The following is a 119,704-nucleotide window of genomic DNA, read 5'->3' as shown; positions in this document are numbered from 1 at the left end:
CAGCAAATTGAATTCAGATGATCATTATATCTACTACTGTGGGCAAGAATGCCTTAGAAGGAATGGAGTAGTTTGTTTCCAAGGCAAACTGTTAGGTAGTTAGAATAGGGGAAAGGAGGGAAAAGCCTGCGAAAATAGAATGAAGAAAGGTCAAAGGAAGATCCGAGGACCGGAGTGAAGACCTCAGGTAGAACAAACAGAATTCCTGGCTAAGCCTAATTTGCATAGGGCAGGCCCAGGGGGAGGAAAAACCTATAAAAGGAAGAGCCAAAGCTCTTTCTCTCTCTCTCTCTCTCTCTTCTTCTCTTCAGCATGCATGCACTCTTACTCTTTCTCTTTCTCTCTCTTTCTCTCTCTGTGTCTCTCTCTCTCCCCCAGGTGCATGCGCTCTTTCTCTTTCTCTCTCTTTCCCACGCGCTGGTGCGCTCCTCCACTCTCTTCTCTTCATGTCTTTGGGTTGGCATGCCCTCACGATTCGAGGATGGATTCTCCTACTATCTTCTAAATAAAATAGAGCTGTAACCCTGATTTGTCTAAGAGTTATAACACGGTCTGTTCAAGACCCGAGAGCTGTGATGCGCCGAGGGCTTTAATGTCCGTCACTCTAAATCTTTGTTGTGAGGAGACAGAACCGAGGAGCATACACTCACCTGGCATCTATGGTGCCGTGACTCAGGTTTAACCTGGCTGAAACCACCTCGGCACGGCCCCCGCAAGGAGGAGACCACACACTGCAGGAGCCCAACTCAGCGAAAGCTCCCACGGTAGAAGTGGAACATGAAGAAAACCCAGAGCAAGAGGCCCAGTGCAAGAAAACCCAGTGCAAGAGGCCCATCGTGCTGGAGACCAGGACAGCAAAAAACGAACTCAGCAGAAACCTCATGAGGCTCAGCCTCGGATTCCAGAAGACCTCCGGTTAAGGTAGGAGGTCCTTGCTCCTATGACTGGAGGGATATGCCTAACAAAATCTTAATTCCTTTACAATCTCTCGTTTCTTGTTTCCTTGAACTCCCTGCGAACAGATGGGTGGCAGTGGGCGCAATTGAGGGACTCTAGAGAAGCTACTCTTTGGTATGTCCCAAAGGCACTATCTGCTGGGCCCCAGTAGCTGTTACCTAAGCCGGTGGGGGTTCTTTTGTCCTTACTCTTCTCTGTGCCAAGAATCAGGCCAATGAAAACTGTGAACACAGGTCAGGAATTTAGCAGGTTTTCCAGCAGGCTATGAAGGGGATCCCTTGGCACGTTTTACCCACTGCTTTTTCCTCCTGTCCTTTAGCTCTCTCCTAGGACTCAAGCCCAGCCAAAACTAATGGAGCCCAGGCTCTGATGTCTCATTGCAAAAATTCATTGAGTGACAAAGAGATAAGTAAGAGGTGGATTTGTTAAGATTCAGAGAGAAGCCACTCTTCAGGGTGTGGGCCATTGCTGAGGGCAAGGGCTCGGGCCATGGAATGTGGCCTGGCTAGGTTTTGCGAGTGGGGTGAATTGATATGCTAATGAGTGGGAGGATCATCCCAATCATTGGGGAGCCATCCACTCCTCCCTCTTTTGACAGTGCCTTAGAGCTGTTCTGCCACCTCTGGGTGTGTCTGTTGGCTTATAGATTGGGGATTAAGGTTTACTTGAATTTGACTTGTCATCTTGTACCCAATTGATTTTAATTGGTTTATGTTATGCCCTTGTGCTTTGTCATTCTTTCAAAGGTTGTGCTCTGCCTCCTTCCCTCCTGTTTCATGCTCCTTTCCTCAGCCCCATCCAGGCCCACAATGTTGCCTCTACAATCTTCTGGAGGGACAACCAGAAAATAGCTGGCTTTAGGAGGGAAATACTGTATACAGCACTGGTCATGCTGGAGATCTTGGTGACACCCAACTCCAGTCCGGGGGTCCCAGGAGGTCAACCTGTCTTGACCTGCCTATGGATCTGGTCCTCAAAAGGTTGTCACGCCTGAACCTGCTCGGGGATCCACCAGTCCCAGGGGTCCCAGGAGGTTGTCACGCCTCGACCTGCCCAGGGACCCAATTCTCAGGAGGCCGTCATGCCTCAACTTGCCCGGGGATTCTATCTCTAGGAGGCTGTCACACCTCAGCCTGCCTGGGGATCTGCACCCTGACCCGGGGACGCCTGGCTCTCAAGTTGCAACAGTTCTGGGTAGGATAAGCTTCAGAAAGACTCACCTCTAAGGAAGTCCACCCATGAAAATTGAAGGAGGCCTATTAGTTTTCTTCTTTTTCTTTTCCTCCCTGTCATGACTGTCTTTCAGATGGGAAATAACCAATCCACTTCCTGGCAGATGCCCTTGAGATGCATCCTTGATAACTGGAAGCTGTTTGATACTCTAACTCTGAGGAGGAGTCGCTTAAAATTCTTTTGTGCCACTGCGTGGCCACAATATCCACTGGGGGACAAGGAACACTGGCCTGAGGATGGGAGTTTAAATTACAATACCATCCTGCAACTAGAATTATTCTGCAAAAGACAAGGGAAATGGACAGAGATCCCTTATGTCCAAATTTTCTTTTGACTAAGAGATATGAAGGAACTATGTCTTAAGTATGGGATTGTTGTACGCCCTAAAAGTGAGTCTACTAGGCAGATGGTGTTAGGCACAGGCAACCAAGAGGAGGAACCCCCCCCCCCCCCCCCATAAAGGCTCACCTCCCATGCCCCCGAAGAGACTGGAGCCTCCCACAACTCCCGAGTTGTCTGGTATCCAAACGTGCCCCTATGTCCGGGAGCACCCCCTCTACAAAAGCCAGCTCGAGTTGGCTGGAGGAGAATTCGGACCAAGCCAGGTCCATAAGCCCTTCTCCCTCTTAGAACTAAGACAGATCAAACAAGACCTGGAAAGCTATGCAGATGACCCAGGCAAATATATAGATACGTTCCAACATATTACCTTGGCCTTTGACTTGACGTGGAAGGACATCATGGTCACATTTAGTCAAACTTTATCTGACCCTGAACATACTAGGGTCTTAAAGGAAGCCTGAAGGTATGCAACGGGGCTTCACGTGTCAAGTGATAGATACCCAGTAGGGGAAACTGCAGTCCCCTCCTCCAATTCTAATTGGAATTATAATGACCCTGAGCACATCTGGAAAAGAGATGATTTTCTAATCTGTGTGAAGACAGGACTGAAAGCAGCCCAACAAAAAGTAATCAGCTATGCCTGGGTCTCAACAATAACTCAGGAGCCCGACGAGAACCCCATTGCCTTTCTGGAAAGGCTAAAAGAGGCCCTCCAAAAGTTTACCAATCTGGACTTAGACTCTTGGGAGGGACAGGTGATTTTAAAGGACAAATTCCTATCCCAATGTGCATCAGATATCAGAATTAAGTTACAACAGCTACAGCAGCAGGACCCTGCTACCTCTTTAGATGAGATGATCCAGATAGCCACCAATACCTATTATAACAGAGAACAGGAGAGGGAGGCCAAGGCCAAGGAGAGGGAGAGAAGGAAAGAGACAAGGCATACCCAGATGCTGGCTCCCCTCCAGGGTAGCCCTATGGCACACCCTGATTCCTTGAAGGACAAGGCATGAGGCAAATGCCTAATCTGTAGACAGGCGGGGCATTGGGCCAGAGTGTCCAAACCCTGACAAGTCTCCTAGAATGGCTTGCTACAAATGCCATCAGCTGGGACATTGGGCAGCACTCTGCCCTCAGGACACAAGAGCCTCAAGGTCAAGCGCCAAGCCTCCCCTCATGATGGTTCAACAGGACTGAAGTGGCCCGCTCCAGCCAGCCTGTCTGTCACAGATAACCATCATGGGGCTGGAGTCAAGGGTGCAACTGGATGTGGCAGGTAGGTCCGAGAATTTCTTGGTTGACACAGGGGCTACCTACTCTGTCTTGATCTCCTACTCCAGGGCCTTCTCCTCTTAAACCTGTACCATTTTGGGTGCTACAGAAAAAACAACTACTAAGAGATTCACCCAAGCATTTCTTTGTTGCTGGGATGGACAAATATTTTCCCACCAGTTTCTGGTGGTCCCCGAGTGTCCTACTCCCTTATTGGGAAGAGATATACTCACTAAACTGGGGACCACCCTTGTAATGGGAAGCTTTTCAGCCCCTAGAGCCCCACAGCTCCTGGTTACTACTGAAGAACCCATTACACCTTCTCCAATAGGAAGGGATCAAAAACTATGGGAGGACAAAATTAATCCCCAGGGAATTCCTGGACGAGCCCACCAAGCTGAACCGGTCATCATTGTCCTCCGAGATCCCACTCGGTTTCCTAACTGGAAACAATATCCTCTCAAAAGAGAGGCTCGGGAGGGACTACAGCCTTTAATAAATAAATTTCTTGCTTGTGGGCTATTGGTCCCCACCAGTTTGCCATGTAACATCCCAATCCTCTCAGTAAAGAAAAAGGACGGAACCTGGTGAGTGGTTCAACATCTCCGGATCATAAATGAAACTCTAGTCCCCCTCCATCTCACAGTACCCAATCCCTATATAATCTTGGGAGAAATCCCACCCAGTGCCAAGTGGTTTACAGTCTTGGATCTCAAAGATGCATTTTTTTTTGCATACCACTGGCTAAAGAAGCCCAATATCTTTTTGCCTTTGAGTGGGAGGCCCCAGGAGAAAAACACCAACAGATGACTTGGACAGTATTACCTCAGGGGTTCAGAGATAGCCCCCACCTGTTTGGACAGGCCCTTAGCAAGGATCTCCTAGATCCAGACCTGGGACCTAATGGGAAAATATTACAATACATAGACGACCTACTAATCTGCTCTGGAGATGAGGAAAATGCCCAACAACATGCAATTCAGGTTCTAAACTTTTTGGCAGAAAGGAGATATAAAGTCTTCCGTGCTAAGGTACAAATGGTTGAGACAAAAATCACTTACCTGGGAGTTCAGATGACACACGGGTCCAAGAGGCTGTCCTCTGATCGGGTACAAGGAATCCTCCAGTTGCCCTCCCCCATGACTCGAAAACAATTGCGAGCTTTCCTGGGGCTAACAGGGTATTGTAGAATCTGGATACCCAACTATGGTCTAATTGCCCAGCCCTTATATGAAAGCTTAAAGGGACGAGATGATCCAATCCCAGTGATGTGGGGAGCTCCTCAAAAGAAGGCAGAGGCTACACTAAAACAGGCCTTAACTCAGGCACCTGTCTTGAGGTTGCCAGACCCAGAAAAAGCATTCCAACTTTGTGTCCATGAAAGAGAGGGAATAGCCTTGGGAGTGTTAACTCAAAGGTTAGGATCTGAGCCCCAGCCTGGAGCTTACTTATCCAAGAGACTCAATCCAACCACCCAAGGCTGGCCCCCCTGCCTTTGAAATCTTGCAGCTGTTGCAATCATGATAGAAGATGCTTTAAAACTCTCCTTTGGGGGCAAATTAACTATTTTTACCAGCCACCAAGTAAAATAACTCCTAAATGGGAAAGGCCATTTATGGATATCTGATCAAAGAATCCTCAGATATCAAGTAATGCTGATGGAAAATCCAGGCCTCACTTTATCCCCTTGTGAGGTTCTTAACCCAGCCACCCTCCTGCCTACCCCCGAGGGCTCTCTCCCCTTTCACTCTTGCCTAGAAACCTTGGACCACTGGACAAAACCCTGAGAGGGATTGTCAGAAGATCCTCTGGCCAATCCTAAGGAAATCTGGTACACTGATGGAAGCAGCTTTGTCTTAGATGGAAAAAGAAGAGCCGGGTATGCAGTAGTCTCCAATTTTGAGATCTGGTGGCTAAGCCTCTGCCACCAGGTACTTCAGCCCAATTAGCTGAGCTCATAGCCCTGACTCGAGATTTAGAGCTGGGAAAAGGAAAAAGAATAGTCATTTACACTGACTCCAAGTATGCCTTTCTGGTGCTACATGCACATGTGGCTATTTGGAAAGAAAGGGGCCACTTGACCACCCGAGGGTCCCCAATCGAATATGGTGATCAAATTCTTAGACTCTTGGAGGCAGTCCATCTGCCAACTGAGATTTCAGTCTCCCACTGTAAAGGACACCAGAAAGGGAGCACAGAAGTGGCATGAGGGAACCAAGCAGCGGATCAGGCAGCTAAGAGAGCAGCATTACAGAACCATGACCTAATAGGGGTTGCCACCTTAGTTCCACAGACTAATTTGCCAGAAACTCCTTCGTATACTGAAAGTGAGACTCTTAAAGCTAAAAGTGAGGGCTTTCAAGAAGATCATACGGGGTGTGCAAAAGGAGGGACTACTTTTGCTGCCTGGGAACCTCCAATGCAAGTTGGTTAACTCCTTACATGCCACCACTCATTTAGGGGAAAAGGCCTTCCCAAGATTACTAGAAAGGTCCTTCAAAGGAACAGGCCTACAAACAACTATAAGGCAAGTGGTCTCCTCTTGTCCCACTTGCCAATTAAACAACCCCCAAGGAGCTCGAAGACCCCAGCTGGCCTAGCCTGTCCAATGATGTGGGACCTATCCAGGAGAGCCCTGGCAGATGGACTTCACCCAGATGCCAGTTTCTCAAGGTATAAGTACCTATTAATCATGATAGGTATTGAAAACTTTCCCACCTGACTGAGAAGGCTGAGGAGGTGGTAAAAATAACTACTCCATGAAATCATTCCAAGATTTGGTCTGCCCAGGTCATTACAAAGTGACAATGGGACATCACTTACTTCTAAGGTCACCCAAGGGGTCTCTAAAGCATTGGGCATTACTTATTATCTCCATTGTGCCTGAAGGCCTCAGTCTTCAGGAAAAGTAGAAAGAGCCAACCAATTCTTAAAATCAGCAGGAAAAAAGATAAAAAAAAAAGATAAAAAAATAACCCAGAAGACCTCCCTGGGATGGAAGGAGACTTTATCAATAACCCTCCTCTGCACCCATATTGCTTGCCCCTAAGGAACAGGTTGGTCTTAGTCCTTATGAGATGCTATATGGGAGACCTTTTGTTTATGTCAATGACCTCTTCCTAGATCCAGAGATTCAGACTCTCCAGTCTTATACCATGGCCATTGGGGATTCCATCAGGATATACGCTTGTGGGGTATGAACCAGGACCCAAAAGACTCTAAGGAGTCACCACTATATCCTCCAGGGACACAAGTCCTAATTAAAGTCTGGAAAGATGGGTCCTCAAAGACTCAACTCCAGCCCACATGGAAGGGCCCCTACCCTGTAATACTTTCTACCCCCACATCAGTCAAGGTACCAGGACATGACTCCTGGATTCACTCATGAGTCAAGCCATGGAAGAAAACAGAAGAGGACACTCAATACACCTGTGAGCCCCTAGGAGATCTCAGATACCTATTCAGAACTACAAATGAGTGCCATTCTAATGAGCACCCCCAAAATCTGGTTTCTGGGGACAAGATTTCTCAGGATAGCTCTAAAGAGCCAACACAGCTTGGTAGAGTTTGTACTCCAAAACAGGCAGGAGATAAATCTTCTGATCCCTGAACAAGGAGGGACTTGAGCCATCCTGGCGATGGGAATTTGGAGTTGGCTAATGCCCCTACTAGTCCTTGTTACACCATACTGATGCTGCTTATGATTGTTCCATGCATTATCAATTGTCTAAACTGTTTTGTCTCTGCTCAGGTCAACAAGCTACAACATGCGGTGCCAGTTCAACAAAGATACAAAACTACAGCCGATCATGGAAAATATCACTCACCCTTAGACGGACACCGCTATGAGGACTCTGAGGCCTGAGACTAACAAGAGTGGGAGGCCCAATACCCCTCGCCATCCCAGTTCAGCAGGAAGTAGCCAGAAAGACCTTGACGCCCCTATTCCCAAAGAACTGGGCCTCCCATCTCTTGAGGGGGGAATGTTAGGTAGTTAGAGTAGGGAAACGGAGTCCAAAATGGTGGTGGCTAAAAGACAAGGAAGGGAAAAGCCCGCAAAAATAGAACAAAGAAAGGTCAAAGGAAGACCGGAGGACCAGAGTGAAGACTTCAGGTAGAACAAACAGCACTCCTGGCTAAACCCAATTTGCATAGGGCAGGCCCAGGGGGAGGAAAAACATAAAAGGAGAAGCCAAAGCGCTTTCTCTCTCTCTCCCCCGTGTGCGTGCGCTCTCTCTCTCTCTCTCTCTCTCTCTCCCTCTCTCTTGCTCTCTCCCCTGTGCGCTGGAGCACTCCTCCACTCTGTTCTCTTCGCGTCTTTGATTTGGCATGCCCTCACGCTTTGAGGATGGATCCTCCTGCTATCTTCTAAATAAAATAGAGCTGTAACACTGATTTGTCTAAGAGCTATAACACAGTTTGTCCAAGACCCAAGAGCTGTGACGCGCTGAGGGCTTTATTGTCCGCCACTCCAAATCTTTGTTGTGACGAGACAGAACCGAGGAGCATACACTCGCCTGACAAAACCATTCAACATCACAGGAATCCAAGTCTATGCCCAAACCACTAATGCTGAAAAACTTGAAGTTGCATAATTCTATGAAGACCTATTTCAAATCCTAAAAGATGATGCTGTGAAAGTGCCACACTCAATATGCCAACAACTTTGGAAAACTCCACAGTGGCCACAGAGCTGGGAAAGGTCAATTTTCATTCCAGTCCCAAAGAAGGGCAATGCCAAAGAATGTTCGAACTACTGCACAATCTCAATCATCTCACACACTAGCAAAGTAGTGCTCAAAATTCTCCAAGCCATGCTTCAGCAATACGTGAACCGTGAACTTCCAGATGTTCAAGCTGTATTCAGAAAAGGCAGAGGAACCAGACATCAAATTGTGAACATCCATTGGATCATCAAAAAAGCAAGAGAGTTCCAGAAAAACATCTACTTTTGCTTTATTGACTATGCCAAATCCTTTGACTCTGTGGATCACAACAAACTGTGGAAAATTCTTCAAGAGATGGGAATACCAGACCACCTGACCTGCCTCCTGAGAAACCAGTATGCAGGTCAAGAAGCAACAGTTAGAACTGGACATGGAACAGCAGATTGGTTCCAAATGGGGAAAGGAGTATGTCAAGTTTGCATATTGTCACCCAACTTATTTAATTTATATTCAGAGTACATCATGCGAAATACCAGGCTCGATGAAGCATAAGCTGGAATCAAGATTCCCAGAGAAGTATCAATAACCTCAGATACACATGAAAGGTTGTTGTTGACCCATGAAAAGACACCAGGATTCTTGACCTCCAGAGGAGAAGAATTCAATCTGGGGCCAGAGACGAGGCTGGATCACTCAGAGCTTTTGTGTAATAAAGTTTTATTAAAGTATAAAGGAGATAGAGAAAGCTTCTGACATAGGCATCAGAAGGGGGCAGAAAGAGTACCCCTCCTGCTAGTCTTCAGCTGGATGTTATATAGTCACTAGCAGTCTGTTAATGAAAAGAAAGGAATGTCTTAAAACTCAGAATGCCACCAGGCCCCTCATCCATATGTATTTGGGGATAATCTCGGCACCAGACGATTCATCCCGGGCAATAAAACGATTGACTTGAATCTTGTAGAAGGGCAGATTACCATACAAATAGTTTTATTTACATAGATTAGGGGAACAATATCTGAGTATAACATACTGGTTTGTCAAGTAGGTTCTGAGCCATTAGCCGAAACTGACTTGAAGACAGAGTCTGGGGTAAATGCATAGCACATTAACATAGCTTAAGACAAACATTTCCATAAGAAAAATGCATTGGTTAACTCAAGGTTTGAGAACAGTTAACTTCAGGTGAAACCAGGTGTCATTATGGCAACACAGTATTTTAAGAGAAACCTCCTTTTAAATTTGTATAGAGAAGGAAAAAATATCGCTAGTCTGTTTCCTCCTGCTGCTTAAGAGAGATAAAAAGGTCTGACACTTGCAGCCTATTTCCTCCATTTGGAGGCCCCTGGGCTTCCTGCCTGTTACCCTCTCACACAGATGACACCACCCTTATGGTGGAAAGCAAAGAAGAACTAAATAGCCTCTTGATGAAAATGAAAGAGAAGAGTGAAAAAGTTGGCTTAAAACTTAACATTCAGAAAACTAAGACCATGGCATCTGGTCCCAACACTTCATGGCAAATAGATGGGGAAACAATGGAAACAGTGACAGACCTTATTTTTGAGGGCTCCAAAATCACTGCAGATGGTGACTGCAGCCATGGAATTAAAAGATGCTTGCTCCTTGGAAGAAAAGCAGTGACCAACCTAGGCAGCATATTAAAAATCAGAGATATTACTTTGCCGACAAGATCCATCTAGTCAAATCTATGGTTTTTCCAGTAGTCATATAAGGATGTGAAAATTGGACTGTAAAGAAAGCTGAGTGCCAAAGAATTGATGCTTTTGAACTGTGGTGTTGGAGAAGACTCTTGAGTCCCTTGGACTTCAAGGAGATCAACCAGTCAACCCTGAAGGAAATCAGTCCTGAATATTCATTGGAAGGACTGATGCTGAAGTTGAAACTCCAATCCTTTGGCCACCTGATGCAAAGAACTGACTCATTGGAAAAGACCTTGATCCTGGACAAGATTGGAGGTGGAAGGAGAAAGGGATGACAGAGGATAAGATGGTTGGATGGCATCACTGACACGATGGACATGCATTTGAGTAAACTCTGGGAGTTGGTGACGGACAGGAAAGCCTGGCATGCTGCAGTCCATGGGGTTGCAAAGAGTCAAACACTACTGAGTGACTGAATTGATGAAGACCTACAATGCCTTCTAGAACTAACACCAAAAAAGGTCCTTTTCATCATAGGGGACTGGAATGAAAAAGTAGGAAGTTAAGACATACCTGGAATAACAGGCGAGTTTTGCCTTGGAGTACAAAATGAAGCAGGGCAAAGCTAACAGTTTTGCCAAGAGAACGCACTGATCATAGCAAACAGTCTCATCCAACAACACAAGAGACGACTCTACACGTGGATATCACCAGATGGTCAGTATTGAAATCAGATTGATTAAATTATTTGCAGCCAAATATGGAGAAGCTCTATATAGTCAGCAAAAACAAGACCTGGAGCTGACTATGGCTCAGATCTTGATATCCTTATTGCAAAAGTCAGGATCAAATTGAAGAAAGTAGGGAAAACCACTAGACCATTCAGGTATGACCTAAATCAAATCCCTTATGGTTATACAGTGGAGGTGATGAATAAATTGAAGGGATTAGATTTGATAGACAGTGTGCCTGAAGAACTATGGACAGTGGTTCATAGCATTTTACAGGAGTTAGTGACCAAAATCATCTTCAAGAAAAGGAAATGCAAGATGGAAAAGTGGTCGTCTGAGGAGGCCTTACAAATAGCTGAGAAAAGAAGAGAAGTGAAGGGCAAAGGAGAAAGGGAAAGATATAACCAACTGAATGCAGAGAATAGCAAAGATTTTTTAAAAAGCTCTCTTAAGTGAACAATGCAAAGAAATAAAGGAACACAATAGAATGGAAAAGACTAGCAATCTTTTTAAGATAATTGGAGATACCAAGGGAATATTTCATGCAATGATCAGCACAATAAAGGACAAAAACTGCAAGGACATAACAGAGCAGAAGAAATTAAGAAAAGGTGGTGAGAATACGCAGATGAACTGTATAAAAAAGCTCTTAATGACCTAGATAACCATGATGGTGTGGTCACTCACCTAGAGCCAAACATCCTGGGCTGTGAAGTCAAGTGGGCCTTAGAAAGCACTACTACAATCAAAACTAGTGGAGGTGATGGAGTTCCTGCTGAGTTATTTCACATCCTAAAAGATGATGCTGTGAAAGTGCTGCACTCAACATGCCAGCAGACTTGGAAAACTCAGCAGTGGCCACAGGACTGAAGAAGGTCAGTTTTCATTCCAATCTCAAAGAAGGGCAATGCCAAACAATGTTGAACTTACTATACAATTGCACCCATTTCACACACTAGCAAGATTATTTTCAAAATCTTTCAAGCTAGGTTTCAGCAGTATGTGAACCAAGAACTTCCAAATGTACAAGCTGGATTTAGAAAAGACAAAATTTAGAAATTGCCAATATCCTCTGGATCATGGAAGAAGCAAGGGAATTAAATATATATATATATATATGCTATTGCTTCACTAACTACACTAAAGCCTTTGACTGTGGATCATAACAAACTATGGAATATTCTTAATGAGTTGTGAATACCAGCCTCTTGAGAGTTGCTTGCACAGCAAGGAGCTCAAACCAGTCAATCCAAAAGGAAATCAACCCTGAATATTCATTGGAAGGACTGATGCTGAAGTTTAAGATCCAATATTTTGGCCACCTGATGTGACAAGCCAACTCATTGGGAAAGACCCTGATGCCGGGAAACACTGAAGGTAAGAGGAGAAATGGATGACAGAGGATGAGGCAGTTGGATGTCATCACTGATTCAATGGACATGAGTTTGAACAAACTCCGGGAGACAGTGAAAGACAGGGAAGCCTGGAATGCTGCAGCTCATGGGGTCTCAGACAAACGGACATGACTTAGCAACTGAAAAATAACAACAACAATCCTTCTTCAGTGCTTTTTATTTCTTTATGTAGATCTGAGTTTTTGCCTTGTGTTATTTTCCTTCTCTCTAAAGAAGTTCTTTTAATATTCCTTGAAAGACAAGTGTCCTGGCAGCAACTTTCCTTAATTCTGTTTGTCTGATTAAGCCTTTGTTTCTCTTTCACTTCTAAAATATATATATGCATTATATATATAATATGTACTATTTATATATATATGTATAGAAAACTTTTCTAGTGCACTTGAGAAAGAACATTTAAAAAAAGAGAGATGGAGAAACTGGAAAACATAAACTAAGTGAAATGGGAGCACTGAATATGAAATAGAAAAAGTGAAACAAACTAGATAAAAGTGAAAAATAATCATATAGTCCAGTTGTTTTTAAACATGGCTGCTCATTAGAAACACATCTGGAGGTTTGGAGTGAAAAGCAATACCTGGGCATTTATATTTTCCAAAAGCTTCCAAGATAATTCTGAGATGCATCCTGGATCTTAAAAACTGATTACAGGTTTTTCTATTAAATGGTAATTTTTGTGATATGGAATTATATTATGTTTCTATTGACCAATCATGATACAGTGGTATTAACTGAGTAATCGTTATACAATCACAACAGTAAAAGATGTTTATCAGTTTGCACAATCAACTGTTGTTCAGTTGTTCAGTCATGTCTGACGCTAGCCACCCAGTGGACTGCAGCATGCCAGGCTTCCCTGTCCTTCACCATCTCCTGGAGCTTGCTCAAACTCATGTCCATTGAGTCAGTGATGCCATCCAGCCATCTCATCCTCTGTCTTCCCTTTCTCCTCCTGCTGTCAATCTTTCCCAGCATCAGGGGCTTTTCTAATGAGTTGGTTCTTCGCATCAGGTGGTCAAAGTACTGGAACTTCAGTTTCGGTCCTTCCAATGAATATTCAGGGTTGATTTCCTTTAAGATTGACTGGTTTGATCTCCTTGCAGCCCAAGAAACTCTCAAGAGTCTTCTTCAACACCACAATTCAAAAGCATCAATCTTCAGTGCTCAGCTTTCTTTATGTTCCAACTCTCACATCCATACATAACTACTTGGAAAAACCATAGCTTTGACTTTGTCAGCAAAGTAATGTCTCTACTTTTTAATTTGCTATCTAGGTTGGTCAGAGTTTTTCTTCCAAGGAGCAAGCATCTTTTAATTTCATGGCTGCAGTCACCATCTGCAGTGATTTTGGAGCCCAAGAAAATAAAATCTGTCACTGTTTCCATTGTTTCTCCATCTATTCACCAGGACGTGATGGGATCAGATGCCATGATCTTCATTTTGAATATTGAGTTTTGAGCCAGTTTTTTCACTCTCCTCTTTCACTTTCATTAAGAGGTTCTTTAGTTCTCCTTTGCTTTCTGCCATAAGGGTGGTATCATCTGCATATCTGAGGTTATTGATATTTCTCCTGGCAATCTTGGTTCCAGTCATGCTTCATCCACTCTGTCATTTTGCATGATATACTCTGCATAGAAGTTAAATTAGCAGAGTGACAATATACATCCTTTTCATTATAGGGGACTGGAATGCAAAAGTAGGAAGTCAAGAAACACCTGGAGTAACAGGCAAATTTGGCCTTGGAGTACAGAATGAAGCAGGGCAAAGGCTAATAGAGTTCAGCCAAGAGAACACACTGGTCTTAGCAAACACCCTCTTCCAACAACAGAAGAGAAGACTCTACACATGGACATCACCACATGGTTGACACTGAAATCAGATTGATTATATTCTTTGCAGCCAAAGATGGAGAAGCTCTATACAGTCAGCAAAAACAAGACGGCGAGCTGACTGTGGCTCAGATCATGGACTCCTTATTGCCAAATTCAGACTGAAATTGAAGAAAGTGGGGAAAACCACTAGACCATTCAGGTATGACCTAAATCAAATCCCTTATGATTATACAGTGGAAGTGAGAAATAGATTTAAAGGACTAGATCTGATAGACAGAGTGCCTGATGGATGTTCATGACACTGTATAGGACCCAGGAATCAAGACCATCCCCAAGAAAAAGAAATGCAAAAAAAAGCAAAATGGCTGCCTGAGGAGGCCTTATGAATAGCTGTGAAAAGAAGGGAAGCGAAAAGCAAAGGAGAAAAGGAAAGATATACCCGTTGGAATGCAGAGTTCCAAAGAATAGCAAGGAGAAATAAGAAAGCCTTCCTCAGTGATCAGTGCAAAGAAATAGAGGAAAACAATAGAATGGGAAAGACTAGAAATCCAGAGAACCAGATATCAAATTGCCAACATCTTCTGGATCATTGAAAAAGCAAGAGAGTTCCAGAAAAACATCTATTTCTGCTTTATAGACAATGCCAAAGCCTTTGACTGTGTGGATCACAATAAACTGTGGGAAATTCTGAAAGAGATAGGAATACCAGACCACCTGACCTGCCTCTTGAGAAATCTGTATGCAGGTCAGGAAGCAACAATTAGAACTGGACATGGAACAACAGACTGGTTCCAAATAGGAAAAGGAGTACGTCAAGGCTGTATATTGTCACCCTGCTTATTTAACTTATATGCAGGGTATATCATGAGAAATGCTGGGCTGGAAGATTCACAAGCTGGAATCAAGATTCCTGGGAGAAATATCAATAACTTCAGATATGCAGATGACACCACCCTTATGGCAGAAAGTGAAGAACTAAAGAGCCTCTTGATGAAACTGAAAGAGGAGAGTGAAAAAGCTGGCTTAAAGCTCAACATTCAGAAAACTAAGATCATGGCATCCCGTCCCATCACTTCATGGCAAATAGATGGGGAAACAGTGGAAATAGTGGCTGACTCTATTTTTCTGGGCTCCAATATCACTGCAGAGGGTGACTGCAGCCATGAAATTAAAAGACACTTACCCCTTGGAAGGAAAGTTGTGACCAACCTAGACAGCATATTAAAAAGCAGAGACATTACTTTGTCAACAAAGGTCTGTCTAGTCAAGGCTATGGTTGTTCCAGTAGTCACTTATGGATGTGAGAGTTGGACTATAAAAAAAAGCTAAGTGCAGAAGAATTGATGCTTTTGAACTGTGGTGTTGGAGAAGACTCTTGAGAGTCCCTTGGACTGCAAGGAGATCCAACCAGTCCATCCTAAAGGAGATCAGTCCTGAATGTTCATTGGAAGGACTGATGTTCAAGCTGAAACTCCAACCCTTTGGCCACCTGATGCGAAGAGCTGACTCATTTGAAAAGACCCTGATGCTAGGAAAGATTAAGCGTAGGAGGAGAAGGGGACGACAGAGGATGAGATGGTTGAATGGCATCACTGACTTATTGGATCAATGGACATGGGTTTGGGTGGACTCCGGGAGTTGGTGATGGACAGAGAGGCCTGACATGCTGCAGTTCACGTGGTCGCAAGGAGTCGGACAGGACTGAGCGACTGAACTGAACTGAATATACATCCTCGACATACTCCTCTCCCAATTTGGAACCAGCTCATTGTTCCATGTTCAGTTCTAACTGTTGCTTCTTGACTTGTATACAGGTTTTTCAGGAGACAAGTAAGGTGGTCTTGTATCTATCTCTTGAAGAATTTTCAACAATTTTTTGTGATCCACACAGTCAAAGGCTTTAGCATAGTCAATGAGGCAGAAGTAGATGTTTTTTTTGAAAATCTCTTGCTTTTTCTATGTTCCAGCAGATGTTGGCAATTTGATATCTGGATCCTCTGCCTTTTCTAAATCCAGGGTGAACATCTGGAAGTTCTTGGTTTACTTACTGTTGAAGCCTCACTTGGAGAATTTTGAGCATTACTTTGCTAACATGTGAAATAAGTGCAGTTGTGTGGTAGTTTGAGCATTCTTTGGTATTGCCTTTTTTCGGGACTAGAATGAAAACTGACCTTTTCCAATCCTATGGCCACTGCTGAGTTTTTTAAATTTGCTGGCATATTGAGTGCAGCACTTTCACAGCATCATCTTTTAGGATTTGAAATATCTCGGCTGGAATTCCATCACCTCCACTAGCTTTGCTCCTAGTGATGCTTCTTAAGGGTTACTTGACTTCACACTCCAAGATGTCTCGCTCTAGGTGAGTGATCACATCATCGTGGTTATCTAGGTTATTAAGATCTTTTTTCATAGTTTTTCCGTGTTTTCTTGCCACCTCTTCTTAATTTCTTCTGCCTCTCTTAAGTCCATACCATTGTTGTCCTTTATTGTGCCCGTCTTTGCATGAAATGTTCTCTTGGTATCTCTAATTTTCATGAAGAGATCTCTGGTCTTTACTATTCTATTGTTTTCCTCTATATCACAATCAATAGCCAAATGAAAAATAAAATATAATAACAATGGCAAGTCATAATGGGAACATGATTAACCTAACAATATAAAATAATGACATACAATTTGGGGGGTCAAGCAGAGTGATGTGGAAAGTGGACGTGCCCACATGCACTTGTTTTCTTCTCCCCAGCCAGTATATGTCTTTTGTTGATGTATTTAATCTACTTAGATTTAAAGTGATTATCAATATATATGATCCTATTACCATTTTCTTAGTTGTTTTGTCCTCATAGTGGTGAGTATCCTCACCTGTCACGCAGGAGACCGGGGTTTGATTCCCTGATGGGAAGGCAACACACCCTTTTGAACTTCCCTGGTGGCTCAGACAGTAAAGCGTCTTTCTATAATGCTGAAGACCCAGGTTCAATCCCCAGGTTGGGAAGATCCCCTGGAGAAGGAAATGGCAACCCACTCCAGTACTTTTGCCTGGAAAATCCCATGGACAGAGGAGCCTGGTAGGCTATAGTCCATGGGGTCGCAAAGAGTTGGACACGACTGAGTGACTTCACACTGCAGTGATAAACAAACCAAACCAAAAACCTAGTTGTTTTGGGTTTATTTCCTGTAGGTCTTTTCCTTCTTTTGTGTTTCTTGCCTAGATATGTTCGTTTTTTAATCGTTGTAAAGCTGGTTTGTGAAGGTATTAATCAGTCAGCCATGTCCTACTCTTTGTGACCCCCTGGACTGTAGCCCACCAGGCTCTGCTGTCCATGGAACTCTGCAGGCAGAAATAGTGGAGTGGGTTGCCCTACCCTGGAGAATGGAATTCCCATCTGCAGGAAATTTTCCCAACCCAGGGATTGAATCCAGTTCTCCTGCATTGCAGGAAAATTACAGTCTGAGCCTGTAAAACTACAGGGAGGCCTGTAAAGCTGATTTCTTGGTGCTGAATTCTCTTAATTTTTGCTTGTCTGAATAGCTTTTAATTTGTCCATCAAATATGAATAGTCTACTTGCTGGATAGAGCATTCTTGGTTGTAGGTTCTTCCCTTTCATCACTTTAAATATATCTTGCCATTCCCTTCTGGCTTGTAGAGTTTCTGTTGAGAAACCAGTTGATAACCTGATGGGAGTTTCCTTGTGTTATTTGTTGTTTTCCCTTTGTGGCTCTTAATATTTTATCTTTGGGTTTAATTGTTGTCAGTTTGATTACTATGTGTCTTGGTGTGTTCCTCCTTGTGTCTATCCTGCCTGGGACTCTCTGGGCTTACTGGACTTGACTGACTATTTTCTTTCCCATGTTAGGGAAGTTTTCAGCTACTACCTCTTCAAAACTAAGATCATGGCATCCGATCCCATCACTTAACGGTAAATAGATGGGGAAACAGTGGAAACAGTGGCTGACTTTATTTTTGGGTGCTCCAAAATCACTGCAGATGGTGACTGCAGCCATGAAATTAAAAGGTGCTTACTCCTTGGAAGGAAAGTTATGACCAACCTAGACAGCATATTAAAAAGCAGAGACATTACTTTGCCAATAAAGGTCCATCTAGTCAAGGCTATGGCTTTTCCAGTGGTCATGTATGGATGTGAGAGTTGGACTGTGAAGAAAGCTGAGTACTGAAGAATTGATGCTTTTGAACTGTGGTGTTGGAGAGGACTCTTGAGAGTCCCTTGGACTGCAAGGAGATCCAACCCGTCCATCCTAAAGGAGATCAGTCCTGAATGTTCATTGGAAGGACTGATGTTGAAGCTGAAACTCCAATCCTTTGGCTACCTGACTCATTTGAAAAGACCCTGATGCTGGGAAAGATTGAAGGCAGGAAGAGAAAGGGTTGACAGAGGGTAAGATGGTTGGATGGCATCACCGACTCAATGAACATGAGTTTGGGTAAACTCTGGGAGTTAGTGATAGACAGGGAGACCTGGTGTGCTGCAGTCCATGGGATCGCAAAGAGTCAGAAACGACTGAGTGACTGAACTGAATGGAACTGAACCTCTTCAAATATTTTCTTGTGTCCTTTCTATCTTTCTTCTCCTTCTGGGACCCCTATAATGCTAATGTTGGTGCATTTAATGTCATCCCAGAGGTCTCTTATGCTGTCTTAATTTATTTTTTCATTCTTTTTTCTATATTCTGTTCTGTGACAGTGATTTCCTCCATTCTGTCCTCCAGGTCACTTTTCCATTCTTCTGCCTCAGTTATTCAATTGATCCCTTCTACTGTATTGTTCATCTTCATTGTTTGTTCTTCAGTTCTTCTAGGTCTTTAGTAAACATTTCTTGCATCTCCTCCATTCTGTTTCCAAGATCCTGGGTCATCTTCACTATCATTATTCTGAATTCTTTTTCTGAAAGATTGCCTATCTCCGCTTCATTTAGTTGTTCTTCTGGGATTTTATGTTGGCCCTTCATCTGGGATATAACTCTCTGCTTTTCCATCCTGATTAACTTTCTGTAATGTGGGTTTTTGTTCTAGCTGCTGTAGGATTGTGGTTCTCCTTGCTTCTTTTGTCATCTGCCCACTGGTGGACGAAGCTAAGAGGCTTCTGTAAGCTTCTTGATGGGAGGGACAGGGTGTTGAAAACTAAGTCTTGCTCTGGTGGGTAGAGCCTTGCTCAGTAAAGCTTTAATCCAATTATCTGCTGTTGGGTAGGTTTGCACTCCCGCCCTGTTTTTGGCCTGAGGTCACCCAGCCCTGGGGTCTATGGGTTATATGGTAGGGTTAGTGGCAACCTCCAAGAGCACTTATGCCAAGGGGCCCCTTCCAGTGGGTGCTACCAGTGCACCCACCTCCACTGCTGACCCATGCCTCCACAGGAGACTCTCCAATACTAGCAGGTTGTTTTGGTTCAGTCTCCCGTGGGGTTACTGTTTCTTTACCCTGCATCTTAGTGGATGCAAGATTTTCTCTGTTCCCTCCAAGACTGGAGTCTGTACCTCCCCCAGTCGTGTGGAATTCCTATAATCAAGTCCTGCTGGCCTACAAGGTCATATTCCCTTGGGATTCCCACTCCCTTTGACATAACCCCAGGCTGGGAAGCCTGACATGGGGCTCAGAACCTTTACAACACTGGTAAAACTTCTTTGGTATTATTGTTTTCCAGTTTGTGGGTCACCCACTTGGTAGGTATGGTATTTGATTTTATCATGATCGCACGCCTCCAACCATCTCACTGCAGTTTCTTCATCTTTGGATGGATGATACCTTTTTTGGTGGGTCCAGCATCCTCCTGTTGATGGTCAACAGCTAGTTGCAGTTTTGGTGCTCTCACAGGAGGGGATGAGTGCATCTTCTACTCTGCCATCTTGAACCAGAGCTTCTACTTCTTTTTCACTTCTTAAGGATAGTTTTCAGGGCACAGAATTCTAGGTTGGTGGGTTTGTTTTTAACACTCGGAATATTTCACTCCTCTCTCTTTTTGTGTGCACGGTTTCTGAAAATATGTTGGGCGTATTCTTTGTCCCTCTACAGGTGAGATATTTTTCACCATAAAAGTTGCAGTGGTAATCCTGAAAATTGTGGAGGTAATCCTGAAGTGGCCATCCACTAGCATGTGGGGCCCTATGGCTTTTAACTACCATAAGAGATGTCTTATATATTTCATCCCTAACCTGAACAGAGGGTACCTGTTTGCAGACTGGGTGACAGTGTTGACCTCACTTTTTAATGAGTCTGATTACTGGATCTGCAGTGAGATGCCATGGAAAATTGATCTGGTTAATGTGACCATGTGGGGAAAACTGAAGAATTGCCTTCTTCCAGTCTTGCATGACAAGTACCTGGCTCAAAACTTGCCCACTTAATGAATCACAATTTTTGGCATACTAAGTAACTTAGTCTTGATGCCCTTTGGGTGCTGTTGTTATGTTGCATCCATGGCACTTGGTTGCAGTGCTTCTCTACATACCTGGCCCCAGAGATATTGCAGAGGAGACCAAGATAGTAAGAGTTGTGCAGGGCTTGTAGGGGTGGAGTGAGTGCATGGTCAAATCATTCAAGATGTCTGTTCTCTTGCTCTCTCTAATTCCCTGTTTGACCAGTACCTGCTTCACTCACATGACTATCCAACCCTATTAATTATAGGGCTTAATCAGTAACTGTCTACATGCTTGTCCCCTGCCCAAATGCTGCTTTTCCTGGTAACTGATGAACCAACTTGACACAATTCCACCTAAAAATTGTAGCCTCCTTCTCTTCCACTAGTAAAGATTGCTGCTATCTGCTGTATACAGTGAGGTTTTACTCCAGGACCTTTTGCTTCAGACTTATATGATTTCCTATTATGTAAAATACTGATGTCTCTGTCAGTGTTTCCAGGCTGTTTCTTCTGTCTCAAGCCTGGGCAGCTACAAGGCTTGCAGGCCTGCAGGGTACAGTGCAGCAATATTATTAATCAAAGTTGTTTTAAATACCTGGTTTTATATTTCTAACATCCCTGACACATCTGGTTCTGATGCTTTTTCTCACTCTTCAAATTGTTTTTTTTTGCCTTTTGGCATGCCTCATATTTTAAAATTGATAGCCAGAAGTTAAATATGTACTGTAAAAGGCTGTGTAGGGCCTATATAATGTGTGGTGAATTGTGCATGAAGGAGAAGTATTCTATAATCCTATAATTAGGTGTCAGTCTCAGTAAGCCTATGGCTTTTGACTGTAAACTTCACAAGTAGTGTTCAATCTTTTTCTTTCACTACTTATGTGGGACAGGATGGTTAGGGTTTGCTAGAACTGGGTATTTTCTTTCTCCCATCTGGAAGACTAGGGCTGAGAAGAGTTAGGTATATCCCTTCCTCTAGATCAGTTAGGTTCTAATAATATTACTCTTTTGGTCTCTGGTTGACTATTTTCCACTAAGGGCAGACCCTGTTTAGAAGAACAATTGCTCTGGTATATTTCAGAATGGATCTTTCCCACCACCCTCTTTGGAATCATGAAAAGATTTCCTCCAGTATTTATTGAGGGAACTTTGTGGAGCTCTTGAAGATAAATCTCACAGAATTTTGGCATCACTTTTATAGTTGGGTCTCCCTGGAGTTTTCAACTGTCTCTACTGAGCCTCTGTTGTCAATTACAGCTGTGGTTTTCCTGCCCCAGTATTGGTTCCTGCAGAAGTTTCCACCAGTGAGTCTCTGCTCCAATAAATTATTTTCTGTAATTGCCTGTTGGTCTCTCTAATCTTGGGGGCAGTGGTTGCCCTGTATTCTTACCTTTCTTAAACATTCTAGCAGAACTGTTTGTTTTTATGTCTGTTCAGCTTTTTACTTGTTGTTAGGATGCAGGGGTGACTCCCAAGATCTTTTCATGTAGAACTGAAAACTGTATGTCCAGGTGACTGTTTTGACAAATTCCCAGTTTTTTCAGTAACAACATAAAATCACAAGGGATATAAAGAAATAGGAAAACATGGACTTTTCAAAAGAAAAAAATAAACTGGCAGTGTTATTGGACTGAATATTGTGTGCCCTCTGCCCCCAAATTTATGTGCTGAAGCACTAACACTCAATGTGAAGGTGATGGACCATTTGGGCATCAGGTGTATATGAGTTTATGTGTATATGAGTGTGTATTAGGTGTATACTCATAATTAGGTGTATATGAGTTCATGAATTAGTGTCTTTATAAGAAAAAAAGAGAGCTCAGAGCTCTCTCTTTACCATATAAAGATGCAGTGAGAAGGTAACTGTCTGCAAATCATAAGGAGGGCCCTCACCAGTAACTGAATCTGCTGGCACCTTGACCTGGGACTTTCCAGCCTCGACAAATATGAGAAACACATGTTTGTTGTTTAAGCCACCCAGGCTATGGACTTTTGTTAGAATATCCTGAGCAGATTAAGACTGAAGAAACCAATCTAGAAGAAACAGACATCAGACAAAGGCTTTTAAAAAATTGTCTTAAATATGCTAATGGAAAACACGGGTGAAAATTAAAGGACATATGGAAAATGATATAGAGAAAATTAGAATATCAACATATTCAAATAGAATATCAAATAGAAATTACATTATTTAAAATTTTATTTTTCATTTTAATTTATTTTAAATAAATTTAATTTAAATTTATTTTTTTCATTTTTTGAGTTGTATAATTGACATATAACATTATATTAGTCTCAGATGTACAATATGGTGATTTAATATTTGCTGTACACTGCAAAGTGATCACCACGGTAAGTCTAATTATCATCTGTCACCATACAAAGTTATGAAATATCCTCAGATTTTTTTTTTTTTTTTTAAGCCATGCCATGTGGTTTTTGGGATCTTAGTTTCCCAAACAAGGTTCAAACCCAGGCCCTGAGAAGTGAAATAATTGAGTCTTAACGTTGGACCCCCAGAGAATTCCCCATCCTCAAATTTCTAGCAACTTTGTTTTTTAAACAATTGTTCCTTTTTGGTTATCCATTTTACATATAGCAGTGATTTGGGGTTTTGAAAATAACTGAATTGAAACATTCTCTAGAGGGTTTCAACACCATATCTCAGGAGGCAGAAGAAAGTATTAGTAAACTTGAAGATGGGACACTTGAAATTGAATCTGTGGTGCAAAAAGGAAAAAGAATGAAGTGGACAAAACCTGAAGGATTTAGTAAGTGGGCCAGTATATGCATTATGGGAGTCTTAGAAGGACAAGAAAGAGACAGAGAGATTATACCCTAACCCTAACCTTAAATAATGGCTGAAAATATCCCCAATTCAGTAAAAGACATGAATTTGCAAATCCATGAAACTCAGAAAACTCCAAGCAGAACAAACACAAGTTGATCCAAGTCAATATACATTATAATCACGGCACATCAGAATCTTGAAAGCAGCAAGAGTGAAGAGATGTGTCAAATAAGAGGGACTGTCAATAAGATCATAAGCTGGTTACTCAGTAGAAATCTTGGAGGCCAAAAGGCAGGGATGAGCTATTTAAAGTGCTGAAAGAAAACAAACAAACAACCCTGCCTCCTGAGATTTTTATATGCTGCAAAACGGTCCTTCAAAAATGGAAAAATCAAGACATTCCCAGATAAACAAAAGGTGACATAGTTCATTACCACCAGACTTGCTCTACAAGAAATGGTAGATGCTCAGAGAAATTGATAGCTACAAATGGTTATATTCAAAACAAAGAAAAAAATGGGAATATAAAGACCACAAATCAACAACCTAACTTTTCCTTTTAAGGAAAACTCCTCTGTGCATGGGATTTTTCAGGCAAGAATACTGGAGTTGGGTTGCCATTTCCTCCTCCAAGTGATTTTCCCAATCCAGGAATGAAACCTGCATTGCAGGTGGATTCTTTACCATCTGAGCCATCTGGGAAGCCCCTTAATGAAAGCAGAACTATAAATCCACAGTTTACACAGATGGCACTAGTGGTAAAGAATCTGCCTACCAATGCAGAAGACAAAAGAGATGCAGGTTTGACCCCAGGGTTGGGAAGATCCCCTGGAGGAGAGCATGGCAACTCACTGCAGTATTCCTTCCTGGAGAATCCCATGGACAGAGGCGCCTGGTGGGCTATAGTCCATAGGGTCCAAAGGGTCGGACACGACTGAAGCACATGAGCACACACAGAGTGGAGATAAATGAAAGAGGATAGAAAAACAATAGAGAAAATAAATGCAGCCAAAAGTCGGTTTTTTGAAAAGATCAACAAAATTGACAAACCTTTAGCTAGATTGATTACATATATAAAAAGAAGACAGAAATTATTAAAATCAGAAGTGGGAGTGGGGCCTTTGTTACTGACTTTATTGAAATAAAAAGGATTATAAGAGAATACTATGAAAAATTGTTCACCATTAAGTTGGATAACTTAGTGAAATGAACCAATCCTTAGAAAAATACAACTACCAACACTGAATCATATAAGAATAAAAAAATCTGAAGAGACCTATAACTAAGAAGGATATTGAATTGGTAATCAAAAATCCCAAACAAAGAAAAGGCTTGGACCAAATGGCTTCACTGGTTAATACTACCAGTAATAAAAAGGAATTAACACCAATCCTTCTCAAACGCTTTAACAAATGAAAACAAGGAATACTTCCGAGCTCATGTTATAAAGACAGCATCCCCCTGACACTATAAGAAAAGAAAGTTATAAGCCAATAGCCCTTATGAGAATAGATGCATAACCTCAATAAAATACTAGTAAACCAAATTCAGCAGCATATTAAGTGAATTAGACCATGACCGAGTGGGACTAATTTGCCAGGATGATTTGTCATATGAAAATCATTCACTGTACTACATTACATTAATAGAACAAGTTTAAAATTCCACACGATCATCAAAATTGATAAAAATAAAGCATTTAACAAAATTCAATACCCATTCATGGTGCAAAAAAAAAAAAAAAAGAAAGAAAGAAAGAAATGAAAAACAAATAGTGAAGAAAGTAGAAATAGAAGAAAACTCCTGTGATGAAATAAAGACCGTATATGAAAACCCCAGAGATAATATGCTCAATGGTGGGAGACTGAGAGTTTTTCTCCTGTGACTAGAAACAAGACAAGAATGTCCACTTTTGCCACTTCTGTTCAACATAGTACTAAAATTCCTAGCCAGAGCAATTAGGTAAGAAAAAGAAATAAAAGATACCTAAATTGGAAAGCAAGAAGTAAACTTTTCTTTGATCACAGATGAGACTATTTTTTTTTTTTTATTAGTTGGAGGGAGACTATCTTAAATGTAGAAAAACCCTAATGATTCCACTAGACCTGTTAGAACTAACTTTAAAAGTTAAGCAGCGTTGCAGTGCACAAAATCAACATGCAAAAATCAGTTGAATTTCTATACACTAACAATGAACAATCCACAAATAAGATTAAAAACCAATCTATGGACTTCCCTGATAGTCCAGTGACTAAGACTCCATGCTCCCAATGCAGGGGAACCAAGCTTTATCCCTGGTCTGAGAACTAGATCCCACATGCTGAAACAAAGACCCAGTACAGCCAAACAAATAAAATTTTAAAATACTCATTTATAATATGATAAAAAATGATAAACTAATTAGAAATAAATTTAGTCAAGGAGGCAAAAGACTTTTAAAATGAAAGCCACAAAATATTAGTGAAAGTAATTAGTTGTTCAGTTGCTCAGCCCTGTCCAACTCTTTGCATGACCCCATGGACTGCATGCAGCACACCAGGCTTCTCTGTCCTTCACTATCTCTCGGAGTTTGCTCAAATTCATGTCCATTGAGTTGGTGATGCCATCCAACCATCTCATCCTCTATCATCCCCTTCTCCTCCTGCCTTCAATCTTTCCCAGGATCAGGGTCTTTTACAATGAGTCAGTTCTTCACATCAGGTGACCTAAGTATTTATTGGAGCTTCAGCACCAGTCCTTCCAATGAATATTCAGGGTCGATTTCCTTTGGAGTTGACTGGTTTGATATCCTTGCTGTCCAAGAGACTCTCAAGAGTCTTCTCCAGCACCACAATTCAAAAGGATCAATTATTAAGCACTCAGCCTTCTTTATGGTCCAACTCTCACATCCATACATTTCTACTGGAAAAAACATAGCTTTGACCTGTTGGACCTTTGTTGGCAAAGTAATGTCCCTGTTTTTAACATGTTGTCTAGGTTTGTCATAGCTTTTCTTCCAAGGAGCATCTTTTTAATTTCATGGCTGCAGTCAGCATCTGCAGTGATTTTGGAGCCCAAGAAAATAAAGACTCGCTGTTTCCATTGTTTCCCCATCTATTTGCCATAAAGTGATGGGACCGGATGCCATGATCTTAGTTTTTTGAATGTTGAGTTTTAAGCCATCTTTTTCCACTCTCCTCTTTTATCTTCATCAAGAGGCTTTTAGTTCCTCTTAGCTTTCTGCCATTAGGGTGGTGTCATCTACATATCTGAGGTTGTTGATGTTTTTCCCTGCAATATTGATTCCAGCTTGAGCTTCATCCAACCTGGCATTTCGCATGATGTACTCTGCATAGAAGTTAAAGAAGCAGGGTGACAATATACATCCTTGACATACTCCTTTCCCAATTTTGAACCAGTCAGTTGTTCCATGTCCGGTTCTAACTGTTGCTTCTTGACCTGCACACAGGTTTCTCAGGAGGCAGGTAAGGTGGTCTGGTATTCCTATCTCTTTAAAGAATTTTCCACAATTTGTTGTGTTCTACGCAGTCAAAGGCTTAGTCCTCTTGGAGGTGGTCCCCACTGGCCCTACCGTAGAGCCTATAGCCCTACCTTAGCACTGCTGGGTGGGCAATCCACAGACTGGACAGTAATGCCAAAGAAGTTAACCTCCCTACTAGCATTTTAAGTGATTGGTTTACTACATTTACCTTTACCAATGCTCTTTTTCCTTTCATAATTTTTATGTTTCTAGTTGTGCCCTTTCTTTTTCACTTAGAGGAATTTCTTTAACATTTTTTAAAGCTGGTTTGGTGGTGCTTTTGTGTGTAGAACATTTGGTTTCTCTTTAAATCTGAATGAGAGCCTTGACAGGTAGAGCATTCTTATTTTTAAGTTTCCCCCTTTCATAATTTTAATTGTATCATGCCACTTCTTTTTGGCCTGCAGAATTTCTGCTGAGAAATCAGCTGACAGCTTTATGGGAGTTCCCTTGTATGTGACTTGTTCCTTTTTCCCTTGTTGCTTTTAATATTCTCTTTTTATTTAATATTTTGCCATTTTAATTACAGTGTGTCTTGGTGTGATCCTCTTTGAGATGATCCTGTTTTGGATTTTCTTTATCTCCTGGACCAGATATCTGTTTCCTTTCCCAGGTTACAGAAGTTTTCAGCTATTATGTGTTTAAATACGCTGTTTACCCCTTTTGCTCTCTCTCTTCTCCTTCTAGGACCCTTATCATGTGAATGTTAGTATGCTTGATGTTGTCTTAGAGGTCTTTTTAAACTGTCCTCATTTCTTTTTTATTTTCTCTGTTCAGTCTCAGTGATTTCCATTACCCTGTCTCCAAGCTTACTCATCTATTCCTCTGTATTGTCTGTTCTCCTGTTGATAACTTTAGTTATTGTATTTTTTCAGCTCTACTTGATTCTTTTTATATCTTCCATGTCTTTTTAACTTCTGTGTTTATCCATTCTTCTCTTGAGTTCCTTGATCATGTTTACAATCATTACTGGCTTTCATCTTGTTAGCAGTGCCACTAGTGGTAAAGAACCCACCTGCCAATGCAGGAGACATTAGAGAGGTGGGTTCAATCCCTGGGTCAGGAAGATCCCCTGGAGGTAGATATGGAAACCCACATAGAATTCTTGCCTGGAGAATCCCATACAGAGGAGCCTGGCAGGCTATGGTCCATAGGGTCACAAAGAATTGAACACGACCAATGCGACTTAGCACAGAACACACCTCCGTCACCCTTCCCCCTAATTTGCAGTTTATTTCTTTATGTTTGGTAGTTTGATACATTTCCCAACCACAGAGAAGTGGCCTATTGTAGGAGATATCTTGTGTGGGCAAACAGCTCACTCTCTTCTTATCATTAAAGCTAATGCCCTATGTGGGCTGCATGAGTCCTTCTATTGTGGTGGGCAGATTACGTGGGTCATCTGGTAGGCGTGATTGGCCTCTGCTCCAATTGGTTGCCAGGACTTGCTTTGTGTGGATGTTGCTTGCTGCTGGTTGGTGTCCTGAAGCAGGTGGGTGTGGAACCCCAAGGAATTCTAGGGCGAGGGCTGACCCACTGGTGGACAGAACTGGGTTCTGGAATGGTAGTTAGGGATGGATTCCTGTATCTAGCCTTGGCCTGCTGGTGGGTGAGGCCGGTTCCTGACACAGTTGGCTGTGGCTTCTGGGTGCCTTAAAGCTAGTGCTGATCCACTGGTGAGTGGAGCTCTATCCAATATTGGCTGGATGAGGGGTCTTGGTCTAGGAGCTGGTATTGGCCTGCTCATGGACTAAACCCAGGGCCCAGTGGGTCCCCAGGCTAGTGCTGGCTCACTGGTGGGTAGAGCTAGGCCCTAGAGTCACTGGCTTCAGGTTCCTAGGGGTCTCAAAGTTGGTCTTAGCTGACTGGTTGGGTGGGGCTGGATTCTGGGCTACTGTTTGAGGGGTCCAAGGTGTTTTGGAGCTGTTGTTGGCCTGCCGTGTGGGTAGATCCAGGGCTTAGGGGTTTCCAGGCCTCTTGTCAGCCTGCTGGTAAACAGGACCAGGGCACAGGAATACCAAGGTTGGTGCTGCCCTGCTAGAGGTTTGTCTGTGTCCTGACATGGCAAGCTGTGAATTGCAGTAGCCTTGGGCTGGTTTTCACCTGCCGGCTGACAGGGTTAGTGGCTTAGGAATTTCTTTTTTAAAACTTTTGGCCAAGCTGCATAGCATGCAGGATCTTAGTTACCTGACCAGAGATCAAACCTGTGTCCTCTGCAGTGGAATCATGGGGTCTTAACCCACTCCACCAGGGAAGTCCCAGTGTTCAGGGATTCTGGGGCTGGTGCCAACTCACCAGTGGGTGAAACTGGGTCCTGGGGCTGGTGCTGGCCTACTGACGGGAAGAGTGGGGTTCTGGGCTCTTGGTGGTGCACCTGATGCAGCACCTGCATCTCAGAGGTGGTGCTGGACTTCTGGTTTGTTGGGCCTAGACCCATAGTGTCCTGAGGTTAGTACTAGCTCATCCTTTGTTGAATTGGTTGGGACAGTGCTTCTATGGCAAGACAATGCCAATGACAAATGCTTAGTGGTAAAAGAGACCAATCCAGTCAAGAATGGCTGCAAAGAGAGAGCTCTAGGCCATTTAGTGAATTACCCCTATGTGGGTGGGAGGTCTGAGGTCTCTGCCACACCCTTTCTCAGGACAATAAAGCCCCTCCCTGGGCTGAACACAATTTGGGGAAGTGAGTGTGTTCACAGAGGGGCAGAGGTCAGAATGGTCATCAAGACATCCACTGAGTACCGGAAGAAAAGCTGAGGGGGAAACAAAGACAGTAAAGGTTTTCTGATGAACAGAGCTGGAATTTGGAATCTCTGGCTGTAACTCTGCCCCTCTTGCTTGTATTGTTGTGATTCCTTTGTTATATATTTAGTTGTAGAAAATCTTTTCTGCTAAATTTCAAGCTTTATCATCAATAGTTGCTTGGTAATGAGTTGTAATTTTGGTGTGCCTATGGGAGGAGTTGAGCTTAGGCTCTTTCTACTTTGCCATCTTGGCCAAACTTCTGCTAATAATTTTATTAGGATTGTTGTATCTGTGTTCATGAATAAAATTGGCCTATATTTTTCCTTTGTCACATTGTCTTGATAGGATTTTGATACCAAATTTTTGTAATCATAAAATTAATTGGGATATGCCCTCTTTTTCTATTCCCTAGAAAAATTTTTATTGGTAAGATTTATATTTTTTCCTTAAGTGTTTAGATAGTTTACAGTTTAAACTCTCTAGACCTGGGGTTTTCTTTATGGTAAAATTTTAAATTAAGGAATTTTTAAAAAATTCATTATTCAGTCAGTTCAGTTTAGTTGCTCAGTTGCATCTGACTCTTTGTGACCCCATGGACTGCAGCACGCCAGGCTTCCATGTCCATCACCAACTCCTGGAGCTTGCTCAAACTCATGTCCATTGAGTCAGTGATGCCATCCAGCCATCTCATCCTCTGTTGTCCCCTTCTCCTCCTGCCTTCAATCTTTCCTAGGATCTGGGTCTTTTCCAATGAGTCAGTTCTTCACATCAGGTGGCCAAAGTATTGGAGCTTCGGCTTCAGCATCCGTCCTTCCAATGAAGATTCAGGACTGATTTCCTTTAGGATTGACTGGTTGATCTCCTTGCAGTCCAAGGGACTCTCAAGAGTCTTCTCCAGTACCACAGTTCAAAAGCATCAATTCTTTGGCACTCAGCTTTCTTTATGGTCCAGCTCTCACATCCATACATGACTACTAGAAAAATAATAGCTTTGACTAGATGGACCATTGTCAACAAAGTAATGTCTCTGCTTTTTAATATGCTGTCTAGATGGAGCTGCTCTTGGGCTTCCGTTGTAGCTCAGTTGTTAAAGAATTGGCCTGCAATGCAGGAGACCCAGGTTTGATCCCTGGATCAGGAAAATCCCCTGGAGATGGAAATGACAACCCACTCCATTATTCTTGCCTGGAAAATCCCATGAACAGAGGAGCCTGGTGGGCTACAGTCCATGGGGTTGCAAGAGTTGGACACAACTTAGCTACATAGACTAGACTAGACTAGGTTGGTCATAGCTTTTCTTCTAAGGAGCAAGTGTCTTTTAATTTCATGGCTGTAGTCAGCATCTGCAGTGATTTTGGAGCCTGAGAAAATAAAGTCTGTCATTGTTTTCATTATTTCTCCTTCTAGTTGCCATGATGTGATGGGACCAGATGCCACGATGAAAAGAAATTCATTTTTTTCTTTTTGTAACAACTTTGACAAACTTTTAAAATAATTTGCCCATTTATAATCATTTTCACAATTTTAGTAAGTTATTTATAGTCCTCATATTTTAAGGACTACTGGATCTTTAATGGTTTTCCTTTCTGATTTCCTTTATTGATTAGTTGCTCTCTTTTTCTTTGGCCTTGTTTCCTATAACAAAATTTGTTATCCTTTTCAAAGCCCTATTTATAGTTTTATTTATTCTTTCAATGAGGTGTTTGCCTCAGTAATTTCTAATTTGTTACTAGAATCATCTTCCTTCTTTTTCCCCCTCAAAATCAGAATGCTATACAAGGAGACAAGACTGAGGGAAAAGGGAGATTGAGACTGAGAAAGTGTGAAGGCAATGAAGCATGTACTATTTTGCTATTTACTTCTGTGGTCACTATGGGTTAAGTGCTACTGAGGACCCTCTAATATGTGGAATACACCTCAGAATTGTCCCCTCAAAGAAAGGAAAGTATTTGCCTACTCCTACCCATTGCTTGCTACAGCCCATGGGGTCACAAAGAGTCAGACACGACTGAGCGACTAAGCACAGCACCCCTGGCTTGATGGTTGTCCCTTGGGCATTAACTCTCCTGCGCTACAGGAGTTGTAGTCTGGTTAGGTCTTGGGGGTTCAGAAAGAGTCCTAAATTAGGAAAACTAAAAGATGCAGCAGATGTTTGAAGTAGAAAGCCCCTAAGATAGGTAGAAACTATCACAGCTGTAGCTGCAGTGAAAGATGGACCAATGAATTTAGAAGTGGTCATGGATAGCGCCTGCTGTTGTTACTGAAGCCAAGCTTGCTGTGCTCACCAACAGTAGGCCAACAAATGTGAGAGACATAGTGTTGAAGCAAGGAAAACGCCTTTATTCGGAAAGCTGACAGAATGAAAAGATGACAGACTAATGTCTCAAAACAACCATCTTATCGGGGTCTGGAGGCCAGGTTCTTTTATAGAACAGAAAAGGGGGGAGGGGAGGAAATAAAGTAAAAAAGACCATTAATCTTTAAATATTTCCTGGAATGGCCAGGTTTGGGCAGGAGATGTGTTAATTTCTTCCTTTCTGGAGCCATCCACATGTGGACAGGGTCCTAGACAAATGGTTTAACATTCAGGCAGAGGGGCAGGGTTCCCTGACGCAGACAGTTATGTATGGACAGTATCCTTGTAGTGAACAAAAGCAATGGGAAGCAAACATTAAAGTAAAAGAAATGGATCCCACATGGAGTCAAAATTGTCTCTTCCCTATAATAAACCCACCATTCTTCTGGGGTATCCTTGTCATGGTCTCCAGTATTAGGCTACCAGACCTGGCTGTTCACGCTGGGTATTGTGAGTGTTCTGAAGTTGGTCTTGGGTGCCAGACTACTTGGTTGACAAGCTGCCTGTCCTTTCTGATCCAAAAGTGGCCTCAGGTATTGAGCTGCTGAATTGAGCAATTGTCCATCCCAGGCTTCTTGGGTTTCTTGGACTTGGTCTTGGGTACCTGGATGTTGGGTTGAGAAGCTTCTGTTCCAAGCACCCCAGATATGATCTCATCCACTAGGGTGCTGGGACCTGGACTTGGTTTCCAGTATCATGCTGCCAGGTTGGCTGGCTGTCCATCCCATGCTACTGGGCCTCCCAAGTCAACCATCTGTGACACCCATAGTGCCCTAAACTTGGTCTCCAGTGTCAGGCTACTGCGACCAGCTGTGCATCCTGTAGCATCTCTGACTTGGCTTCAGGCATCAGGCTTCCAGGTTGACCAACTGTCCATCCCAGGGTTCCCAGGCTTAACCTTTGGAGTTGGGCTTCTGGGTCAACCAGATATTAGTCTAGGGTGTCCCAATTTCCCAGACTTGGCCTTGGTTGCTTGGATTTCAGGTTGACCATTTACCAGTCTTGGGGTATCATGAAACTTGGCCTTGTCCACCAGGTCTTGGGGTTCACCAGCTGTCAATCTCTGGCATCCTAGACTTGGCTTTGGGTGGCAAGAGTATTGAGTTGACTAGCTTACTCTCCAAGGCATCCAAGAATTGGCTACCAGCATTGAGCTACTGAATCTATCTGCTGTCCATCCCAAACATTCCAGACTTCTTTTTTTTCTCCAGACTTTTTATATATGTTTTCCAGTGCAGCTTGCTGTGTCAACTAACACTGTCCTAGGCATTTTGGATGTCTCAGACTTGGCCATGAAGAGTGGGTTGCCTGGTTAATCAGCTATCTTTTCAGAGGATCCTGGATTTGGTTTCTCACTGGGCTACCAGGTCAACCAGCTGTCCATTTGGGGGTTCCCAAACGTGGCATTTGGCATCTGTCTGCCAGGTCAACCAATTGTCTATCCCTCAATGACTTGGCCTCTGGCACTGGCTGTCAGGCTGACCAACTGTCCTTCCAGGGATCCAAGACTTGCCTCTAGCATTGGCCTGCCACATCATCCACCTATCTGACCCAGGGTGTCATAGACCTAGCCTCATACATCAGGCTTCTGGGTCTACCAGCTGTTAATTTGTGGCCTCCCAGACACGGTCTGCTGGATCAAACAGCTGTCTGTCCAGGGTTTCCCAGTCTTGGTCTTGAATGTCAGGGTGCTGGGGTGACCAACTGTTCATCTCAGGCATCCTTGACTTGGCCTTTAGCATCACGCTTGTGGGTTGAACATCTGTCCAACTTAGTGATGTCCATGCCTCACTAACTGGCCTCAAACATTGAGCTGCCAAGTCAACCTGCTGTCTATTTGTAAGGTCCCAGCCTTGGCCAATATTTTGGTCACCTAATGGGAGCAGCCATCTTATTGGAAAAAAACTCTGATGCTGGGAAAGACTGAAGAAAGAAGAGGGCATCAGAGGATGAGATGGATGGATGGCATCACCAGTGTAATGGACATGAGCTTGGGCAAACTAGGAGATGGTGAGGAACACGGAGTGCTGCGTCCATGGAGTCACAAAGAGTTTGACTTAACTGGGCAACTGAACAACAACAAGCTTTGGCTTAAGGTGTTGACCTACTATTGATTAGCTGTCCATTACAGAGTTTCCTGATTTGATCTCCATGGTTGCAATGCTGGGTCAACCAACTGTCAGCCCAAGGTTTTCTGGACTATACCTCAAGCATGGAGCTTCTGGGTTGACCAGCTGTCTGTTTGGGGGGTGGTCCAGAGTTGGCTTTGGTTGTCAGACTGCCTGACCAAGTTCTTTATTTCAGGCATTCCATATATCCCAGATTTAGTCTTAAGGCTCCAGGTTGCAGAGACAATCAGCTGTCCTTTTCAGACATCCCAGATTTTGCCTTGGGTGCTGGGGTGACCAAATATTCATTCTAGAAGAGCCAGGTTTGACCTTGGGGGGTGGTAGCCAAGTCAACTAGCTGTTCATTCAGGAACTTGGCACCAGGCTATTGAACTGTCCAATTATTCATCCCAGGTGTCCTGAACTTGGCCTTGGGTTCCAAGCTCCCAGGTCAATCAAGTGTCCATTTTAGACTTCCCAGATTGACCTCTGGTGCCAGGCTGGCAGGCTCACCAACTCTTTGACCCAGGTATCCCATAATTGGTTTCGGGTACCACTCTGCCAAGTAACTAGCTGTCTTGTCATACATCCTGGATTTGGCCTCAAGTGTCAAGTTTCTGGATCAACCACATATGAATCCCAGGCATCCCATGTCAGAGATCCCATATCAGACTTGGCCTAGCATGCTAGACTGTCAAGTAAATCAGCTGACAATCCTAGGAATCCCAGACTTGACATCAGGCACTGGGCTGCTGGGTTGACTTGTTATTCATCTTGGATGTCCCAAGTATCTTGGAGGGTCCCAGACTTTGCCTTGGGCACTGAGCTGCCAGGTCAAGCTATCACTGGCATCTCAGGTTTCCTGAACTTACCCTTGGACATTGTACTGTTGGCCAACCAGTGTCCTGGACTTGGCCTCTAGTGCCAGATTTTAGTTGATTATCTGTATGTCTTGGGCCTCTCAGACTTGACCTTGGGTGCTGGATCATCCAGCTCTTTGTCCTAGGTGTTCTAGACTTGGCCTTGGGCACTGAGCTGTTGTGTCTACCAGTTGTTTTCCCCAGGCCTCCCAGACTTGGATTTGGGTGTTAGTCTTCTGGTTTGAAGAGCTGTTCATCCTGGGCATCCCAAATTTAGCCTTGGCCACCAGGTTGCTGGGGTGGCCATCCCTTTCCAGGGTGTCCCAGACTTAGTCTTTTGTGTCAGGCTGCCATGTCAACAACCTATCTATAGTCTCGGGCATCCTGAACTTGACCTCTAATACTAATGTGCCAGACCAGTTGTCCTTCACAGGAGTCCTGGAGTTGGCCTCGGGCATTAAGCTGCCGTGTTGACCTTTTGTCTGACCCGATTATTCTAGACTTGGCCTCAAGCACCTGGCTACCAGCTCAGTCACCTGTCTTTTTATTTATTTTTTTAATTAGTTGGAGGCTAATTACTTTACAATATTGTAGTGGTTTTTGCCATACATTGACATGAATCAGCCATGGATTTACATGTGTCCCCATCCTGAACCCCCCTCCCACGTCCCTCCCCATCCCATCCCTCTGGGTCATCCCAGTGCACCAGCCCTGAGCACTTGTCTCATGCATCCAACCTGGACTGGCGATCTGTTTCTCACTTGATAATATACATGTTTCGATGCTGTTCTCTCAGATCACCCCACCCTCGCCTTCTCCCATAGAGTCCAAAAGTCTGTTCTATACATCTGTGTCTCTTTTTCTGTCTTGCATATAGGGTTATCATTACCATCTTTCTAAATTCCATATGTATGCATTAGTATAATGTATTGGTGTTTATCTCTCTGGCTTACTTCACTCTGTAAAATGGGCTCCAGTTTCATCCATCTCATTAGAACTGATTCATATGTATTCTTTTTAATAGCTGAGTAATATTCCATTGTGTATATGTAACATAGCTTCCTTATCCATTCGTCTGCTGATGGGCATCTAGGTTGCTTCCATGTCCTGGCTATTATAAATAGTGCTGTGATGAACATTGGGGTACACGTGTCTCTTTCAGTTCTGGTTTCCTTGGTGTGTATGCCCAGGAGTGGGACCACTTATCTTTTTAGTGTCTCAGCCTTGACCTTGGCCTAGGATGCCTACCTTCTGGGTTGACTAGCTGTCTGTCTGAGTTATCAGAGACTTGTCCTCAGGTTCTGAGTTGCCATTCAATTAACTTCCATAACAGTTGTCTCAGATTGACCTTGGTTGCCTGGAAATAAAGATGTTTCTTACAAGCTACTTGCAAGATGCCTTCAGCACAGTGTTCTTTCAATGAATTAAATAATACCCATTTTGTAATGCATGTGGTGAAATATGAGACTTGGTTTTTAAATAGTCACTGAAACCTGCAATCGGTATAGTGTTCCATCAGTAAATGGAAGTGTTACCCATTCTATAATGCCTGTAGTGAAGTATTTAAGGGACTTGAAATAAAGGTGTTTCTAGAAGCTACTTACAAGCTGTGTTCCAAACAGTGTTTTGTTAATGGAAGTGATAATTCTGTAATGTGTGAAGTGTTTATAGAGACTTAAAGTTGTTTCTAAACCTAACCCTGACCCTAATTGAATCCCTAAACATAACCCTAACCCCCAATCCATCCCCAAATCTAAAACCTAATCCAAACTTTGACTCATCCTGATCCTAACCCTAGGCTCAAAGCCAAATCCTGACTCTGACCTTGACCTTTACCCTATTCCTAATTCTGACCCTAATGTACATCCTGACCCTGACCCTCTAACCCAACTACAAACCCAAATCCAAGCATAAACACAAACTCAAATCTTAATCTCAGATCTCAATCTTGATCCAGATTTCAATACTGACCTGGACCCTAATGTCCTACACTTGATCCCTAACCCCAACCTCTTACCTCTTATGCCTAACTCTTATCCTGATACCCTTAGTCAACCACTCCCATGGGTTATGTTTTAAGAATGAAATTCCATAGGAATCTGGCAGATCCCTGTTCACCCTCTCCTTAATGGGCCATATTCCTTCAAGTATCCTTCAAATACACACATAGGTGGGCACCATAGGTATAGGGGCCAGAGGAAGAGTGGACACCTTAAGGTGCTAAGAGGAAAAAGAGGTTAGGGGAAGCTCTCTCATGGGGTAGGGACATTTAATCTCCTAGCAGCATGTCCACAGGCCCACAGCATGGGGAGGGGGAGTGATACCAGGCTGATAGGCAGAGGTCCCCCAGGGTTCTGGAATGGGACACCTGTAGAGCATCCTGGGCAGGACAGTGCCTGGGGTCTTGTGTCTACTGATATAGACATCTGAGCAAAATCCTTTAGTGTGGAGGGGGCTACAGAAATCTTTAGTTTCCTCCTCTATAAGTTGGGTGCATGGAGTGACCTTAAGTGTTCCACTTCCAAGAGAAGTAATCTTTTGGACTTGGTCCTCCCTTGATGGCCCACTGGGCTGAGGACACTGGCAATCCTCCAAGCAGAATAGTTTGAGGGCATGGGTGACTTACAACCAGATGTAATTCATAACAGTTAAGTCCAGAGACATGACCACCTTTGCTGGAGGCTTGGGGTCCTCATTTGGAAGTGGAGCTAGGTTTATTGCCCAGGCTTGGTGACGTCTCAAGAGTGAGCTGGACATCCAGGGCCAGAGGAAGGTAATATGGAGACAAGGGAGGATTGAGGTCCTTCTCACCACTCCTGGAGTCTGCATGTCCCACTTCTCTGCCCCGTGAAGGGCCCAGGGAGCCGCTGTGTGATGACATCCAAAACTGTTCTGTTCTCTGGTTTCTTATCTGGATTATAGTTAGAGCACTGACTTTACCAGTGGGATGGGCTGTATCCACTGCACTCAACAAAGCAACAGCAGCAGGGATGGGACACCCAGGGTCATTCTGGGTAACTCCAACTTTGTTTCTGACTTTAGTGGTCTTCTCTACCTTTTTCTTAGTCAATTTATCTAAATGTTTATCAATTTTTTCATTTCTCCAGAGAAACAATTTTTAGTTTGTTGATTTTCTCCATTGTTATGTTGTTCTCTTATTATATTCATCTCTGCTCTTAGTTTTTAGCCTTACTTTAAGCTCTTTCTCTGGCTCACAAAGGGCATCTTCTGACTCCTGACAGTAGCCAGCCTCAGGATCACCCTCTCCAGAATGAATTAAAAACTTCCAGACTGAAGTGGCCCAGGTCAACCAGACACCGTGCTCCCAACCTGACAGACCAAGCCACCTCCAGGCTTGTCTCACCACTGAACCTCTTTTCTGGCTGGGCAGTTCACAGGCTAACCTGGCCTCCCATGGACTTTACTGCCTTAGGAGCCTTCTGCTCTCTGGGAACCAGAAGGCTAGTTAACTTTAGCTGAGCACTACCAATGGGCACAGAGCCCTGCCTCCTGCCAAATACTGCCTTCTGCACAGTGCCCTTCACAGGTACCACTCACTGCCAGCTGTGTCCACAGGCTCCCCAGAGCCTCACTCACCCACTGGATCAGACAACTGCAGTTCTCTCCTGTTTCACAGCACCTGCCTACGACCTTCCCAGGGATCCTGGTCCTACCTCTCACCACTTTCTCAGGCTAATGCAACCTCAGAGATTCTATCAAGGCCAACTCAAAGTGACAGTCTTACCAACTCCCCTCCCCCAGCAGAGAGACCCCACTTCACATACCTTACTCTTCATCTTCATCCCACTGAAGGTGTCTGGTGCCACTGCAAGTGCCAAGCACCAAGGACTTACGAGACCACAGGAGAAGGGGCCAGTGGGAAGATTTCAGAGAAGGTGAGACAGTAACTGCTTTTTTTGTATAAAAGGTGAAAAAAAAAAGTTTACTATTGTTGTAAATAGCCAAATTGATTGCACTTGAATACTGTATTAAAATCCCATTTTCTACTATAGCCTAGGAGTTGTGATTCTGTTCTTTCATTTTTTGTGTTTAAAAAGAGACAGATACTCTCACTCCTCATTCAGTAAGTCTTGCAGGGCCATCAGTTTATTCTATGTGGAAGAAGTAAGCAGCATCAGTTATCCTCTGAAAGACATGTCCACGTCCATCTTTCACAGAGATGTTTGTTTCAGTATCATTAAACTAGACAAGGAGCTGAGAAAGCCCCTCAGAACTTGGGAGATTTGGAAGCTGAAGGTATTGTCACAGGCATAGCAACAACCACTGAAATGGGGGCATCTTTAAAAGTTAACTCTTGCCAGGATCACTACCTACCCCAGGACAATGGCTAATTTCTACACTATGGAGGGACAGCTTTCTGCTTCTGTTATTGAGGTATCTTTTGACCACCAATTAGGAAACTGTTGGTCAAACTCTGCAATTCTGTAAGCCCTAAGTGGAGAAACTTGTGAAAAAGAGAAAACATACAACATGGAAAAGAAAAAGGCAGAGGAAGGTTATTAGCAAACAAACTGAGAGCAGGCAAGATTTTCCTCACCCCACTTTCCCAAGGTCAGTACTTCACATAAGTTGGAATACTCCTCTGACCTCAGGATTCCTTTTCCTGCTTATTTCTTTTCCAGGGAAAGATCTGTGATGTCATCCTACCAACACTCCTGCTGCCTGTGTACAAGGATTCCCAGCATCGCTGCAACCTTTAACACAGAAACATCCTAGATGGTCCCCAGGCCCGTATCAGGTACACCATGGCCACTCTTCTCTGCCTGGGGCTTGGTTATGTCATGGAGATGTCAGCCTCTCCTGTACGGAGGGCTGAAAGATGCAGCCTGACAGGCAGGGAGGAGGGATACCACTAGGACCAACAATCCATGGACAGCACCGACACGGCTCTACCAGTTGAACACGAGACTGCTTCCAACCTGGATGGGAAACACACATTGCCCTGCCTCACCTGAGTGCCCTCCTGAGGCTTCTCCTAGGATCGGAAACGAAAGGGTTAATGTCAGCCACAGTGAGGGAGCCCCTGGGGTCCTACACAGCCTTCAGATTACACTGTCACGTATTTTCAATACCCTCCCCTGAATATACAGCCTTTAAAGGCAAGAAACAGACGAATTGTGGGGCAATTCTGAGTTACCCTTTCCTTCCTGATGGTTCTGTCACTCAGACACACAGTAGGGCTCACCTCTGCCAGGCCCTAGAGGATTTGTGCAAAGTGACTGTTAAATGCAAGTGGGAGTGCAAGAAGACACAGGAGGAGCAAGATAGAGCAAACAATGGTTGAACTACACATAATGACCATAACGGAGTTGATTATTGATGAACCTGGATGGTGCAGAACTAATCTGCAAGGAAAGACTGATAAATTCACAGAAACGTGCAGAGTAGTTACTCTGCAGTGTGTGTGTAAGCATTGTTAAATGGCACACAACGGCTGTGTAGGAGGGGAAGCTGAAAGAGCGAGGGGCATGAGGGGCAGTTGATAACCTGGCCCCAGTGTGTGTGCAATAAGACTCTATAGGCTGGCACACAGTAGTGTGAGAGTAGAAAATTTGATGGCGAGCATGGGAGGAGCGATTGTTAAATGCTACAAGAGTGTGCTGGAGTGAAAGTGGGATGCACATGCATAGACTGGTTGGTGAACTGCACATGGAGAGTATGCAGTCACTCCAGATGGCAAACAGATGTGCAAAGTGACCTGGAAATGACAGTCACTGGCTTTTTAATTACACAGTGAGTGTGCAAGGAGATACTGGTGAATGTCAGAGGGGGCATGTAAGAACTGGGCACTGGATGAAGCAGAGTGACCAGTGAGTATGTGAGGAGTGACTACAATGGTCCATTTTATGTGCCAGTGTGGTCAGGTCATGGTGCAGTTATTTGGCTAAATGTGTGTCTGGATGTTGTTGGCATTTTTTAAAATGTGATTAACATTTAACTCAAGAGATTTAAAGCAGATTACCCTTCAAATTGTGGGTAGACCTCACCAAATTAGTTTAAGATCTTAACAGCAGAGGACCTAGGTTTCCCAAAGAAGCATTTCTGCCTTTAGATTGGATCACAGAAGCCCTGCCTGAGTTTCCAGCCTCTAGACTCAAGACAGCAATGTCAGCTCTTCCCTGGGTCTGCTGCCTATCACACAGATTTCACACTCACCAGCCCTTAACACCTCTGTTTCTACATATAGTCTATTGGTTCTATTTCTCTGGAGAATCCTGAAACTGTGACTACTGCATATAATATGGGTGTGCAACAAGTGGAAACTGGATGGTACAGACAAGTGTGAAGAGTGCAATGATAAATTCTGGACAGGACAGAATGAGTACACAGAGTGGTTGTTGAATCAAAGTTTGCAAAGTGACTTTAGATGGCCAATAGTGGGTGTGCAGTGAGTTAAGCTGGATGGTGTATGAGGTGTGGAAGAGACCCAGGTTCCAGCTGGCCTTTGGGCCCTACCTGGCCCGCAGGGAGAGTTCAGACAAGGCATTCTCCCTCACTGGGTGTGCAGCTGCAAGGGAGGGCTCAAAGTCTCTGCAGGGGAAAGGTATTGCTGTAGCAAGCGGGAGGGGGACAGACTTTGCCTTGCCCTATTGCCAGTGCCCAAAGAGCACCTGAATGATGTACCTATGACATCTGGGAGACCTGCATGAAGGACAGCACATGAGGCCTGGAGCTCTAATAGACATATCAGGATCCTGCTGGGGAGGAGAGGGTCATAGGCCAGAAGAGGGAAGGAACGCTCTTTTTTTTAACAGTGATTCCAACGTGGGATGGAGACACAGGCCTTGGGTCTTGGGTCCGCCTTGGGACCCAGTCACTACCCTACACTGAGGGCCCTCTTCTAGTGGGAGATGTGTCGACTCATGGAGGGATGTGGTGCTACTGCAGAGGGGGCCCTGCACTGCTGAGGATGGGAGGCTGTCAGCATGGGTGCTAGCCTTTGCTGAGGGAAGGGTGGTGGTGGGGAAGTAAACCTGGCCACATGCCACGCCCACTCCCGAGTCCCCAGCACATTCCTAGCCTCCTTGCTCTGGGTCCAAATGACCAACACTTCCCCATGCACCCCCTCACAAGATCCAGTTCCCAGTCCTGGCTGAGCCTCACAAGGATAAGGAGCCTGGATCTTCTGGACAGGTGTCAGGGCCCCAGGGATGCCAAAAGAAAGCCAGGACATACCAGACCCCTAAGAGCAGGAACTATGCCTGGGACACTCAAGTGACAGTTCAACGGGGAGGTGACAGGTCCCAGGCCACACAGGAGGGCAGAGCTTTATTTCCAGAAGGGATCCTGGAGCAGGATGACCGCCTTCCACACTGGTGCCTCCAGCGTCCCCCAAAGACGTGCTTCAGCCAGTCCTCAGAGCATGCACTAAAGGGACGTCGTGGCAGCTACGGCCTCTTTCAGCTGCCGCAGTAGTACCTCTGGCCGTGGTGAGAATGTACTAGTATCTACCCTCTGGAAGTCAGGGTGGACCACCACGGACTCCAGCACCTCAGCTATGCGGCCAATGTCAAATGCGGCCTGCTGGGGGCCCAATCCAGTGTCCTCGCCATCCTCTGCCTGGCCAGGGCTCATCCCCTTCGCAAGGAGGAGAAGCCTCCTTTCAGCAATGATCTTCAGGAAGTGATAAAATTCTTCAAAATTAATCCCAGAGCAGGACTTCATGATGACCTGGGTCAGAAAGAAACAGCCAGTGAGCTGCTGCTCACTCATAGCTCCGGGCAAGCTCTGTTGACCCTATACCGAGTCTAGGCTGCAAAGGGCCCTGACACACAGTCCCGTCCTTGAGGATGTAGAGACACACCGGGGGGTCGGTCAGTGATCAAATGGGTCTGAGTCCTGCAGCCTGGAAGCCCCAGACCCTCGCTCACATAGGTAGGCCTAGCTGCCACTGGGCCCCTAAGACTGCAGCTCTGACCTCAGAGACCACACCTCCCTTTAGGTTGCAGGCTGCCCCGGGGTTTTTTCCACACCTTTCCCTGGCTGAGGCCCGGGCCTGGTGAGCATATTCTTGCCCCAGCTGTGGTCCTGGCCCAGGTGGGCCCCTACCCACCTCCTTCTCCTACTCCTACGTAGCTGTGGCGAGCCTCACTCACCCGGTGCCCCCACGACTGCTCAGACTAGTTGTCCCACCTGGCAGTGGTGATGCCAGTCAGGCATGGTGTCCCTCCACTCAATGACCTCCTGCTGCACGGCACGGAGCTCCTGCTGCAGGAAGTGCCACATGTTGGCCAGGTTACAGCCATTGACCCAGTTGTGGTTGATGGAGATGGTGTCCTCCTGGAAGGGGCAAGGTGCAGGCTGTCCTCATGATCCCACAGGGGGCACTGTCCCCTCCCCCTGTCCTGAGATCCGCTCAGACTTCCTCAGCTGGGAAGGGCCACTCCGATCTCCAGTGGGAGCCAGCAGAGAAGAGGGCGCTGGGGCTGGGATCATCCTAATCCACAATTATTAACCCATAGTGGGGCTCCCCAAAGGCTGGGACAACCCCACGTGTGTGGACCCCTTGCCCACTGTCACCCAAGAAAGTAACATGTACGGAGGCAGAGAGGCTGGGGGCCATCAGCGGTGTTGTGTGCAGGAACCAACATGGCTACACGCAGCACCAGTCTTGCCCATGGCCTGCCCCATCCCATACCCAGGCTCTCCCAGAGGGACAGCCTGCCCACTCTGCAGGACGCATTCGGGAAGGTGCTGAAGGCAAGGCGAGCTGCTGGGCAGCCCCGGGCAGCCCCGCGGCCCGCTTCCTGACCCATCGGGCCGCAGGCCGCGGGTGTGGAGCACCCGCCTACCAGGTTGTGGACTTGGTGGTGCCACCCACTGGGCACAAACACCATCTCGCCGGCCTCCTGTGTGACCTCCAGTGGCGGACCACAGCCATCTCGCGTGGGGTGCAGGCGGCTGTCCAGGAGGCTGGGGGAGGTCACGTCGTAGGGCAGGCCACCATGACGGTCCCGCAGGGCGTCTTCTTGCCCTGGTGGGAAGAAGAACCACTTCTTCCTCCCGCAGATGTTGACGGACCAGCTGAAGGAGCGGAAAATGTCGGCATGGAACGGTGACCTGTGCAAGAGCTCCTGTTGGTGCCATGTGGCTTGGACGCGGGCTCTGCTTCTTCAGAACAGACTGGCCAGGCTCAGAGACCTCAGGGGTCCCCAGTTCTCACACCTGGCCTGTGAGCCAGGTGGGAGGGCCAAACCTCCCCAGCCCCAGAATATCACAGAGCCCCCAGGAGCTCTTTCCATTTGGCTAACAGGGATCTCTGAGAGGCTTTGGGCAAGAGCCAACAGACCAAGAGGAAGGTTCAGGAGAGTGACCGGGGACAGGGGTGAAGGATGGTGGATGGGAGCAGACAGGCAGTTACCAAGTGCCGGTGGGCCCCATGTAAACGAAGCGGTAGTCATCCACGTCTAGCGCATCCCAGTACTCGTTGAGCCAGTCAGATGAGAAGTATATGGGCAGGGTGAACACGCCTTCTGTCGAGAAGTCCCTTTAGAAAGTGGCATGAAGCTGCAGCATAAGTGGCTACAAGCCAACCTCCCAGCACCCACATCCTGAGTGCATGAATATCATGAGAGCTTTGAAATTATGTGAATGACCCTGACCTGCCTTCTGGAGTTAGCACCAACCACCAGGAGTGGGGCCACCTCAGACCATCCAGCCATAGCCCAGCCACCAGATGACCCCAGCTGATCCCTGCCCAAATGACTGAACCAGAGATATAAGCAGATAAAATGGTTTTGGGGGTGCTATGACACAACCTAGACAACTTGGGCAGGCAGTGACCTAGATGTTTAGGGCCCCTTCCACACCCATTCCAGGATTTCAGCCTCTGGCTGAGCTGGGGTTATAAAGGCATCATTTGCATCATGATGGCTTCCCGAATTTGGGAGCTTCCACTTTTTTACCCACACCACTGACTCTGACTATCAAGCAGATCCAAAGCCATGAGCCCAGATGTGAGGAAAGCCCAGGTACACCAAGGTCCTTTCTGCCTTGTCTCTCAACCCTTCACTCTCCTGGTTCACCCGACAACCCAACCAATGGGATCCCAAATAGAGGAACATTCTAAACCAGCCCAAGGGAGAGTGCACATTCAGCTACACAGTCATACAACACTGTTGGTCAGAGGCCACGCTAGGATACAGCCTCAGTAGTACCAAACCACTGGTAGTTTCCCCGACACCATGCAGATTCCGCCGCTGCCATGCCTCTGTACGCTAACAGACGCCTGCTCACCCTTCACAACCCTGCTCAGATATTCTCTCCCCTGTGGCTGCCTGCCTTCCTGATGCAGCTCTTCCTTTGCTCTTTTTATTTTTGGATTGCCCAGGAAAATGCAAGACACTCTGTCAAAACTGAATTTCAAATAAACAATGAACAAGTTTCTAGGATAAGTATGTAAAAACCATTCATTGCTTATCTGAAGCACAAATTCACAGGACATGAGCATCTGAGTCTACGAGTCCATCTGGGCTGCTGGAATATGAATTCCTGAGGCCAAGGCCAGAGTGTGGCTGCATCTTAGCTTCTGTCTGCCAGGTAAGAAACTGTGTAGCAGGCAGTACTAAGGCAAGCTGTGAGCAGGATGCTGCTGATGCCTTTCATGTACTCTTGGATTGCTCTTGGGAAGCACAAGGGCCTGAATTCATTTTTTGGGGGTGGGAGGGAGTCTTAATTCCTGCGTCAGTGAAACAAGAACTCGATTGTTCACTCATTTATTAAATGAGCACCTACTCTGTGCCAAGGCCCTGTGCCAGAGAGTGGGGGTCTGGGTAGGACCCCTTCCCTGCTTGTGAAAAGCATAACCCTGGCAGGGGAAATGGCTACAAAACCCGAGGACCACCTCAGAGAGCGGGAACACCACAGATGGGGTGGGGTTGCCCACACGAGCGAGATGTTTCTCAGGACAACATCCTTCGAGCGCTCCAGGTGGAAGAAGTGTGTGGTGGGTGGGGACAGACCTTGGAAGGCCTCAATAAACAGTTGCCACTGCTTGTTAGTGATGGAGATTTTTAAATGGGAGGGACACAGTCCTGCTGGAAAGCTCATCTGGACTTTAGTGAGCCTAGCAGTGGCGTGCAGGACCTGAGGCAGGGCAGTCTGGAGACTGGCAGCAACCAAGGTGAATGACAAGGGGCCTGACTTGGGAGAAGTAGGTTTGGACACAGGAGGCTGGTCCCAGGGGTGCCTGAGAGGATAGGCAAAGGCTGGGTGCTGCCAGTTAGATGGAAGTGAAGTTGACAAGGAAGGGTCTGGGCAAAACTGACAACGAAGAGGTGGGTAACCACAGCCATATGCGCCTCTGCCAGGCCCACCTTCTTCACAGCAGCCAAGCCTGTGATGGCATAGTGAGATGGCCATGACTGGAGAGAATGACACTTTCAACCAGGTTGAAGAGATCAAGTTAAATTCCTCAATGGGTTAAAGCTCAGTTCTTCTGTGTGCAGCCAGGGCTCACTCAGAACTGAGAAGGAGTGCTGTGGCCAGTATTCCAGGCCCCTTTACCTGCACAGATGCCAGTCTTTGAGATATAAACAGCCCCGTGAAGAGGAGTAGTTTCCCTGAATGTACTCTTTCCAGTAGCTGATGTAGTCTCTGAGGGGCATGTGTTCTTTGGGGTTGGAGTTGTATTCCTGGACCCCACAGTTTGCAACAGGTACAACCACGTCTCCTGAAAGGAAAGGGTCAGGCAAAAGACTTTTCTGAGAGTCCTCCAGCCTGTCCATCCTCCTTGCCCCTGTCCACCCTCCAATTCACTGCTACACCGTCTCCAGTGAATTCTTCTCATGCCCTGCCTCCCTCAAGCCCTCTGTGGCTTTCCTCATTTGCGCCCTCACAGTCTGCCTTAGGTCAGAGTGTAGGCCTCTGCTTGTACTCCAAGGTGTTCCTGCCCAGTCCTTACCATAGTTCTGAAGCAGATAATCGAAGTTGGGCTTTCCGCTGGGTGTCACCCAGAGCCTCCTGCTACCCCACTCCTCGGTGAAGGCGCTGGAAAAAACACAGGGCAAGTTGGGGAGCAGGTAGCCCTTGAAAAAGTCGGCGTAGGAAAAGGAGTCCGGCTTCTCGATGAAGTCCACGCGGTCCAGTTTCGGACAAACTCTGCTGGGGAGACGCCCCTCGAGGCCTCTGAAGTGGCTCTCGGCGAACACGCGCGTCTCCCTGTCCATCCCGGGCCAGGTTCTGCGTCCGTGGGGCGCAGGATAACCTGGGCTGGGAGTCTGCCGCGGGGGGACGGGGAGTCTGGAGGGCTGCTGGGGACGGGGCGGGGCTTGGGGGATGTCGAAGGAGCGGCGGCGACAGAGGGGCTGGTGCGGACGGTGGAACCAGCGGTGAGGCCTCCCGGCCGTGGACCGGCGAAGGGCGGAAGCCCAGAATCCCACTCGCGCATTCTCACGTCTCTGCTCTTTAAACTGGGAAGAGAAAAAAGGAAGTGTTTGCTAAAACTGCTTCCGGAGTAAACGCTCTGGGCGTCCGTGGCTCACAGCCCACAGCCGGGCAGGGAGACACCGGCGAAGTACAGACAGCAAAGCCCGCGGTAGTCCCAGAGCAGTCAAGTGGAACCAAGAGTCTGCACTCGGAGTTCCTACCGGAGCCTGAAACACGGCGAGCCAGGCCCTGCGCGCATGCTCGCTTCATGCTGCGGCCCGCACCGGGTACTTGAACGGCCTGCAGCGGCTTCGACCCAGGCTTGGGTACCCCGGGGCTTCAAAGGTTGTCGAACGGTGCCGGCCCCGAGTCTCGCCGTTTTCTCGTCTTCCCAGCGACTCGGGTAAGCGGTGTCTCCAGTTTGCAGCTGGGCTTGTGCTCTTCCGGCATAATCCCTCCTGACGCTACCAGCGAGGTAAGGACTCCTCTTCTTTCCTTTCTTAACCTTCAAGGACTGCGGAAGGTTGGTGGGATGTGGGTAGGGCTAACAAAGAGGTACAAGAGCCAACAGTGGGATCTGAGGGATGCTGGGGGACTTTAAGGGATGCTGGGGACCTGGAGGGGATGGAGAGGGGGTGGAGAGGCCCTGGCTAGGGAGATGGTGGAGGCCTAGGGAGATGATGGGGACTTGGAAGGAATGCTGTAATTTGCCGGTGATGGTGGGACCTGGTGGAGTTGCTGGGGGTTAGGGGAGTGCTGAGGGCCAAGGGCGATGCTGGGAACATGGAGGGGATGTGTAGACCAGGATACGATGGTTGGGACCTGGAGGGGGTGGTGGGAACCTGGAGGGGATGCTGGGAGAATAGGGAGGGTCTGAAGTGAAGGTGCGGAAATACGGGACTGTGCACACCAGACGTGAAATGAGGAACAAAAAAGGGGGACTTGAGTGGGGATGACACGTCAGGGTCTCAACATGTTGGAGAAATACATGTTCTTTCAACTCAGATCTACCCGTATTAGTATGGAAGAGAAGAAAACAGTTTCATTACTGTTTGAGCAGATTACGTACATTTAAGGCATCTGCAAGAGAGTAGAGTTGGACAGAACTTCACACATTTCACACACAAAAAGCAGAGAAAGAATTGTGAAGAGCTCTGTCTTCGCCTTGAGGAAAGTCTGTGCCTGACAAGAGACTCCTGCCTGGGTTCTGGAGGTCCCTGTTTATTTACAGCTCTGAGTCAGCAGGTGGTGACTGTGTCCTGTAAAATCTGAACACTGAGTTTTTTTCATTCCTGACTAAAAGAAACACTCAAAGGGTAGAGAAGGAGCAACTTCTTCCCCTTTATTGAACAGTGAAGATGTAATCTTATTTATCCTATAGGTGGCATAAGGGAGACTCTGGGGATATTGGGGCTTTGAGCTTTGGAGAGGGGTTTGGGGGGTGGAGACTCTTTCCAAGGGGTTTAAAGCTTATGCAGGAGAGCAACAAGAACCAGAAGTGGGGAAAGGCAGAGGGGAGGACTAGGAAGAAAGTGAGTTAGGGAGAGTCTGAAGTCCAGGTAGAGGAGGGGTCTAAAGTGGGAGCTGAGAACACGGGTAAGATGGGACAGGTGGTGAGGAGTTTGTGGCAGGCAGAGCAGTGTGAGAGGGTGTGTGATCCTGTGCACTTTTCCCAGTCTGTCCTATTGTACCTCACATGGTCAAGCTGTGGAATTCTTCATTGGCCCAGTGTTGGGCAGAAAGTTAGAATGCCCTGGGAAGTTAAAATGGAGAATAAGAGTCACCCTTAATTCCATCCAGAGATGAGCATTTTTTCGTTTCTTGATATAGAGTTATCCTTCCAGGCATGTACTCACTCATTTGTTTTTTTCTTCTATCATCCTCTCTGTACACACACACACAGTCTATTTTATATGTAAGTGAGTTTACATATGTAAGCTTTTGCTGCTTTTAACTTTTTTTTTTTTCTTTTAACTTTTTAAAAAAGATGAACAGTCGTCAGTTTTTTACCACATATTGACTGGATGTTCCTTAATTATTTTATTTTAGCTGTGGTAAGTGCAGATCATGGAAGGCAAATAGGAAAAGTATGGGAGTTCATAATTGTCTAAAGATTTGGGAAATATGGTTCAAAGTTTGCGTTGTAAGGGAAATATTAAGTTCAGATAGACATTGCCTGGTAAGAATTCCAGAATTCTAGCTTCTGAAGCTCTGCGGTTGCGACTAAGTTTTATAAGTAAGGGGATGCTCTAGGCCAGCAGGTCCCCGTGCTTCCCAGGATTGTTGGGGCAACTGAACCAGTAGCTCCAGGTAGGAGAGCATGTCTCCTTTCTTGAGCATTTGCCCTGGGCCAGGCATTTTGTCCTGTATTTTCTCTAGTTTGTATGATGGCTCTCTAGTGTTGACCCTGTTACCACCATTGTATGCATGAGGCTCTGACATAGCTACTGAGAACTGTATTGGGACTGGAACACAGGTCTGTGTTCCTCCAAGGCCCCTAGACAGCGGCCCTGATATCACCTGGGCACTGGTGGGAAGTGCACATTCCTGAGCCCCACCCAGAGCTGAATCAGATCTGGGAGCATGGCATGCCTTATCATACCCCAATGACAGACCCCACAGAGGGCCAGAGGAAAAATGGCAGGAGGGGAGTTTAAAAGTTAGGGCTTTGTAGGAAATGTAGTGGGAATAACATAAAATCCTAGTTCTCAGCTCTGAGAAGTTAAGAAGATGGTGCATGCCTTGTGAATAGGCTATGTTATTGCAATGAAACACCCCAAACCTCCCAGGTTGAAAGTGGGAGCCTCTGAGGAGCAGGAGGTGAAGGTAATGGAAAAGACTGACTGCTGGTGCCCGGAGACACTGCTCCCACTGTTCTGGCTCTAATCCTTCTTATGGTCAGGAGTTATTGGAAGGTGTGTAAAATGTTGCTTGGTCTGTTACATTGGAAATTAACTAAAAATAGGGTGTTTACTTGATACTGAGTCTACTCCAGGACACAGGTCTGATGGAAGTGCTAAAAGAGATCCATTATACGAACTGCAGTGTGTTGTAAGTTCAGTCCCTGTGACCACTCATTTCTTCCCCAAGAGCATCACTGTGTGGATTAGTCTCAGACACTCTTGAGGTACCTTGCCATGACCTCCCCTCCCTGATTCAACTCTGTCCATAGGGTCAGCAGGTGTGTTGTGTTTTCACTGGAGATGTGGGTTCCAGGTTACGGCAGGCGAGGACCAAATAAGGACTCCAGGAACTTAGCATAGAATGGTGACCTAATTTAGCATATAGAAAGAAGAAAACTGTCCCCAGTGGACACAAAGGGTGTTTTCACATCATATGATTTGTAGTTCACTCATCCCATATTTGCTGGGTTCCTGTGATGCACCAGTATTGTCCCCAAGGCACCCTCCTTGTAGTGTTTGCCTTCTCCAGTGTTTTGATCCAGTTGGTCAACATGTAAACACGATCACAGGCTCTTTAGAATTACCGTGAGTGCTGTGGTTGGTGAAGAGGCAAGGATGCCCCTGGAACAGAGATCTGGAGAGTAAGGTGGAGTTGGCCACTCAGAGTCCTAAGAGCCGCGGGTGGGGAGCCCTGAGGAGCAGAGCAGAGAGAGAGGCTCTGTCTACTGGCCTGGGTGGCGTGGCTGTGGTTACCGAAGCCTACCTGACTTAGCTGGTGACTTACTCAAGGTACACGGGGAAGGGTTTCCGCAGAAGAGTGACCTTTTCTCATTTTGTTTGTGGTTGTCACACTGGCTACTGGATAGAGACCTAGTGGTGGGGGCAGAGAGAAACAAGGAGGTCAGTTGGGAAGTTGTCCAGGACAGTGGTGACAGCCTTGCCTAGTGCTGTGGCTGTGGAGGTGGGGAGTGCAGAGGGCAGGTGTGAGATGCAGCTGCCGGGACTTGCCGATGGATTGAGAGGGATAAGGAAGAGGGAATCTACGAGAACTCACCTGGCTCTGCCTTCACTGAAATGCAGGAGCAGATGGAGGGGCTTGCTTAGTTGGAAATGTCTATTAGATGGTCAGGTGGAAATGCCCAGGCAGTACTCAAGTCTCAAGAGAGTCTGGGCTGGACAGGAAAGTTTGCCAGGCAACAGCTGGAAGGTATATTTAATGCCATGAAACTGTGTTGACTCACTTAAGAACAGAGTATTGATTAAGAGGACCAAGGTTGTGACCTGGTGATTCCAGCATTTAGCAGTCAGATAGAAGAGGAAGAACCAGCAGAGCAGACGGAAAACAGGCTCCACAGGGCGGGAGACCAGGGAAGCATGGTATCCAAGAATCCAAGAGATGATGGCTCTCAGGAGGTGGGCAGGTGTGTTGGACAGAGGTTAGAACGGATGTGTGCTTTAGATTTGGCCACCTGGAGGCCTGGGCTGAGACATGTCCGTGAGCAGAGGGGCAGGAGCCTGTCTGGAGGGGGAGATTCCTGGCTGGTGGCCAAGCACAGGGGCACATTTGGAGTCTCTTGGAGGAACAGTAAGTGGACTTTGGGGGACTGTCTGGCTACTTATAGTCTATGCAACAGCAGAATAGTTTAACAGAGACCACGTGCTCACAAAGCCTAAAATATTTACTACTTGGCCCTTGGGGGGAAAAAAAAAGCATGCCCTGTCCTAGTGGTGAAGGGACAGAGAAGTTATTGTTGCTGGAGGGGAGGAGGTTGGGATCAAGAGAACTGGAACCTGGTCTTTGAGGGAGTGGGGACACTGCTTCCCATAAACTGTGCGTGGAGAGAGGAAAGGCAGACACCCAGGGACAGGTGTGGTATCCGAGTCCTCAGCTGAGGGACAGGGAGGGTGTGTGTGGGGTCATTCTAATGCACACGGGAATGTTGTTCCTTTGGCTGTTCCACTTAATCGTCATTTATTTTGGTCTGATTGGAAGGCTGCCATGGAAATCTGTTGTAGGAAAAGTTGTGGCTACAGGTTTCTCCTTTTGCTTTTTCCTTGGTTTTCGTCAAACCTAAGTACTTTTCTCATATTTCTTCTATATACTACAGGAAAGAGAAATGTTTCTGTTCGTCTCTTGAATTTTCTTTCCTCTTTTCTTTCTTTTTGAATTTTAGAATAGTTTAGAGCTGCTGTTGTCCTTAGGTCTTTTAGTGACTTTAATGGTTAACAGAGACCCAGAAGGTGAAATAACTTTTCCACAGTCATAAAATTTGATGGAGCTGGCGTTGGAACTGCAGCATGGTTCCTTGGATGCTGCAATGGCAGACTGAATAATTCTTTGGGGAATTTGTGCATAATCTCAGTGTTCAAGGAATACCTCTCAGGTACATACTCAGGAATGACAGCTGAAGTCAGGTAATTGTTTTTTTTTTTTTTTTTTCTTTTTATCAACCTGTTACCTTCATTCTTCTTTTATTTATTTATTTATTTTTATTATTATTATTTTTTTTTTCCAGTGGGTTTTGTCATACATTGCTATGAATCAGCCATGGATTTACATGTATTCCCAATCCCGATCCCCCCTCCCACCTCCCTCTCCACCCGATTCCTCTGGTTCTTCCCAGTGCACCAGGCTGGAGCACTTGTCTCATGCATCCCACCTGGGCTGGTGATCTGTTTCACCATAGATAGTATACATGCTGTTCTTTTGAAATATCCCACCCTCACATTCTCCCACAAAGTTCAAAAGTCTGTTCTGTATTTCTGTGTCTCTTTTTCTGTTCTGCGGTAATTGTTAATATAAATTCAGTTTTCATGCTAACTCAATGTCTTAAGTATGGGGATGGGCAGTAAACAAGATGTGGCCCTCATCAGCTCTCTCTCATGGCAGGCACAGAGTGGCCCAGTGGCAGGAGGCTTTCTTCAGTCAGGAGGACCGGGGTCCTGCCAGCTTCAGAGCTGTGAGCCTGACCAGAGCCGTGAGCCCACTAGTGACTGAGGCCAGAGGCACCTTGTCTTGGACATGGAAACACTGAAAAACATGGTTAAATTGTTGGGGTTAGTCGTCCCCTGATTCTCAGAGTAAAAGTCTTTTCTCTTATTCACATCTGGATGACTGCCCCGTGGCCTCACGGCAAGACGGTGCTAGCAGGTCGTGCAGGTGGCTTGCCAGGGTCCTTACAACTCAGGAGGGATGGCGATGTGTCAGTCATAACACGCTGAAGGCCTGCAACTCCCTTGCTTGCCTGTCCTGGGAGAGGCTCCACAGTCTGTTTTATGTATGTTTGAGAGTGCTTGGATGAGTGTCCTTTCTGGGGAGAAAGGTCTGATGAAGGCCCTTTGGCTCTGCAGTTTCCTTTGTCCGGTGGGAGCCACTGTTTAGGGGGAAAGGCACCCTCCCAGCTGCTCTGCCCCTTGCATTGTGCTTCTGCCCAATCCCAGCGTGTGCCGGGAGGATCTGCGAGGGAGCTCACAGATAAAGCCTGCAAAGAAGATGACACCAGTCTTTGGTACAGAAGGTCAGGAGTTTCAAACAGCTGAGGAGATCTTCGTTAGCTTTCCAGTGACATAAGAGCATGGATTTCCTGGATCATTTACAGAGCCCTGCCGAGTTGGGACTATGAGGTTGTTTGTTTGTTCAGTGTGTTTTTAGTGTTGGTCTGGCATTCATCATCATGTTGGCTAAGAAGATGGATTCTTGGGTTCATGTCTCCTTAAATATGTAGATCCTAAGGCTGTTGCTTTCTCAGAATTGACACTCAGAGAAAACACTTGAAGATGCTAATACTCCTGAAAGTATTAGCCAAGCCATCAGTGGACTTTTAATTTTTTTTTTAATCATTTATTTATTTATTTATTTTTGGCTAAACCAAGTCTTCCTTGCTGTGTGTGGGCCTTCTCTAGTTGTGATGGGTGGGGGGTAGGGGGGCTACTCTTTGTTGTGGTGCACAGGCTTCTCATTGCAGTGGCTTCTCTTGCTGCAGAGCAAGGGCTCCAGGCACACAGTAGTTGTGGTACATGGGCTTAGTTGCTCGTGGCATGTGGGATCTTCCCAGACCGGGAATCGAACCTGTGTCCCCTGCATTGGCAGGCGGATTTTTAACTACTGGACCTCCAGGAAAGTCCTGTCAGTGGACTTTTAGAGCTTTTGCCATGATAGGACTGTGCTCATTCATTTGTTGAATGAAGTGAATTGGAGATGATCTCTGTGGTCCCTTTATATTTATCACTTCCAAGTGCCATGTCTTACTTTGTAGTGATGACAAAACTCTCATCCTTAATATGGCAGCTCTCTTCTAGGCTTGTCCTAATTGCAGGCTTTAGTAATTAGCAGAGCTGGTAAACTGGACAGCTTTGTAATTGTAACAGAGCTTGATTGGCACAGACGCATAACTGGGAAATTGGCGCCAGCCCTTGCTGTTGTGATTAAGAGAAGTTCTAGACTATATTTGGAAAGTGCTTCAATTTGATTAACGTAGTTAAATTTATTTCTCTTGTAATGGAATCAAGTTGTTTTGACACCTTAATTTTGTGTATGCTACGCACATTCTTCTTTCTTTTCTTCTCTTTTTCACTGTCATGTTTGTTTTTCTGTTCAGGTGTTGTCTGTAGCCAACTCTGATCAGATAGTGGAAACTAGTGAGACCAAATGCAGATTCTGAGTATAGTGATGTTTTAGCGGTCATTAAAGAAATGGGATCAAGAGAAAACTGTAGGCTGTTCACACCTAATAGATGAACAGAGTTAGTTCTGTAGATACTTTGTAGTATTCATAATTACACTTATAGCGTATATTAGGTGCCAAGTACTCTTCTAAGCACCTTTCACATATCGGTTCAGTTAAGCCTTACCACTGCAATGTGAGATAGGTACAGTTACCTCCATTTACAGATCAGGAAGTGGATGCAGGAGTGCTGAGTCACACACGGAAGGGTCATACACAGAGTGGGAACACCGGCCATTATCTGTATGAGAGGTTTGTGTTGTAGTCTTCCAGATGTACTGCTACCCAAGGCAGTGATTGCAAATGTTTTTGAAATTGTAATACCCAGCTGAAATTTAGTTTTGGTACATCTCTCATGTGTACATTTATTATTAATTTTAATAAAATTTTATTTTATTAGTAAATATTTAGTAAATCCTTCATTGAAGTGTTAATGCAGAAAAATAAGCAAATCATAAGAAGAGAAAAAGCACAAATCTTGAATTACCACAAAATGAATACACCCAGGGCAAGAAGCAGAACAGTACCAGTACCGCAGAGCCCTCCTCAAGGCCCCCCTGTCCCCGGTTATAACTACCATTCTGATTCCTGTTTTTGAGCTTTTCATGTACTTATTTTTATTTTATTTTATTTTTTTTCATGTACTTATTTTTAAAATGAATTAAAGTTTGGGGAAAGTCTTGATTCCCTTAAGTCAATAGAAACATCTTAGGGTGTTATGAGTTGATAGAGTTGATTTGTGGAGTTTACTTCCTAAATACTTAGTTTTAATAGAGATTCTGGTGTGAAGAACCCATACCCCAAAGTAGAATGATCTTGTGGTGCGCATCACTGCTGGGAATCATGAAGGGCCTGAGACTTTCTTATAGGTTTGAGAGTGAGCCTGCCTTAGTTTTGCAGATGTGGAGGAGGACAGGAGGCCCTTGGTCAGAGAGAAAGGGCCTGTTGTGTGTAGCACAGCAGGATCCGTGTGTACATCTGCCCCTGTGCCCCCTAACTTCTAAGGCCCAAGGGGATGCTGCGCATACCACGGGTTTGTGTCACAGCTAGGGGACTGCTAGCAAACCTGTCCAACCCTTGCCTCAAAGGGACACTAGCTTACTATCCCGGTCAGGAAACAGAGCTCTCAGCCAGGAGGAAGACACTGTCCACAGTGACAAGGAAGATATTCTTGGACAGTTTTCATGACACAAGATTTCATCAGTTTTTGATATCACATGTGAAGAAACACCGTGAAGAATGACCTCTCAGTATTGTCCACACCTTGTATGGAGTATTGAGCAGTAGGGTGAGGCCACCCTGAGCAGTGACCACAACTATGCTGAGGGTCACAGCTGGACAGATACCATAAACCGTGAGTATCTGTTCACTCATTCAGTCACAAAGTATTTCCTGGGTTAGGATTATGAATAAAATATGATCATTGCCCTTTGAGAGCTTGCAGTCAAATAACAAGTGGTCATCCTACCATTTAACATGTACAGCAAGTGTGCATGAGTTCTGTATGGCCCCACAAGGCAGAAAGCGAGGAGGAGAGGCCGAGGGCGGGTAAGGCTGCTCTCACTCTGGAAGGAAGATTTCAGTAGCAGCAGGTGGTGTTGGAGCACCAAAGGCAGGAGACCCATTAGATGCCACTGTAGTCCAATTAAGACTTCTTTACATCTCTTTTTATGCCTATAACCTATGAGCTGTGGGTTTTTTGTTTTCTCGCATTAACTCACGTCATAGTTGATGATGCTCTTCCTAATCTCAAGTCACTTTATTTCTTTATAACTAGGACTCTCAATTCAGTGCAAGTTCTTCAGGTGCAGCTACTCCCTTTTTTGCTGTCCAGCCTTGTGTTGTTTGATGTGGCATGTAGTACAATAATTACTTTGAAGAGTCTTGAGTCTTTAGAATATAACTCAGTGAGGAAGTTTATAGAATTCCAATGGACTCCTAAGCTCTGTGAGCCAAGGATGTTGTTTCTTTTCTGTCCAGCATAGTATGTTGGGGGTCTTAAAACTTGTGGTTTGACCCTGTACAAAGTCTCCATCCTTTCTTGGCCTTATATTCTTTATCTGTATGATGAGAGGGTTGGACTGAGTGTTTTACAAGGGCTGTTTCGGATCTGTCATTCATGACTTTTAAGTGCTTTGATAACGAATTCCCTGTTGGTCCAGTGGGTGGGACTCTGTAGTCTCACTGCTGAGGGCCTGAGTTCAGTCCCTGGTTGGAGAACTAAGATCCCGCAAGCTGTGTGTTGTGTCCAAAAAAAGAAAAAAATGTATTGATAAGGAATTCCCTGCTGGTCCAGTGGGTGGGACTCTGTAGGCTCACTGCTGAGGGCTTGGATTCAGTCCCTGGTTGGAGAACTAAGATCCCACAAGCTGTGTAGCTTGTCCAAAGAGGAAAAAAATGCCTTGGTAAATGCAAACTGTAGACATGAATAGTATACCTCTGTTACATATAACTATATAAAACTATATATAAACATGCACATATAATTACATGGAACTCTATAAAATTAGTTGGGATCACATAAATGAAAAAGTTTGTAGGATTATTTTCTGTATGACACTAAGTAAACTTATAAAAATGTCAAAAGAAGAGAGTTAGTTTAAAAGCTTGTAGAATGTATAGCGGTAGGAGTCATCGCAGCCAGAGCGGTGTTCTTGTGAAGAAGCCTTGGCAATCGTGTCCAGTGATTTTCTTGCCTCGGTCACATCTGGCTATGGATGAGCAGTGAGGGTGCGTGGTGCAGAGCTCCTGGGGACCTTGGTGCTCTGGGACAGTACGAGTCTGGCCCCAGCCCTTACTTCTCTCATGAGTCGGGTGCAGTCTCCCTCCTGCCTGTCACAGGTGGTGTGAGAGTCCTTGTAGGTGCGGGCCTGGCCACGTGCTAGAGTCTCCCGTGGGCTCAGAATCCAGATCACGCCTTCCGTGTCGGTGTCCCGATGTCTCTGGTCCAAGTGTCCAAGTCCTGGTTTAGGCTCGCCCACCCACTAATGTGTGCCCTTTCCTTCAGAGGCAGAGTGACTTTGGCTGTGGTGCATACCGACCTAGGAACCAGATGAGCAGAGACATCTGCGTCCAAACCTGGCCATGCTCCTATTATTTAGAACTTGAAAAGCGATGGGTCCCTGGAAGACTTTCATTAACTTCTCTCTCACTAAAATTTATGACTGATAAAACTAGAGAAATTCTTGTCAGCTTTCCCCTTTCTAGTATCATTGAGATCAAGAAAGAAGCTTCTCATTTTATCTTCAGTTCCATTACCATCCTGGAGAGGGACCGCAACAAGCACTGGTTCAGTTCCTTGCAGCCTAGTCGGAATGCCGTTTTCAGCATCATCGAACATTTCTGGAGAGAGCTGCTGTTGTCCCAGTCAGGAGCTGCTGCTGAGGCATCCTCCTCCTCCGTGACCAAGGGGAAGGAGCTGACTTGTCTGATGGCCTGTACCCAGAAGCGTCTGGAAGACACAGCCAGAGTCCTGCACCATCAGGGCGAGCAACTTGACAGTATCTCCAAAGGCCTGGACAAGATGGAATCTGACCTGGATGTGGCTGACAGGTAAGCAAACACTGTAATCCTCACCTGACCTTGGAATGGCTGTGGTATGGTATCTTTTCCATCATCTTCTATTTATTTCACATTCAACTTCTGAAAACACAAGCTGTACTTCTGTTCTGGACAGTTGCACTGAGCTGACTGCTATGGGCAAACAAATAAATGAGGGCCAGCACTCATGGAGTGTGCAGTATGTGCCAAGGACAGTTTTAAGTGTTTATGGGGATTCCCTTGTGCAGTCACCAGGCAAGCCAAGAAGAGCATGTTGTTCCTCGTTTTGTCCATGGGGAAATTGAGGCTGAGAGGCCAAGTAATTTGTTCAAGGTCACTTGAACACACTAAGTTTGTTGGCATAGTTTATCTTAATTTTTTTTTCATACCTGTATAGCAGCAAGGTTTGAGCTAAAGCATTTTGGCTTCAGAAACTGCCATCTTAGCCACTGCACGAAACCACTCTCAAACCTTCAGTCTGGGGGACCATCTCATCCTCCTTAAAAACTGAGTACCCAAAGAGTTTTTGTTTGTGTGGGTTGTATATACCAATATGTACCATATTTTTTAAAAAACTAAGGCATTAAATAATTATTCACTTAAAACGTACAACGATAAATCCATGTCCTCAGTTCGGTTCATTCGCTCAGTCATGTCCGACTCTTTGCGGCCCCATGGACTGCAGCATGCCAGGCTTCTAGTAACATAAACAACATTTTTTTAATGAAAAATAATGAAAAATAACTTTTATAAAGCAAAATGTGTAGTGAGAGGAGTGTCACTGTTTAACATTTTTTGCACCTCTCTCTAAAATAAAGCTTAGTATCAACAGCTGAATTCTCACGCTTGCTTCTGCAGTCAGTCTGCTGTGCCATCACAAGTCACATGTGATGCCGCAAGTCTCTGGAAACGCCGCTCTACACTTGTGAGAGAATGAGAGTAAGAGGCTACATGGCACTGTGGTATTGTATGAAGTAATTTTGACCTCCCAGACTCCTTTGGAGGGTCTCAAAGACCACACTTTGAGAAGTGCTGTGCTAACTATACGACCTATAAAATAAGCCAGGGACCTCTGAGTCTAGTAGGAGTGACCTCTCCCTCCCTGGTGTCTGGAATGGTTGCTTGAGAGCTCAGGATGCGGTGACAGTCTCAGGGTGGACCCTGAGTGTGGGTCCTCCGCCTCTCAGACCGGGGGTGCGTGACTGCTGTCTGCGAGACCCTTGCTTCTGGGTGACCACACTCTGGAGTCTCCACCTGTTGCTGTTTCTGAGCACTGTGTGGTAAAGGGCTTTGTGTGAGAGCTGCAGGGAACTGGGCCCTGCTTCTTATCCTTAAGAGGAGGTGCTTATGGTGAATGAGATGTAACATCATCAGACCTCTGTGAGCTTTCCTCATGGGAACAAGGCTAGACATTTTCCCACTCTTCTTGCAGTTCAGGAGTTATGCCACTGAGTTGTAACAGAAGTGATGTTGGTCACTTGCAGGCCTAGACTCTAAAAGCTCTCCTACCCAATCTCTGAGACTGTCTTCCCCTTTATCTGCTGGAATCCTTCAGGACTCGAGGCGTTAGGACAGAAACATTAGTTAGATAGAGTTTAGGGCCCCAAGTGGCCTCCCAGAGCAGAACCCTGATCTGAGCCCTCAATTGGACTGCAATGTGAACAAGCGATAGTCCTTTACTGGGGCTAGGCCCAAAGGTTCTGGGAGTTGTTTGTTACAGCAGGCAACGCTCGTAGACTAACACAACAGTCCGGTAGGAAATAGAGACACCTATTAAATAGCTTCAACTTAGAACATTGAGATCAGAGATTTAGAAGAATGTTCATCTACACTGGAAATCAAAGAAATGTACACTAAAATAATGGAAATCTAGGTTTTAATGATCAGATTAATAACAACTAAAAGTAAGAATTCTGTCATTGTTCTTCTGTTGCTAAGTAGTGTTTCACTCTTTGCGACCCCATGGACTGTATCAGGCCAGGCTCCTTTGTCCTCCACTATCTCCCAGAGATTGCTTAAATTCATGTCCATTGAGTTGGTGATGCTATCTATCTATCCCATCCTCTGCCGCCCCATTCTCCTATTGCCTACAATCTTTCCCAGCATTAGGGTCTTTTCCATTGACCCGGCTCTTTGCATCAGATGGCCAAAGTATTGGAGCTTCACCTTCAGCAGCAGTCCTTCCAGTGAATATTCAGGGTTGATTTCCTTTAGGATGGACTGGTTGGATCTTCTTGCAGTCCAAGGGACTCACAAGAGTCTTCTCCAACACCACGGTTTGAAAGCATCAAATCTTCAGCACTTCCCTGGTGGCTCAGAAGGTAAAGAATCTGCCTGCAATGTGGGAAACCCAGGTTTGATCCCTGGGTTGGGAAGCTCCCCTGAAGAAGGGAATGGCTACCCACTCCAGTGTTCATGCCTGGAGAATTCCATGGACAGAGGATCCTGGCCTGGCAGGCTACAGTCCATGGGATTACAGAGTCAGACACGACTGAATGATTCACACTTTCTCACTTCGCCTTCTTTGGGCTTCCCACATGGCACTAGTGGTAAAGAACCAAGCTGCCAATGTAGGAGACATAAGAAACATGTGTTTGATCCCTGAGTCGGGAAGATTCACTGCAGAATGTGAGTGAACCCACTCCAGTATTCTTGCTTGGAGAAGCCCATGGACAGAGGAGCCTGACAGGCTGTAGTCCATAGGATCGCAAACAGCTGGACACAACTGAAGCAACTTTAGCACACACACGGGCAATCTTCTTTATGGTCCAGTTCCCACATCTGTACGTAACTACTGGAAGAATCATAGCTTGACTATATGGACCTTTGTTGGCAAAGTGATGTCTCTGCTTTTTAATATGCTGTCTAGGTTTGTCATAGCTTTGCTTCTAAGGGGCAAACACCTTTTAACTTCATGGCTGCAGTCACAGTTGGCAGTGATTCTGGAGCTCAAGAAAGTAAAATCTGACACTGCTTCCACTTTTTCCTCTTCTGTTTGCCATGAAGTAATGGGACAGGATGTGATAATCTTAGTTTTTTCAGTGTTGGATTTCAAGCCAGCTTTTCACTCTCCTCTTTCACCCTCATCAAGAGGCTCTTTAGATCCTCTTTGCTTTCTGTCATTAGAGTGGTATCATCTCCCTATCTGAGGTTTTTGGTATTTCTCCCAGCAGTCTTGATTCCAGCTTGTGATTTTTCCAGCCTGGCATTTCACATGATCTGCTCTGCGTATAAATTAAATAAACAGAATGACACAGTACAGCCTTGTCATACTCCTCTTCCAATTTTGAACCAGTCCATTGTCTGTGTCTGTGTTGCCTCTTGACTGCATACAAGTTTCTCAGGAGACTGGTAAAGTGATCTGGTGTTCCCATCTCTTTCAGAATTTTCCACAGTTTGTTGTGATCCACACAGTCAAAGGATTTAGTGTAGTCAATGAAGCAGAAGTAGATGCTGTTCTGGAACTCCTTTGCTTTCTCCATGATCCAGCAAATGTTGGCAATTTGATCTCTGGTTCCTCTGCCTCTTCAAAACCCAGCTTGTACATCTAGAAGTTCTCAGTTCATGTACTGCTGAAGCCTGACTTGAAGGATTTTGAGTGTAACCTTGCTAGCTTGTGAAATGAGTACAGTTGTAGAATAGTTTGAACATTCTTTGGCATTGCCCTTTCTTTGGGATTGGAAAGAAAACTGACCTTTTCTAGTCCTATGGCCACTGCTGAGTTTTCTAAATTTGTTGATATACTGAGTGCAGCACTTTAACAGCATCATCTTTTAGGATTTTAAAGAACTCAGCTGAAATTCCATCAGCTCTGCTAGTTTTGTTCATAGTAATGCTTCCTAAGACCCACTTGACTTCACACTGCAGGATGTCCAGCTCTAGGTGAGTGACCACACCATCGTGATTATGCGGGTCATTAAGAACTTTCTTGTGTAGTTCTTCTGTGTACTGTTGCCACTTACTCTTACTCTCTCCTGTTTCTGTTAGATCCTTACTGTTTTTGTCCTTTATCATGCCCATTCTTGCATGAAATGTTCCCTTGATATCTCCCCTTTGCTTGAAGAGATCTCTATAGTCTTTCCAATTCTATTATTTTCCTCTATTTCTTTGCGTTGCTCATTTAAGAAGGGCTTCTTCTCTCTCCTTGCTATTTTCTGGAACTCTGTATTCATTGGGTATGTCTTTCCCTTTCTTGTTTCTCTTCTTTCCTCAGCTATTTATAAAGCCTCTTCAGATGACCACTTTGCTTTCTTTCATTTGTTTTTCTTGGGGATGGTTTTGGCCACTGCCTCCTGTACAGTGTTCCAAACCACCATCCATAATTTTCAGTCACTCTTTCTACAAGATCTAATCCCTTGAATCTATTTGTCACTTCATCTGTGTAATCATAAAGGATTTGATTTAGGTCATCCTAGAATGACCTAGTTGTATCCCCTACTTTCTTCCCATTTAAGCCTGAATTTTGCTATAAGGAGCTCATGATCTGAGCCACAGTCAGCTCCAGGTCTTGTTTTTATTGATTGTATGGAGCTTAACGATCTTTAGCTGCAAAGAGTATAATCAAAATGACAATTGGTATAATCCTTTTGGCGAACAACTGGGTGGTTTGTAAATCTTCTTTCGACAAAAGACAAAGTGAAAGGATGACCCTGAGGCGGGAAGAAAGTACTTGTGATACCTACCCATATCCCAACAAAAGATTAATATCTAATTAGTTAAAGGCCAAATGAGAAAAAGACAATTCAACAGAAAAGTTAGCAAAGGTCATTGATTGGATTTTAGACTAACAAGCCACTATAACAGAGATCCAAAAATATTGTGGTTGATAAAAGCTAGAAGTTTAATATGATGGTCCAAAGGAAGGTAGGTATCCCAGGCAGATATAAAGCTCTGCTTTACGCCATCACTTGGGGCTGCATGTTGGCTAGAACGTCCTCCTATCTTATCACATGGCACCATTGCTACATCAGAAGTTGGTGCCGTTGATCATTCCAAGCCAATGGGAAGGGGGAACAGAGAGGGAGCCCAGGGTGTACAGCCATGTCTTTAAGAAGATGACCCCAAAATCGCACTTATCAGTTCTGCTCATGTCCTACTGGCAGGACTTAATCTCATAACTACACTCACAAACAAAGGAGCTGGGTGGTTGTGAGAGGTTACTCAGATATTTCACTATCAAAGGAAAAACAGGAGAATGGATGATAGGGATCATGAGTAGTCTCTGCTACAGTGTTTCTCAATTGAGAAATCCCAAAAGAGGAGTGAAAAGGGAGTTCAACATCCCTAGTAATAAGGAAAGGTAAATTAAACCAACAAGTATATTAGTGGGTAATACCAGCTGTTAGTTCAGATGTGGGATGATAATAACTGGTGTTTCTGTCAAGAATGTGAATTGGTTCAGCTACTTAGGAGAGCAATTGTCAATACCTGGTGAAGCCAGAGGTGCACAGACCCCATAACTGACCTTTCCCTTTCAGCCGTGTCATCTGGGAAATGCTGGCTCTTAGGCACAGCATGTGCGGACATGAACTTTCATAAAGGACTGTGGACAGTAGTGAGCAGTTACAGTCAATTGCTTCTCAAGGGGATTGGGCATATAAGCTATGTTTTAGTCACAAAATAGACTAATTTTTCATATTAACTGTTATATATTAGATATCAACTTGAATAAATCCCAAAGCACTGTTTGAAAAACAAAGCAAGTTGCAGAGAGAGATGTGTACAGCAGGATACCACTTATATGATTTTTTAACATGCAAAATAATACTGTAGGAAAAATATAGAATTAAAATATGAACACCTGAACAGGAAGGGTGCCTGCAGGCACCAGACTGTGTAGCTCTGTGGTGATTTATCCAGAGAGCAGCTGACTGGTATTCCTAGGGTGGTGGTCTTGTGGTTCCTGATTCTTCTTGGCATGGGTCCTTTGAAGCTGATTGTGGTAGACCCTCAGTGAGCCTATTATTTCCTGTATTATTTCTTTGAAATTTTTTTCACCTCAGCTTTTTAAATGTATTTCTTTTGGAACTCCCCCTTTTTTGTTATCTGACTTCTTGAACTCTGAACTGATTTCTAATATTGTTTTCATTTTTCTTTTTCCTCATCCTTTTGCTCTGCTTTTTTTTCTTTTTTTCAAATTTTAAACTTTTTATTTTGTATTGGGGTGTGTGTGCGCTAAGTTGCTCAGTCATGTCCAACTCTTTGTGATGCCATTGACTAGCCTGCCAGGCTCCTCTGTCCATGGGATTTTCCAGGCATGAATACTAGAGTGGGTTGCCATTTCTTTCTCCAAGGGATCTTTCCAACTCAAGGATCGAACCAGTGTCTCTTAACATCTCCTGCGTTGCAGGCAGGTTCTTTACCACTAGTGACACCTGGGAAGCCCTATTGGGGTATAGCGAATTTAACAATGTTGTGGTAGTTTCAGGTGACCAGCAGAGGGACTCAGCCATACGTATACATGTATCGATTGTCCCCCAAACCCCTCCCATCCAGGCTGGCATACAACACTGAGTAGAGTTCCATGTGTTATAAGCAGGTCTCTATTGGTTATCCACTTTGAATATAGCAGTGTGTACATGACGTTCCCAAACTCCCTAACTATCCCTTTCCCCTGGCAACCATCAGTTCGTTTTCTAAGTCTGTGAGTCTCTCTGTTTTGTAAGTAAGTTCATTCGTATCATTTCTTTTCTGTTGTTGTTGTTTAGTCACTAAGTTGTATCCAGCTCTTTGCAGCCCCATGACCTGCAGCACACCAGGCTTCCCTGTCCTTTACCATCTCTCATGGTTTGCTCAAAGTCACATCCATTGAGACAATGATGCCATCCAACCAGCTCATCCTCTGTTGTGCCCTTCTCCTCTTACCCTCAGTCTTTCCCGCCATCAGGGACTTTTCCAACGAGTCGGTTCTTCGAATCAAGTGGCCAGAGTATTGGAGCTTCAGCTTCAGCATCAGTCCTTCCCATGAAGGACTTGTCTTTTTTGATTGCACGTATAAGGGATGTCATACAGTATTTCTCCTCTGTCTGACTTACTTCACTCAGTATGACACTCTGTAGGTCCGTTCATGATACTGCTAATGGCATTATCTCACTCTTTTTAATGGCTGAGTAATATTCAGTTGTGGATATGTACCACATCTTCTTTATCTGTTCCTCTGTTGGTGGACATTTAGGTTGCTTCCAAGTCTTGGCTGATGTAAACAGTTCTGCTATGAACACTGGAGTGCATGTATCCTTTTAGGTCATGTATTTCTCTGGACATGTGCCCAGGAGTGACATTGCAGGGTCATATGGTAGCTCTGTTTGTAGTTTTTTAAGAAAGCTTTATGCTGTTCTCCATAGTGGCTGTACCAGTTTATATCCCCACCAACAGTGCAGGTGTTTACATTCCCACTTCACTCTCTAGCATTCATTGTTTGTGGAGTTTTTGGTGATAGCCATTCTGACTGGTGTGAGGAGATATCTCATTGGGGTTTTGATTTGCATTTCTCTGATAACTAGTGATGTTGAACATCTTTCCATGTGCCTCTTGGCCATCTGTGTGTCCTCTTTGGAGAAATGTCTATTCAGGTGTTCTGCCCATTTTTTGAGTGGGGTGTTTGTTTTGAAGCTGTTAAGCATCATAAGCTCTCTGTAAATTTTGGAGACTGATCGCCCACTGTCACATCATTTGCAAATCTGTGGGTTGTCTTTTCATTTTGTTTATTGTTTCCTTTGCCATGCAAAACTTTTGAGTTTAATTAGGTTCCATTTGTTTATTTTTGTTTTTACTTCCATTATTCTGAGAGATAGATTGGAAAAGATGTTCCTGTGATTTATATCAGACAGTGTTCTGCCTGTGTTTTCCTCTAGGAGTTTCATAGTGTCTGGTCTCACATTTAGGTATTTAATCCATTTTGACCTTATTTTTGTGTATGGAGTTAAAGAATGATCTAATTTCTTTTTTTTTACTTGTGGCTGTGCAGTTTTCCCAGCACCATTAGTTGAAGAGATTGTCTTTCCAGCGTTGCGTAGCCTTGCCCTCTTTGTCATAGATTAATTAACCATAGGTGCATGGGCGTATTTGGGGGTATTCTATCCTGTTCCATTGATAAATATTTCAGTATTTCTATTTTTGTGCTAGTACCATATTGTTTCGATGACTGTAGCTTTGTAGTATAGTCTGAAGTCAGGGAGCCTGATTCCTTCAGCTCTGTTTCTCTTCAGGATTGCTTTGGCTATTCAGGGTCTTTTGTGTCTCCCATTAAATTTTGAGATTTTTTATTCTAGTGTTTTGAAAAATGCCATTGATAATTTGATAGGGATTGCATCGAATCTGTAGATTGCCTTGGGTAATATAGTCATTTTGACAATGTTGATTTTTCCAATCCACGAACATGGTATTTCTTTCCATCTGTTTCTGTCCTCTTTGATTTCTTTCATCAACATCTTATGGGTTTTGGAGTATAGGTCTTTTGTCTCCTTAGGTAGATTATTCCCAGGTATGAGAAGGAAATGGCAACCCACTCCAGTATTCTTGCCTGGAGAATCCCATGGACAGAGAAGCCTGGCGGGCTACAGTCCCCAGGGTCGCAAAGAGTCGGACACAACTGAGCGACTTCACTTCTTCACTTCACTTTATTCTTTTTGTTGTGATAGTAAATGGAATTGCCTCTTGAATTCCTCTCCCGGATCTTTCATTGTTAGTGTATGGAAATGCAACAGATTTCAGTGTATTGATTTTGTAAGCTGCAGCTTTATCAGACTCATTGATGAGCTCTGGTAGTTTTCTGGTAGCATCTTTAGGATCTGCTATGAATAGTATCATGTCATCTGCAGTGGTGGTTTAGCTTCTTTTTTTCCCATTTGGATTCCATTTACTTCTTTTTCTTTTCTGATTGCTGGAGCTAGGACTTCCAAAACTGTTGAATAAAAGTGGCCAGAATGGACATCCCATCTTGTTCCTGATCTTAGAGGGAATGCTTTCAGCTTTTGACTGTCAGGTATGATGCTAGCTGTAGGTTTGTTGTATATGGTCTTCATTATGTTGAGGTATATATCCTCTATTCCCACTCTCTGGAGAATTTTTTATCATAAATGGGTGGTGAATTTTATCAAAAGCTTTTTCTGAATCTATTGAGATGATTTCATCATTTTTATTCTTCATTTTGTTGATTTGGTATTTTACATTGATTGATTTGTGGATGTTGAAAAATCCTTGCATCCCTGGAATGAATCCCTCTTGTTCATGGTGTGTTATCTTTTTAATGTATTGTTGGATACACATTGTTAGTATGTTGTTGAGAATTTTTGCATCTATGTTCATCAGTGATATTGGCCTGTAGTTTTCTTTTTTTGTGTGGTATCTTTGTCTGCTTTTGGTTAGAGTGATAGTGGTCTCATAAAATGAGTTTGGAAGTTTTCTTTCTCCTACAACTTCTTCAAACCATTTCGGAATGATAGGTATTAACTCTTCTCTAAATGTTTGATAAAATTCACCTGTGAAGCCATCAGGTCCTGGACTTTTGTTTGTTGAAAGTGAAAGTGCAAGTCACTCAGTCATGTCCGACTGTTTGTGACCCCATGGACTATACAGTCCCTGGAATTCTCCAGGCCAGAATACTGGAGTGGGTAGCCTTTCCCTTCTCCAGGGGATCTTCCCAGCCCAGGGATTGAACCCAGGTCTCCTGTATTACAGGTGGATTCTTTACCAGGTGAGCCACAAGGGAAGCCCAAGAGGTTTTTAGTGCTTGTGATTGGTGTGTTTATTATATTTTCTATTTCTTCCTGGTTCAGTAAAAGGTGACTGTACCTTTCTAAGCATTTGTCCATTTCTTCCAGGTTGTCCATTTTATTTGCAAACAATTGTTCATAGTATTCTCTTATGATCCTTGGTATTTCTGCGAAGTCACTTGTAACTTCTTTTTCGTTTCTAATTTTGTTGATTTCAGTCTTCCTTTTTTTCTTGGTGAGTCTTGCTTAGGGTTTATCAATTTTGTTTATCTTTTTAAAGAACCAGCTTTTAGTTTCATTGATCTTTGCCACGTTTTTTGTCTCCATTTCATTTATTTCTGCTCTGATCTTTATGATTTCCTTCCTTCTCCTAATTGTAGGTTTTGTTTGTTGCTTTAGGTGCGAGGTTGTTTGAAATTTTTCTTATTTCTTGAGGTAAGATTGTATTGCTATAAACTTCCCTCCTGGAACTGCTTTTGTTGCATCCCGTACATTTTGGACTGTTGTGCTTTTGTTTTCATTTGTGTGTGTGTGTGTGTGTGTGTGTGTGTGTATGTGTATGTGTGTGTGCTTAATCACTCAGTCGTGTCTGACTCTGTGATTCCACGGACTGTAGCCTGCCAGACTCCTTTGTGTAATTCTACTGGAGTGGGTAGCCATTTTCTTCTCCAGGGGATCTTTCCAATCTAGGGATTGAACACTGGTCTCCTGCATCACAGGCACATTCTTTACCGTCTGAGACACCAAGGAAGCCCTTCACTTTCTCTAGGTATTTTTTTATTTCCTCTTTGATTTCTTCAGTGATCCTGTGGTTGTTGAGTAGCATATTGTTTAGCCACCTTGTGTTTGTGGTTTTTAGAGTTTTGTTTTTTTCTTATAATTTATTTCTAATCACATAGTGTTGTGATCAGAAAGATGCTTGATATAATTTTGATTTTCTTAAATTTACCAAGACTCACCTTGTGGCCCAGGGTGTTGTTGGTCCTGGAGAATATTCCATGTGCATTTGAGAAGAATGCATAGTCTGCTGCTTTTGGGTGAAATGCTCTGTAAGTATCAGCTAAGTCCAGCTCATCTAAAGTGTCATTTAAGGCTTGTGTTTCCTTACTGATTTTCTGTCTGGATGATCTGTCCATTGATGAAAGTGGGGATATTAAAGTCCTCCACTATTATTGTGTTACTGTTGATTTCTTCCTTTGTATTTGTTAGTATTTCCCTTACATACTGAGGTGCTGCTATGCTGGGTGCATATATATTTATAGTTGTTATATCTTTGTGTTATATCAATGAACCCTTGATCGTTATGTAGTGTTCTTCTTTGTCTCTTACAACAGTCTTTGCTTTAAAGTCTGTTTTGTCTGATAGGAGTATTGCTACTGCAGCTTTCTTATGAATTCCACTTGCATGGAATACCTTCTCCTATCCACATACTTTCAGTCTATAAGTGTCCCTAGGCCTGAGATAGGTCTTTTGTAGACAACTATATACATGGGTCTTGTTTTTGTATTCACTCAGCCAGTCTGTGTCTTTTGGTTGTTGCATTTAATCCATTTACATTTAAGGTAATTATTGATATATGTGATCCTATTACCATTTTCTTAATTGTTTTGGGTTTATGTGTTGAAGATCTTTTCCTTCTCTTTGTTTCCTGAGTAGGGAAGTTCCTTTAGCATTTGTTGGAAACCTGGTTAAGCGGTGCTGAATTCTGTTAACTCTTCCTTGTCTGGAAAGCTTGATTTCTCCATTAGATCTGATCAAGAGTCTTGCTGGGTGTGTTCTTAGTTGTAGCTTCTTCCCTTTAATCACTTGGAATATATCATGCCATTCCCTTCTGGCTTGTAGAGTTTCTTTTGAGAAATCAGCTGATAACTATATGGGATTTCTCTTCTGTGTTGTTTTGTCTTTTTTCCCTTGTTGCTTTTAACATTTTACTTTTGTCTTTAATTTTGATCAGTTTGATTACTGTGTGTCTCGGTGTGTTCCTCCTTGGGTTTATTCTTCCTGGGACTCTCTGTGCTTCCTGGACTTGGTTAAGTATTTCCTTTCCCATCTTCAGGAAGTTTTCAGCTGTTACTGTCTTCAGATGTTTTCTCGCGTCCCTTCTCTCTGTCTTCTCCTTCTGGGACCCCTGTAATGTGAATATTGGTACATTTAATGTTGTCCCAGAGGTCTCTTAAGCTGCCTTCATTTCTTTTCTTCTGTATTCTGTTTTGGGGCAGTGATTTCCAGCATTTTGTCTTCCAGATCTATCCTTTCATTTGCCTCAGTTATTCTTAGTGTATTGTATATCTCTGTTTGTTCTTTAGTTCTTTGGTAAACATTTCTTGCATCTTGTCAGTCTTTACCTCCATTCTTTTTCCAAGATCCTGGATTATCTTCACTATCATTATTCTGGATTCTTTTTCTGGAAGGTTGCCTATTTCTACTTCATTTAGTTGTTTTTCTGGTAATTTATCTTGTTCCTTTACCTGGGGCATAATCCCATTTCTTTTCACTTTGGTTAGCTTTCTATGATTGTGGCTTCTGGAGGCTATGGGATTGTAGTTCTTGCTGCTTCTGTCTGCCCTCTGGTGAGTGAGGATGAGTCTTGTGCATGCTTTTAGATGGGAGGGACTGGCTGTGGGGAAAACTGGGTCTTGCTCTGGTGACAAGGCCACGCTGTGCTCAGTAAATCTTTAATCCTGTTATCTGCTGGTGGATGGAACTGCACTCCCTCCCTTTTAGTTGTTTGGCCTGAGGTGACCCAGTGTTGGAGTCCACAGGTTCTCGGTAGGGCTAATGGCTACCTGTAAGAGGACTTACACCAACACGCGCCTCCCAGGACTGCTGCTGCCAGTGCTCCTGTCCCCACGGCAGGCCACTCTGGACCCATGCCTCCACGGGAGACCCTCACACACTCACGGCTAGATCTGGCTCAGTCTCTTGTGGGGTCACGGCTCCCACGGCTCCATTCCCTGGGTCCTGGTACACGCGAGGTTTTACTTGTGCTCTCGCAAGAGTGGAGTCTGTTTGCCCCAGTCTTGTGGAAGTCTGTCTCCTTTGTCCTTGGACGTAGGGCGTCTTTTTTTGGTGGGTTCAGATATCCTCCTGTCGATGGTTGTTCAACAGCTAGTTGTGATTTTGATGTCCTCACAGGAGAAAATGAGCACATTTCCTTCTACTTGTCCATCTTGAAGCAGTCTCTGTTTGTTTCTTGAATTTTATCTTCCTACCGTTTATTTCTGTTATCATATTTTTAATTTCTAAGAATTCTTTTTTGTTTCCCAAGTGTTTCTTTTAAATAGCAGCCTGTTATTACTTCATGGATGCCCTATTCTCTTTTTTCTTGGGTTGTTATGGATAGCCTTGTCTTATTTTTTTGTGTGGGAAGGCCTGAGGTGTACAGTGAAATTTTTGATTCTGCTGAAAGGAGCGTGGTCACAGTGTTTGAGAGCAGTGCTTTGTGGTCTGAGAATGTCAGGCCCATCTTCCCATGACATTCCTAGGTTTATGCAGTTACAGTGTCTTCAACCATTGGAGAAGGAAATGGCCACCCACTCCAGTATTCATGCCTGGAAAATTCCGTGGACAGAGGAACCTGGCAGGTTACAGTCCATGGGGTTGCAAAGAGTCAGACACAACAGCCCACAGGTCAGGGCCTTCAACAGTCTTTCCAAAATATGGTCCCTTCCCTTTCTCTCCCCCAACCCCTGCCGTGTTTCTCTGCCCCTCTCTGCCTCCCTTTCTATCTCCCTGTTCCCCTTCCTCTTTCATTGTCTTTTTGTGCTGAGGGAAGATGAGTTTCGGAATTTTACAATTTTTGAAATATAATCTGGTTAGATTTAAAGTGACTAACAACCCTTATTTCAAATGGTATAGGAGGCACTGATGATGTGGCATTGGTGATACATAGAATATCATCATGGGATGCTCATAATCAAATATTTGTAAAAGGCTCTGAGTGACCGTGCATTTGATACCTAACAACTTTTTTTTCCCCCTGATAGCATATTTGACACACTAATAGGTAATGAGATTGGCTGGCTGCTCTAACTCCACTGGACAAAGTGTGGAAAGGAAGGGATGAGTTCAGGGTGTCCCATAGTGACCTGAACACTTCTGTATCTGCCCGGAAAGAACACCTTAGCTCCCATAGCTGCACAACTGAGATTTCTGGAAATCAGATCCAGAGTGTCATCCTGTGAGTGATTGAATCATAGTGTAAATTGAAATCCCAACTTTGCATGGTGTCTGCTGTTAAACCAAGGCTATTCATAGGAATGAAATGTGATCCTGAAAATTAGAATGTGGACACATGGAAAGATCCTGATGAAACTGAAAGAATAGAACCCCTAAATTCTGATGTGTCTTCTTTGCCAGTAAAAGCAGCCCTTCCATCCCTATCTGAGGTGATTAGCCACATTTTGCCTGAGGAATCTGTAATGGCCTCCCCTGAGATAATTGCTTTGTAGGACAATGCAGATTCTCCTCAAGACCTACCCTCACCATCCCTCTTTGCTTCTTGGTATATTGTTAGGCTTAAGTCTCAGCAGATCCCAAAAGACGAAGCCCAAAGTGTGACCTACAAAAGGAGGTGCATGACACTGTGAAAGAACTACACGATTTTTCTTGTTTTTACAGACAGGGATCTTAAGAATATGTGTGGGGATGGATGTCTTGGGTGTGGGTCAGTGGTGAGAGGAATATGGAGTTGGATGTGGCTGAGTTTCCTGAAATGGGGGCTTGCTAAACCGAGATCTTGGACTTGTTGCTGCAGCTCGAGAAGTTGGAAGGGCTCTCACGGCTGGGGGTGAGATGCGGGCTCAGAGGCAGGCTGCACTGAATGAAGTTTGGAAGGCCAGAACTGCCGGGTATAGTCCGGAGGGAGCATCTCAGAGGACGCATAGGACGTATGCTCAGAGGAAGACTGAGGAAGCCTGGAATCGTAGAGTAGATGTCTTACGTGAGATCTCCTCATCTACCCTGACAGGGTCCACGAAGACACACTTTTCACCTTGCCTGTGGGAAATAAATTCTTAAGAGGAGTCCAGCACCCTTGAAAGAGCTGTGTGGTTGCTCTTCTCTGCAGGCCAGAAATTACAGTGGGAACTGCTGCCACCGAACAGGGGTCCTTAAATGAGCAGGGATAATTGGATTTTGGGGTGGCTGGGCTAAGTGATAGCACTTAAATCACCAAAGACAAGTAGGGGTGGTTACCGTAGTGGACAGCAGAGTCAAAACAAGCAGTCAGAGAATAGTCTGATTCCCAGAGGCCTGGGAATCAATTGGCCAATTGATCGTGTGCCCCTGGAAGAGAAATAGTTGACTCAATTCTTACTCAATCTGTTAAGCAGAAGAGTTGTAGGTAATGTGAACGACATCTAAATTGAATTTTTTTAAAAAAAGTCATAGCTTCTTAATTGATTTCTAGACTTGAACCACCTTGAATGATGGGGAAGGTGGGTCCGTCCCCTTGTGGAAGGATCTCAGTATGCTATCAAATTTTGTACTCTTCCTCTTTATCCCAGCTTTCCCCCAGAGAGACCTATGGCATTTTACCAGGGTGACTGTGCGCTGGAGAAAAGGAAATAATCATATTTTCAGGGACTACTAGGGAGAAGGAAATGACAACCCACTTCAGTACTCTTGCCTAGAGAATCCCATTGAGAGAGGAGCCTGGTAGGCTACAGTCCATGGGGTCCCAAAGAGTTGGACATGACTGAGCGACTAAGCGCTTTCACACTAGACACTGGCTCTGAACTAAAACTGATTCTTGGAGACCCAAAACATCACTGTGGTTCATCTAGGGGCTTTTGGAGGTCAGGTGATCCGTGGAGTTTTAGCTAAGGTTCATCTCACAGTGAGATGACGCCTGACCCATTCTGTGGTAATTTTTCCTAGTTCTGAAATATGTAATTGGAATAGACATATTCAGGAACTGGCAGAATCCCTACACTGGTTCCATGACCTGTGGAATGAGAGATACTCTTGTGGGAAAGACCTAAGTAAAAACCAGTAGAACTGCTTCTACCTAGAAAATTAGTAAACCAAAAGCAATTTCGTTTTCCTGGAGGGATTATAGAGATGAGTACCACTGTCAAGAACTTGGATAGTAAGTCCTACCCCATCTCCATTCAGCTCACTTATTTGGCTATGGAAAAGAAGTATGGGTCTTGCAGGACATCTTAAACTTAACCAGGTAGTGACTATAATTGCAGTTGGCATTCCAGATGTAGTTTTACTGCTTAAGCAAATTAACAAGCATATCCTCTGGTGCCTGGTATGCAGCATCGGATCTGGTAAGTGTTTTTTTTCCCATCCCTGTTAGTAAAGACCACCTGAAGCAGTTTTTGTCAACTAACAAGGCCAGCAGTACACTGTCACTGTCCTACTTCAAGGGTATACCAACTTTTCAGCCCTGTGTCATGATTTAGTTCACAAAGGTCTTGATGCCTTTCTCTTCCACAAGATGACATGATGTTAATGCTGATTGTACTTAGTGAGTAAGAAGTAGCAACTACTCTAGACTCATAAGACATTTGCATATCAGAGGATAGGAAATCTGACAGAAATTCAAGGGCCTTCTACTTCAGTGAAATTTTTAGAAATCCCATGGCTCATTGCAGTATCTCCTCTATGGTGAAGGGTAGGTTGTTGCATCTGACTTCCTACAAAAGGAGGCACAGTGCTTCTTAGCATTTTTGAAGCAACTTATTCCTCATTTGGATGTCTTACACTGGCACATTTACCACGTGACTGAGAAGCTGCTGGTTTTGAGCAGGGCCTAGAACAAGAGAAGGCTCTGAAACAGGTCCAGACCGCCACAGAGCTGCTCTGCCCCTTGGGCCATATGATCCATTGGTATATGATGTGTGAGTGGCAGACAGGTGTGCTCTTTGGAGCCTTTTGCAAACCTGTATAGGGAATTTCTATACACACCTTTAGGCTTTTGGAGCAAAGCCCTGCTATCCTCTGCAGATAACTACTTTCCTTTTGAGAATCAGCTCTTGGCCTGCTACTGGGCATTAGTAGAGACAGAACACAACCACAGGCCACCAAGCAACTCTACAAGTTCAGCTGCCCATCTTGAGTGGTGGTTATCTGACTCACCATTCACGAAGTTGGGCATACTTAGCAGTACCCCGTCATCGAATGTATCCCACAAAAAAGTGGAATACAAAAGATTGGGCTCAAGTAGTCCCTGAAGGCACAGGTTAAGATGCGTGAGGAATTGGCCCACATGCATGCTCCTCCCACCCTTTTCTGGTACACTGCCTTCTGTTTCCCAGCCACTTATAATCCATCCCCTACTTGGGGAGTGCCCTGCAATCAGTTGCCTGAGGAGGAAGCACTGGGGCCTGGTTGCAAGATGTGTAGGCACTACCCAGAAGCAGACAGTAGTAGCATGACGGTCTCTCTCTGGGACATCCTACAGGATAGTGGTGAAGGGAAATCCTCCCAGTGGACAGAACCACAAGCAGTGCTTCTGGTTTATTTGTGTTGGGAAACGCAGTCTTGTGTATGCAGTCTTTTACCCCTACTTGACCTCTTAAGAGTGGGCCTTGAGGCTAGAACACTTTATCATTAAGAGGTAAAAAACCCCCACAACCTGTGCCATGCTTTTGGGGGAATAACTTTCCTTGTTACAATCTCTACCAGTGATCTTTTGTTCTCCTTAAGCCTACACATTAGTGGTTCTCAAGCACATCCAGTCTTTCAAGTTTTTCAGGCTCCGTGGGGGAAGGGGAAGGGTCCTTCCACTAGGGCACTGAGGGGTGTGCATGAGCCAGTTGCTGTCCGTTGGCTGCTGGAGGGACCTGCTGGCCATGAGGGACCTAGGCCCTTTATTGGAACTGATCTTGCTCTGTCTCTTCTCTGTGCAAATAAAGCTCAGTAAGGCGTTGCTCCATCCGGTGCTTAAGTGTGTTGTGTTCCATGCTGATTCCAATACCATGGTGCTGTGGGGAGGTGTTTGGAGTCCTCTTCTGGGATTAGTGACGATAAGCAGTATTCTGGTCAACAGTTTGCTTGCTGAACTGTGTACTGATTGGTTGTGGCAAAGTGGTTTGGCTGGAGGTTCAGGGACTGGAAGAAACGTGATTGGAAACTTGATGACAAGGAGGTCTGGGGTAGAACTGTATGAATAGATCTTTCTGAATGGGCAGAAAGGTAAAGATGTGCCCCATGTGAAAGGTCACCAAAGCGTCTCCTCAGCAGAAGAGAGTTATAGTAACCAAACGGAGAGGAAGACCTGTTCTCTGGACACCAGTCAGCCTGTTTCTCCAATCTGTCCTGTTATTGCCCAGTGGGCCCATGAACACAACGGCCGTGGCAACAAGATGGAGGAGGCTATGTTTGGGCACTGAAGCGTGAACTCCACTTATCAAGGCCAGCTTGGTGATGGCCACTGCCGTGCAATCCAATAAGCAAAGATCAACGCTGAGTCCCCAGTGTGGCATCTTTCTCCAGGGCGTTCAGTCAGCTACTTGGTGGGTTGATTACAGTGGACTGTTACTTATTGTGAATTCTTTGTATATGGCGAGTCACTCTTGCCGCTTTAAATTTTTGTTTTTGTCTTTCAGTTTCAGCAGTTTGATCATAATGTGCTTCTTTTTTATTCTCCATGGAGTTTGTTGAGCTTCTTGGATGTGTCTTTTCATGGTTTTCACCAGGTTTGAGAAGTTTCAAATCAGATGTATTTTCTGCCTCTTTTCTGTCCATCTGGAATTCCTGTAATACATGTGTTGATCTGCTTGAAGGTGTTCCATAGTTCCTTTAGGTTCTGTTCATTTTTCTTCTTTTTTTCTTTTTGCTCCTCAGACTAGAAGATTTCAAATGTTTGACCTTCAAATTTGCTTATCTTTTATTCTCCCTGCTCAGATCTGCTGTTGACTTCCTGTAGTGAGTTTTTTATTTCAGTTACTGTTACTTTTCAGCTCTAAAATTTGTTTGGTTTCTTCTCATAATTTCTGTCTTTTTATTGAGATTCTTTGCTCATATATTTTTATTCTGATTTCTTTCAGTTCTTTGTCCATAATTTCCTTTAGCTCTTTCCACATATTTAAGACTGTTGGTATAATGTCTTTGACTGATAATTCAAATGTCTGGGCTTTCTTTATTTTCTGTGAATGGGCCATATTTTCCTCTTTCTTTGTATATTTTATAATTTTCTCTTTAGAACTACACATTCTGAAGATTGTATTTTTGTAATCTGTTATGGACTCTGTATGTGTCCCTGAAATTTGTGTATTAAGTCTAAACCACCAGTGTTAGGAGGTGGGGCCTTTGGAAGGTAAAGTTTAGATGAGGTCATGAGGGTGTAGCCTCCTTGATGGGATTAGTGTCTTTACAGATGGGGAAGAAGCTGGAGAGAAAGTGACTGAAAGCCAGAAAAAGAGCTCTGAGCAAAAAATCACATCTGTTGTAACTCTGATCTTGGACTTTTTAGCCTCCAAAACTGTAAGAAATAAATATTTGTTGCTTAAGCTACCAGTCTGTTGCAGCCCAAGCTGACTGATAACACTCTGGAAATCTAATTCTTCTATACCTCAGGGGTTGGTGATTTTTGCTTATTGAGGGTTGGAACTGACTTTTTGTGACTACTCCAGACTATATTTGCAAAGCATGTATTCCTTGTTAAGTGTGGCCACTGAAGCTCCCAAGAAAGACAAAATAAATAGGTCTTGTTTCTTTAAATTCCCTCCTGACTGGGGAGCACCTCAGCCCATGGTGGTGGAGATCTCTGTGCCAACCTCTCAGCAATCGAAAGCCCCAGTCAGAGATCAGCAATCCCAATTTTTGGAGGGAAGGTCATTGTTGCCCACCCCGGCTCCAACAGGCCACATTAGGAATACTTGCTGCTGTTCCACAGCTGTGAGCTATGGTTTTGTTGGGTGGCAGATGGTAGCTACTACTGCTTGAAAGCAGAAGTTGCTTGAAGTTCACTGTCTCTGCATCACCTTCCTGCTGGATGCTGCAAATGTTCTTCTTGACCCAGAGTTCCAAGGTAGCTTCAGATAGTTGTGCCAGTTTATTTGTTTTGCTGGAGGGACAGATTTCTGCAGCTTCCTATTCCACCATCTTCCCTGCACTCACTAACTATATGGCTTTTATGAATAGATGATGCCCTTCATGTGACCATTTCATTCTGGAGCAAATTTCATTGTTTTTCTGTATTTAGCAGTTTTCAAAGTAATGATTTTGTTCTTTATCATTGTCAAAAAATGTTCAGTTATAATTTTTAATATCATTTTGAATTCCTGGATCTAAAAGTATTTCAGTAGGGAGAAAAAACCATTAGCCACAAAAGAATGATAAATTCTCTTTGGCAGTAACATATGCAAAGAGGACAATGGAAAAACATCTTCAAAATGTTGAGCTAAATTTGGCTTAATTGTGAAGAGCCAAATTACCATTCAGAGTGTCAGTGAAATAAAGGCATATTCCAACATATGAAGACTGAGACAATACTACTTACTCATAGAACCCAATAAAAACATAATGAATTCTGAGTTTCAACCTGTTGCAATTAGTATACTACTGATTTTAATCCAATAATTTAGCAGGGAGTAATATCTAGGATTGTAAACCTTAAATCATATAATCTTAGGTATTCATGGACAGCTTCTGTCACCTTTTATTACCTTTTAAATATAAGTTTTGGGTGAATGGTCTGCAGACAGGTTCCAGGTGAAGCCCACACTACAGAGCAGAAGCAAGGGGAGGCACAGAAGTTCGGAGTCGCTGGAGAAAGTCTCGTTGGTGCATTTGGCTTCCAGAGGCTTATTTACAGCTGCCTCTTGGGAGGGAGCTAAGAGCCCTGGTTCCGTGATACTCATTCAACAGCCATGCCATCCTTCAATCAGGTCTTTGCCACTTCCTCACATTCTGTGGTAAGATAAGGATTACATAATGAATTTTTAGAATTCATTATGTTTTTATTGGGTTCTGTGAGTAAGTAGTATTGTCTCAGTCTTCATATGTTGGAATATGCCTTTATTTTACCGACACTCTGAATGGTAATTTGGCTTTTCACAATTAAGCCAAATTTAGCTCAACATTTTGAAGATGTTTTTCCATTGTCCTCTTTGCATATGTTACTGCTAAAGAGAATTTATCATTCTTTTGTGGCTAATGGTTTTTTCTCCCTACTCTAAATGTTCTAATGTTTTACTGCTGTTTGTCTGGGTAGATGTTTTAGAACAGCTTTCTAACTCACATACCATAAAATTCACTCATTTTATGGGAACAATTCAGTGGTTTTTAGTTACTTTACAGAGTTAAACGGATGTCACTGGAGTCCAGTTTTAGGGCACTGTCAGCCTCAAAGTGGCCACAAACCCAGTCGCGTCACTCTGTTCTTACCGTAGCCCAGGTCACCACCAGCCTGCTCCCTGTGTGTATTGTATGGATTTGTCTTTCCGGAGAGTTAATGTGCGCCTGGCTCCTTTCGGCTAGTATTGCGGCTTTTGAGACTCATTCATGTTGCAGGATGCACTTTACTGTTTGTGTTTCAGAGTCATGCTCTGTTTTGTAGATCTGTCACATTTTGTTTGCCCAGTGACTAGTTTTTAGTCCTTTGCAGGGGAGGGCGCCACATGGCTTGTGGACTCTGAGGTCCCCAGACTGAACCTGGCCACGCAGTGAAAGCCCCAGATCCTGACCGCCGGATACCACGGGAGTCCCTGCCCAACGATACACGTGTTGTTTCTACATTGTGGTTATTATTCATAATGATGCTGTGGATACTCATGTACAAGTGTTTGTATAGGTACATATTTTCATTTCCCCTGAGAGGGAAATTGCTGGGTCTTTGTTTAACATTTTTAGAAGCTGAGAACTTGTTTTCCAACATAGTTGCACCATTTTGCATTCCTGCCAGTAATGTATGAGAGTTCCATTTTCTCCACATCCTCACTAATACTTGTTATTGCCTTTTTAAAAATTATAGCTATCCTAGTGGGTGTGAAGTGGTATCTCACTGTGGTATTCATTTTCATTTCCTCGCAATAGTGAGCATCTTTTCATGTGCTTTTTGTTCATATGTATATATTGTTTTCAAGTCCTTTGACCATTTATTATTGTTATTCTAGAGTTACAAGAATTCTTTATATATTCTGGATATAAGTCCCTTTATCAGATAGATGATTTACAAATATTTTCTCCTATTCTGTGGATTGTCATTTCACTTTCTTGATTGTTTTTTGAAATACGAAAATTTCTAATTTTGATGAAGTGTGATGTATCTATTTTTTTCTTAATATTGCTTCACTGTTGGTGACATGTCTAACAATCTCTTGTCTAATCCCAGTTGCAAAGATTTACTCTTGTACTTTCTTCTAAGAGTTTTTATAGTTTTAGCTCTTACATTTATCTTTTTTTTTTTTTTTTACATTTATCTTATATATGATTAACTCTGAGTTCATTTTTGCAAATGGCATGAGAAATGGGACCAGTTCCTTTTTTTTTTGCCTATAGATATCCAGTTGTATCAGCAACATTTGTTGAAAAGACTTGTTTCCCCATTGAATTGTCTTGTCACCCTTGTTGATAATCAATTGCCCATAAATATCAAGGTTTGTTTATGAGCTCTGAATTCTATTTCATTGATCCATATACATAACTTTATACCAGCACTATACCATCTTCATTTCTATAGCTTTGTAGTAAGTTTTGCAATCAGATAATAAGAGTCTAACTTTGTTCTTCTTTTTCAAGATTGTTGGCTATTCTGGGTCCCTTGCATTTTCATGTGAATTTTAGGATCAGCTAGCCTGTTTCTACACAAAATCCAGTTGGACTTTTGATAGTAATTGGGTTGGCTATGTCATTTTAGGAGAGTTTTGCCATCTTAACAATGTAATAATTGATGAATATACAATTATTTAAGCATATTTTATTTTTCAGGTTGTTTGTTCCCTCTCTTGTTCAGTTTTTTTCTTTATTGTTTCTTGCTAGGGGTTTAATTTTTAAAATTACTTCAAAGATAATGTTTTGTAATTTTTCTATTTTCCTTTTCATTGTTTCCTACTTTTCCTTCTACTTTTTCTGTGTTTAATTTATAACTTTTTGAGGTAGAGGCTTAGACCACTGATTTTAAACCTTCCTAGGAAGTTTTCATGATCTCCTGATTGCAAAATTCAGGCTTAAATTTAAGAAAATAGGGAGAAAAACCACTAGGCCATTCAGGTGTGGCCTAAATCAAATCCCTTATAATTATACGGTGGAGGTGACGAATAGATTCAGGGGTTAGATCTGGTAGACAGAGTGCCTGAAGAACTATGGGTGGAGGTTCCTAGCATTGTACAGGACGTGTTGATCAAAACCATCCCATTGAAAAAGAAATGCAAGAAGGCAAAGTGGTGGTCTGAGGAGGCTTTACAAATAGCTGAGAAAAGAAGAGAGGTGAAAGGCAAGGGAGAAAGGGAAAGATACACCCAACTGAATGCAGAGTTCCAGAGAATATGAAGGAGAGATAAGAAAGCCTTCTTAACTGAACAATGCAAAGAAATAGAGGAAAACAACAGAATGGGAAAGACTAAGGATCTCTTCCAAGAAATTGGAGATATCAGGGAACATTTCGTGCAGAGAGGGATAGGCATGATAAAGGACAGAAACATCAAAGACCTAACAAAAACAGAGGAGATTAAAAAGAAGTGGCAAGAATACACAGAAGAATTATACAAAATAGGTCTTAATGACCTGGATAACCATGGTGTGATCACTCACGTAGAGCTAGACATCCTGGAGTGTAAAGTCCAGTGGATTTTAGGGGGCATCACTACAAACAAAGCTAGTGGGAATGGTGGAATTCCAGCTTAATTATTTAAAATCCTAAAAGATAATGCTATTAAAGTGCTGCACTCAATATGTCAGCAAATTTGGAAAACTCAGCAATGGCCACAGGACTAGAAAAGGTCAGTTTTCATTCCAGTCCCAAAAAAGGGCAATGCCAAAGAATGTTCAGACCATACAGTTGTGCTCATTTCACATGCTAACAAGGTCATGCTCAAAATCCTTCAAGCTAGCTTTCAATAGTATATGAACTGGGAACTTCCAGATGTATAAGCTGGATTTAGAAAAGGCAGAGGAAGCAGAGATCAAATTGCCAACATTTGTTGGATCATAGAGAAAGCAAGGGAATTCCAGGAAAACCTCTGCTTCTGCTTCATTGACGATGCTAAAGCCTTTGACTCTGTAGGTGACAACAAACTGTGGAAAACTCTTAAAGAGATGAGAATACCAGGCCACCTTACCTGTCTCCTGAGAAACCTGTATGCAGATGAAAAAGCAATAGTCAGAACTGGACATGGAACAACAGACTGGTTCAAACTTGGAAAAGGAGTGTGTCAAGGCTGAATGTTGTCACCCAGCTTATTTAACTTAGATGCAGAGTACGTTGTGCAAAATGCCAGGTTGGGATGAATGGCAAGCTGGAACCAAGATTGCTCAGAGAATTAGCAACAATCCCAGATAGGCAGATGATACCACTCTAATGGCAGAAAGTGAAGAGGAACTAAAGAGCCTCTTGATGAGGGTGAAAGAGGATAGTGAAAAAGCTGGCTTAAAACTCAGCATTCAAAAAACTAAGATCATGGTGTCTGATCCCATCACTTCATGGCAAATAGAAGGGGAAAAAGTAGAAACAGTGACAGATATTCTTTTCTCGGGCTCCACAATCACTGCGGACCCTGACTGCAGCCATGAAATTAAAAGATGCTTGTTCCTTGAAAGGACAGCTGTGACAAACCTAGCAAGTGAAAAGCAGAGACATCACTTTGCCAACAATGGTCTGTATAGTCAAAGCTATGGTTTTTCCAGTAGACATCCTTGGATGTGAGAGTTGGATCATGAAGAAGGCTGAGCACCGAAGAACTGATCATTTTTAATTGTGGTGCTGGAGAAGACTCTTGAGAGTCCCTCGGACTGCAAGGAGATCCAACCAGTCCATCCTAAAGGAAGTCAACCCTGAATGTTCATTGGAAGGACTGATGCTGAAGCTGAAGCTCCAATATTTTGACCACCTGATGGGAAGAGTCGACTCATTGGAAAAGACCCTAATGCTCGGAAAGATTGAGGTCAGGAGGAGAAGGGGGCAGCAGAGGAAGAGATGGTTGGATAGCATCACCAATTCAATGAACATGAGTTTGAGCATGTGAGCAGGAGATAGTGAAGGATGGAGAAGCCTGGTGGTGTGCTTCAGTCTGTGGGATCTCAAAAAGCCAGACATGACTGAGCAACTGAATAACAAGAAGAGGTTTTCAAATATATGCATTGAGAGAGATGAATTTCCCTCTCATGACTGCTCTGTTTGCATTCCACTATATTTTTGTATATCGTGTTTTTAGTTTCATTCACTTCAAATATTTTAGTTTCCTGGTGGGTGGTGTCTGGTCCCAGTATAGTTGACTTTGGGGCCTACCAGTCTTGGACTCCTGTCTGCAAGAGCTGGCAAGCCCCAGTACTGGTGCTGGCCTGCCAGTATGTGAAGCAGGGACCTTGAAACTCCTAGGGCTGGTGCCTGCCTGATGAGCGGAACCTGTTCCCAGTATAGTTGCCTGTCGGGCTTGGGGTCCCAGAGCTGATTCTTTTCCATTGGTGGGTGGTGCCCGGTTCCTGTGCGGCTGGCTGCAGCTCTGCTGGTCCAGGACTGGGTCCCTGCCTGCTGGTTGTCAGGGTCACGGCTGGGCAGCGTGGGAGGTCCCAGGCCTGTTGGCCACCTGCTGGTGGGTAGAGCGTGTTCCAGTGCCAATAGTTTAGACTCCAGAGCAGTGCATCCACTGATGCACTTGCCAGCATCAGCATCCTCATGACAGAACCTAAATAGCTCCCGTAAATGGCTGCCGCCAGCGTCTGTGTCCCCAGGGGGCGTTCTGGCGGCCTCCCACCTCCCTGGCAGGCTTCTCCAAGTGTAACAGGTAGCTCTGATCTAGACACCTTTGAAATACTCCCTCTTTGCTGGGTCTCTGAGCATGTGATGCTTTGTGTCATTTAAGAGAAGCTTTCTCTTTTCCTGGAGCCCTCTAGCTCTTACACAAGACTGGCTGACTTTCCAAGTCAGTTGTTATGGAGCTTATCTTCCAGTGTAATACCCCGGGGCTGGGGAGCCCAGCATGGAGCTTGGACCCCTTGCTTCTTGGGGAGAACCTCTGCAATTGTGATTGCCCTCCCTTTTGTATATCACCTACTTGGGGATGTGGGTTTTAAACATACTGCAGCTCCACCGCTCCTACCCATCTCATCGTAGTTCCTTCTTGATATCCTTAGTTTTGGGAAATCTTTTCTGCTAGTCTTCAGGTCCTTCTCATTGATAGTTCCTCTGTAAGTAGTCATAATTTTGGTTTACCTGTGAGAGGAAGTGAAGGTGTTCATTCTGTGCCATCTTGACCACTCCGTTATATAATATATTGTTTTTGTTATTATTGTTTATGTTCTGAATATACTTCAGAGAGTGCATTCAGCATTTGGAGGTATCAGTTGAGGTGGTTGAATAATATTGTTCAAAATTTCTATATTCTTACTAATTACCTTTGTCTTCTTGCTGTATCAGTTATGGAGAGAAATTTGTTAAAACCTGCAGCTACTTTTAGTTTTGTCAGTTTTTGCTTAATGAATCTTAAAGTTCTGTTTTTAGATGCGTGCATATTTACTGTCATTAAGTCTTTTTTTTAGATTGACCCTTTTATTATTGTGCATTGTCCCTCTTCCCAGTAACATTTTTTGTCTTAAAGTTTATTTTTGGCATGTTATTTTTTTATTTTACTTTTCCAGTCCCTTTACTTTCAGTCTGTCGTATGTCTTTATATTTCACGTTACTTCTTGTCAACAAGATATAACTGTGTTTTATTTAGACTGACCATGTGCCTTTTAGTTAGAGAATTTAGTCCACTTACATTTGGTATGATTACTAATATGGCTGTGATAATTCTTCTATCTTGTTATTTGTATCCTGTGTATTTGATTTGCTCTTTTGTTCCTTTGCTTTTCCTTTCTTGCTTCTACTGTTTTCCTTTCTTACTGACTTTTTAGATAGCTCTCTTGATGTATTAGTGGTTAAGTTAGAGCTGTGTTATCCAATAAGATAGCCACTAGCCACATGAAAATTAAGTTTAAAATTCAGTTCATCCTTGCGTTAGCTATATTTCAGTTTCCCGGTGGCCACGTGTCTCCATTACTGGATTAAGCGATGCAGATTACTGCAGAAAGTTCTATTAGATGGCTCTCTAAAGGTTATGATCAGGATTTGTTTTGATCAAAACTACCGCAGGTCAAGTGTGAAAAGAGCAGTATTCTAGTGAGAAGATGTTCTTGTGTGTCTACTCCTGGTGATCTTTGTATCTGTAGACAAATGTCCCACTGCTCTTAGCCTCAGTTTTCTTTTTGAAAACATGAGGATAATAATTCCTGTTTTTGCTGCTTCTTGGAGTGCTTGTGGAAAAGAAAACTATAAAATGGTAACATTCTTTATAAAGGTCAAAGCAATTTTCCAAAAAAAAAAAAAAAAAAATTAACAACTGATTGTCTACTTTCTGTGTTTTGTTTGCTTTTTTAGGTTGCTGACCGAACTGGAGTCTCCTTCTTGGTGGCCCTTTAGCTCCAAGCTTTGGAAGACACCACCGGAAACAAAGCCCAAGTGGGACACCTCAGTGGCTAATTCCAAAGCTTTTGGAAAAGAAGGGATAGTGATCCAAGTTCCTGCTGTTATTTCCCAAAGAACAGAATCTCATGTTAAACCAGGAAGGCTCACTGTCCTTGTTTCTGGGTTGGAAATCTACAACTCAGATTCTTTGCTCATGCACAGATTCGAAAGGGAAGATGTAGATGACATCAAGGTCCACACACCTTATGAAATTAGCATCCGCCAGCGGTTCATTGGGAAGCCAGACATAACTTATCATTTGATATCTGCCAAGATGCCAGAGGTTATCCCCATTTTGGAAGTACAGTTCAGCAAGAAGATCGAGTTATTAGAAGTCGCCATGATGCTCAGAAGCACTGGAACCTCTTCCCTAGCAGAGAAGGGCTATTCAGTCTGGCACGCAGGTGAGTGATTGTCAAAAGAGTCTGTGCACAGAACCAGTAAAGTCACAGTTAAACTCAGCACACCCGTGGTGCATACTTAGCATGATGCATCACATAGAGCAACTGCTGGTTTCAGCTCACTAGCAACTGCCCATTTGCTTATAAATAGAAATATTTTCAAACCATTTTTCTTAGTATTTACCCTCTCAATATCAGATCACTCAGTTTTATCATTTCCTTTAGAGCTGTGGTTTCCAAGTAGGTCAGAAAGGTTTTGGTGACACTTTTAGAAGAAGGAAAGCTCCCAAGTTAGATGTTTTCACCTCTTTCCTCTGTTTGATTTGAGAACCAACACTTTAGGGTCCTACCTAGCATCATCTCCACCTGCTCTGGTGTGTCTCCACCCAAGACCCCGCATCACTCTTGGTTTTCTTGGCACTTAGTTGAGATCTTCCAAGCCCACTTTCCAGATGTGTGTTTGGATATCAGAATTTTTGATAATTGTGTAGCATAGTTTTTGTGTGATTTTTAGCATCTACAAAGATTGTGAAACCGTTGTTTTTCTTGGCAGTGTGGCTGCAGTATCCTCTTGCAGGTCTCTTTGGGGTGTGGAGGGTATAGCTGAGTTTGGCCCCAGGGTCCAGTGTGTGTGGCAGGACATGTGGATGTGAGGGTGCCAAGTGGTATCTTGATGGTATTTTTATTTTTTTGATTGTGATATGAAATATCAGACACTTTTTAGTTGCTTTTTGGTCTCGCAGATTTTTCTCTGTGGTTTGCTCATTCTGTTTGTTTTTCTACTAGGCTTTTTTTTTTTCTCTTTGATATAATTATAGGGGTTCATTATTCATTCTAGGTACTCATCCCTTGTTGATTTAGAAGCTACAAATTCTTCTCCCAGACTGTCAGCCTCCATTACAGAAAGAAACCTCTAATTTTGCAGTGGTCAGATCCACTACTTTTCCTCTTATGTTTATTTTTGAGCCCTGCTTAAGAAATCCTAAAGTCATAAAGTATTCTTGTATTTTCTAATACTAACATTACAGGTGACATTACTTTCTTGTTATAGTGATTTTTCTAATAAGTAATAATCTTTTCTTATTAACTTTAGTTGTTAGAGTTTGTTTGTAAGAGCTATGTTTGTTACTGTTCCAGTTCCTTTCATTTCCTTTTCCTCTTAAGTGATTGATTTCAATATGTAATCTGTTTATATAAAAGGGCCAAAAAGGGTAGACTGTACTGGCCAACATCAGATGCTGACCAGAAGGACCCTTCAGGAAAGGCCATCTGCAAGCTCAGTCTGGTTAGCTCCTCTGATAACCAGGGTCTTTGGGTCCTCATCACTGCTGTTTTCCTCTGGGGGAGCTTCAGCAGTGAGAGGAGGAAGGAGGGCCTGCCTGGTGGACCAGATGCAGAGCACTGTGGGCTACTGGTTTTATCAGTGCTGTTGAAGAATCCATCTACACCAGGTATGATGCCAGGTACCTATAGTCCTGAAAACCATCCTTCTCATGGGGCTCTACCACATTCGATGTGTGGGTCTTGTTAGGCACGGTGGTTTCAGAGAGAGAACACGGCACAGAAGGTTACAGATGAGATGGCAGATGGGAACATGTCTTGTGTGGCACAGAAAGTCATGCTGTGCAAGTGAGAAGAGTGCAAGCTTGCTGGGCCTTGCTGTCGTGGAGGGCAGACCCCGAGGAGGATGGGATGATAAGCTCTGACTCGAAGCATACAGGTGGCAGGTGGGGCTAGAGAGGAGCAGGGAGTGAGCCCCAGGGCCTCTGCCGCTGTGATCAGACTGCAGGAAGCTAAGCAAGTGCAGATGTGCAGGGCCGCCCATCTGGAAGGGGAAAATGGACCTCTTGCTCACAAACTGAGGCTGCTGAGCAGAGGCTGAATGTCTTTCTTCTCAGGGAAGCTGCAGATATTATACCTTTAAGGTTTTTCAGCTGATTGAACCAGGCCCACCAGATTGTCTAGCATAGACCCCCTCCCCTAAAGTTAACTTATTGAGAGCTTTCACCGCATCTACAAACACCTTCCCAGCAACAGTTAGATTAGGGTTGGATTGAATAACTGGGGACTATGGCCTCACCCATCCCAGTAACGGACTGTATATATATGGAATGAGCTGAGCCACATCCACCGTGACAGATTGGTTTTCATTTCAGTGCTAACTTTAGCTTCTGGGTGGGATCCCTACAGTGTGTCTGAGTCTGGGCTGAGCATGAAGTGCCATCCTCCCCTTGTGAAGCTGCCTGGCCCAGCAAGGCACGTGTACCTTACAGCTGTGGATTTGGAGGAATGCAGGTGATGAGGAGTTACGTTTGGAAGAAGCCAGCATGCTGAGTTCAGTAAGCAAGAGGATATCTTGTTTGCTTGCAACTTCACGGTGGTCCTGTCAAGTCCAGTAATGAGAACTTACCTCTCACTGTGACCTTTCTTGTTGTTGCATCTGTCAGCACCTCTGTTTTTACTTTTCTGTATGGGAAACAGCAGAGACAGTGGAGATAGAAACCATGACTTTGACATCTCAGAAACGTATTTCTCTCCTCAGTGACCTATTTTAGTAAAATGTGTGGCCAGAAGGTGGCGATCTAGTAACGGTGGACCAATGTTTGCTAAGAACCAGAGTCCAGAAGAACTTTCCAGAGACCTTTGTTGTAATGTATAGTGTAGACAGATTGAGGGCCTTGGTGGCCAGGCTGGGACTGGGGGAGGAGGAGAGTCTCCTGGGCTTCAAGGGCTGGAAATGATGCAGGTGGGAAGAGTCCACCTTAAGAAAGAGCAGTTGCAAATTGCTGTTTGCCTGCACAGTATCTTTAAAATAATCTTTTAAATTTTAGAATAGTTTCAGACTCGAGGAAAAGTTGTGAGGAGTACTCCCGTGTCTCCTACGCCCAGTCTCCCCTGTTCTCGTCAGCTTACGTCAGTATTGTTCGCTGTCACAACTGATGAACCTATCTATACACCTTTACTCAATAAATTCCATGTTTTATCCAGATTTCCTTAAGTTTTACTGTTCCAGAATCCTAGCCAGAATCCCAGATGATATTTCAGAGTCTCATCTTGGGCTCATCTTGACTATTATGGATTCTCAGACTCCCCTTGTTTTGATGATCTTGACAGTGGTTAGGCTTTGTAGCCTTTTCCCAAGCTGGACCTTGTCTCATGTTGTCTCATGATCCACTGGGGTGGTGGGTTTGAGGAGGAAGATCACAGAGCTCTTATCATAAGACCATGGTCCGTGCATAGCATTTTTAAGGAGTTTTTTGGTACTGAGTTTTGTTTTCACTGTTTGCTAACTGTTGCCTCCTGAGAGGGGCCTCCTCTGACCATCTAATTTAAGAAGACTGGTTTCCCATTCACTGACCCTGTAGAAATCTTGCTTAGCATATGCATCTCTGTAAAATGGTAGGTAAACTTCTGAGGCATTGAAGTCTCTGCACAGGGTCATTAATGTAGGACCATCGTTTGAAGCAGTGAAGTTCTGACCCTGGGACACAGCACCGTGCTTACCGCCAGCAGACTCCATGTGGTCCCTGGGCCACGGCTGTCAGGCTGACCACCGACAGAGCCCTGCATGTGGTCACTAGGACATGAGCACTGCCCTGACTGCAAACAGGCCCCGTGTGGTTATTAGGACGTGGTGACCCCTGACTGTCGACCAACTCTCAGAGAACTGCTTGACCCTCAACCCCTTGATCCCTTCCAAGGACCCACAGGTCCAAGCTGTATACCATATAATTTTGTAAATTTGCGAAGTACGTTTTTTAAAAACTGTAATTAGTTGAGACTGCTCTCTCTCTCCATTTCAGCTCTCTGTCTCTCATACCTCCTGTTACATTGAGGACGTGGGGCATTTTGTGCTTTTTTCTGAAAGGGCTTCCCACTCCAGTTATATAAGGTGCTGGATAGAGTAGGCATTTTCCTGTGTCATCAGTGGGGCATTTGGGGCCCAAGGACAGGGAGAAGGATTTGCTCGTGACTAGACAGACTTGAAGCAGTTTTTCTGCTCACAGAGCAGGCCCTGGTGGTGTCTGCTCCGAACTTGCGGTGAGGTGACCAGTCTGTGTCTGATGCACAAAGGTGACTTTTGTGTCCCAGCGCTGCTCCTGCCAGCCCAGTCCTTGCTCAGGGCTCCCCTTGATGCCTCCTTGTCCTTAGAAAGTGGGATCATCTGTAAGTTCTCACATAGCTTGAACAATTTGTGGTTATTTTGTTTAACTATTAATGTTGTTGACTTCTGAGACAAAAAACCATCTTATACTGCATCAAATTAATTTTTTCGGAAGATATTTCAGAGCATTAAGTAACTGAGTCAGCACCCCAGGTCTCAGCACACAGTTCTGAGGGTGGCCGAGTTTTGTACCAGGCAGGACTCTGGTGATGCCACAGGTCGTTGTGAGAAACATCTCTGATTAGCGTATTCCAGGAAGGAAAGTCCTCGGTTGTGATTTTCTGGCTGTTCAGCCCCGTTTGTTAAAGATTTAAAAGCGGTGTGTTTCTGGCTGTCAAACAGCTGTGGTAACAGTGAGCGAGCCCGGCGCTGGGCACAGCGCACAAGTGTGGACTAGACGTGGGCCGCGCCCCCAGGGAAGCTGGGGGGACCCTCGCTCCCAGAGGCGCTGGGAGGAGTAGCAGCGCGGTGCCAGGCGAGCCACCGTCACTGCGCAAGCTGAATGGCGCCAGGGCAGGTGCGGGGCGACTGCTGAGGCGACAGGGCTAGGGCGCATCTGTCTGCGTGACGTGTGCGGTGGGGGCAGGGCAGGGGTGGGCAGGGGCAGGCAGCAGACGGGGGAGGAGGGCACAGGCTGGCCGAGGCGTCACCCTCGCCCACCAGGCCAGAGAACCACTGGAAACAGAGACAGAGGAAGTGCCCTTGGCCGTCGCGTTACCACCGGTAACATTTTAAGGTCGTGTGCCTGAGTTAGCTCCTCCTCTAGGCGGGTGAGAACTAGTAGAACACGCCCTCTGTTGTCCAGCTTAGCTCTGACGGTGTTCTGCTGCTAATGTGTTAGAAAAGTGCTTTTTATTAGGTAACATCTTAATGAAATTTAGGTCTTGTAAGACCAACCAACAGTGAGTTGTAGGCTATGGAAAGTTCTCAATAAGCCCTTAGGATGATGGAGTAGTGGCACCTTGGAGATTGTAGAACTCGGGTTGTGAGATCAATTTGGTTGATTGCTAGCAGCTTCCATATAAAGAACAGAAGAGCACAGCGGCGTGCGTGGTGTGTACCGCGGTTTCCGTGTCGTGAAACCCGGTCAGACTCCCCAGGTGTGTGTGACGGTGTAGCAGTGCTGTGCTGGTTGCAGCTCTCACAGGTGTGCGTCGTTAAAAGGCGGGCAGTCTCTCATAGGCCCTCCTTCCCAGAGGAGACGGCTCTGGGGAGTGCTCAGGTCTGCAGTGTGGAACCCCTGCCCTTGGCTCCATGCAGGTTTTACTTTGCATCAGCTGGTGCCTGAGCTCACTCTATCTGACCGAGACTTCCTCTCTGGTATCTCAAGAAACATGCTGTCATCCTCATGTCTTCTCTGCTCAGTTAGGGAATTTCAGAGAGTATTTGTAAGAAATTATTTAACAGATAAGAATAAGGGGGTATTTGTGTGCCTGTTGGAGGTGCTGTTCTCTCCCCTGGGAGGAGGGACTTGTGCAGTTAGCATACCCTAGAGTTACCAGCTGTGTTCCTATTCTTCAGGCCCAGCACGAACTTGACCCCAAGATGAATTTCCTTTCCTGACAATGCACTTATCAACTGCTCTAGGCCACTCTGCCAGAAGGCAGCGCTGCTTACTGCCCTGAGGGTCCTCGGAACGAAGTGGTGTGTCACACCTCTGCCTTCTTTGCTGCTCAGAGGAGTTGGTCCTGGAATCCAGATGCTGGTTCTCAGACCGGGATTAATAAACCGGAGAAGGAAATGGCAACCCACTCCAGTGTTCTTGTCTGGGAAATCCCGTGGACAGAGGAGCCTGGTGGGCTACCTGGTCCATGGGGTCACAAAAGGGTTGGACACAATTTAGTGACTAAATAACATCCACTCCTGGATAAAAGATCTTTCTTCTCAAAGCCAGTTATAGAACAAGATCCCGAGTATTTACCGTGTTGTACACTCAGATCAGTGTCAGGTAAGGAAGCAGCTCTGGGTTGGGATTGAAGGCAAGGCTCAGGCAGGTTCCACATTCAGTCAGCTAAGCAGAGGCTCAGCCAAGTGAGTTCACCACACTTACTGCTCCGGCAAGCCCAGAGGCTCTACACCCATAGAAGACTGTGAAAACACTCTGTCAACCTAAAGAGCTCTGATGGTCTTAAACACCACTTTTTCTAAAATTCTGAATGCGCTTGTGTTGTTCACACCTTCTGGAAGATACCACTCTGACTTTGTATTTCAGCATCTGGACTGATGGACCAAGCCATGCACTGTGAGTCCTCCTCAGCGAGCCAGGAAGGAAGGCCACTTCAGCTACAGACAAGCGAGCCAGTCATTTCTGAGGAAGACACCCAGGAACTGGGACAGGTAACATGCATTCATAGTGTTATATCCTCCCCTGCAGGCAACTTACTTGTCTTTCTTGCCTAAAAACAACTTTCCATAGATTTATGCTTGCCTCTCGCCTACAGGGAAATGTTGGGATATCCACCTGATTTGCTCAGCTCCCCGTGGCTTGAAAAGGAATAAAGGCATTGCTCATTCTGATTCCTTGCGTTTTGTGGCATGCAGATACACATAGCATTCCTGTGCACACACAGTGGTCTTGCCTCGTGTGTGTGTGCGCGCACACATATGCTCTGTACATGTACGTGTGTGGTGTGTGCACACATGTGCAGCACCTGTGTGTGTGCACTCCCTGGGCGTGTATAGTCGAGGATGCTTGCCCTCAAGTGCTGAACACTGGTTCTTGAGAAGGCTTGCCACTGTTTGTCCAGGAAATTGAAATTTAAACAATATTTGATAGAAATACTTTCAATTTACCTTCCTATGTTAATGCTGGACAACACAGTGGCCTTTTCTTTCTCCTTTTTTAATAACTATATAGCAAATACCTAGACATTGTGTCATAAATGTTTCAGTAGCTTTAAAAGAAAGAACTATTTTAAAAAATCAGCACAATACCATACTCACCTTAAAAAAGTAAAAGGTAGATTCCTTGGTGCCATCAGACATCAAGCCAGTGCTCAGGTTTCCCTTAGTTCCCTCATTTAGAAAAATGTGTCACATGTTTGTTCCGATTGGGATCCTCATAAGACCCCTGTGTTGCATTTAGTGAAGTGCCTTTAATTCACAACTTTCCTCTGTCATCTCTTCTTCTTCCTTTGCAGTTTATTTGATGAAAAAGCTGAATTGTTTCTCTGTCAAAATTTTGCAACTTGCAAGATATTACTTACTTGGTTTTCCCACCTCCCAGCAGATGGTGAGCTGTCTACTTTCTGCCTTGGTACTCCTGTAGGTCAGTTTGTAGCTCTAGAGGCTCCATCAGATTCAGGCTTCATTTTAGAGAGACTGTTTTGTTGGTGGCACCCCACAAATTTCATCAAAGCATATAAGAGACTGTATGTCTTTTAAACCTGTTTTTAAATAATTTTATTCTATGTGTCTACATAGGCATAGACTCCTTTAAGCTCAGCTTTTTCCTTTTGGGGGAAAAAGTGTTTATCTTTTACAATGGGGTATTTTAAACATACGTCATTTGTCACTTATTCCTTCTTATCTAACTTAATCACTTTTAGTAACGACACACAGACATGCTGCTTTCTAGCTGCAACTAGCAAATTTTGCAGCTTACTAATCCCCTCTTTTGATAGGCTTATTGACTCCAGAACACTGCAGATCTTGTCTGTCTTGGGACTTGAGAAAGCTTTGTACTATGAAGACAAACTTAACCTGTTCTCGTGAAAGTGAATGAGAGTACATATAGGCCTCGAAGTGGTACGATCTGGGTCCCTTCTCACCCTCCAATGAAGATGTCTGTGGCTGAGATGAGCTCTTCTGTGTCCCACAGTTGTGTTGAGACTGGAGCAAGAACATGGCTTTTTCATGGGAAATGTAAGAATCTTATCTGTTAATTCTACTGGTGGCCATGTAGTTTGAGAAGGTCCTTCCAATTTCAAATAAACAATTTCTACTGTCATGTCCAATGTATTCTTCCCCTAAAATCTAGATAGATAGAATGGGAGAGATCAGAATGAATGCACGAACAGCTAAGAGTAGAATAAGATTCCTCAGTAACCACTGGGATCACCATTCCTCCCCATGAAAGCTTGTGTCTATGTGGTTGGTCCTGACTGTCATCAACAAGTCTCAGTGAGCCCTGTGGCGTCCGTGCTGGGAACAGCAGATGCCATCGTCATGAATCAGGATGCTGGCTTTGGGGCAGAGGACGTGGTGATCCCTGAGCGGCTGGGCTGGCAGGACCTACCCACAGGAGGGGCAGGACTTTGTGCTAGTTAGCTGTCTCATTCTCCTTCCCTGCAGGGAGAACGTAGTTTCATACGAGGTTGTCTTTTTGAGGTAAAACACATGTTTCATATTTAGAGAAGAATTTTGAGCTGTGTAGCTGAAGTTCAGGCATAGGTAGGAATGAGTTAAATTTCTAGGGAAAATGAAAATGCAAGAAAATCTCCCTCCATTCATCTGTGGTTTCTGCTGCAGATGCTATTAGAGTCATTACGTGGAAATGGATTTGGTGACTTAAACTGCAGTCGGGGTGCTAGAGAGAAGACGCGCCGTGACTTCCTCAGGGAGCAGCTGTGCTCAGCGCACTGTGCCGGCTCCCTCTGTGCTGGGCCTCTGCAGCGGCATGTGGGCTACAGTTGGGCCCCATCTGCCGCGTAGCTGTGGCTCTCCACCATCCGCTGTGGGAGGGCACGTGGTGGAGGAGGCTGGGAGAGGAATCAGAGTCCCTCAGAGGGGTTTGGCAGAATCCCGTGAATCATTTCCAGCGTCTGATGTGCTAACCTTTCCTGCCTCAGAACTCCTGCTCTTTCGTTACTAAATCTGTGGCTCCCATGTGTTTGATACAGCATTTGGAAGTGATAAGACAAAAACGGCATGGTTCTGTCCTCAGGACATAGCAATTTTATCTAAAGTTTCTTCATAACTTCTTAATCTCCTGTGTTATTTTTTCACCCTTCCTCCATCTTTCACCAAAGACGGAATCGGAATGAAAAGCTGACTCGGGTCTGGTCTTAACGGTTTATCAGGCTCTTCAACATCCCCGGCCGCATAACAGCAATGAAGGAAGACTTGCCCTGGATACTTTCATCATTTCCAATAAAAAGGGTTGCACAGAGTGCGGGTTCATGGCAAGATTTTAGGTCATAGTTTTGAACTTTCTGTTTGATTATATTTGGGCATTTAGCCTGCCTACTGCATGTGGTATCTTTATAAACAATAAGTGCAAAACACAAAAATTAAAAATGGAGGTGATTCATTCAGTTCAGTCAGAAAGTTGGTTTACTGGAAAACTTAGCTCGTCAGCTGGCATGAGGAGAAGAGTTTATTGAAAAGGCAGTCCTGCGGATGCCTGTGCTGGGGAGATGAGTGAGGGCCAGGCCTTTTGTCTGCGTTGATTAGCTGAGCCAAGTTCCACATGTATCTGCACTTGTAATTGACTGGATCGTTCCTGAAATAATTCAGGGCCAGAAAGGATGCTATGGCTCTCTCCTTGCTAACTATCTTAAGAAATTAATGTCCTTTTCTCTCTTTCTCTTTCTGTATGTTGTGTGTGTCTATATTCTCTTTCACATTGTTTTCCATTATGGTTTATTACAAGATAATCTTATTTTTCTTTTTTCTTTCTTTTTTGTAGAAATGATAAAATACATTTCGTCTTCAGTAACTCCACCATTCTGGTCTTTTTCCTTGTACTTTTTTTCCCCAGTTATTTAAATTAGTCCCAATTCATGTCTCCTTTCCTAATCAGGAAAAAAAAGAATCTTTCATTTCTTGCATAACTGATCTTTAGCCTAAAATAAATGTCTGAATTAGTGGGATAGTATAGCCTTGGCTTCAGTGTATTACTTGTACATTTGGAGAAGACAACACATCTGGGTTTCCTAGAATAATTGTCAGGACAAAGTCATGAGATAATGAGTGAGGGGTGATGATCCATGGTGCTTCTCATCAGCTGTGGCAGTAGACTAAACCACACCTCAGAAATGCACATTCTAGAACTGATACTTCTTAGGATGGAGGTGGGAATGGCTAAACTGGTAGGCCTTCAAAAGTAGAAGGGCAGTGGTCATACTTTTCACCAGCTATAGGACCACTGACCAGGGCTGGGAGGGTGTGCCAACACCTTTGTTGGAGGGGGCTCTGTGGAGGGGTCTGGGGACAGGGAGCTGGACATGTCCACTCAAAGGAGTCTGGATTTTGTCCTAGAAGTAGTTTGGAATCATTGAAGATTTTTAAATAAGGAGAGATGAGATAATTTCAGGTTTTTACTCGTTCTCCTCAGGTTCTCTTGTTATCGCCCTCTGCTGTCTTCTGAATCTTTTTCAGACAGTTCATTTCATTTGTTAATTATGGGGCACAGTTAGAAGGTTAGTATTTTTATTTATGGCTTTGATACCAGTCTGAATATTAGAAACGAAGGTAGGCCGTTTATTTAAATATATGTCACTCTAACTGTGAATTACTAATACATGTTTCTGACTTCATATCCCATGTCATTTCTAAATGTTAAACCATTAGAAGAGGAAAAGGTACCTAGTAACTTTCGTTGTCCACACATAGGGGACATTTCAGTGAAAGGTTATATGGCCTAGGATGAGCCCTGGCTTAGGAACCTGGCATCCTGGCACTGGTCCCAGCCCTGCCTGTTGTCTCTGTGGTCCTGGGAAGGCTGCTTTGCTCCCCTGGCCCCAGTCTCCACTTCTGAAAAGCAAAGGAACTGACTTGTGGTGTATTCCAATACCTACCATCTACTGCAGAATCTGCCACAATGAAAGGAAAGCTCAGTTACAGAAAAACGCCATGCCTTACTTCTAAATATTCATTCCTGATTTTCCTGTCTGCTCTGTCGGTTAGCTGGGTCACTGGTAACCATGAGCACTGCTTTTTTTTTTTCCCCCCCATTTATTTTTGTTAGTTGGAGGCTAATTACTTTACAATATTATAGTGGTTTTTGCCATACATTGACATGAATTAGCCATGGATTTACATGTGTTCCCCATCCCGATCCCCCCTCCCGCCTCCCTCCCCATCCGATCCCTCTGGATCTTCCCAGTGCACCAGCCCTGAGCACTTGTCTCATGTATCCAACCTGGGCTGGTGATCTGTTTCACCCTTGATAGTATACTTGTTTCAATGCTGTTCTCTCAGAACATCCCACCCTCGCCTTCTCCCACAGAGTCTAAAAGTCTGTTCTGTACATCTGTGTCTCTTTTTCTGTTTTGCATATAGGGTATCATTACCATCTTTCTAAATTCCATATATATGCGTTAGTATACTGTATTGGTCTTTATCTTTCTGGCTTACTTCACTCTGTATAATGGGCTCCAGTTTCATCCATCTCATTAGAACTGATTCAAATGAATTCTTTTTAATGGCTGAGTAATATTCCATGGTGTATATGTACCACAGCTTCCTTATCCATTCGTCTGCTGATGGGCATCTAGGTTGCTTCCATGTCCTGGCTATTATAAACAGTGCTGCGATGAACACTGGGGTGCACGTGTCTCTTTCAGATCTGGTTTCCTCAGTGTGTATACCCAGAAGTGGGATTGCTGGGTCATATGGCAGTTCTATTTCCAGTTTTTTAAGGAATCTCCACACTGTTCTCCATAGTGTCTGTACTAGTTTGCGTTCCCACCAACAGTGTAAGAGGGTTCCCTTTTCTCCACACCCTCTCCAGCATTTATTGCTTGTAGACTTTTGGATAGCAGCCATCCTGACTGGTGTGTAATGGTATCTTGTTGTGGTTTTGATTTGCGTTCCTTTGATAATGAGTGATGTTGAGCATCTTTTCATGTGTTTGTTAGCCATCTGTATGTCTTCTTTGGAGAAATGTCTGCTTAGTTCTTTGGCCCATTTTTTGATTGGGCCATTTGTTTTTCTGGAATTGAGCTACAGGAGTTGCTTGTATATTTTTGAGATTAATCCTTTGTCTGTTTCTTCATTTGCTATTATTTTCTCCCAATCTGAGGGCTGTCTTTTCACATTGCTTATAGTTTCCTTTGTTGTGCAAAAGCTTTTAAGTTTCATTAGGTCCCATTTGTTTATTTTTGCTTGTATTTCCAATATCCATGAGTACTGCTTAGACAGACAGACACGTGGTGCCCCCACTCCCTAGCCCAGCCCTGCTTTTGCTGTGGTTCACTGGTGCTTCTGTAATTGCCTGGGACAGCCGGCTCTTCTCCATGGCAGCCTCCGGGATTCCCATCATGTTGGATATGGTCACCATTCTAGCAGAGGCCCTTGTTGCCTGTGACAGTGACTGCTCAGAATGAGGGGGCCAGTCCAAGTGTGTGGCTGTGCGTCCTCTGCAGTTGACAGGGAAAGCTATGTGGGCGCACTGGACCTCCTCCACATAGAGGCTGTGGTGTAAATCTGAGCCGCATGGAGGCGGCACCTGTCCTTTGGGTCCAGATACGCACGCGCATGAATCTTGGGGTTGTATTCTGTACTTTCTACTACCCCTGGGAACTGTGGATAGGGAAGAAGCTGCCAGATAAGGAACTCTTAAGTTTTTGTGATTCCAGAATGTACCAGCATCTCAGTGAACAAATTCTAGAGCAGCTGCTTGGTGGTGTAGAAAGTAGAGTGCCAAGGGGCAAGAAACAGATGCTCAGGCATTCCATTTTGGAGGATGACTTGTTCACCCTTCAGAACATGATTTCCTGTGTTCTTGGTCAGCTTTTGAATGAACCTCAAGTCTTAAAATCAAGTGTTAGATTATATTGTTATTGAGTACCTGGCTGTGGAAGGTTATGTATATTATAACCGTGTTTTTTTATTGTGGTAGAATATGTAGAATAAAATTTTGTCATTTTAACTATTAAAAAACTTTTTTTCCCCTCTATTTTAACTATATAAATAGTATTAATTACATTCAAAAATGTTTCCCAACCATCACCACTGATGGTTTCATTTCTAGAGCTCTCTTATCACCCCAACAGAATCTGTTATAGTGAAGCTGTAACTCCACATTTCACCTCTCTCCAGTTCCTGGTAATGTCTAATCTTCTGTCTATCTCTATGAATTTGCCTATTCTAGGACCCTCCAATGGGCTTTCCAAGTGGTGCAGTGGTAAAGAATCCACTTGCCAATGCAGGAGATGCGGGTTCAATCCCTGGGTCGGGAAGATCCCCTGGAGTAGGAAATGGCAACCCACTCCATGTTTTTGCTTGGGAAGTCCCATGACAGAGGAGCCTGCTGGGCTACAGTTTATAGGGTCACAGAGTCAGACATGACTGAGCCGCTGCGCACAGCCCAGGGACCTCCTGTAAGTATTGTAACCCTTTTGTTTCTGGCTTTCTTCACGTAGCTTACTGTTGTCAAGGCTGATGCATCTTGTAGCATGAATCAGTACTTCTCTCCTTTTGACAGGTGAATGATCTTCTATTGTATGGATAAAACATGCTTTGTTTATCTCTTCGTCACTGATGGACACTTAGATTATTTCCAGCTTTTGACCATTGTGAATACTGCTGCCATGCACATTCATGCACAAGTGTCTGAGTCTCTGCTTTCGTTCTTTTGTACATATACTTTAGAGTAGAGTTGCTTGGTTGTAGAATAGTTTTATGTTTAGCTTTTTAATTAGCTGCCATATTATTTCCTTGTAGGGGTTATTAATTTCTTTTTCAGATTCTGCATTGCTGCTGTATAGAAACACACCTGATGTTTGTGTGTTGATCCTGTAACTTTGCTAAACTTGTTAATGAGTTCTTCTCTCTCTCTTGTGCATTCTTTGAGATATTCTATGTACAGGATCATGTCATATGAAAATGGGGCTTCCCAGGTGGTGCAGTGGTACAGAATCTGCCTGTCAAGGCAAGAGATGCGAGAAGTGTGGGCTGGGAATATCCCCTGGAGTAGAAAATGGCAACCCACTCCAGTGTTCTTGCCTGTAAAGGTCCATGGACAGAGGAGCCTGGCGGGCTGCAGGCCATGGGATCACAGAGAGTCGGACCAAATGAGCGCTAGCACAGGTTCCTAGTTACATGTGACAGTAGAGGTAGTTTCACTTCTTCCTCCTCAGTTTGGATGCCTTCTGCTGCTGCTGCTTCTTGCCTGCTTGCTCTGTCTAGGACTTCAGTGTGTAGCAGTCCTGGGTAGCAGTGGTGAAAGCAGGCGTTCTTGTCTTTCCTGATTTGCAGACGCTTTCAGTCCTTCCCTATTGAGTTTCCTGTTCGCTGAATTTTTCATAAGCGCCTTTTTAAAAATGTCTCTAAGTTTTTACTTTATTACAGGCTCTTCTCTTTCTAGTCATCACATATGTTCTCAATATTTCATTTATCTCCTATATTATACTCCATTTGTATTTCATCATGATTGCCGTCTGTCATATCTTCATGTCATACCTCCTACTTTTTAAAATTTTTATTTCATATTGAAGCATAATTAACTGTGGTTTGTCTTAAGTGTATGGCAAAGTGATTGTTATACATGTATCTATTCTTTTTCAAATTTGCTACCTATTCACCTTATTACAGAATACTGAGCAGAGTTCCCTGTGCTATATAGTAGGTCCTTGTTGATTATCTATTTGAAAATATAGTAGTGTGTACATGTCAGCCCCAAACTTCCAGTCTCTCCCTCCCCCTGACCCTTCTCCCCTGGTAACCACAAGTTCATTGTCTAAGTCTGTGCTTGTTTCTGTTTTGTTTATAAGTTCATTTGTATCATTTTTTGAGGGGGGTTCTACATATAATTTTCCACATCGAAAATTCTTAAAGAGATGGGAATGCCAGGTCACCTTTCCTGCAAAACCTGTATGCAGTTCAAGAAGCAACAGTTAAAACTGGAAATGGAACAACAGACTAGTTCAAAATAGGGAAATGAATACGTCAAGGCTGTATATTGTCACCCTGCTTATTTAACTTATATGCCGAATGCATCATGAGAGATGCCGGACTGGATAAAGCACAATCTGGAATCAAGATTGCCGGGAGAAATACCAATAACCTCATATATGCAGATGACACTACCCTTAATGACAGAAAGCAAAGAGGAACTAAACAGCCTCTTGATGAAGGTGAAAGAAGGGAGTGAAAAAGCTGGCCTAAAACTCAACATTCAAAAAACGAAGATCATGGCATCTGGTCCCGTCACTTCGTGGCAAACAGTGGAAACTGTGACACACTTTATTTTCTTGGGCTCCAAAATCACTGCAGATGGTGACTGCAGCCATGAAATTAAAAGACACTTGCTCCTTGGAAGAAAAGCTATGACAAACCTAGACAGCATATTAAAAAGCAGAGGCATTATTTTGCCAACAAAGGTCCATATAGTCAAAGCTGTGTAATGTATGAATGTGAGAGTTGGACCATAAAGAAGGCTAAGTGCTGAAGAATTGATGCTTTTAAACTGTGGTGTTGGAGAAGACTCTTGAGAGTCCCTTGGATTGCAAGGAGATCAAGCTAGTCAATCCTAAAGGAAATCAATCCTGAATATTCATTGGAAGGACTGATGCTGAAGCTGAAATTCCAATACTTTGGCCACCCGATGGAAAAAGCTGACTCATTAGAGAAACCTTGATGCTGGGAAAGATTGAAGGCAGGAAGAGAAGGGAATGACAGAGGATGAGTTGGTTGGATGGCATCACTGACTCAATGGACATGAGTCTGAGCAAGCTTAAGGAGATGGTAAAGGACAGGGAAGCCTGGCATGCTGCAGTCCGCGGGGTCGCAAAGAGTCAGACACGACTGAGCGACTGAACAACAACCACCGCATATAAGCAATGTCATATGAAATATCAAAGAAAGATGTTTGTCTTTCTTTGTTTGACTTTACTTGGTAAAGTAAGCTCCAGGTTCATTCATGTTGCTGTAAATGGCATTATTTCATTCTTTTCAGTGGCTGAGTAATATTCCTTTGTGTGTGTATCTGTGTGTGTGTGTGTGTATCTGTGTGTGTGTGTGTGTGTGTGTGTGTTCCACCTCTTCTTTATTCAGTTCTCTGTCAGCGGACATTTAGGTTGCTTCTGTGTCCTGGCTATTGTAAATAGTGCTGCAGTGAACATTGGGGTACATGTATCTTTTATTTATTTTTAATTGGAGGATGATTGCCTTACCATGTTGTATTGGTTTCTGCCATACAACAGCATGAATCAGGCATAAGTATACGTATATCCCCTTCCTGTCGAGCCGCCCTCCTGCCACCCTATCCCAGACCCCCTTCCTTCTAGGTAGTCACAGAACACTGGACTGAACTCCCTGTGTTGTATAGCAACTTCCTACTAGTAATCTGTTTTATGCATGGTAATGTATATATTTCAGTGCTACTCTCAATTCTTCCAACTCTCTCCTTCCCCCGCTGTGTCCTCACATCCTTTCTCTACATCTGCATATCTATTCCTGCCCTGTAGATAGGCTCATCAGTACCATTTTCCTAGATTCCATATATATGTGTTAATATACAATATTTGTCTTTTTCTGACTGACTTCACTTTGTATAATAGGCTCTAAGTTCATCCACCTCAGTTCAGCGGACTCAAATTCATTCCTTTTAATAGCTGAGTAATGTTCTATTACGTACATGTACAACTTTAAAAAACCCTTTATTTTGTATTGGGTTGTAGCCAGCTAACAGTGTGGCGATACTCAGGTGAACAGTGAGGGGACTCAGACACACATGTGCATGTATCTCTTCTCCCCCAAACTCCCCTCCCATCTATGCTGCCACGTGATACTGAGCAGATCACGGTATAGTATAGTAGGTCCTTGTTGGATCTCTGTTTTAAATATGGCACTGTGTTACCACAACGTCTTTATCTATCAGTGAACATCTAGGTTGCTTCCATGCCCTGGCTATTGTAAATAGTGCTATAATGAACACTGGGGTCCATGTGTCTTTCTGAATTGTGGTTTTCTCAGGGTATATGCCCAGTAGTGGGACTGCTGGGTCATATGAATGCCCACTCTTGCCACTGTTATTCAACATGGTTTTAGAAGGCCTGGCTATGGCAATCAGAGAAGAAAAAGAAATAAAAGGAATCCAGATTGGAAAAGAAGTAAAACTCTTACTGTTTTCAGATGACGTTATACTACACATAGAAAACCCTAAAGATACCACCAGAAAATTACTAAAGCTAATCAGTGAATTTAGTAAAGTCATAAGATAAAATTAACACATAGAAATGCCTTGTGTTCCTATATACCAACAGTGAAAAATCAGAAAGAGAAATTAAGGAAACAATCCTGCAACACCACTGCAACAAAAGGAATAAAATACCTAGCAGTAACCAAGGAGACAAAGACCTGCATGCAGAGAACTGTAAGGCGCTGGTGGAAAGAACCAGACCACACACATAGATGGAGAGATGATTCCATGTTCTTGGATTAGCAGAATCAATACTGTCAAAATGACTATGCTTTCCAAAGCAATCTACAGATTCAATGCAATCCCTATCAAATTACCAATGGCATTTTTCACAGAGCTAGAACTAACAATTTTAGAAATGTATCTTTTAGAATTTTGATTGTTCTCCAGGTATGTGCTCAGGAGTGGGATTGCCAGATCATATAGTATCTCTGCTTTTAGTTTTTTAAGGAGCCTCCAAACTGTTCTCCATAATGGCTATACCAGTTTACATCCCCACCAACAGTGAAGGGGGAACTTCCTCAGTGGCTCAGCGGTAAAGAATCCGCCTGCCTCATAGAATTAGTTTGGAAGTATTTTCTTCTTTTTTTTTTTTCTTTTTGAAGTGTTTCTTCCTCTGCAGCTTTTTGGAATAGTTTCAGAAGGATAGGTTAAGTTTCTTTTATCATAGAAGGAAGCTGTCTTTTAGTCCTGCTTTTCTGAGGTTTTTATCATGAAAGGATGTTGGGTTTTGTCATTGCTGTTTCTCCATCAGTTGAGTTGATTACGTGTGTTTTTTCTGTTTGTTCTCACAATGTGGTATATTGCGTGAGTTGATTTTCCAAGTCTGAGCCACCCTTGCCTTCTGAGGTAGATTATACTTGGGTTCAGTTTGCCACTGTTTTAGAATGCTGTGGTTTTATTTTCATTTATCTTAGAGAGTTTACTAATTTCCCCGTTGGACCCATTGGTTGTTTAAGAGTGTTGAATTTCTACATATTTGTGAGGTTTCTTTATTTTTCCAGAGTTCTTGTTTCGTTCCACTGTGAAGGTACTCTCTGTTACTTCAGTCTTACGTCTGAGGCTTGTTTTGAGGCCTGCCATATCGTCTGTCCTGGGGGATGTTCTGTGTGCACTTGAGGAGACTGTGGGCTCCACTGATTCGGGTGGAGTATGCTTTGTACATCTGTTGGATGCAGATGGTGTTCAAGTCTTTCATTTCCTTATTGATTTTCTGCTGGGATATCTCATCCATTACCAGCATCTTTTTTAACTTATAAAAAATAGTTAACTAGTATTAGGTGGTTTTTGGTTCAGGCTACAAAGTTGGTTTTATGCAGTATTTAAATGTAAAATTGGACTGAATACATGGACACAGTATTGGGGAAGCTTCGTGGCCTTGGGCAGCGTACGTCTGTCCATCCCATCTGTAGCATATACGGCTGGGGACTAACTGTTGGAAACATAGCTTCTCATGGCCAGTAAGTGCCTTTGCCAAGTGAGCCATGTGGCCTTCAGCAGGCTGCACATTTCCCAGAAAAAGTGCTACTATCACGTTTTACAAAACAGGGTCCCTCCTTGAGGTTTGCTGGGTTTGAGGTAAAGGTGAGGCTGGTACTATATGGAGCAGAATTCTGTTCTAAACAGATTTACCAGTGGGGCCCCAAATGTTTGTGACCCAATCAGCTCTGAAGAACTTCCAAACTGATGCATTTTCTCTTTATTTCATATCCTGAGAAGTCCCCACTGAGGCATTTACTTCCTAATGTAAGATGAACCTTCAGTTTATTGAGCATTTCACTTGGTAGGGATTCCATTCCTCTCTTAAAAACGTGGTTCTCATCATGGGAAGCTCTGTTTACAGTCTGATAGCAGCTTGGTTCCCAGGACTTCTCTGTAGTCCTGGGAGGTGCTTTCCTTGCCCAGACCGTGAGCTAGCAGGGCCATCTTCGCTGTGGGCCATAGCGGGTGTCTGTAACTGCGCTATTCAGCCGACGGCAAGTGAGGACTAACAGATCCCTGAGGACTCAGCTCTCAAAGTCTTGTTGTACAGACACAGCCCTGGTGTGTAACGCAGGTTTATGCTCAACTCCTCCACCCTCTGTGCAGAGAGGGGGTTGTGAAGAGGGGTGCTTCTTCGAAGAGAGCCCTTTCCTGCCCCTGTGCATCACAGATCACCCTCAGGACCTCAGGGAATGCAGAGAGGACAGGATGGGGTACAGGGGTGGCCTGTGAGTGCTGAATGTGACAGATTGTAGCCTAGAATATTCTGTACAGCCTCGAGAGCTTTGGTTGAGAGGGAGCCAATTTTTCCCTCTTTGCCTTCTCTACAGCATGTTAATAGTCCCAAATGGTAGAACTGCAGACAGCTTGATTTATCCCAGCTCTATTCTTAAATGGTTGCTAGTTTCTTACTGCAAGAAAATTCAGTTTTTCAGTGGGTCAGTTTAATAACAAGATCAAGGCAGACAGTCTAGCTAATATTAAACTGTTTGTTTTGTTGTTCAGTCGCTAAGCCATTTCCGACTTCTTTGTTGTGACACGCCCTCACCCCATGGACTGTAGGCCACCAGGCTCCTCTGTCTATGGATTCCCAGGCAAGAATACTGGAGTGGGTTGCCATTCCTTCTCCTACTCATTTTAGGTACTTAAATATACTAATAGTCTAAACCCTGGAGTTTCATTGTGAGGGTGAACAAGACACTTCCTTTCTCAGACTGTAAGGAGGCAACAACTAGCATATTACAGACTTTGTAGAAACACTAAGGCCATGTCCTTACACAGTGAAAGCAAAGCCTGCATGTTCCAGGACCGCTTGGAGGCTCTACTTCCAGCAAAGCTTGAGCCTCTGGTTCTCAGGCTTTCACACCTTGGTGGCTGGCGTGAGGCATGCATCTGTTTCGGTAAGGGAACTTCCTCTACTGGGTGATTCATTTTTCCAGGATTTATTTTCTTTTTTATAAACGAAGTGAAAATGGTTGGGAAGCTCAAGGATCTCTGTATCTGCTCTTCTGTCGACCCAGATGGTGTCTGTGCCGTCGTTCTGAGGTCTGTGACGTTGCAGAGATGGAGGTCACTGTAGCATGTGGCCAAGCAGACTTCCAGAGAAGACAGAAACTTCTGCTCTGTCCTGGGGACCATGTGGTGCCTCCCGCTTCCCGCCTGAGTCATCTCGGCTCTCCCACTTCCTGGTTACTGAGGCTCGTGAGTGAGGCCAGCATCCTGCCTGTGGGGAACCAAGCCTCCTGCTCTGGCTTTGTTGAGCGCCTGTGACCCCTGAGCTGAAGAGCATTGAGCGTTTCTCTGGTTATTTCCCAAGATGCCACTCCCAGATATACTGGCATACATGCTATTTTGTCTTAACTTGTACTTATGTGCACTGTATATTTCTTGGGAATTTATCAAGGTTTTCCCTAAACTCAGTGTACTATTAATCACATACTTTCTGTGTAGGTACAAATGTAGCTGGATGATGGCTGGCTGCTGGGTTTATTTATTAGTGGAGCAGAGACTTGGGGATGAGTCCATTTTGACCCTGGTCTTTGAGTCAGAGCCCAGTGAAGGTTCGTCTGAGAGCCCCGTTGATATTCTAGAGGCTGGCAACATCATGCATTGATGACTAGACAGCTTGTCATCCTGGGCCACAGAAGTAACAACTGTTTTTAAGGTTTGGCCAGACTTCATATTCTCCATTCTTTCCATCCCATGTTATATGGAATGCACACGATGCCATTTAATTACTTCAATCCCTTTCTTAAAGGAAAAAGACACTGAACCAATATTCCAGAGGTACTAGTAGTTTGAAGGTTTACTCAGTAATTTTCTTTGCAGACTTAGTAGCTATAAAGATCTCACTTGTGTTTTTGCAGTATTAATTAGTTTCGAGTGCAGTTTTGGCAGAGCAACCAAGGGTCTCAACTGGCTGCATAGAACGAGTACTACGTTTAAGACCATCTCAGTGAAACTTTTTCCAAATGAAATTCAACAGGAACCAGCCTTTATTTGGACTCATACACTCAGTAAAATGCTCAACCTTTGTAGGCATGTCAGCTGTTCCTCCTGTTCACAAAATAAGTTGTATGTGCCTTTTACTACTGTGTTTATGAAGCAGAGACTCAAGAATATAGGTGTTCTTGCTTTTGCCACTGTTTCATTTTGGAAAAGAGGCAGTTGATTCATCTTCTAGAGAAAGATGGCCATGGAAGTGTAGGACACACAGGATCCATCACACAAAGTGGTCCTTGGTGAGAGTGCTATCGCGTGGCGATATGGTCCTGTGCTATCTGGCGCAGTAACCACTGGCCACGTGTGGGTACTGAGCACTTAAAAAGCAGCTGGTCCAAGTTCTCGCAAGTAGCTTGTGAGAACTTCATATAAAAAAAGAATATAAAGTCTCTCATTAATGTTTATTGACTTCATGTTTAAATGGGGGGCTTCTCAGGTGGTGCTAGTGGTAAAGAATCCACCTGCCAATTGCAGGAGACGCCAAGGACACGGGTTCGATCTCTGGGTTGGGAAGATCCCCTGGAGAAGGAAATGGTAATCCACTCCAGTATTCTTGCCATGAAAATTCCATGGACAGTAAAGTCTGGTTGGCTACAATCCTTGGGATTGCAGAGTTGGAGGCAACTGAGCACCTCCTCACATGTTTAAATGATAATGTTTTGGGTTATTTGATTTAAATAAAATATATTATTAAATTAATTATATTATTTACTTTTTATTAAAAAACCTGAAATTTCGAGTATGGCTCTCCCTAATTGGCTATCTTTCCATAGTCACTCGGGGCTCTAAGAGCTGGCACAGGTTCTAGGATATGTGAATCGACTGCCTGTCCCTGGCGAGAGCCCTGTTGCCATTCTTTCAGTGTCTCAGTGGTACCATCTCTGAGTCGTAGCCGTGACATCTCGTCCATGCAGTGGTTGTCAGGGCCACAGTAGGAGCAAGACCCCAGGAAGTCGAGCAAGTCACCCACCCATCTCAGCTTCATCTGTGAAACAGACTTAGATTGAGGAGTAACAGAGATTAGTTAGGACACGTTGCAGGGGTCCCCTAAATTCTGTTCTTATTTCAGATAACTGGGGAATGAGAACACAGAAAGCAAAGCCATTTATATATACACACAAACATACATATAGGTCATATATCTATGTGGCTTCCCCAGTGGTTCTGCAGTAAAGAATCTGCCTACAGTGCTGGTTCAGTCTCTCAGTTGGGAAGACCCCCTGGGAGAGGAATGGTCGCCCACTCCAGTATTTGTGCCTGGAGAAGCCCATGGACAGAGGAGCCTGGCGGGCTAGAGTCCAAAGGATTGCACAGAGTGAGACCCAGCGGGGCTCACACGCATATGTATACACACACACACACACACACTCTAATCCCCAGTTTTACCTTCCTCTGAGAGTGTTTGCCTGTTGGGATGAGAAAGCGATATCATCAGCAGTGCTTGTCTAACAGGCACTAATTTGGATTTGGGTTTTGGAGGACTTTGAGCATCTCCTCTAAGTTCTGTGTCCTGGTTTCCGTGTGCACTGTTGATATCAGAGCAGAAGGAATCAGTTGACTATCTGCACTGAAGGGAACATCTGGCTCCCTTGCTGAAAGCCCATCTCTGCCATCAGTGCATGTGCAAACAGTGGTTGTTTACAGTTTAGAACACGGTAGTCCTGAAAAACAGTTCAGCTGAAAATAAACTAGGCCACATTTTGATGTGATTGACAAGGATGTAGAGGTTGCAAAGAGTCACAGGGTCTGTGTGGCCTAGTCGCTCAGTGTAGGAGAGAGACCTCCTCAAAGGTGTCAGATAGGATGCAGGTGTGAAACAAAGGGGACGTTCTGTGCAGGTTTCTGGCAGAATGGCCTTATTGTCGCACTGAAATGGAGGCAATGAGGAAGGAGCAGGTGACCAGAGAGAACAGCATGGAAGGACCTGCCTAACTTAGTGGTGAGTGGCAACTTTTTTATTATGCTGTCTGGGCCTCAGCCATATGAGATCATAGAAATGAGAGATGGAAAAGACCTCCTGTATTAGGTCATCTAGCCCATCCCCTCCAGAGCTGACTGACCCCACAGTATACTTTCCAGAGCTCTGTCCAGTTTTTCAAGTGACTCAACTGATGGAGTTTCCACCAGCTCCCAGAGGGCGCAAAAAGGTAGTGTCTGAGACTGCTAACTTGGATCAGGATTTATTCTTCTTTCTCATGACGAAGATCCCTGGGATGATGCTTTGTTTGAAGAGAGATGGGGTCAATCCTGCCTCTGTCATAACTTGCGTATAACTGCGGATGATGTCAGCGGGCCTCATCTCCACATTCCCCTCCAAAAGCGGGGGTGTGTTGCTGGGCTCCTTCAGTCTGAGCGTTCTAAGACTTGGCGGCGGCACCTTACATAGCGCTTTATAGTTTTCACAGCTTGTTCACATTTGTGATCTCATTTGAGCCCCACCGTTCTTAGGGAAGGAGTTGATCTTATTATCCTCCTGACCATCTCCCTGCCTATTCTGTTTCTTGTTAATCAGACGGAGGAGTTCTCCCAGGCAGTGGGTGGTGGGCCAGGTGGTCAGGCATTCCTTTTTGATTCGTGTGACCTCACAGGTACTGCTATGCCTTCTGAGACGCCACGTGGGTGCACTTTACTCTCCTTGAGGTGTGGCCTTCTGTCCCAGGCAGTAGCGCCACTCAGGATGATCCCAGGCCACCTATGGAACCCAGAGCTTTCTTGCCCGTGTCTCTGGGTGGGACCTGTTGAGGGAGTGGATTTCAGTCTGGAGTGTGATATGTTATCAGTAGGATTGCATTTGCGTTCCTCCTTTGGTGCTCACCCGGGCTGTTCGGCTGTTCATCGTCAAATCCATCCTCCTGTTATAAAGGACTTTGAATGGATCCATAGGCAGGTTGATCCATTGGGAGTTAGTAAACTGGACACCAAGGTCTCATCTTAATTCAGATTGTGCAGTTCCTTCCTTTTCCTGAAACTTTCTCTAAAAGAGGAACAGTATAATATTTATTCCAAGTAGTTGGTCATTAAGATTTCTCTCAAAGTCATTTCTTTTTGTTGTCAGAGACATTACATTTTTAAACCCTGGTTCATTTGGTATATAATTAAAGTACATTTCACGGTGCAGCTAGTCTCAAATAAGAGTTGTGATACAGTGTTGCTGTCAACTAGTGTATAAAACTATGTGAAGTATGATGTGAGTCCCAGAAATGGGGTCAAGGAGCTGCCGTCCAGCCTGGTCAACGCCCTCGGCCTGGGAGCTGGAGCAGCCCTCCACACTGTGGGCAGTGCCCTGGCCTGTGGCATCACTGCGCGCTCATGGCGTTTCTGTGTGTCCTCCGTGTGTCTGCATTCGCTGGCGCCTCCTTTGCCTCCCTAGAGGATGCCAGGGCCTGCGCTTACAGGGCCGTCTCCCGGCGTTTCTGAGCAGGCCCGGGGGTTATGGTGTGTACCTGCTATATCACCTCTGGTTATTTCTGCTGTTTCATTCTGCCTTTTGTATTTGTGTGTGAAATATATCAAGCACACAGACATAGAAAAGGGGTTGCCTTTCTTTTTAAACTTTGTTTTTCCAACTTCAGTCCGCAGTTAGGCACTTGGATGCAGAAAGGTAAATGAAACAGTGATTAGGTGAGAGCTGGAACTCAGGTCTGAGTTGTAGCCTCCAGATTCCTGGTTCTGCCCCGTGCCACTACTGTTTGCAGGAATTCCACGTGGATGTGGTAACAATCTCAGCAAGGTGGTCAGCGAAAAAAGCATGGGTTGGAAACAGCAGTGCCTCAGGGATGTATCTCCTCGGGCTGTGTGGTCAGTCTCCTTGTTTATGGCCTGGAGCAGGGCCAGACAGCAGATGCATCATCTCCCGACAGCTCTACCTCACTGAAGGTCAGTGCCAGAAAATGGCAGAGCTGAGACCCAAAGTCAGGGTCAGAGCTGGCTCTGTGCTCAGAGTGTTCGTTATCCCCATTAACTTACAAATTTTCTGAAGTATTATGAAAGTAATGGAAAGATATATCATCTGTTTTTGAGAGCATGAGAAAAGGCAGCCTCTCCTATCACTTGTGCTTCCCTTGCAGATCCTGAGGAAGCTCAAAGGTCTTGCCTTAGACACCGAGTCAGAGCTGGAGAGACAGGATGAGGCCTTGGATGGAATCACTGCGGCTGTGGACCGGGCCACCTTAACCATCGACAAGCATAATCGGCGAATGAGGAAACTGACTTAGGAGAGCAGGAAAGCACAGAGATGACTGCTTTTGATGAGAGTCACTTCTGAGTACGTTTTCTCGGATCCTGCATGCTTCCTTTGAGATGAAGACCCTGGGAAGTCATTTCAAGTGCCCTGTCCCGGGAGGTGCACAGCTGCTCAGGATGAAGGGCTGCTGAGGAAGCTGCTTGGGGTGATCGTAGCTGCCACCAAGGGATTCCCTTGTAGGGAGCCGAAAGTGCATGGGAGGAGTTCTGCCTGCAGATGCGGTGAGCTGCCTACCCACACGGCCCTCTCAGGCTGCCTGGGGAGTCAGGAGCACACACACATTCAAACACAGGCTGAGCCCTGTGAGGTGGCCACGGCAGCAAGCTGTCTCCATTCTGAGGGTGAGCTGGACCCTGGCCTCAGGGACCACTTTGCATGGCCTCAGTCCAGGTCTCCACTGCACAGCTAGCTGTATTTTCATCCTGTCTCTGTTCTTGATAACCATGAAAAGGATGATTTATGTCTCTATGAGAGAAACCTACTTATTTCTAAACTTCCGCCTGTTTGAACACTGCAGGCATATCCTTTGTCAGGAAAATCTCTCCTCCAGAACCACATTCAGTCCTGAGCCTGCCTCTACTGCACGGCCTGCTCAGCACAGACCCCACTGCCTTCACGTGGTTCCGTTTTTCTCTGATGGACAGGTCAGTCTCTTTTTGGTTACACTGTAAGTTCTAACAGAAGCTGAGAGAACAGCTGGTACACATCGAGATCATCCTTAGACACCTGAGATATTCTTTTACTGCTCAGTTCTCAGTCAAACGTGAAAACAGCACAGATGGCACCTGTTTTAAATGGTGTTAGTTTTTGATTTTCTGCCCTGTTTCTATCCAGAGACAGAAATGCTAGTTTTAGAATGTTGTTTGAAGCTATGCATTGATGCCTCTTTGCTTGGTTTGGGGTGTCTTAGTGCGTTCCCGGGGGCTCACACAGTAAAGAAGCCACCTGCAATGTGGGAGACCTGGATTCAGTCCCTGGGTTGAGAAGATCCCCTGGAGGAGGGCATGGCAACCCACCCCAGTGTTCTTGCCTGGAGAATCCCCGTGGACAGAGGAGCCTGGCGGGCTGCAGTCCACGGGGTCGCACAGAGTCAGACACGGCTGAGAGACTCAGCACAGTGTGTGCCTGGGAACCCCTCATGGGAAGATGAGGGGAAATTAGAGAAGCGGGTAACACCCTCCCATGCTCACAACAGGCCACGTCCAGGCTGCTTTGAGATAACAGCCCAAGGAGCGTTGCCCGAGAAGCTCCCTTAGGCCTTGTACCAATGTTACTTTCAAGCCGTTGCTGCAGCCCTCTGGGGATGCTGCCTGCAAGCCCTGTGTGGCCCTGCTGCCCCATTCCCCGTGTGTGCTGAGTCCTGGATGGTTTCAGGAATGAAGTCACAGATACAGTGTTCGTTTTCTGGGGCTGCCCTAACAAAGTACCACAAACAGGAGGCTTACAGCAGGAGGAATGCACGTTTGGAGGCCACAAATTCAGGACTGAGGTGTGGGCGGTCTGCGATCCTGGTGTCTCTAGGAGAGGATCATTTGTGCCATTTCAAGTCAACAGTGCCTCCAGGTGGCCCCGGGCTTGTGGCCACATCACCAGGATCTCTGCCTCTGCTGTCTTGTGGCCATCTCCCCATGCTTCTGTCTCAGATCTCCCTGGCCTCTCTCTTATGAGGACCCATCCCAATCCAAGGTCATCTCACCTCAAGATCTTTTTCTGTGTCTCAGATCTCCCTGGCCTCCCTCTTATGAGGACCCATCCTAATCCAGGGTCATCTCACCTCAAGATCTTTTTACCTTGATGATGTCTATGGAGACCCCATTTTCACATTAGGTCTGAGACTCCCAGTGGGCATGGATTTTGTGACACCTAGGGATGCCCAGCCTTGTGTCATTCCAAAAAGACATGGAAAGTAGCATTTCTAGAAAGTAATGGTCATAAGGGTCTTTCAGTTCTTTTCTTTATTCAGTTTGGTAAATTATATTCCTAGTCTCTGTTTGTCTTAGTTGGTTTGTACTTACTAACCTCCAGAATGAGAAGTGGGCCTGTTCTCTCAAGGTCTCTCATACCAAGAGTTGCTCTTGACCTTTCCTGTGGATCAAGGGATGGATGAGCTCAGAGCTCATGCCCATTCCATGGGGTCTCAGCCCCATGCCGCCCTTTCTTGTGCATAATACCAGGGAGGTCAGGGAGAACACAGCAGACGTGAAGCAAGGACACGTCCTTGTGTCAGCAAGGACAGTTATTGAGAGTCCATGCCTAGAGGCAGCAGCCGCTGGATCACATCCCCATGGAACTTGGAGGAACACTTGAGGAAAGGCAGCCTGTGCCCTGGGTGTGGGCTTCCCAGGTGGCGCTAGTGGTAAAGAACCCGCCTGCCAGTGCAGGAGACTTAGGAGAGACGGGTTTGATCCCTTAATTGGGAGGATCCCCTGGAGAAGGGCATGGCAACCCACCCCAGTATTCTTGCCTGGAGAATCCCATGGAGGGAGGAGCCTGGTGGGCCGCAGTCCATGGGGTCTCACAGAGTTGGACACAACTGAAGCGCTTTAGCACGTGTGCCCTGGGCACAGGCGAGTGCAGGTGGGCAGGCTGCACCCAGTTACCGTAGCTTCTCATGGCAGCCCTCAGAGAGAGTGTCCCCTGGGCTAGAGTACGTGGTTCTCACCATGGCCACACACCGGGCTCATGCCCGGGACTCAGAGAAGACAGACAGACATGCACACAACACATACTGACCCCAGGCCCGGAGTCAGAACGTCTGAGGGTGCATGCATCACCCAGGTGTCTCTAGTGAGCAGTGCCCTCCCGCCGTCATGCCTGCTCTCTGCATCCAGCTCTGGAGAGCCCTGAGCAGCTGAAATGAGCACGAATCTGTGCCACTCGTGATGCTCTTCTGAATACAGGTGGGCGCTGGTCAAAGGTCCCCAGCTCAGTCTCCAGCAGCCAGCCAGCCTCTGCTTATCCTGAAAATAGATAACTCCCCTGGCATCAGGGCCATAGACACCTCGGCTGCTAACAGGCCTCTGGAAGGCGGGGGCCAGGACTCTGCCGGTGATCCCCTGCCAGGAACAAGCCCTGCGCTCTGTGGGCCTCACCCTCTCTCTATCCATCACCAGATACTCTGAGCATGAAGGTGTGTGGTACAGAAGACATTGTACTGTTAGAGGCCTATTCTCTGAGCCCTTTCTCACCCATGAATAGCTAAATTGATGTGGAGACTTAAGAGTGTTTTAAAAATAATAATAATAAAAAGCCATCAAAGACCATTTTATGCTATTTTTTTTTAAACCTTGACCCCAGAACTAATTTTCTAACCTTAACACCTTCCCGTAGCAGAAAATCCATCTGCCAAATGGTTAGTCACCAAGGCTGAAGCAAAATTGCCAAGAACTCTATAAAACCAGGCGCTGACTCCCACGACACACTTATCCCAGGGGAATAATTCCTACCCCAGGGGAATAGTATGCCAGGGGAACTAATTCCACCTCCCACTGCTCCCTCAAATTATGGTGCGCTGGCTCTGCGTCCATGTTTTAGACATGGGAAGGCCACGAGGGGGACAGCTGTTGAGACGCTCCTAGAAGCAGTACCAAGGGAAGGAGACCAGCAGGTCAGCTGGGATCTCTCCTGCCATCCTCAGGCAGCCTGGGTGGTAAGTGTCGTGATGGCTAGAGCCAAGTGGATCCTACCAGGTGAGTAGACCCCCTGGAGAGTGGCAGAAAAGGCATGCTGAGCCCGTTGTCATCACCACCGGTGTTTGGATCAGGATCTGTTGTGTCTCCTATTTTGTTTTTTATTTTCCTGATGTGGAGTTTGTCCTCTAGCACTGACTTCGGGTTTGTGGGGGAGGGGGGGGGTCAAGCTCACACATGTGAGTAACAAAATCTATTTGCCCTTTAACCTCTTACTGAGGAAATGGACTGTGTTAAGTTTGTTGTCACCTTATAAGGTGTTTGCACTTCTTAAAACATGTAATTCTTTAAGTTCAGTTTTACACTCTATAAAGGTGGGCAAAATAAAGACCCACATCTAATGCAGCTGTGAGACCGATACTGAGCTGAAATGAAACTGCTTTGACATTTCATCAAAAATGGCTGATTCTTTTGTTTGTTTAGGGCAGAGGTCAGCAGACTTTTTCAGTAAAAGGCCAGGTAAAAAATACTTCATCTTTCAAGCCATGTGGTATCTGTTGAAATGTCTCAGGTCTACTGTTAAATGAAGGCAGCCTGGACTTAGGAACAAATGGTCATGCTATGTTCCATTAAAACTACCTGTGAGGTTAGAATTTCATTTATTTCATGTGTTCCAAAATGTTATTCTTGTTTTGATTTTCTTCTTTCAGCTATCTGAACACTTAGACATGTCCCTGGCTTGCAAGTCGTAGGAGAACAGACTGCAGGGCTTTGCACTCACCTGCCAGATGGGTGTGTTCCTTTGAAGTTTCACATGAGAGTCTTCGAGCATTGTCTGGAGGGCATCTCACTTCCCTCCTTAGCCCCAAACTCAGGCACGGCTGGAGCCCTTCACACGGCGCTGCTGCTGTGAACAATGGTGTTCATGGTGGCCAACACTGAGTCTAGGGTTGCAGCTGGGAGGGTTTTGGGTATTTTTGCCATAAAAGATAAAAAGGCAAAAATGATATAATGAAACATGAAAAACTAATGACAAAATCTTTAAAATGTGTGTAGATTCATGGTTATAGTTGTATTTGGGTGTAACTTAGAGAAAGTGATGATACTTCCTTTTTCAAAGTCAGTCATTTAAGGATTTAGGATCTAATGTCAGTTGTTAAGTTCTTTATGATATAAAAAAATCTGAAATCTCTTGACATTTTTCTGGAGGTAAGTGAACGGATGAAGGATGCTATTATCAATATATTGTGTATAATTGGTAATACATACCTGGACTATATTTAAATGTTCCATCATATGTCCAGTCCTTATATTAATATTTAACCAAATCATCTAAGACAGATTCTGTGCCAAATACCAAAATTCTAGCTACATCATGTACTCTGTTATCAAATAACATCACCATTTTTAAGAAACTTATGCTCGTGAGGAATCACATAACCATGTATTTTGGGGTTGAGGGGAATAGGAGGTCCTTGATTCTTCTTTCCTTCCAGCTTCTAATATTGCATAATTTGGTTAAGAAAGCATTAGAGGACAAGCTGCTGTATCTAAATTAGCTAAAGAATCAAGAATTAATGCTCTGCAAGACTGTAGTAAATTATCTTTTATGGAACAATTGCCTTAGAGTTTGACCAAACTGCTCGCAGCAAAGCTGCTTACAACACAAGGACCAGTCAGGCTGGGAGACGCCCACCACCTTGTTTCTCGACTCTGCCCCGCTGTTCAGAGCTTCAAAGCCTGCATTGATGGCACTAGTTAGCCCCGTTCCTTTATGAGGCAGAAATGGGGGACAGTAGAGACAGAATGAGATGGGAGATGGCAGGTAGTGGTTTCCACGAGTAATCTCTGGAGGCCCCAGAACAGCACACACAGAAATTTTAGGAGAGAAAAAGATAGAAGTCATTTCCTAGAAACATTTTCCAATAACACAGGAAACTTGACTATGGGCAGTCAGTTGGGGTGGGGGGCTTTGGTTTGGGGTTTGATGAAATGCCCTCTTGGAGGAAGTTGTATTGAATGGGATGTCAGTCATGGCATTAGACCATGCTGCAAGCTTCCACGGCCCCACTGGCCTCACCTATGAGGAGTCCCCTCCACTCTCACTGCTCCTGATTTAATTATTAGCTATGGGTTTGAAAACAACTTGCAAATTGTAATCAGTTTTCGCATTTGCAACTGATTTCCACAGCCACATAGTATCTCAAGATTTTGGCACCCATCTGGAAACAGAACAGCAGTGGGTTTGCCCAGGAGGTAATTTTCCCTGATTGATTTTGAAAGTAAAAAGCCACAGGGTTGGTCCTTCAGCTAGTCTGAAGACGAGGGTGGTCCTGCTTCCCAGAAGTCTCATCCCTCAGCCTCCTCGGTGAGAAACGGAGCGGCAGGGGCATCAACTCAAAGACAGCAGGAGCTGCTCATCCACCCGGAGCCGCTCCAGGCCCTTGTGCAGCGTCCAGGCGAGGAGGCCCTGGCTTCAGGAGTGGGGCGCGGTGCGCACGGCCGTGGTCGAGGCTGTGTCCGTGGAGCCTGACTCGCGTTCTGGGCTCCCGCGGGGCAGGCAGCCGTGTTCCGGCCGTCCCACCACGAGCAGCTCCTGTCCTGGGTGCACTGGTGCCACTCTGTCCAGTGTGTTCTCCCACCAGGTCTGAGGCAGCACCGGGTCCTCAGTGACCTCGGGATGTTCCCTTCATCTTCTACACAGCCTCTGTCCCTCCCTCTCACCCCGGTGAGGGAAGTGTGAGCTGGGGAATGGCAACTCACTTCCGCCATCTCTCTCTCCTGGAGGTTGGAGGGTTAGGTAGGTCTAGGGCATGTTCCCTAGAATGAGTGAAGGGCAGGGTGCAGAAACCCAGCTCTTCATAAAGGAAGATCGGGCCCTCCCAGACAGCCCAAATCTGCTGCCCAGGCCTCTTCCTCCACCCTCAGGCAGCTTCCACCGAACAGTGGCTGTTCTGTTCCCACTTCTGGTCTATGGAGCTGGTTGGGATTAATGAGGCTGGACCCTTTTTTAGAGGCTCAGGGCAGATGCCCTGGAAAGGAGTGCAGATGAGGTTCAGGCACTGGGTTCTCCTACCGTGGAAGGTGAGGACAAGCAGAGAATGCACAGCCTTGTAAAGTCCCTTATATGTAGTTGTTTGGACCTTCTGCTGCATTTTCCAGTGGAAGTGATGCTCTAGAGGGCGGTTTGTTTCCTAATGTGACGGCAGCATTGAGATACACAGTTTGTGAGTGGAGATGAGGAATGAAGATGATGGAAGTGGGTCAGAAGGCGAGACCAGGGATCCCATTCCTAAGTGCCCAGGAAGTGGCTCATCTGCGAATCAGACGCACGAGTCTGCTCAAGCCTGCTGGCCTTGCAGATTGCTCACAGAAGTTCCCCAGAGGGGAGCTCTGTTTATCTTTCTGACAAGTGAGGAAACAAATACCTAACACCCACCCCAGGTCTGTAGTCAAGACTCTGCTGAGGTCCTGACGCCCAACAGGAGTGAACCCACAGGAAGAACAGTGTGGACAGAAGGGAAGTGTCCCAGGTCATGGGGTGTGGTCTGAACGAACCAGGGTTACTTAGAGATCCAAATCCACCCATTTTATGCCCCATGTCATAGAAAATTGGTTTCTTTTTGAAAGCAGTAGCTGCTTGCTAAACTTAGAGACCACCTCTCTTCCCAGCTGGCTTATGCATGTAGAACATTTCTTCCGCATGGGAGGGTCACAGAGGGGGCTGAAGCAATAGCTGGGGAGGCCTTCTTGGTCCCTCCCTCTCCTGTCAGATTAACCTAAAATAAGATGCGTGAAGCTGCAGCCTCACTTGCTGTGTGTGCTTGTTGGAGTATGGAGTCATTGCATCTTGTTCAAGCCCACTCTGACCTCTGGGTCCTGTGAAGTAAGCACTCTGCCCTCCTGGCATCATAAACTAGCCCGAGGCTGCTCACAGATCCACCCACTCCTGCTTGCTCAGCTCTGCCTTGTCATACTGCCCAGCACAGGAACATCATCATGGGTGGGGTGTCCATGTGCTCTCTCTCACAGCCCACAGACCTCAGCATGGGTGGGGCCTCCCCATCACCCAGCCCTTCATTCACAGACCTCACAGCATAGAATAGGATCTCCTCACTACCTGGCCTGTCTGCAAACTGTACAGAAGAGTACATGGAGGTGCATGGTCTTCTGGGGCTGCTGTAACAAAATACCACGAACTGGGTGGCTTGAAACAACAGAATGTAAGCTCTCTCAGTGCTAGAGTTCAGAATTCTGAAATCAAGGTGTCAGCAGAGCCCTGATCTCAGGCTCTAGGGGAGAGTCTTTGCCTTTCCACTCTCTGAAGCCACATTTCTCCATTTCCACCGCGTCTTCCCATTGCCTCTGCCTCAAAATCCCCAGTGCTGCTTTCTTAAAAGGACACTTGTCAGTGATTTAGCATCCACTAAAAAATCCCGTATGATCTG

At 44.6% G+C, this 119,704-nt stretch overlaps 2 protein-coding genes across 6 annotated transcripts; one reads left to right on the top strand and one right to left on the bottom strand.

The window, feature by feature from the left end:
- Positions 1-42,120: 42,120 nt before the first annotated feature.
- JMJD4 (jumonji domain containing 4) lies at positions 42,121-47,260 on the bottom strand. 3 transcript variants are annotated; one of them, XM_061149695.1, is made up of 6 exons: positions 46,788-47,260; positions 46,391-46,556; positions 44,247-44,372; positions 43,678-43,945; positions 43,019-43,165; positions 42,121-42,556 (listed from the first exon to the last, which is right to left on the bottom strand). In XM_061149695.1, the coding sequence occupies exons 1-6, from the start codon at positions 47,050-47,052 to the stop codon at positions 42,254-42,256; spliced, it is 1,275 nt and encodes a 424-aa protein (XP_061005678.1). In that variant the 5' UTR covers positions 47,053-47,260; the 3' UTR covers positions 42,121-42,253. The 3 variants fall into 3 exon arrangements, with proteins under 3 accessions (XP_061005678.1, XP_061005679.1, XP_061005680.1); XM_061149696.1 differs by having other exon boundaries at positions 43,678-43,909; XM_061149697.1 differs by lacking the exon at positions 46,391-46,556 and having other exon boundaries at positions 44,247-44,358.
- A 127-nt stretch (positions 47,261-47,387) lies between these two features.
- SNAP47 (synaptosome associated protein 47) lies at positions 47,388-114,890 on the top strand. Of its 3 annotated transcripts, none has more exons than XM_061149700.1 (5): positions 47,388-47,726; positions 58,127-58,429; positions 85,661-86,151; positions 92,526-92,650; positions 111,452-114,890. In XM_061149700.1, exons 2-5 carry the CDS (start codon positions 58,308-58,310, stop codon positions 111,596-111,598), a joined length of 885 nt encoding a protein of 294 aa, XP_061005683.1. In that variant the 5' UTR covers positions 47,388-47,726; positions 58,127-58,307; the 3' UTR covers positions 111,599-114,890. The 3 variants fall into 3 exon arrangements, with proteins under 3 accessions (XP_061005683.1, XP_061005682.1, XP_061005681.1); XM_061149699.1 differs by having other exon boundaries at positions 58,070-58,429; XM_061149698.1 differs by having other exon boundaries at positions 57,885-58,429.
- The last annotated feature ends 4,814 nt before the right edge of the window (positions 114,891-119,704 follow it).

The sequence above is a fragment of the Dama dama genome, chromosome 9 (genome assembly GCF_033118175.1).
Source record: "Dama dama isolate Ldn47 chromosome 9, ASM3311817v1, whole genome shotgun sequence".
Classification (NCBI taxonomy): Eukaryota; Metazoa; Chordata; class Mammalia; order Artiodactyla; family Cervidae; genus Dama; species Dama dama.
Note: the sequence above shows the minus strand (reverse complement) of the source record. Positions and strands in the feature narration are given on the sequence as shown.

Coding starts and splice junctions, on each gene's coding strand:
- SNAP47 (XM_061149698.1), top strand. CDS start 57,930: ATGAGCAGAGACATCTGCGTCCAAACCTGGCCATGCTCCTATTATTTA. Junction 58,430..85,660: donor GACCTGGATGTGGCTGACAG/GTAAGCAAACAC, acceptor TTGCTTTTTTAG/GTTGCTGACCGAACTGGAGT. Junction 86,152..92,525: donor CTATTCAGTCTGGCACGCAG/GTGAGTGATTGT, acceptor TTTGTATTTCAG/CATCTGGACTGATGGACCAA.
- JMJD4 (XM_061149695.1), bottom strand. CDS start 47,052: ATGGACAGGGAGACGCGCGTGTTCGCCGAGAGCCACTTCAGAGGCCTC. Junction 46,557..46,787: donor TTATCTGCTTCAGAACTATG/GTAAGGACTGGG, acceptor CTTTCCTTTCAG/GAGACGTGGTTGTACCTGTT. Junction 44,373..46,390: donor AAAGACTGGCATCTGTGCAG/GTAAAGGGGCCT, acceptor CACTTTCTAAAG/GGACTTCTCGACAGAAGGCG.